This window comes from Uranotaenia lowii, chromosome 1 (assembly GCF_029784155.1).
Source record: "Uranotaenia lowii strain MFRU-FL chromosome 1, ASM2978415v1, whole genome shotgun sequence".
Classification (NCBI taxonomy): domain Eukaryota; kingdom Metazoa; phylum Arthropoda; class Insecta; order Diptera; family Culicidae; genus Uranotaenia; species Uranotaenia lowii.
In genome coordinates this window covers 123,825,194-123,969,372 of record NC_073691.1, presented here as the reverse complement: position 1 = coordinate 123,969,372, position 144,179 = coordinate 123,825,194, and the positions used below count along the sequence as shown (strand labels likewise).

The following is a 144,179-nucleotide window of genomic DNA, read 5'->3' as shown; positions in this document are numbered from 1 at the left end:
CAAATGGACGAGAATCGTTCTCGAGGTTGACGAGCAATGTTGCAATCTCGACATCCTTGTTAACGTCTTCTCTCACTTGCGAATAGCCTAGCTGCTGAAGAATTTCTTCGGAAGAACTTGCCTCTAGATGGTGAGGTCTAGCTGGCTTTTCTAAAAGACTGCCCGGCCTTACTGGGCAGTCTTTGCCACGTTTTTTGATTGGCAATATGGACATTCTTTTGCGAAGAATCCCGGGAATCCACACCGTGCACAGAAGCAATTCCTTTCCTTGTCACAGTCCGTGAACCCATGACCTTCTTCGTGACAGTTAAAGCAGACATCCCGCCGGGGCGGAATGTACGCGTTAACAATCCGTTGCAGGACATTGGTTCCGCTGGGACCAGGATTAGAAGTCCTCTGTGTAGGTGGGATTTCCGATTTCGCTTTCTGTCTGTCTTGGTAATCCATTTTTCTATCCCTGTTTTCAATATAAAGAGGCTTGTCGGAATTCTTCCGGAAAATCCGGATCCCTTCTGGCCTCGACGGTTGAGCTCTGTCCCGATTTTGCCCGGAGTTCTGCCATCTGGTTTCTCTAGGCCTAAGCGATTGATTTTGGCTAATCTCTTCGACCTGAGCTGGTCTACCTAGGAACCTACTATCTTTCCTCGAGTAGAGTTGCCAGTTTATAGAATCAAAACGCTTACCAAAATCCTTCATTTCAGGAATGGTGTTGACGTGTGCGGCTAACATGGCGATCCGGCAGTCCTCGCGGGTGTTTCGGAACAGCAGGTCGAATCGACGTTTTTCGTCCCATGGGATGGACAGACTGCGGAAGATTCTCACCATATCCAAGTAGTAATCCTGGAACTTTTCCCTGGCTCCCTGTCGACGGTTACAAGCCTGGCGTTCGTAGACGTAATCCATATCGACAGGTAAGAACTCGTTTTTTAATTCGGCGACTAACTCGCCCCAACTGTTGATCCTTCCGTAGCTGCTCACCTCCATGTACCAGGATCTGGCTTTATCGGTAAACAGGTGGTGGGCAAACTTCAGAAGCTCAACCTGCGAGAATCCTTCCGATCGGGCGTTGAATTCAACCTCCTTCACGAACTCGTTCAGTCTCCTCCCGTTGTCCATTCCGTCGTATTTGATGGACCATTTGTGAACCGGAAATCTCTTGTCCTGCGACCGATGAACGTTGAGCACCGGATCCTCCTTCCTATCCTGTTCTCTTGGTCTTGAACTCCCTATTGAGCTGTTTCGAGTCTTCAGCCACTCCAAGAAGTCCTTCGGTTGATCTCCTTCCGAGTTCTTCTTCCGGTTTTTTTCATCGTCCCTGAATGTGCTGTTCGAAACCTTGTTTTTAGATTTATTTTTGATTTTACCGTTTATTTTAGATTCCAAAGTTTGAACACGCTGCATCATTTGAGACATAACCGTCAGCATTTGCTTGCATTCGGCTGCCAGATTTAATTCGTCATCGGAATTGTCCGGACCCTCATCACCAGTCGCTTCGTCATCCCCATCATGCTCATTCTCAATCATATTTTCCGGAACTTCCGGTTCTTCCACGTTTGCGACTTCGTTCTGCGTTTCGCGATAACGATTTTGCGCGATCTGTTCCCGAGCTTGATTGATGCTACCATTAATATTAGCTAACTCTGCCTCCCGGACTTCTGGAAGGTGAGAGGTGAACGAAAAGAACACTCTGAGCAGTTTAAGACATTCGCCAGCAATCGAGGCTAGAGATTCCAAATCCTTTTCCGAAGTGGTGTGGTTTTTCAACCGCTCCATTCGAAAAAGGATATGAAGAATCCTAGTCTTGAAGCTCTGTTCAGGTGCTTTTTTCGCTCTCCTGCCCTCCAAAAAGCCGGAAATCGAATACAGCTTATCCTGGCATACCAACAATTCTTCTTCCACCGATTCACTCACAAATTCGTAAATAGCATTAATTTGATTTTTTTCTCTTTTTAGGTCAATACGCAATAAGCGCTCACACTGACTACGCGTCATGCTCGGGTCGAACGGGATTTTTCGGATGTTCAGCTCGTGTTCGAGTTCATCAATGGTTAAATGAGCTGGGTTTAGCGCATGGTACTGCGATAACAGGTGTGACATCTCCATAGTTATAGTATCACAGGTGAATAAATATTCAATACAAAATTATTAATTCTAAACTGATTGTAAAATTTAAATATCTAAGCTAAACAGTACAACAATTAGCTGAGACAAAACTTTAACAAATCGCAAACAAAACAGTACAATGAGAATCTAATTAAACGTTTGGGTAGTGGGTTACAAAACAAAGATAAATTAAAATTTCTAATTCGACAAATTAGTTTAAGAACAGTAAGCTAAAACAAAAACAGATTAAAACGACAATCAAAATCGAATAACACAAGTCCTCTAGAGATAAGATTAGGGGAATAAAATTAAACGGGATTGGGTTCTTGTTTGATTTCTCTTTTCCACCCCCCACCGAGAAAGAAAATTTTCCGGATTTCCGAGAAAATTTTATCTTCGACTTAAATTGTTTTTCAAAACGTTTTCAACTTGTTGGTTACTATTCGAAAATTCCTTTGGATGTCCAAGACCCCTCGAATCGGAAACAAATCGAATTCAAACTGGTTGTTTCCCACTAGGTGTAGTGTGTTGAGGCAAATTTCTAAGAGGTTCTGGGCGTTTTCCCAGAGACCCAAGCAGAAGTGGCTTCAGAGAAAAGTGTCTGCCGAGCGTATCCAAATCGCAAAAGCAAATTTTACGTTATGGGCGCCAAGTATAACAAATGGTCGGCTAGCGGGTTCAGCGATGCTGAGATTCCCCCCTCTATGCCTCAGGGTCGGCTTAAGCTACAGACGATTCGGCTAGCCAAGAAAACACTTCGATTCGTTTTGAAACCTCCCACGTTTATTTAAGTTGGTCTTGGGTCGTGTACACTGAGGACTGCGTCCCACCCCTTATAGCTACTTCCTACCTCGTAACTCGGAACCACTGGCTTACGCTGTTGTGAGGGCACCTTCTTCCTTGAACCGGACGCCTGGTCGTAGCCCCTCCGCGTTCACAACGTGGCTCGGCGATTGTGCAGGTACAGGAGCTGCACTACACTGCACTGGGTTGGCTGTCGGTCGGCGATTCCCCAATACAACGATAAAGCGGTTGTCGGTCGATGCTCCGGTCTACAGACTAGGCGGCAACTAAAGCTTCGACGATGATGTTCCCGACGCACGGTATGTTGACGGACCGATGCGTCGTTCTCTCGTTCGTAGCGGGCCCTTTTATACGAGTGGGGCCTGGGTCGTAGCGCCGGTGAGTGTGACTGCAGCGCACGGACCTGGGTTCGATTGTAATGGCGGAGTCTAGGCCAAGCCTCGAAGCGGGGAGCACACCTTCGATTCAAGGTAAAACCTCGGGGTCCTGGATATCCTGATAATCGGTGTATTCCGGAATTTTATTCTTCACTACTAGACACTGTTTTCGGCACGCTGTCTACGATGTGCTGTTCTGGTCGATGGTAGTGAAAATGGCCGATTTTCGGCAGGTCTTTGATCCCGTAGCCGCGTAGAAAGTTCTTAGACGTCACCGTTCTTTCGCCCCATTTCGATCCTCAATTCGCTTCGCCCTTTCGCCGCGTTACACTACCGCCATCTGGTAGTGAGGTTGCGAAGCATGACGTTGAGCTCTGCTGTCAGGTTGGTGCTTAGGGGTTTGGGGCGAACTTCGACGTAGGTCAGCTTCTTCACAAGCAAAGAATCTTCTTGGCACATTTAAAGTTTACGCGAACAAAAATTCCAACAAACACTGACATCACTAACCGAGCACTTGTTACAGAGGGGCTATAACCGCATAATCTCACTTTCTCCTGAAGTCTGGCATGGTAAGCTATAGCAGACTCTCCTGGTCCCTGCTTCATTGCGGCGAACGCTTCATGCTCCGCCGCAGTGTCCGTCATGGATTGGAGATAATTCCGGATGTTGTTCTTGAAGGTTGAATAGCAATCAGGTTCAGTTAGGCTCGGCTTCAGCTTTGCTGCTCTCACGATACCTTGTAGTTCTTGTCCCAAGCACAGAAAAAGCAATTTTTAACGTTGCACTGAGCTGCCGGCGTTTCCTAGGGAAGCAGCAATGTCAAAATTTTCAATAAACCGATTCCACTCTTCCCACATCTTATTAGCAGGAATGCCAGAGGGAAAAGGTTTAATGTGATCCCATTTGATGGCAGCCTGAGTACCTTCCGTGCGGTCATTTGCGTCATGTGAAGTACTCCAATTATCTTCAACAATAGGTCGGCTAACACTCGGTTTTTCATATTCACTCAGCTTTCGAGATAAGTCCTCTATGACTCGCCGCATACGGTCAAGCTCCTCAGCAATGTTTCGCGGTTGTTCTCCTGCTTCCTCCGGGAGCTCTCGGTTTTCCTGTGAGCAACTCACGTTACCAGTGCTACCCACTTCGATAGATTCGCACGAAGTCGTCGATGAAACCGAATCTTCCGATGTCAGAGAGTCTTCGCTTTCCTCCTGGTTGCTCTCATTACCACGTTCGCTTTCCTTGGTTTCATAACTCCGGTCATCTGGGAATGCGTCGTCTTTAAGAATGTCCGATTCCTGATGTTCACTATCTGAACAACTTGGGATTCGAACGTATCTTCCTTTTTCCTCCATTTTCAAAGATGGCGGTCTCTTCACCTGATATGCTTGTTTTCAAATGTTATCTGAAAAGATGAACAAAGCATTAACATGCTGGAAAAACTTACATATCCAGCACATTCGAAAAAAAATTCTATTTTTATCATAGTTCGATGAATTTAATTTTTTTTATTGCCATAGGTGAAAACAGTCCACCTTGTTCTAATCGTTTTCATTCCAGAAAACTATCGACCTCCTCGGTCTTTACATTAGTGTGAAAACAGTTCACCTAATTTGAGTCAAAATCCTTCTGGATATAAACATAACCTGATACTTTCACAGTAATCCAGGATTTACAAAAACCTCCGCGGTTTCAGTGAAAACGGTCCACTTCTTTTTTCTACTACTGGTCATTTCCAACCTCCGCGGTTAATCAACGAGTGAAAACGGTCCACCTCGTGTTTTCGGATTTTTTCTTTTCACTTGAACTAAACTCACACATTAATCACTTAATGTCAAAAACAATATTGTTTTTTCATCCCTGTTAAGGGATTCCCGTCAGCCATGTTTTTTTAAAAAGAACGCCGTCAAATTAGAAAAAAACCTCCTGGCAGGGGTCGCCAAAATGTGCGCACTAGACTCAACACGGGAATCACTCAGCACATCGGGAAAGCACGTCTTACCTTGAGGTCAGCCCGCGATCGAAAGAGGACGAATCATTGACAGCTGTATTCTCGCCAATGTCACGACGTGTTGCCAGTTTGCCAATTGATATATGACCTACTATCTAATTGAGCTACTTCTTGACGAGGGGTCTTTCTATATCTCACACAAGCTAGCCCACGAAACTTGTGTAAAAATTCCAACGCTCATTTTGAACCAATTTTCGTTTTTTGGCTGGGACACCAGATGTCTCCAAACACACCAAAGAGAGCTGTCAAAACAAAACTGAAAAAAAAAATAACAAAATTTAAGATAGTTTCAAAAAGGTCGTATGAGCTATTTGGCATGTTTCAAGAAAATCGCTGTTGGAGTTTCGTAACACATTCATCATGTTCCATAAAAAATGTTTCCATAAAATGTATCCGCTATTTTCTTCAAACTTGCATAAATTCAGAAATTTTGAACAATGGGATGCAAATGTGATACGTGAATGAAACCCGCTTTGAGATGCCTAGAATTAGTACTGCTGGGTGAAAATGATCGTCAAGATTGTCCTTATCTGACTGGACATAGCCGATGATTCCTCTGACTTCAAAAACCGGACAAGAAGTGCGATAGCTTGATCCAAAAGTTGTCAGCCATTTTCTGCCGCAGAAGTAAAAAATAAAAAAAATTAAATTTTTCCAAGTTCAAAGTAGCTTTAAGTGCATTTATCAAGCTTTGAGTTGAAGCCGTTCTTTTTACTGACATATTGGTCAATTTATTTATGAGCTCATATACGATTACGTCATGTCGAAAATTGAGCGCTTTAAAAGTTGATCTGTAACTTTTGAACGGCGCAACAGATGGCACTGTTTCCAGTCAGTTTTAACATATTTTTTCTGATGATAGCTTTTAAATTTTTACACACTTTTTTGATGATTTTTTGTTCGAGCTTGTACGTCTGTTCTCTGTGGTATTATCTACCAAGAATATTAGAAATCGTTATAACACAATGAAAATAAAATTAATGTCTTACCAGCGATTTTTTTATTACTGATGATCCTGGTATGAGATCGACCGATACCTCGTCGACTGGAGTTCCAGATGCCTCCAAGTCCAGTTCAATGTATTCCAAGGCACTTAAATTGTTCGAATAGTTGAATTTCTGGAAGAGATGTACTGTAAATGTGTAGGCTGAAAAATACAATTTGAAACCACTCACTGTTTGTTTTTGAATTGGAGAACCATCTGTTGCGAGGAAAGCTCCTGTACTCTCGGTATCCTCAAAATCTAGCTCATCCGATTTGTAGTCATTTTGCGAGAATGGTGTCAATTCCTAACGCAAACATGAATAAAACAAGAACGATAAATTTAGTAAATTAAAATGCGATTTGAAATTTCAATATAGGTTTCAGGTTAATATAAGAATAAAGTTGTAAAACTAAATTTCACATGATAAAAAAACGGGATCGGAAACCGATAAATGTTGTTAAATAGTAATAGTGATAATGTTAATTAATCCTGTGGATGTTAAAAATCAAACTTATCATTTACCTGGGAAATTCTCCATCGGTTCAGACCTTGGATGCATTTGACCCGATCTAAATCGTACGGTGAAGGTAACAAATCTTCCAATTTATGGCGCTCAATTTGCTTTAAACTTTGAATGTCGTATTTGCTATCTGTAGGGAAAAAATTAAGTGTAAAATTATCAAAAATATTTAACCTAATAATATGGATTACCCATAACAATGGTTATGCCCTCATCGGACATCCCAAAAGACCGGAGCAATCGATATAGATCTAAATCGAGATTTTGAATCTCGAGGATTTGCACTTTAGAATTCATGTTAAATGTGTTTTATCTGAAAAATAACAACAAAATACGTTACCCTCAGGCAAAAGAGCTCCCGATAGCAAAGTCATATTTACAACTCATTTTTCTTCAGATAAAGCTCGACATTCATTTAAACTTCACTCTCTCAACTCAGAAGACTTGGACAGTTACTTTAGACTTACCTTAAAACGCTTAAAACCAGACAATTTCACAAATTCACAAATTCACCATCTACATTACACGACCGAAAAAAATTAACGCGGCTTTTCACAAAATGGACGACAAGACAAATCGACTTCTTCCGTTTTTTTTTACAATATCTCTTCTACACCAATGTTGCCAACAATGCACTTTTTCATTTGAATTTGTTCTAAGCATTATTGAGTGAAAAATATTGTTAGTGTAATTTCAATAAAATCATTATTGGAAAATAATAAAATCAAATTATTAAAACGAATCGAAAATTTACTCTAGTGTAGTATTTTGTTTTGAAAAATCGAGTTGAGTTGAAAAAACTAAACCTAGAGGTTTATTTTAATTTGATTTTTTTATGAGAACTACTCAAAATTATGCGTAGATTTTATTAAAAAAAACAACAAAACGTTTTGTTGAAACCAACCCCCGGTCTTTTTCTGCGTGAACGATGACGGACAGTCATTTTTTTTCTTTTTCTCGGGATTTTCATCCCGAAGGATGATTCATCCCTCACGGACAGTCATTGAACAATTTTTCCGGTACAACTGTGATCGATGTTTACTCTTGGGCTCGAAAGTTATTACTTGGTGAAAAATTATCAGTTGCTTGAACAGGTTCTGGTCTGCTATAAGTTTGACCATTTGCATTATCAATATTACCCTCAATATCATTAAAATTCATCCAATCTTGAACACGCTATCTTGAACTACAACTACTTGATACATCGGAAGAACATTGTAGCTCCATCATCTTAATTTCACGTTCACGTTTCTTTTTTAAAAATTCAGCTTTTCTCTGTTCGGTACGTAATCCTTTTGTATTCGCAGGACTTCTAATAAGGTATTTCCCGACTTGTCAACCGAACAGCTGATTTCTCATGTTTACAATTTTCGGCACCTGGTGGTAGGGTAAAAATAACAACAACACTACGCATGTTCAATGGCGGGATAGTAACGAAACCAAATTGGCGGTGCAATAGTTATGCATAACCATGGTTTTGCAAAGTTCTTAACTTTTTAAACTACCTAAAATTAAATAATTGTAGACATGAAATACTTTGAAGGTAATATTGATGTTATGTAATGTTAATTTAAAAAAAAAAGTTCTTTCGAAGAAATGATTGAACAGTGCAAATCTCTCAAGTTCAAAATGGCGACCAGTAGGTGTTTACAAATATCAAAACAAAAACAAAAAGCTACCCTACCACCATCTGTCTCAGGAAATGCTCTATTGTTTTTTCCGCGTTAATACGGTTCTGCTCTATATCAGCCTGAAGGGCTTCCTCTTCAAGCTTATTAACCAATTCCAAAACACGAATCTGGCTATGCACAAAACTTGCCGAAGATCTATTGCTCCCCAAAGATCGTGGACTAAAACGTGATGAGCTACAATCATTATTTAAATTCATTTGTCGACGATGGTTATTCGTTTTGACAAATGACAAACTACTATGGGGCCGTTCAGATACCACGTGGACAACTTAGGGGGGGGGGGGAGGGGGGTATAGAAATATCCACGCTTGTCCACGGAGAGGGGGGTAGGGGTATGGGTGATGTCCACGTGGACATACATACATACGTTCAAGATATTTTCTAAAGGTGAATAAATATTAAGATGTTTCAATCAAAATCATTAAACTGCAAAACTTTTCAGTTTAAGTTTAAATAATTAGTAGCCACTTGAAAGCAAGTGATAAATATGATAATTTAGAAATTAAAATTTTTTAAATTATTTTATTTCAGGAAATGCTTATTGGTTTTTTTTTCAAAATCAGCCATTTCAATAACAAAAAAGCAAGTGGTTTTTTCTACCTGTCAAATTAGTTTTAAGCGGGCCATAGACTACACAAATTGGCCTGTACAAATTCGATGATTCCGCGTCGATTGTTTGATCTATGCTCGCCCACACACTATACAAACATATTTCACGCGAACACAAATGATTGCTGGCGAAAACAGCAACAGCAACAAAAAAAACCATCTCCACCCCGGCTGGGAGAATGTTTTGTATAAAATATTTCGATCCCGACCGATTTTACTCCAACCGTTTGGGCGGTCATTCAAGCAGTGCCATACACTATGCAAATCGTGCTCACAGCGACAAAATTTCATCGAATTTCATCGCATTTGTACAAATGTTGTGTAGTCTGTGGCCCGCTTTAAGCGGGCCATAGACTACACAAATTGGCCTGTACAAATTCGATGTTTCCACGACGATTGTTTGATCTATGCTCGCCCATACACTATACAAACATATTTCACGCGAACACAAATGATTGCTGGCGAAAACAGCAACAGCAACAAAAAAAACCATCTCCACCCCGGCTGGGAGAATGTTTTGTACAAAATATTTCGATCCCGACCGATTTTACTCCAACCGTTTGGGCGCTCATTCAAGCAGTGCCATACACTATGCAAATCGTGCTCACAGCGACAAAATTTCATCGAATTTCATCGCATTTGTACAAATGTTGTGTAGTCTATGGCCCGCTTTAGAAAAACAACATTTCAAATCTGTCCACGTGGACATCCGGGGAGGGGGGTAGGGGTTTGCCACGCTTGTCCACGGAGGGGGAGGAGGGGGTCAAAAATCTCATTTTTCTGTCCACGTGGTATCTGAACGGCCCCTATGAACGCCCAGAACATCTTGTCCGTCACTTGATGTAACAGAAAACGGATTATCGATTTGCAAATTCAGACCCGAAATACTAACTTTCTGTCCACCAACATCAATTTCCGTAATTTTTGCTTGTTGAATTTCTTGATTTCTCCCATCAAGAACATTGGACTGACTCCTCGTCTCCATCAGGTTTTTTTGAAACCGGTGTTCGTAACATAGTTTCCGTACTCACCAGTTGCGGGATGCTTATTTGACAATTACCAAATTTGCTTGGTAATTTATCGATATTATTCCTCTTTGATTTCCGACGAGAAGTTTCCATATAAACTGGCGTTTTGATTTCGAAGGACCAAATGTTTAATACGGTCGCTAGTGGCCGCCTGGGTTCTTTACCTGCCGGTGGGAAGAAAGACCAAATTTTTAATACGGTCGCTAGTGGCCGTCTGGGTTCTTTACCTGTCGGTGGGGAGAAGGACCAAATGTTTAATACGGTCGCTAGTGGCCGTCTGGGTTTTTTACCGGTGGGGGAGAACCTTTTCTTAATCTGCTTATTCGAACACGTGTTTTTTCTTCCGGTTTGCCTTAAACTGTTTTTTCTTTTCTCAGCCTGCTTCGATATTTATTAATTTTCAAATCAGCAACAGTTGCCACAGCAATCATGCATTGCTGGATAATAGAGGGTAACAGCTCCCTCTATCGTGTGTCCGTAACACTGATTTTTGACAAAACTATCTGGCACCCCTGCTACATACCCTAGTTGTTCAGTCCGACTAGTCGATTGAAGAAAAAGAGAGCGACGATGAATAATCGCGAGAGAACCGAACGGAATGAGCAACACGGCTGCTTTCGCTAGAAAGTTCTTGGAGGTTTCATCTGGCGCAAGCACGTGGTTGTGTGCTTCCCGCTAGCCTATTTAAGGGCGCTTTCTTCGATGCGCCTGAAGTCAGTTCGCATTTAACCATCTAACGAGAAATTGTGTTTTCTGTGCTCGCTCCGGCTTGTCCCAAATCCAGTCGTTGGAATTAATCGGCTCTTTTCAGAGCCACATTTGAAAGAGTACGATCTCGTAGGGACGCGAGGTCATCGAGAGGTCTTGACCGCCAGGCAGCATCGGAATGATCTGCCTCCACTGATGAGACAACCATGCGTGGTTGTCTCTTGAGGCCCAATTCCACGAGGGGAGCGGGCATGTTTCCCAATCAGTGGTAGTTCCCAAGCATCCGCATATACAGTCCACATGCAATACTAGTACTTCACTTTTTTTGGCGGAAGTTTTTCGGAAGTCGGAAGTCCGGACTTCCGAAGTAAAATTTAGTGCTGGCGCTATTATAATAGGAGTTAGCTGGGACTCAAACGCACAAAAGATAAAGTGTTTGCTTAACGGTTTAACCCTCATCCGTCCCTGAAATATCTACCCGTTACAGTCCCTGCAGTGACAATTTGACACTCCTCGCTTATAACCGCTATATCTCTTTTATTTCTTAAGCGATTTTTTTTCCAAAATTTATTGTTTTGGAAACTTTGTTACGTATTTCAAATATGGACACTTCAGGAGATCGAAGTAGTCAGCGACAGGGAAATGACGTTTTTTTTCAAGTTTCTAATTTTCTTCAGTTTATTTGAAAATAGTGAAAATTTGTAGAAATAAAGTGTTATTTATTGTGCGTTGATTGGCCTCAGTTTTTCGAAAGATGGTCAATTGGTTCCACATCTCAGAATGGCCCCCATGAACTTAGCTGGGTGTATCACAAATTGGTGAGCTCGTTCCATTGTTTTTGTATTAATTTGTTTATTTTTGTATTTATTTGTAAATCATAACATTATTTTTCATCAATCCTATTTGCCAAATAGGATTTCCCGTAAACTTAAAAAACCCTCCCTCTCCTGTCTGAAAACAGCATCCATTGTACACGGAGAAAAATATAAAGATTTATCAGTTATTTTACGCGTCTACATGAACATAAATATGGTTGTTTGGTTCTGACCCGAAAATCATTCAAGTTAACAATCAGATGATACTTTGCAACGAAAGGATAAATGGCTGATTTAGCGATCGCATCGATGCTAAGAATCCAACAGGAATTTTTATTCAATCATTCGTATGGCTGTTTCAACTGTAAATGCTGCTCCCCGTGAACGTGGGAAATCGTTGATTCAAAATATTAATAAAATTAATTGAAACAGATAAAATGCATTGTTTTTCTTTTTATATGTAGGGTCGTATCAAGATAGGTAGATCAATAGGTAAAACATTGCGCTTAACCTCAATCAACAGAACCGTGTAAATGCAGGGTCAAAAATAGTTATGAAATTTCGAACGATATGTATGGGATTTGAAACAAAATTACAATTTATGGATAATTGAGGGGTCTTATTGTTCTTATAATTAATCAGTCACATTCTTTGAAATAACTTGTGTATCAATTAGCAAAATTTATGCTCAAAAGCTTTCAGTATTCTGACTGTGAGCTAGTTTTTCTTTGGCGATTTAGCAGTGTTTCAGCAAAATATTCGATTTTCGGAAAGCATTTTTTCAAATGTAGTTGTAAAAATATGCTGAAAATATGACTAGTTACTACTTGTAATGAATGCTTCTTTATTTTAGATACTACAAAATTAAAAAAAAATCATTAATGAGGAATTTAGCAATAAGCAATTTTTTTAACTCAATAAAAAATCTACGTTAAAAATACGTTTTCCATACGATCAAGAGCCTTATGCATTGTAAATACTTTGGTGAACATTTTTTTTTTTGCAGAATTTTAAAATCAATAGTTTTCCTAAAAAACTAATATTTCAAAAAAAAATTCATACATTCCTGTGGAATTTCTATTACTATTTTTTGGTTGGCCTACTAATGCATATGCAAGCATCGGAGTAGCATACCTAAAGTAATCTAGCTATCCTGGGGTCGTATGAGTTCCCTGCACCTGAAAAGTTGTGGTGCCACGGTGTGCATTGTGGTACCACACTAATACTCAACATCAGCACTTAAAGCTTGAAACGAGTATTGAATCCAGATACTTGTTTTGGCATCTCGTATTGGGATTGATCATTAGTTGTACCTCGTGTATCAGCCAATGCAAGATGTGTGTATAGTCACCCTATGCTATGCTATGCTCTGCTATGCTATGCAAATATTCAGTTATAACACTTCAGTTTTACGTTTTTCAAAGTGTAAGAGAAATAATCCGAAATGTCCAAAAAAAATTCACTTTGTGTCCAAGAAAGCTAAAATTTGAAACAATACGGTGCATATAAGTATTTTTTTTTAATTGTTCAAAATTCAGTGCAAAATTGAATTTAAGTGCTAGAAAATCTGAGAAATCGTCAAAAATTCTTTGTTTCGTATTTTAACAATCTTAGAATGCAAAAATTATAAGTTTCCACTAGCTCAGGCGGCTACTCCCTCAGGGTCGGCTTCCACTAGCTGGCAGAGAAACAACAACAGGATGGACAAGGATAAGGGTACGGCAACTAAAGAATTTCCAATAATATGGGCTCTCGGAGAAACTAACAAAACCTGTTTTTTCATTTTATACGTTTATTGGAAAGACATCACAACATAAGGAATTAGGGAGTGCGTTGCGGCCGTTGACGTCCTGGTCCCGGAGCGGATTCCCATGGTTTCAGCTGAAGTAGTTTGAGGTTAGGTTGATTGAAGCCAGGTGGAGGGCTTGGGTTGTTGAGTTCGACTGGTAAGGATGGAGCTAGGGTGACCAGACACAGAATCACATCATGTTTGTACTATCGGACCACGGAGGAGCCTGCATCATGTCAATCGAACCGGAGCACCAGTCATTAGTATGACACTAAATCGTGTCCCTGGACTCTCCTGTCTCAGGGACGTCCCAGCCAGATGATCTCCGTGGTGCAAACACGACGTGAGACCGACCCTACAATCAAAGCTAACACACACAGATATTAATAAACTTTCACAATAATAAAGAGCCAATTGAAATGTATGTTTGTATGTATGTATGTATGAGAACCCACCAGTGGCTGATAGATCTTTCGACCCGTGTCGGTACGGGAAGTCTCGATCGCACATCCAAATATTGTTCATGCTTAACTCATGAACTCTAAATGCAGTGCTACCAAGCAGAGATGTTAAAATCGCGAGTCTACATACTCGCACTATGCCCTTCTTTGCAGAACGATTTTATTTCGTTAAACTCAAACTGCAATGATGCTATCTAAAGTTCAACTCGGAAAGCATCAGGAAGTAAGCTTCGTGTAAACTCGGCAGGAGTAAACAGTAATCCGGGGGGAAACATCAGCGGAGCAAACGAACAGTTCTGCGAATTAAAAAAAATCGTTTTCGTTCGGCAGCCGAACACATCAATCGGACAACGCATGGGGGCGTGGCTAAAAGTGATAGATACAAGGGAACGGGAAACGAGCGAGAGAAGGGTGCGAGGAATGTTAACTCGGTCCGTCGGGCAACGATCGCTCGTGTGCATTCGTGTACGGTAAGCTTCGTTCTGTTGTTTCGTTGGTGTGATTTTATTCCTGCGAGGCATGGAAAACATCAATGCAGAACTGTTTTCTTTGTTTTGTGTGCAATCACGTAATGATTGGAACGAAGATAAAATCAATCTGCACACAACAAGTTAAACTCGGAAAAATCAGCCGAATGATTCTTTCCGAAGCGAGTTTACACACCGCTGCTACCAAGGGGTCCGTTACCACTGGTTTGGGACAGGTTTGACTCATCTCACTCCCTTCCAACTGTTCGAAACAAATAAAGCATCATGGAAAGGTAACTGAACCCAGTGAACATTTTGGTCTGTATATTTCAGTTGTTTCTGAGATATACACACTTTTGTACAATCTGAAAAAGTTGTATAGAATATTCTATATGAGCCTGTACGTACCAAAGTGGAGGCAATATACGGACCAAATTTTGCTCACCTTGAAAATATAAAACTTTGTATTGCGTTTTCAACAATTTGATAGCAACTTTGCTTTGCATAAAATCTTAGGATTGTACAACTTACAACTTTCTATTGCCTGCCCTACAATTTGATTACAATTTAGTTTTGCAGTTGGCCTGAGGTTTGTACAACTTTCTTCGCCATTTAATACAATTTATTGTAACTGCATCCCAAAGCAATTATATTTTTCCTTTATTACAATTTTACTATGAATCGCCGTGAACATTAAAACAATAGAATTTAATGTTTACTGCGAAAAAAAATTGAACCATATACAACTTTATGTGTCTCTTTTTCCTCAGTCTCGAACTCACAACGTTCCTATCCCTGTCCTTCGATACTTCCTCGGCGCCATTTCATATTGATACAAACAAGCCAATTTGTTCATGTATTGTTGAGAGTTCCGTTTAAAAATCAGTTGATCGTATAAAGTACCACTGACTGCATCATTTCGGACTCCAAATCTATTTATAGATGCCGTTTTTTATATACAACTTTAACTTATCTCATAGACGATTCAATTACAAGCAATAATTGTATTCGGCGCTGAGCGATTTTAGCTAGCTATTTACTGTACTGTTAAACCATTCGACAATCTGCAGATTGTTTAAATTCCATTATACGATGTTCTTACAATTACTGTACGACCTTTCATGGAAATAATATGTCATCATAGATCGCAAGCATGAAAGATTGCTTAGTTGTACAGTGGAATATAATATTGAGCTTTACACAATTCTACTGCAATTCAAAACAACTTTAGTGATCTTTCTATACGATAAACAAAATATTTTCGTATTTAATGAACTATACAAACCATAAACGATAGAATATAACTTGGTTTAGCTACAACATGATGTTTATACAATTCCAATCTAAACTTGATGCTTATACAATCTACAATGAACATATCTGGAATCATTTATCACCGAACCGGATTTTTTTTAAAGCGAAGCCTGTGTTTTTGCAAACGCCGACTGTATGTGCCACTTTTTTCATTTTTAAATTTTTTTTTCTAAATTAAAACTGCCTTTATTTTTGCAACAAAATTCGTCCAGGATTTCCTATTTTTGCAATTGTTGGCATAAGATGATTACGATATTACTAAGCATAGGAATTGCATTATTAACAATTATTTACCAATTAAGTTTATCTCAATAAGCAACTTTGAATGACATGTATGAATAGATTGTTTAAATTGCATTATACGATTTTCTCACATTTACTGTACGACCTTTCATGGAAATAATATGTCATCTTAGATCGCAAGCATGAAAGATTGCTTAATTGTACAGTGGGATATAATATTGAGCTTTACACAATTCTACTGCGATTCAAAACAAGTTTATTGATATTTCTATACGATGAACAAAATGTTATCGTTTGTAATGAACTATACAAACCATAAACGATAAAATATGACTTGGTTTAGCTACAACATGATGTTTATACAATTCCAATCTAAACTGGATGCTTATACATGAACACTGCTGGATGCTACGATGAACACTGCTTTACGATTTCTGGTTATCTGGGAAGACCAGACCATTGATTCAAAATTTACCGAGATACTCCGGCTGGCTTTATTCCACAATCCATTGTATATCAGTCTTCCGATCGTTTGACGACCTGTCCAAGCCCCTCAATAATTCCCCTAAATAGAGTTAGGCTATTTTATTATATAATCAATCAATAAACACAACAATGTTTAATATTTTACCTTGTTACCACCTGCAATTCCAATTATTGTTACTTTCCAAAAATTCGAAAGGAAATCAAGAATCCCTGGATTAATACTTGTCGTCTATATTTAAAGTTATAACAAGTATGATTAACTGTATTCGAGTAACAACAAAAATCAAGCCTCATATACATTATCACAATACTTTCGGCTTTTAAAATCAAATTACTTAGTCAAAAAATGACGCATTCCACATAAAATTTTAAAAGTAGCAAACTAACATGATCGCAGCAAGCGACCAGACTGCAATACAATACAATACATACCATGGACAAGAAAAGGAAAACTTTCCAAAACCGGGGATTGCTAGCATTTTACTTTTGCATTCAATTTTGAATCTTTATCGATTCTTTCACACAAAATATGGAGTTTTTCATAAATATGCGCTTTACACAGATACATTTAAAACCGGAATTGCAAATGGTAAAAAAAATAGTGTAAGGAACGAGCTCACCAATTTGGAAGCAGAAAAATCCGCATCAGCTAGCGAACACTTCTATTAGATGGTACGGTTTGAATCCGGTCTCTTCCAGACACGTTCAAGTTAATAAAGTCTGGAACTCTAAATTTCGCTACAAGCATTCCACACACAAAAGCCACTATAATTTTCTTCCATCAGCCAGCGGAAAAGCCTTCTTTCTCTGCACACTAACTTTAATAGATTTTTTCCGCTTACGAACGTTATACAGTTGAAAATAAAAATCACTTCACTCGTTTTTATTTTAGCTAAAGATATCCAATATCCAAATTTCACTGTACAATCGTTTGAAAACATGAAATATTCTCAATAAAACCGACATTTTCAGTTTTTCCAAAATTCTAGAGCTCTGAAAATTTGCTGCCAGAAAAAAAACACGTCAAACCGATTCGACCGTAGCCTATTCATTCTCCTTGAAAGAGCCGTGGACTGTAATTTTGCTCGACTTTGGGGACCGTTCGAAAAGTCCGAAGACACAATTCACCGGATGTTATTTGGAGGGATTTTACTCAAATAATGAATCACTAAATTGTTCTCTATTTACATATATTTACACTATTTACACTAAACTTGTAACTTAACTCTTATCATAGGAAGGAAGGAAGGAATCTTAATGGAATCTTAAATAACTCAATATGGAAAGGAATCTTAAACTTCAACTTCTAGAATGGAGGAAAACGTGGCTCAACTTCAAATCGACGTCTTAACTTGTCGACGGATGGAATGGATCTGGCTGGATTGGTGAACACGCCGATTGCTTGAATGATTGATTCATTCATACGCACACAAACATCTGTGTGCGCAATGGAAATTTCCACTGCTCGCTGACTAAGGCTGATGTCATGCTGAAGCAACTAGCAACGCGACCTACAACGCAACGTTCACACGACTAACCAGCTCTCATTTGATCTCCATGGAAATCGCGCAGACCTGTCATACTGGTCGCTTTGTGTAGCGCGACCAATCTGATGCCAATGTGTTCAGTAGCGCGACTAGTAGGAAATCCAATAGGAACATTGTTTTTTCTCGATTTGAAGCAGTGATTCCGGGTTTTAAGCACAATAGTACCAAGATCTGTCCGAACTTGTGATAATAAACTAAAAACTATCTTAATCGGCGAGAAAATTTTCATGAATTCTTAGTTCCGGAGAAAAAACAAGGAATTTTGTCGGTTCAAATTTCGGCATTTTTGCAATCCGGGTCGTGATTTGATGAGTTTTTGATGGCTCCGGAAAGAAAGGAGACGATTCAAAGCATTATCAGATGTAGAGAAGTGATGATTTGAAGGGAATTTCAAAGTGACAGGTCGCGCCAGCATGACATACCAATGCAATGCAACGCAATCTTATTGGAACGTTGCGTTGCGTTGCGTTGCTAGTTGCTTCAGCATGACATCAGCCTAAGGCTGATGTCATGCTGAAGCAACTAGCAACGCGACCTACAACGCAACGTTCACACGACTAACCAGCTCTCATCTGATCTCCATGGAAATCGCGCAGACCTGTCATACTGGTCGCTTTGTGTAGCGCGACCAATCTGATGCCAATGTGTTTAGTAGCGCGACTAGTAGGAAATCCAATAGGAACATTGTTTTTTCTCGATTTGAAGCAGTGATTCCGGGTTTTAAGCACAATAGTACGAAGATCTGTCCGAACTTGTGATAATAAACTAAAAACTATCTTAATCGGCGAGAAAATTTTCATGAATTCTTAGTTCCGGCAAAAAAACAAGGAATTTTGTCGGTTCAAATTTCGGCATACTTGCAATCCGGGTCGTGATTTGATGAGTTTTTGATGGCTCCGGAAAGAAAGGAGACGATTCAAAGCATTATCAGATGTAGAGAAGTGATGATTTGTAGGGAATTTCAAAGTGACAGGTCGCGCCAGCATGACATACCAATGCAATGCAACGCAATCTTATTGGAACGTTGCGTTGCGTTGCGTTGCTAGTTGTTTCAGCATGACATCAGCCTGCTACTTTTGTGTGTTGTTTGTCCATTCAAGGACATGCATCCATATGTGTACATAAAAAACGCCGGTAAACGCCGGCCGGCGTACAACAACAATTGCCTGCTGTTGCTTTAGGCTGATGTCATGCTGAAGCAACTAGCAACGCGACCTACAACGCAACGTTCTCACGACTAACCAGCTCTCATTTGATCTCCATGGAAATCGCGCAGACCTGTCATACTGGTCGCTTTGTGTAGCGCGACCAATCTGATGCCAATGTGTTTAGTAGCGCGACTAGTAGGAAATCCAGCCTAAGGCTGATGTCATGCTGAAACAACTAGCAACGCAACGCAACGCAACGTTCCAATAAGATTGCGTTGCATTGCATTGGTATGTCATGCTGGCGCGACCTGTCACTTTGAAATTCCCTACAAATCATCACTTCTCTACATCTGATAATGCTTTGAATCGTCTCCTTTCTTTCCGGAGCCATCAAAAACTCATCAAATCACGACCCGGATTGCAAGAATGCCGAAATTTGAACCGACAAAATTCCTTGTTTTTTTTGCCGGAACTAAGAATTCATGAAAATTTTCTCGCCGATTAAGATATTTTTTAGTTTATTATCACAAGTTCGGACAGATCTTCGTACTATTGTGCTTAAAACCCGGAATCACTGCTTCAAATCGAGAAAAAACAATGTTCCTATTGGATTTCCTACTAGTCGCGCTACTAAACACATTGGCATCAGATTGGTCGCGCTACACAAAGCGACCAGTATGACAGGTCTGCGCGATTTCCATGGAGATCAAATGAGAGCTGGTTAGTCGTGTGAACGTTGCGTTGTAGGTCGCGTTGCTAGTTGCTTCAGCATGACATCAGCCTAAAGCAACAGCAGGCAATTGTTGTTGTCCGCCGGCCGGCGTTTACCGGCGTTTTTTATGTACACATATGGATGCATGTCCTTGAATGGACAAACAACACACAAAAGTAGCAGGCGGTGATCGGTGATGATTTTTTCGTTGGTGGTGCAATTGCAATGCAGAGATGCGTAAACTTGCCTCGGAAAGAATCATTCGGCTGATTACTTCCGAGTTTAACTTGCTATTTGCAGATTGATTTCATCTTCGTTCCAATCATCACATCAATGTGCACAAAACGAAGAAAACAGTTTTGCATTGATGTTTTCCATGTCTCGCAGGAATAAAATCACAACAACGAAACAACAGAACGAAGCTGACCGTCAGTGTTACCACATCAAAATCTGTACCGCTCATGAAAAAAATCTTTTTCATCTGTACCGAAAACTCAAAAATCTGTACCAAAATCTGTACCGAAATTCTGCATTTAATGTGTTGACATGTGAAGATTTTGTTTCCTTATTTTCAATCTTAAAAAAATAGATACTAAAATTGCACATAGTACAGTTTTTTAAGTTAAACCCTTTTTGTGAAACTCATTTAATCATTTTTATTCTCTCTCTTTTTAAAAAACTGACATTAAAAATATTTTTCATAACAAACACTTCCTAATGTTCATGATGTTCATACATAGTTTTATCAAACGATTTTCGAGCGTCATATTAAATACGACATTTTTCTATCCGCCGTTTAATCTTAAATAACTTTTCGTTCTAAGGATGGCGTCGAATGTGTCAACACTCAGACGATTATGTACTTTGGTTTTATTGGCATTTACTTGCGAGAAAATGCGCTCAACCACTGATGACGAGTGGGGGATTATAACCAGATATTTAATTATTTGTAGCAAATTTGGAAATCTAATTGTTCCATCGTGTACTTCCCAGTAAGGAACTCCTATCGTCAGAGTAATAAAGGCTAACTTTTGACTTATTTTCTATAAAGTTTTCAATAACCTCTATGAAAGCAAAATGTAGAAACTTTTTTCATTTTTTTAAAGTCAAAAATCTGTATCAATCTGTACCAAATTTTGAAAATCTGTCATCTGTACGTACAAATTCTGTACCAAAAATGAGCTCAAAAGTCTGTACCTGTCTAGATAAATCTGTACATGTGGCAACCATGCTGACCGTACACGAATGCACACGAGCGATCGTTGCCCGACGGACCGAGTTAACATTCCTCGCACCCTTCTCTCGCTCGTTTCCTTTCCCTTGTATCTATCACTTTTAGCCACGCCCCTATGCGTTGTCCGATTGATGTGTTCGGCTGCCGAACGAAAACGATTTTTTCAGAACTGTACGTTCGTTTCGCTGATGTTTCCCCCGATCATGGTTGCCACATGTACAGATTTATCTAGACAGGTACAGATTTTTGAACTTATTTTTGGTACAGAATCTGTACGTACAGATGACAGATTTTCAAAATTGGGTACAGATTTGTACAGATTTTTGACTTATAAAAATTGAAAATAGTTTCTACATTTTGCTTTCAATCAGTTTATTGAAAAGTTTAAAGAAAATAAGTCAAAAATTAGCCTTTATTATTCAGACGATAGGAGTACACGATGGAACAATTAGATTTCCAAATTTGCTACACATAATTTAATATCTGATTATAATCCCCCATTCGTCAGCAGTGGTTGAGCGCATTTTCTCGCAAGTTAATGCCAATAAAACCAAAGTTCGTAATCGTCTGAGTGTTGAGACATTGGATGCTATCCTAAGAACGAAAAGCCATTTAAGATAAAACGGCGGATCGAAAAATGTCGTATTAAATATGACGCTCACAAATCTTTTTAATAATATTTTGTATAATCATCATGAACATTAGAAATCGTTCGTTATGAAAAATATTTTTTAATGTCAGTTTTTTCAAGAGAGAAAATAAAAATGATTAAATGAGTTTCTCAAAAAGTGTTTAACTAAAAACCTGTACAATGTGCAATAAATTATCTATCTTTTTTAAAATTAAAAATAAGGAAACAAAATTTTCACATATCAACACATTGAAGGCAGAACTTTGTTTTCTTCGGTACAGATTTTTGATTTTTCGGTATAGATGAAAAAGATTTTTTTGATGAGCAGTACAGATTTCGATGTGGCAACGTTGCCCCCGATTGCTGTTTACTCCTGCCGAGTTTACCCGAAGCTTCTTTCCTGATGCTTTCCGAATTGAACTATCGATAGCATCATTGCAGTTTGATTTTAACGAAATAAAATCGTTCTGCAAAGAAGGGCAAAGTGCGAGTATGAAGACTCGCGATTTTAACATCTTGATGATAAGTTTTAATCGCCGATAAATTTATTAATTTAATCATGTTCATTGACACGTGCGGCGAGATGAAAATGCTAGGTAGAATTTCTGTAAAGGAATGAAGAATAGGCGGATAGGCAAGCATCAGATGAGCTTCGTAGGATAAAGTTTGGATAGGTGTTGAAACTGTAAGTCCCGATTGCGTATTCACAATACACAATCCAACTGGCCTGCTGTGTTTAGGAATGTGTTGATCAAAAGTCGATCACGCTTCCTATACAGCAGCGGTCGGGGAACCGGGGTAAATTACCCCAAATGGGGTAAAAGTGAAATTCTTGGGGGTAACAGTAAATAATTTGTGAGTAAAAGTGTATATTTTAATTTAGATATTTTATGAATTTTTGGGTTTATTTCGAAAGTAAAGAATTTAGCGACAGTTGTAGAAGTGGATATTTCCTCCTGAGGCATTCAAATAACACGCTTTGAGAGCTCGTTTACGGATACAATACATATACATACATACATTTGTCATTCAAACCACTCCCTTTCATATTTCTGAAAAACACAGAAATGATGTCAGAGCTTGGTTTAAAACTGCATTATTGGAGACAGAAAGTAGAACAGAACAAGAAAGCTTCTTTTTCAAGATTAGCTTTGCTTTTGGAAGATGATGAAAATATTACTAATTCAGACATCAATTGTAAGACATCTTGTCGAACTCAGAAAGCGGTTTTCTGATTATTTTCCAGATCTTGATAGGTACACGTACTGTCAGTTGGATTGCAGATCCTATTAATTGTGAAATTGCTGCGATACCAGAAGAACCTTCAGGTTTGGCAGAAGCAATTCTCGAACTTCAGTCTAATACGGAAGCACGCCTTCAATTTGAGACAAACCCAATCTGTCGTCTTTTTGCATGTCAAAAGCGGCAAAGGCTTTCAAAATTGCACATGAAGAGGCGGTTAAGAAATTACTGCCCTTTGAAACAACATATTTGTGCGAACAAGGCTTTCACACTCTAATTAACATTAAAACGAAGAACAGAAATCGATTAAACGCCGAAGACTGTATTCAAATCGCCCTTACATCAAAAAATCCCAATTTTGAAGCAATTATTTCGAACATGAAACAACATCATTTCTCCAAAACGTAGAAGATTGTTATATTTTTTTTCCTTTTTTTATAAAACTTTTTGTTTGTAAAACCATTATTTTTATTTTTATTACTACCTTCTATTATTAAAATGATATTTTTTTTATTATTTGTTACAGTATCCCAAATTTTTAACCCTCAATTGATTTTAATTGGTTATATGTCTTCTATTACTATTATCATCGTTATGTATTACAAGGTTTTTTATCAATCAACCTAATAAATGAGGTTTGAATTAATTTTTTTGTTATTGTTTTCTTTTCAAAATTATCATGGGGGTTATGGAGGGCATGATATGAAGATGATGAAAAAATTCGATTTCGTTTTTTTTGCTCTTCTTCCTGGGGTAATATTAACTTAAATAAAAATATTTCAGGGTAATGATTCAAAAAGTTCCCCGACCCCTGCTATACAGAGTAGTCTGTTGTACGGCAAAGGCGTACCACCACACTTTCATGCTTTCCAATAAAAAATGCCCTAGACTTACAGTTTCAACACCTATCCAAACTTTATCCTACGAAGCTCATCTGATGCTTGCCTATCCGCCTATTCTTCATTCCTTTACAGAAATTCTACCTAGCATTTTCATCTCGCCGCACGTGTCAATGAACATGATTAAATTAATGATTTTAACATCTCTGTTGCAATGTTGCCCATTCTTCGAGTTTGGCTCGAAAGTTACAAATCAAGTGATCAGTTTTGAAAAGGCGTAATCGTTTATTCATTAACAATTCAACTAATGCCGCCCTAAAATAGACGGGTTCAATTGCTAGATAAATCGAATAATGGTTAGTTTTGATTGGTCAACACTTTCTTTATTTTATAAGGATTTTTAATATTGGCTTTTTTCGGTGAGTGAAACAACGTTTTTTTTTTAATTTACGTAACATTTTGGAATACTTTTCTTCACCCATCATCAGATGTCCCCCAGATTAACCCGAAACGTTACGTAAGTGTAAAAATAAAGAAAGTTGTTTCACTCCCCGAGAAATGTCAATGAGTATAAACCGTTTAGAAAGTACCGGTGATAAATTTTTAATCATTCCTTTTTTTTTGCACTACTGATGCAGTCGAAATAACTAACAGTTTTACACGGAAAAATTGAGATACTCATTAAATGTATTGCTATTACACCTTCAAAATTACTAATTGACTGTTGTTCAAAATTTGTATACCCTTAATTCAGTTTTGGGTAATATTGGGTAGCCAATATACAGACGAAAACTAATACTCGGTTATTCAGCTCTGTATAAAAAGTTTGCTGTTGTTGGAAAGCTTTGGGCGGGGATGTCAAAGCAAACAAATTTTCCAAATTCGCTACCGGTTATCACAATGGTTTCAATTTTTCATCATTTTTGCGTTGAAATCATCATAAATATCTCACGAAAGGTATGTATTCTTATGATTCAACTTCATTGTTTGACCTTTACAATGATTTCAGGGATATTTTTCACACAGTTGCGGAAGAAGCCAACGGTCGTGTTTGAAACTGGCTGAAGTTTGGAAAATGGTTCATCGTTCTGATCTTTATTTAACGCTCCTTATGCTGTTCCGGAAAGTCGAAAGAATGCAACTGGAGGTACGAGATTTTCTAAAATGAATACGAGCCGCTTAACTAAAATTTTTATTTTCATTAAAGGATGAGCTTGATGCCTTCTCGCCCGGTTAAAATTATTTCCTCTGATCAAAACAGAGCCTATTTCTCTTCAAACCTTTTACCCGACGGGAGTGCTCTACGAAATACTGCAGTTGAAACGCCGCGGCCGTATTTTGTTCTTAAAGAATTGGTAAGTAGTATATTTTCTAAAGGAAAATGGTGGAAATTACGACGGCAAAGTACTCGACAGCAAAAGATTCTGAAGAAAAATCCCTTACGGGATTTCCCTGCGGGAAATTATCTCGAAGGATTATTCCTATTTGGTCGGAAATCTGAATTTTGGTTTTTCAGTTTAACCACTTCAACCTTAATATTTAACTGAGCTTTCAATTTCTGATCCCCGGTTAGAACAGTTCTGATTGATTCACCCTGATTTAGGTTTTGGGTTTACTGTTGTGACAATAATACATTTATTTTTAACTCCATTATATTATTTTTATTATAATTATTAAATCGACTTTAGTATTTCATGCTATGTATTATTTTCTCATTTCGAATTTAAATTTCTAACGTCATTCAATCATTCTTCCAGATATATTACACCCATGACTGGATCGCACAAAAGCAAATGCCGGACGATCGTGCCGGATGATGGAAAAGGTGGAACAAATCGACGACGATAACTCTACCAAGGAATCCCAACCGACGGTTAAACATAAGCGAGCCTTCAAGTATCACACGTTAGCTTGAAGGCACCGAAGCTATGGATCTGTTTTAATCGTTTAAATTATTGCCTTTGAGGATATAAATAAACATTTAATTCCTGAAAAAAAAGTTTTTTAATCGAAGAAATTCCTAACTTTACTTTTGCAGAGAAATTTCCAAAATGCATGGACATCCCCATGTCAAAATATACAGAATTGACTAACTGGCTGAAAGCTTTCGAATGAGTAAAAGCTTTTTGCTCACGCTCTGTGTAAAGCGCCCAAGCATAAAACTAAGTGGAGACACTTTTCTCGAATCTGTATGGATTTTTATACAGAACAGAGTAACTTTGTTTACCGTGTACAATAAATTTTTGCACTTCTTGAACGGTTATAATTAGGAACATTCTTGACGTTCAGTCTTTCCCATCAGAACTGATTCTAGATATCTAAAAGCAGGTTACTTTAACACGTTCGTCGCCAAGAGTGGGTGACGCAAAATACGTCTAAATTTGAAAAGTCAAAACACAAAATTGGAGATATATTTTTTATTCAAAATTATCTCGGATTGTAACCATATTCTTCTCCATTCTCTAGCCAAAATTTGGAGCCGAAACGATATTTCCTGTTGATGATATGGCCTTTCAAAGTTGGACATTTCTTGAGTGGGTGACGCTTGGCGACGAACGTGTTAAAGTATCACTTTTGCATTCCGTTGTCCAAAATTTAGCACTTCTAGCTTGAAGGGAATAGCGATTAACTTTTTAAAGATATTTTTCCATCATGCAACCGGACGAAAGTGTTACGAAACTTTAACAGCAATTTTCTTGAAACATGCAAAACAGTTCATACGACCTGTTCGAAACTGACCGAAATTTTGTTTTTTTTTTTCTCAGTTTGGTTTCGACCATGATGGCTCTAGATATGGTGATCTCATATGCCAAATCGCCATTCCGCCATATTGAAAAAAGTTTTGACAGCTGGCTGTAGTGTTTACGAAAAAAGGGGTCCAGGGATGCCAGGTGTTAGTGATAAAAAATCAGATGGCAAAAAAGTGTGTGTATGTGCAGAAGCCAATCGTAAACGAAAGATCAAAACATTTAAAACCGTACTGGGGTTTAGTTTATTTTATTATATTTAAATTGAGTTTTCGGAAAAAAGCAATGATATGAGTATATTCAATGAATGAATATGTATTCTAAACACTTTTTTTTAAAATAAAATTACAATTGTAATTGTATTAATACAGTTCGGTCTATCCGTATGTTCCGAAAAAGAAAAACTTTTCATTGACCGTTATGATAGAAAGGATCTTAAAGGGTGAAACAAACAACTAAAACCCTAAACCGGATGTTGCTTGCTCCTTATATATTCTTTTTAACCTTATCCAAAGAGCTATTTTGTTTCCCTTTAATCGAAAAGTGTTGGATGAAAATAAACGTAAATCGGTTCTGCTAAAGGAATGCTATAAATTCTGCTATTGATAATTTTCATGATTAAATGATAAACGATTTTATGATTCGAAATTTTATTTTCAAATAACTGTTGCATCATGTAAATACTGCTTAAGCCTTTTTTAATATTAACATATTCAGTTAATCTACCTTCACCACCACCCACGAGCGGCGCTGAGCTGGAGCTTTGCTGCACTTGAGGATGACTAGCAATTGGACAGCATCACCGGAAGAATCCGTCAGGGGCTCAATCCATTCCGGACAATCAACAGTCGGCAGTGGATCGAACTGATTCCCCAACCCACTCATCGGACTTATCGTCATGCTGCTCAGGCGCCTCAGCTCAGCTCATCGGTTCCTTCATTCAAAAGTGCCTGGCATCCCAGCCAGCCAGCAGCCAGCCGAACAGCCAGCTGTCAAATTTCGGCTCCTCCTCCGCATCCAACCCTCGTCTACTTTTTGCCAAAGTGAGACCACCATATCTAGAGCCATCATGGTTTCGACAGTTCTCTTTGGTGTGTTTAAAGACATCTGGTGGCCCAGCCAAAAAACAAAAATTGGTTCAATACGATAGTTGGAAATTTTACACAAGTTTCATGGGCTAGCTTGTACGTCTGTTCTCTGTGACTCAAGGTCAGATTAGGGAGTTTTTTTTCCTGGGATTTCAGGGTGCTTCCATAAAAAAGTAATGATGCGAAATTAAAGATTCAAGAATTCATTGAGGGTGTCCGAAGAAATTGTATTATTTGGATGCTCCCGAATAAAGTTACAAGCTGCCAAACTTCCAATAGTGTCATCACAAAGAATGTCATATTGACACTCAAACGCGGATTAGGGTCAAGAATGATAAATCACGCGGTTATTATATTTTATGCATTGGATGATGATTGTGAGTCTTTAATTTTTAATGGTTACAGTTTATTATTGTCAGAGAAATAACCGGATACCTGAAAACTAAATATTTTTATATTGTTTTCATTTTCGAGTGTAGGTTTAATGGCGAGGCGCTCGCCATGTGCTTATCTTGCTTGATAAGTTTGTCTAAGGATTCGCAAAGAGGCTCGCCATGTCATACACGCAGTAAACGGACAAAACGAAAAAAAAATGCTTGATCACTTTTTTGGCATACAAATGCTCCTCTCTCACTAAATCATATGCTCATTTCCATGTATGTAGCTCGGTTGCACTCAATAGAGTAAGTTAGCATCATCGTAAACCGTTTAACATTTGTGTGTAGGTACCTATGTAGAAGGACGTTCTCTTCCGTTTTCTTCCACTGCCAGTCGTTGCTCGCAAAACCATCCATGAGATGAGGTAATTTCGAAAGTAATTAGCTAGGATAAATCTTTCTATTTATGTCTCTATTTTTTCATTGTATTCTATACAATCATTTTTTTTTTAAAAGCATCAAACTATATTAGATAATGATACTTATAGATTGTTGTCATCAGCAGCTGTGTTTTATGATAGCGTAAAAATTGCATGTCATGATACTAGTATTGTTGCTATAATTTTCACATACCTATATCCACATATAATAAATTTTGAATGTTATCCTCTGTAAGGAAAACATGAGATCCGGCATGTGTCGGTTGAGTTTAATTGGGAGAAAATAAGCAAAAAAACTTATTGCTCATCGGATTGGAGGGCTGGGTTGACTGGCACATGGTTTGTGGAGTGACAGTGTAGCCTCCCGGTTAGTCGGTCGTTGCAAACCTCAAGACCAAACAGTTGCACGCTGTCACTAGGAACGAACGGTCACACGACGAACATCCCGTCCCGTGTGGAGTGAGTTAATAACGTCTTGCGAAGTGCGCGCGCGGTAAATTGTTCCTGTCTTGATCCTGGCCTTGAGTGATGTCACTGAGCAATTTTTGTTGGCGGCATTGAGAGTTTTCTCTTTCACCACAATAACCAAAAACGAAACTAATCAATCCAAGCAAAGTAGGCTGGAGCTAATAGTGATAAGAATTTAAATTTAAGGAAGAAAAAAATTCAGCCGCTTCCGGAAGAAGAAGTTTCTTAGAGCGTGTGAGAAATTGCGACGCGTAATGATGGGTCGCCTGCTGTGATTACGCGACGTGACATGGTCAGAAGAACCACACCATCGTGTCGTCGGTGTTGATAAAGTAGAGGTACATTGATGGTGGGCAAAGTGTAATCATATCATCGTGCCGCGTAATATATCTGATTACTTTAATTAAATTAGGAGTGAGGAAGAGTTGAGCTTGCCAGTTTATAGTTTTGCGGTCAGAGACGGATGAAATCACACCAATTTCCGAGATCACTGGTGGAAGGAGATGAATTTCTGACCTTGGGTAATAAGCGCGAAAGTGTGAGCTGGATTAAATTTGATCAATTGTGTTTCTGCTCGTGGAATTTGGCGTCTAAAAACGAATTGGATTTTGGTTCACGCCTTAGAATTTTAACATATAGGGAAAAACGTATAGTAGGACTATTAAAGTGGTAAGTAGTAAGCCAAAGATCAGTTTTACAAGTACATATATTGTTTGACATCAGGAAAATATCTGATTGAATTAACTATAATGCTCTGATCATTTAATACTTTTTTCGGAGATAGCTACATTCCTAGGGTTCGAGTGTTTCTGAGATATTTGGAGCATCTGCAGCGATATTGGCGTAAAAATTTTTTTTTTTTTTTTCGATGAGGTATAGTAGTTTTACCATCTTTATGGCATTCGCGACTTTATCAACGTTGCAGTTGGCGGATCGTTATTGAAAAACTCATCCGGCACAACTGTGTTCGATGTTTACTCTTGGGCTCGAACTCGCGGACATCGGCTCAGGAGACAACAGACTTGCCAACTGAGCTATATCACACGCCCAGGCGTAAATATTGATTTTAGGTATAATAGTATAAACACAATTTAAAATTTTAAAATCGGCTAAAACATGCACTACCCACCACCGCACAATGGTCCGAAAGGGCTGAAAGTGGAACTTTTTTCCAACCAACTCTGTTTTTCATCTCATCTCTTAAGTGTCTTCAGATCATTTGCTTTTTCAAACCTGCTTCATAGTTTGAAAGCATCAAAAATTAGTCAAAGGCCACTACAAAAAATGAAAATTCTTACTTTTTTATCTCAATAGATAGAGCTTTATTTTATGCTACAAAGTTGTAGAGTACGTGAAAATATGAAACTTTGTTGAACACATCTTGACTCTATTTCTTTTCAGAGCAGAGTTATAAAGGTTTTATTTTAAATGTTATTAAAAGTTAACTTATTAAACTGAATTCGATGAAGATTTACATGAACGAGATGTTCTAAAATTTGTTGAGGTATTCAAATCAAACGTTTTGCATAAGATTTCAACATCCTACGAGCAAACTTATTGCAACTTTAAGTTTTATTTTTTTCTCAACTTCACGAGCGATTATTGCGAAAACGTGCAAGTGGATTTTTAAAACTAATAAATCACGTTGAAGCTTGAACTAAGTGCAACAAATTGAATTTGAACACAACAAGCATTTATTTGATGTGTTTTGCTTGTTTCCATACAAAAATTATTTTCAACTGCCTCTGCCTTCGTTCAACATAGCATCTGCGTAGCATGGAAATCAATTTGCAAAAAAATTTTGAGTTTCACTGTTAAATTATCTTAAAATTCATTCTACGAATACTCTTTTTGACAGAATCATGATTTTAACTATTCTACCAGAATTTCATTAACTTAAAAGACAAAATGAATGCAATGAAAAATGACTAAAAAGGTCAATTGAAACAAAAAATGTTATTTTAAAACTTCAATTAGTTCAATCAAATTGCTTTGAATCAACGGAATGGAAAGAAAATGCGACATTTATAACCCAAAGTCAAAGAAAATTTTCCTTTGATTTATCGACATTTTTGTTTGATAAAAACTTGTTTTACTTTGTAAATTGATGTACACCTTCAACTCTTTCGTAGAAAGAACAAAAGGTTTTTAAAATACACACGTTTTCAACTGCGCGGGTACTACATGATCATAGCCTTACTAGGGTAACGGACTTATTTTGGACCAGAGGACCAATTTTAGACCACCTTGACTGGCTCTTTTATAAAACATATAATTATGAAATTTATTAGCAATTCTTGTTGAACCGCGGGCACTTAATGTAATGCATTATTTTTTTTTAATTATTAGTTGCTTTATTAGAGCTAGACAAGGTGGTCCAAAATAGGTCTACTGGTCCAAAATAAGTCCGTTACCCTAACTCGTGACCTCCTGATTATCACTGATTTCGACAACCCGGCCATCCTGACAACCACAACGTACTTGACGTGTCATTCTATTTAATTCTGAATAATAGAATATAAACATAAGCACTAACAAATCACTAAAATTTCTAAAAATAAATAAATCAACTCTAAGCCAGGGTTGTACGACACCTCGAAAAAAGAACCCAGTATACCTACATAACATCGCATGAGAAAAGATAACTCAAGTTAACAGCGTTACTGCGAATCGCAATTTCTACCAAATAGGTAAAAGATCGTAAAATAGTTACTTAAAGCACAGATGAACAGATGTACAAGCTAAGCCAAACGTGTGTTAAGTCCAAACGACCATTTTTGATCAATTTTATGCCTATTGGTAGAGCCACCAGATGTCTCCAAGGACATTGGAGAAAACTGTTAAAAAGAAAATTGAGTGTTTACAGAAACAAGTTCAAAAATCTAGTCAGTTTTAAACGGGGAAAATTTTTTTTTACTGAGATACTTGAAGAGTTTCGATAAAATTTTCAATGAAGTTTCGGAACATATTCATGATTTAGCAAATGATAATTTTCACTGAAACGTGGGACTGTTCGTCATTTATGTTTCTATTGGATTGGACATAGCTAGGTTAGTTTCTTCGAAATCCGATGACCGTTAAAAAGTGTAAAACCTTATTGAAGGCGTATGTACTTTCGGCTGACTCTGTACGGGAAAAAAAAATTAAGATGCAATTTTTCTCAGCTTAAAGCAATTTTTAAATGTTTTAAATGTTTTCATACGATTTTTCATTAAAAACAAAGTTTGTTGCAACTTACCTCTTTTTCTTAGTAGTGTGAAAATTGCATGTTTTTGTAAATTTAAAAATAACTGGTAAAACCAGTAATTTTTCTGACTGCGTCAATTTGATATTTGATATGGATAGATTCTGGAACGATACAACAAAATGAAATATATGGATACCCTCCTTCCCTCTACTCTCCTCCCTGCAAGCGGAAGAGTTTTTAACAATTTTAGACTATTTAGACTAGGGTTACCATATCCTTCAACGCCAAAAAGAGAACGTTGAAAAAATATTTTAAAATATTTGGGAAAACCGGGAGAAACCACGAAATTTAAATTCAAATAGTGACAATTAGTTGCTAGTTATGAGACTTACTAGGCAATTATGACTATTAAAAAAAATACTTTTAAAAATTGTAAGTTATCGTTTTTAGTTTTTGTTCATTTTCTTGCAAACTTTTAATGAAAAGTCAAATGGTCAAATGTTGCATTTCAAAAAGAGTGCAAATTTCTGTTGTGCTCTTCGCTAACTACTTGTGCGCTCATTGCATATTTAAAGGCGCTGATTGCCTGCACAGTTTATTTCGATGCTTGGGAGAAACTTTTTTTTCAAAGTTATTTTAAAATTTTCGAAGCTATTGTATTTTACTCATAAAAAGTACTGCTGATGAAATAGCAAAGTTGGTTATAACGAAAAATTAAAATTTTATTCGATTTGTGATGCTTTTCATTTTAATTCATCATTTGGAAAACGTAATAAAGTAGAGAAACCTGAAATAACGTGTTATGAATGCATAAAGTGTTGTATTTCTTTCGAACTTCATGTACATACAGAAAAACAAACTTAAAAACTGAAAAAAAGTTCGTTTTTCTGATAAAATTTCTTTCAACAAAAAAAAGTAAATTCCGCAAGATTTTACAAAAAGAAGAGTACGCTCATTTCTCGATCGAAAAAGAGTACATGTACTCTTAAAAGAGTACGTATGGTAACCCTAATTTAGACTCTTACCCAAATATCAGCCCATGCCGAATTTAATTCCATTTGTTGATTAATTTTCAAATTATGCCAACATAATTGCATTAGGTCCCCTCCCCTCCTATAAACTTATTGGAAGAAGAGTAGTGTCTTGAATTCTGATAGAACCATTTCTCGTGATCTAATCCTTTTCCACGTGGAGTTTGGAATGGAAGCCTCCCAGCTCCTTTCTAGTATTCCTAATTGAAAAATGGAGAGTTTTAAGATAATCATAAAAACATTTCTCTCCGGCTGGAATTTCATCTTTCAACCGTTCCTCATCGATTTCACATGCTAGTTGTGTTGTGTTTTTGAGTTATTGACAAAATAAGATCACGTTCATTTTCACTTGAACTGTAAACCGGGCTTAAGCGGGAGAATTAATTCACTAAGCAGAAGTAAGCGGATTAATAAACGAATGGCGGATATTCATAACACTACAAATGGATAATTTAGAAATGCCTTTTCATTTATGTAACTGAAATAACAAAAAAAAAATAAATAAAAAATTAAAAAATTAAAAAAAACTAACAAAAAACTTAATCGAGCCGTTTTTTTCATTAGTTTGTATTGCCTTGCAACATAAATCTTTTTCAAGCTAACCGAAATTCTTTTACAAACGTATCGAATGTCAAGAATGTTGAAGATGGGGCTTTAAACCATCTTCAACAAACAGCTGAATACAGTGTTTTGGTTTTTATCACTGTTCAATTTTTCAATACTTGCTAAATTCACGCTCGATGTCATCACGGTTATTGTTTCGATTTTATCACGTTGTTTTTGGAAAACATTCAGAAATCATTTGCCATTTTCACATTTTTATTTCAAGTTTCGCCAAATTCACGGTTTAACCATTATCACGGTGAATTAAGCGTGATAAAATCGAAAAACTACTGTAGCTGAAATATAAAGTTTATTGAAAGAATATCATTATTCAATGAGTAGTTTGAACAATATCAGAAAGTTGTTCCAATGCTAAAATGTTCACATATTTAATGTTGTGTCTGAAGCGCACTAGGCGCTTGATATATCAAGCGTATTCATATTTTCAAGCCATCATTTTCCACCAGGATCAAACCAAGGCGTCTGATGGTTTTCACATGCAGTTGGTCAACTCGAGTCGAAGGGAGAAACTGAGGTTGATTGCTTCACAACGCTATCAAACACTATCGACACTAATTTTTCTATCGTTATTTCCCCTCTTCTTAAAAGCTTGAAACCGGCAAGGTAATTTTGTAAGGACATCACATTAGGGGAGAAGCGGGCTAAATGCGCCTATCAAGCAGAGTACTGATTTAATCAAATATTACATTGAACATGTGTACAAAAACTATATACACATGAGCAGTAGACCGCTGCCAAAAATGACTGTTTGCTTCCATATGTTGTTTCGATGCCTTTTGGGTCACCAAGCATCAGTGTAAAATTTAAGATGATTTGGTTGATTCCTGAGTTAGCGCAACGCGTTTCAATTTTGTATGGAAATTTGTATGGAAGAAGAAATTTTTGTACATTTTTATTTATTGGTCACGGTCTACGATAACTCAATATCACACAGACTGATTTTCTCTTAATCTACGCTTAAAACTATCCTTACTTATATTAAAGTCGAAACATGAAAACACTTGGTTAAAAAGCTTACAAGAAATATAAAAGGGGTTAAAAAATTTATTTCGTCCGTAATTCATCATCCTTAATGGTTCGTAATTGCGCAAAGCGCGGGGAATCATGTAGAAAATTCAAATAAGCTTGAAATGAAGTAGGTCTTTCATTTTTGGTTTTGACTATTCTTAAGCTTCATTTTTTGTTAACATGACAAGCAGCTAAGAATTTAATGAAAAATGTTATAACCATTTCAAAATATAAAACCAGAATCCATTGAAAAGTATTTAAAAATGGCAGACTTTGCTTGCTAGAGCTGTTAATATTTGCATGAAATGTTGTTGCAAAGGTTATTACATCAATAAATTCTCTGGCAATGCAAATAAGTTTTTGAGATTTTTTATTTTCATCCTACGGCTACACAGCTTTCAAATAAGCTGGAAAAAACGCAAGAATTAAAAAAAAATTGATTTTTTTTTGTTTAACTTTGAACAACTTTTCAGGGGGAACAAGTTAAGTTTGTACTTTGTTCACATGAATTGAACTGCAATAGTTTTCATCCAAAGTTGAATTTTTTGGAACTTTCAGTACATCTCTGGCGATTTTCGAATCAAAAATTTTGTTTTCCCACACAAATTTCCGTACAAAATTAAAACTCGTTGCGCTAATTCAGGACTGAATGGATCGCTTCAAAAAAATGTATTGCTATTTCTGGCAGCAAAAACAACCAAAAAAAAATAAGGAAGGTGTAAAAATTTAAGAATTTGGAATTTCCATACAAAGCTTGCAGCGGTCTAATGAGAAGGCATCTGTTTTCTATACGTTGGAGTGTGTTTATGTCGAAATCTCCTTAAGTTTTCGATTAAACGATTTTATTATAACTGTTGTCTAAAATGCCGAACCTCAAACCGTGCGGGCTAAATGCGCCTATTTATGTTTTGGTCAAAATTTTTTCGTTTTTCTGACAATATTTTTGTATAATTTCATTGAAAATGCTAGAAACTGAAAACTTTTATACGAAAAAGCTGAAGTTTCATAAAAATCTATGTCTTTTATATTTTTATGGAATAAAACAAAAGTTAGAGTTGCCATATTATGGAGACAGTTCATCCATAAGAAAAACTCTATCAAATCTGCTTTAAGATATTCAATTCTCTCTAGAGCTTAGATTCGAGGTTTTAAAGTTAAAATTCATGTATTTATTCTATTTAATCTGTTATTTTAGGATAGAGGCATTTTACAAACATGATAGGGGTATACAAAAACACTCTCCCATTCCGCTTTCTAATGATTAAGAAACCTTCATAAAAGCTTAAATTTGTTTAAATTTTTGAGTTCATTTGAAAAAGAAACAAAAACCACCCAAGTTTTTGTTATGAGCTTCTTTACGAATAATTTTTAAAAGTCAAAATATTACATCGAAAAGTATCAAAACCTTGTACGAATTTTTAAATTTTTTTGAGTTGACAAATTCATAAATTTCTTGCTCTATGTTTAAAGCGTATATCACCCGGAAAATGCATTGATAAGATGTGTTGTCTTGTCAGCTATTTCGTCAAACGGCCGTAGGCACATTCAGGAACACTTTCCCCTACGATATACAACCCTATGCAATTGAGGTTAGTTTTTTTGCGCCGTTCCTTTCAGTCGACCGTTACTTCTTAAAAGTAGGGTTGATTCAACACTTCTGCCTGATACCTTTGACTTACCTGCATTCGATCATTGGCAAGAAAAAAAACAATATTTAAATTCAAATGCTCAAACAAGAAAGCGTATAGGCTTCTGTTTGTCTTTTCGTCTGAATGATGTAACATTTGTTCGTGAAGTACCTACGGGTTCTTCTCATTACCCATGATAGTGAGAGCAGCGAGGAGACTTTCAATTATAAATAGATCGTTAGATGAATCGGAAACCGTTTGTACGGCATTTATTTATTGCTTTTGTGGATGCTGATTTTAGAATTTCGACACGTTGTGAGTACGAATTAGAGATACTGCATATAGAAGTTTGGCGAAAAAAACATTTACTACTCTCTTTGAGTTGGTCGTTTAAGTAGCGAAAGAAGAATCTTTTTGTTTGATACCTTTCTTTGCAGGCTGCTCAAAACTTGAGGGTTTCTGTATAAAATGAGGTATTTTGAAAATAAAAGGTTGCAATTTAAATTAATGAATTAAAAAATCAACCAAATGACAATTGATGAATTGTTTTCTATACAGTAAATTTTTGACTCTATTTGCAGCCAAAAAATTGCTGGAAACCAGCAAACATTCTCCGTTTTGATGATTTTTTCAGAACTCGATTTTTATTGCTGAAATTTAGCATGAATCTGTCAAACTTAATGGATTGGTTTTTTTTTGCAAGTTATTTTTCGTTGCAAGTCAGAGAGACTGTTTGTATTTTCAACAATGCCGGCGTCGGTGTTGCAATGTAAAATTCTATTTGAAGAATTATTTAATAACTTTATCATTAACCTTCGTTTCCCTCCATATTATAGCGATGAAGCAATCACACCAAGGATGGAGGTTGATGTTCGAGAATTGGTGCACATCGGTCACTCCACTGCCGGATTTCTATCAATATAAAATTTCAATAAAGATTAGAACAATGAATGAAATATATCTTCATTAATCATAGCTTAAGAATAATAAGTGTTGAATATGAAAATTGAAATTGAAAATCAAATTAGAATCTTCAAATTTCCGGTTGTTTTTGAATAAAAATTGTTTTTTTTTCAAGATTGCTGATTTTGCAGCAATTGAGTTTGCTGATAGTTTTCAGCAATTTATATTGCTGGCAAACTAGCGGGACAAAAACCTGTCTGTGTATAACTATAATAATGAAGAGTTAGAATCATTCTGATTTTAATTTTTGATTCCAAATTCTTATTCTGAAAAGTGATTTTTAATTATCATTCTTAATTCTAAAATCTGATTGTTAGTTTTGATTCTGAATTATGATTTCATTTTTTTTAAATTTATAATTGCAATTCAAGATTAATCTTGTTAGCAATCGGCTTGTACTGGGATGTGCAAACAAAATCTTATAACAGCAACTAAGCTACTTAAGTCATATCCTAACCTAACGATGGTGTATGCTGACTCTTGCATAACGGTCCAGCTTGTGAATTCATCTGATGCAATTGTTGATTGTTACACGTAATCTATTAATAGTTGCAGCAGAAGCATCAAATAAAAATAAGCCGGAAGTAAGGTGAGGTAAAATGAGGGTTTGGCTATTTTAAGTTTAAAATCTGGTGGAAGCATGCTTGCTGTCAGTTTCAAACGCCGAAGTACAGCGTAAATTTTACCACATTGTACATTTATTTGATTGTCCCACTCTAGATTACTTTGAAAAACTGTACCAAAATTTGTTTTTCAACAAATGAAACATCATCCAATCCAAGGGTTATAGCGGGGAAGTCCGGAATAGCTCGATTACGAGAAATAATGAATTCCAATTCTGCATACTTATCCGAATATAGAAGAATAAATATGAAATAAATCTGATTCTGAATTCCCTTCTGAAACCTGATTCTGAGTTCTGATTCTGCATCTCATTTCGGATACCCAATTTAGATAACCAGATAGACTTTGCAAAAGAACAAATTCTTCTTCTTTTCCTTTTCCTTTCATTTTCCTTTTGTAAGCATCGAGACTTACACCTTTCATACTTCTTCAACAAAATATCTGATAATTTTAGCATTGCTTTGCAGATATTACTACGGCCGGGTCAGCAATGTGGTAAATAATACAAACATTACTGGAACAAGGGGAGGAATAAAGCTTAGAGATCCATGCCAAACGCTTTATGATGATTATTTTTGTCGTGATTCTTACGAATCTTAATTCAGAGAATCACTCAGACACGTCTGTCGCTTACAAGAAAAGGTCAATCAGTGACTTTGTTTTGCCTTGTGTTGCCAAAACAACAAACGTTGCTATAGATTCATTTCAGTGTCGCCGAATACACAAATAATTTTATTTTATTGCTATTAAATTTGATTTATTTTCTGCATATCCTTCATCTCATCTTTACATTCATACTCACATCTTTTCTCAATTGAAACTTACACTTACTTTTACTTTTTTTTTTACTAAAACAAGATTTTACTAACCAAATATATTCACATTCGTTCTTAGTTCCATTCTAAACAAAAGCAGTTGTTTATTTTTTCAAATTTAATTTCTTTTAATTTTACAATCCATTCTTAGCACAGGCTTTTCGAATTTATAAAATTTTATTTATTTTCTGCATATTCTTCATCTCATCTCTACATTCTTAACCTAGACTTTTCGAATCTATAAAATTTTATATATCATATCCTTCATCTCATCTCTTCATTCCTTCTCATCTTTATTCTTAATAGAAGCTTTTATTCACCGACTTTAATTTTTTCTAAAAAAATATTTTACAAATATCCTGCATCTCAATTCTACATTCCATTCTTAGCTAAAGCTTTCCCAATCTGTATTTTTCCAGTAGTTTACCAGAGCCGGGACAATCCAAAAACATTCTCAGCAACTTCCAAACCAAAATGTTAATTCTAAGCAAACAATCAGCGGCAGCAGCCTTCAAAATCTGCTCTTCCCAAGCCAATTCGGCCTTTTTCCATTAAAAGACCAAATCAAAACAAACAATCAGCAGCTGCAGCTTAAAAAATCTGCGCTTCCTTCTTCTTCTTCTTCTCCTATTCGCTGGTGCTATTTTTAGCACGACTGGGGACCGCCTTATCGACTAGCTCCTATAATGGTCCAGTTACAGAGACTATATAACCAACGTTTGTACTCCGTAGAGTTTACAATCTTTTGTACTCCGTAGAGATGGTTTACATTCTTTTATACTCAGTTGAGTTTGATGATAATATACAGTTTCAACACCTATCCAAACTTTATCCTACGAAGCTCATCTGATGCTTGCCTATCCGCCTATTCTTCATTCCTTTACAAAATTCTACCTAGCATTTTCATCTCGCCGCACGTGTCAATGAACATGAATAAAATGAATAAATTTATCGGCGATTAAAACTTATCATCAACCAATAATTTAACAAAAAGGGGGGTTAATAAAAAGGGGAATATACAAATTACGATTCATTCAGATAATTTTCGCAAAGTAGGGACGCCGAGTAGATAAAATGTGAAAAATCAACAAGTAGCAACTACTCTAAGCGAAACCCAAAAATTGCAATCATCGCTAGAATAGGGTGCGCATCTAAGAAAGCACATGTAAGTCGGTGTGGTGCTACGTTTTTGCCCGATTGCGTATTCACAATACACAATCCAACTGGCCTGCTGTGTTTAGGAATGTGTTGATCAAAAGTCGATCACGCTTCCTATACAGAGTAGTCTGTTGTACGGCAAAGGCGTACCACCACACTTTCATGCTTTCCAATAAAAAATGCCCTAGACTTACAGTTTCAACACCTATCCAAACTTTATCCTACGAAGCTCATCTGATGCTTGCCTATCCGCCTATTCTTCATTCCTTTACAAAATTCTACCTAGCATTTTCATCTCGCCGCACGTGTCAATGAACATGATTAAAATGAATCAGTTGAGTTTACAATTCTATTTTTGTTTCTTGGAGTATTACATTTTTCGTTGTGTGTGTGTTCATTTTAACGTCCGTGGACTTACAAAATTTCATTAACCTAGTTGGAGGCGGCGGACTGCGCTTCCTTAGCCAACACCGTCTTGTTCACCTGGGAGGCCAAATCAAAACAAACAATCAACAGCACCAGTCTTTAAAACCTGGGCTTCGTAAGCTTATTCCGTCTTTTTACGGTGGCTGAATCTTAAGCATTTTTTTTTTTCGTAGCAGAGCAGCATCAATCATCTGCGCTCCCTGTGCCAATCCGTCTTTCTACCGGAGGCCGAATAAGAAAGACATTTTTCGTAGCAGCAGCCTTGGCAATCTGCGCTCTCTGTTCTTATTCTACCAACTACGCCATTGTTGTGATTTTACGATTCTAACGAATCTTAATTTAATGATTTACTCAGACACGTCTGTCGCTCACAAGAATAGATCAATAACAGACATTGTTTTGTTTGTTTTGCCTAGTGTTGCCAAAATAGCAAACGTTGCCATATAAATTTATTTTATTTTATTGATCTTCAGTGATGCCGAATACAACTATTATTTTATTTTATTTTTATTAAATTTGTTATATTTTATACATATCCTTCATCTCATACAGTTGTTTTGAATTTGTTAATAAAATTTATGAAAATTGCAGTTCGTATAAAAGAAATCATAGTCACTTTAAATGAATTATGAAAGAATATAATTTTGTATAATAGACTGGATCTCACTAAATAAGTTATAAGCTTTCTCATCGATGGGAAACTGAACCTCGAAATACCTAAACTTGAGAACTTTCCCCACCAACCGATTGAAAAACCCTCCATGCAGGTTTGGCTATTGGTGGTTAGCCCAAAGATAATCTCTTGAAGAGAACTGCAATAAAATGGAAATCAAAATAATAAGTGATAAGTGTTAGTGAATCTCCTTTTTTGAATCAATTTTTTTCTTGATTTTTGTTGAGTAGTCTCTGGGTATTGACCAAATTTGCCCGGATATTGCCCTAGTTTTTGGTCGTCAATTTTGAAATCAAATGCCCGGATTTTGACGGGTTTTTTATATGAAATTGTACGAATTTGTCCTGCCCGGATACGTGCTCAAAAATTCTGGCAACCTTACTTAAAACGCATTCAATTTCAACCCAAGAAATTCAGTCCTAATTGAGTCTGGTGGCCCCATTTCATGCCCGAAAATCATTGGTTGGTGGGCCGGTAGCATGACAACAATAACTAACTACATTCTCCGGGGAACAAATACCCACACATTAATCGCCTCCATCAATTCCCATTACGGGTTTGGGTAAAAAACTGAAGCCTTTCAGGTTTAATTAGGGAGAGCATTGGATGGAAATTTGATTCTTTGGCATTGATGTGGTCCCTTTTTTCATCAACAGTTTTTGTTGTCTCGTAAGGCGCAGGTTGATAGGACGCTCTGATTGTTTCTTTATAATATCACAGATAACAGATAAACAAGCCAGCCCCCGAATGTTGTGTAAAAATTTCAACGACTATTTTGCATCAAGTTTTGTTTTTTGATTGGTCCACCAGATGTCATCAAAGACTGCAGTGAAAACTGTCAAAACAAAACTGTCTGTGATAATATTGCCAACTGTTTAAACAATTCTGTGGAAAAAAGCTCTATCACGCCCTATGTATTTTCTTCTTCAAGGTTTCCAAAAAAAAACAACGAGCAGCGAGTTCATACTTGATTTACTTAAACCAGGTGGAGATCAAATCTTGCTTCATCGAAAAAAAAATCATTTTGCGATTCACAAGCTTCTTCTAAAAGCAGTGTGCATGCAATGTTACACTCAGAGGGAATCTTATTATAAATTTCATAAGATACATCTTATGAACCACTTTTTTGCGTCCAAACTAATTTTTCATAAGAGTCTTATGAAATTCTTTCAATTTTCATACGATGTTCTTATGAAAAATAGAAGAAACGGCATTGTGAATAAATGATGAACACATTCATTCATAGCATCAGTTTTTTTCATCATCTAACAATACGAAGCAATAGCCAGTTCATAGTTATTATAGTTTTCCTTTAATGTTAAATGTTATTGTTATCTTCGGAATGGTAAGTTCTATTTGATGTTTTTGGTGTGAACGTTGAATATATTAGTAAACTAAAATACATTATTTGTTTACTTTTCAGCAAGCTGATCGGCAAAAACGAAAGGTCGAAGATTTAGATGCGGCAAAAAAAAAACTTTGATGGAGCCGTCTGTTGATGCGCTGCTGATGGTGACCATGAAGGATTTAATTTTAAACAAATTTGGCAAACAATAAAGTGAATGTTTTCAGCATGAAATATCGAGAATTTTTCTTATTAGAAAGTGATTTACTGTTTCCATAATAATCTCTTATGAAAAGCAACAACCTCTCATTGAAGTAGGCGTTCATCTTCAGAATTCATTCGCGTCATAAGACAATCTTATGAATTTCATTAATTTTTCTTATGGCGCCACTTCATAAGAGAATCTTATGGCATACATAATAGTATTTTTCTGAGTGTACAGATACGAGTATACTTACACATATCTTTAACGGGATAGCTTTAGAAGGTAATTATCATGTGTATAGCACCAAACCGAATAGCGACAGTTTTACTAGCGACACTTTTTACTAGCGAGATACCTGTCACTCGAAGGCTTGTTATTCTTTTTTTCAGTCTAGTAGGCGATTTTCATGTAGTGCATAAATTTTGTTTATGTTATTCAATGTTGATTTTCCTTAGGCCATCAATCGCATACTCCAAGTCTCCTTGGAAACTCACTATACGTCGTTATGATTTTCAACGTCGCGACGTATGCGCCGTGTCGCTAGTAAGCAAAGCTGCTATGATTATTAGCGCTCATATTTTGGTTTATATCTGCATGTATAATATTTGTGCAATTGTTTAGCATGCACATGCAAACGACTGTCCGTTACTGTTGTTCGCTTTGAAATTGAATAGAGATGAACGTGATGAAGAATGAATGTCACGGTCGTCGTCACAAGTGGACAGTTTTCACGACAACAATAATCATTTAATTAGCAAGATGGCAATCGTAAGCCGACCACTACTCATAATGCAAATCGAATTCATCATAATGATTGTAGACCAACTTAGAAAACCGAATAGTTTAGTCAAAATTCCATAAACAGTAGGGGAGAGTGGGGATACTTGATCCCCTTTTCTTATTTTTACCATATCTTTTTGGAAAAATTTAGCAACTCGCCGTCTTTGACATTTTCTGACAGCTTGTAACTTCAAGTTTCGATACTCAAAAAATTAAAACGATACTTAAACCCGTTGATGAACTAGAAGCATTTTCGTGGGAGTAAAAAAATTGCGATTTTTCTGAAGTTAGGGGAGACTTGATCCCTTTTTGAAGGAGACATGATCAATTATTCAGGAAGCCCTAATCCTTGTATAAAAATCAAACAAAACCCCAAGATAGAATGTTAATTGACTATTTTGGTCATGTTTGTTCTCATTTCACAATTTATAGCAGACATAAGAAGAAATTTCTATAACTTTGTCTCAACGCTAATAACATTGCATACTTAAAGGCGCTATTTTTTATAATTAAAAGAAAATTAATTGTTTTTGCTCTTTTCTTCAGACAATTGTTTGATAAATATTAGTTTTTGAATAAATATTAGTAATTTCGTAATCAGCAATCATAACGATCAATTCAGAAGAAGAATATACCGTTTGGAAGGGGGATCAATTGTACCCAACTCTAAGGGATCAATTGTACCCATAATCAACATTTTAGAAAACTTTTTCTGAAAAAAGTTGAGAGTTTTCCATTGCTTTGAAAATTTGGCATTATGAAGTTCATTTTACGCTCGAACGATTGATACATTGGAACAAATATTTTATTCATAATTTTCCCATGTAAGAAACATTTTAAAGTGATGAAAAAAGATCTTCAAGTTACATTTTGTGAAATTTTTCAAACAAAGTTCAATTACTCAAACAATTATTTTGTCAAAAAAATTTAAACTACAAGCATTGTTATTTTGTTCATTTTGGCACATTTTTCTAGAACATTTGATCTTTGTAAGACATTCCAGTTTCGAGATATAGCTAAGGAATCAAGTATCCCCAGGGATCAAGTATCCTCATTCTCCCCTATATACAGACACATCCACTGAGGAGGAGCGAATGCCAGAGCACCTAGCTAGAAAAGTATGGACAACTGGTAAATTTTTGATGATTATTTATTAACCCGAATCTGCTTTTGAGTGTCAATATGACAGTATTGGTAGTTTTGAGGCTAGTAACTTTATTCGGGTGCATCAAAACATAAAAAAAATCGGGGACCCTCAATGAATTGTTGAAATTTTTGATCTGCATCACTTTTTTTTATGGACGCACTCTGAAAGCCCGGGAAAAAAACTCCTTAATCAACCTCGAGTGTCTATTTGACACTCCTCGCTTAAAACCGCTATATCTCTCTTGTTTCTCAACCGTTTTTTGAAAAAGTTAGTTTTGGAAACCTCGTAATCAAACTCAAATATGTATTTCAGACATTATTCTCCTACAGTACTTTAGTTTTCCGTTATTCAAAGTCGTTCGATGTTCGATTGTGGATGCAATGAATGATATTTCTGAATTAAAGGATTACTTTCAGGAATAAAATCACATCTATCCTAGCTGAGATGAGAGATTTTTTATAATATATTTTTTTATTTACAATACTTTACCATCCTTACCATATTAAATTTTCAGTAATTTTGAAAGAAGCATTATATTTTGGAATAACAGCAACACCTGTATTGAGGAGACTCTATCCAATTTATGCTGGCACTTTTCATTAGAATGTTGAAATCTCCTAGCCTCGGTCAACGTGCGTAGACTACATGCTGGTTCTCTGAACCCAGATAAGCCAATTTTCGTATATCGCTTGTAACGATTTGAAAATAAATCCCAACAGGCGACATCACTGGAGTGCTTCTCTTCGACGCTGAAAACAAAAAAAAATCAAAACTCTTTCTTCCGATCTCACTTCCCATCCATCCGATACACGGGATATCGGCTAAAGAAATTTAATCCGATTAAAAGGCATAAATGACTTTCGATAATTTGTCACCAGCTGCTAGGGCATAAACGGTTGCATTTTTTAGCTTTCTTCACTGTTTCACCTACTGATTTTTGTTGTTTACGTTCGTCATTCCGGGAAGAGGCCACTAGCCTTTATGCCAGGAAGAAGGATTTCCGTGACACACAAACGCCAGATGCAGAGACTATGGAGGTATCGTTATTTTGCACCTTAATCCTTCATTTCATGATTTTTTATTTTTCCTCAAAAATCATCTTAAACGGTTGGAAATGATGAGAACATCAAGAAAAAAAATTAAAATAAAATATGATTTTTCACTTTTTTTTATACATTAATTGTCGCAAATTTGTTATTTTATGAAACGAAGGGTTAAGGAAGACGCTTATTTAATCATACAAAACACTTATAATAAGTAAATTGCATCACTGGATCGTGTTCAGGGTCAAAGGATTTCATTTCGTATCCGGATGGAAATTTTTAAACTTGATAGTTCCGTTGAAAAATGCATTTTCAAACGTGTGCCAAAAGCTGAAAATCAATCATTGTGTGGGGCAAGTTGAGAACCCTTTGAGGCAGTATAAGTACAAGCATCATTAATCGCGGCACGATGGGCGTTTTCTAGCAGTGAATTGAACTCGATGAAGTCAACTCAATTAAAGAGCTTGACCACTTACGCTTAGAATGGAAATTCAAAACCTTAATCTGTAGTTTTTCAAACAAAAACGATCACAACTCAATCAAAAGATAAATCATCCAGTATTTTACTCTATTCAGAGTCCGACTTCACTGGAAAATAGCGAAATGATCAATGATGTAAGTCATCTAAACAAAAGTACAAGTTTGACAGCATTAACTACATGTGATTTTAATTCTGCTCCAATTGCAATTACCGCTTGCAACACAAACAATCGACCGCAGATCAATAAATCGATAAACTAATGGATACTAATGGGTGGAACGAAAAGTGTATTCAATACGTCTTCACCCTCAATTTTGAGGGTGTCTTATGTAAACTGTACTAATGCATTCGATTTCTAACTCAATCAACATATACATAGGTACACTACACATGATACAGAACGTTTGGAGAACAATCTGTTTGAAAGAAGTGTCCTCCACGAGCAATATCCATGTCTCGTGCCCGTAGAGAACAACCGGTCTAATGAGCGTCATATACAGGTTACACTTAGTGCGAGGGCTAAGTCTTCTCGACCGCAGTTGCTTGTGGAGTCCATAGTAGGCACGACTTTCGCTGATAATTCGCCTCCGGATCCCACGGCTGGTGTCATTGTCTGCGGTCACCAGTGAGCCAAGATAGACAAAGTCTTAGACTATCTCCAGCTCCTAGCCGTCGTGACCTCGTTATTACTGGACAAGCGGGTTCGGTCGGTCTAGGATCCGCAGGCCAGCATGTACTTCGTCTTGGACGTATTAATCATTAACCCAATCCTTCCTGCTTCGCGTTTCAGTTTGCGGTAGATCTCCTCCACCGCCGCAGATCATCTGCCGACTATATCAATGTCATCGGCAAAGCAGATAAGTTGACTGGATCTGTTGAAAATCGTGCCCCGCATTTAGCCCACCGCTCGTCGAATAACACCTTCTAGCGCCACGTTGAACATCATGCAGGATTAAATATTGTTTTTGAAAAGAAAACCAACTGAAACAAATAAATCATATTAACCTTTCCGCTTCGTGCTTTCATGAGCTGACTCCGTCGACTTCTCACGTGATATATAACTATATAAATGCTTTTTCCTCTAAGTCAGACAAATATCTTGCTTGTTCATACGATATTCGAGTAGATAAGAGGAAAAGATACAAAATAGCTAAAATCATGTTAAAAAAAAACGAACATAAACACAATGAAACTTGATGTTTCCTCGAAGAGATTCCGTTTTCTTAACTCTAAGCGTACATCTTTCGAAAATATGATGGCTAGTATCTTACAAATAATGAAACCACCAACTGATAGAAAGTGTACCTATGCCGTCATCGGGACCAAGGTTGCCGAAATCACAGAAAAATTTGTAATTTCACAGAATTTTGAGCAAATTTTCATCACAGAATCTGTGTCACAGAACATAGAATTTTGAAAAATTCACAGATTTCACAGAATTTTCGAATTTTAAAAGGATTTCCAAAATTATAAGTTTTTTGGCCTATATAAAATTTAGGTTTTTTACGTTGAATTAAAAAAGTCAGATAACATTGGTCATTTTAATTGATTTTATCCAACATAAATGTAAAAAAACCCAATTTATCATGAATTTTCAATGAAATTAAAGGAAATAGCATCACAAAAAAAAATCACAGAATTTTTGGGTAAAATCACAGAAAATCAGATTTTTTTTTCTCAAAAACACAGAATTTTTTTCGGCAACCTTGACCGGGACTCGATCTCATGCCCGCTGGCTTAGGAGACTTTAATGCTATCCTCTACGCCACGAGCTGCAGCTTTGAAGCTTTTGAAGCTTACAAATTTAACAAATTTGGTTTGCTCATCATTCCCCTGTTAAAAATGCATTACATCAAAATATTTAGCTACGATTGAAATAAAAAAAATCGAAGGAAAAAATCTTTACGTAACGATGAAAATTCTTCTCCCCTTACCCTTTGTCACAATCCGTAACGCTCGAGCTTACTCCCATCCCCATTATGAGCGTTACGTAATAAAAGGATTCCCCCTTAGAGATTTTATGAATTGGCACAATAACCAGAAGTGGGCTCGGCTCCACAGAAGAAACAAAGGTGATGTTGATTTGTCAGTACAAAATATTTAATTTTCCCATACAAACCTAAATGTTCAAATACCGTAAACTGGGGGAACTTTGATCACTTTTTTCATTAATTTTTGAATATTTCGGAAGGGGTGGCTTTTTCGAAATACCTAAAAAAATTTAAAACACTTACTGAGGTGAGGAGTATAAAACGTGATCATTGATTGCTTTAAATTCAAACGACATTGGTGTTTGTTACAAAACCAGGTTTCGAATATCGGGGTAACTTTGATCACTATGGTTTTTACGTATCTCAACATCTTGAAATTTATTGTTTTGGTTCCATATAGCATAGAAGACACAAAACATCGATAACAGTAATTTTGGTTAAGTTTAAACTGATTTTTTGAAGTTTTTTTTAAACAAATATGTTTACCCAAAAGATGGACAATGTTGCTGCAAACATCTAGGGGTAAAAATTATAAACATTTCTAAATTTTTTTTGGCCTCAAAAACCAATGAAATTTTGCCTTCATGCAATTCCCTAGGTCCTCCCACTGTTTCCATGTAATTTTTTTTCTTCAATTTAAGCATTTGATAGGATTTAAGCCATTTTTACTGTATAGGCTTTTTCATGGAAAATCACCTTTTTTTTTAATATCCAAAAATTATCAAAAAATTACCATAAAAATAACATTAAACTAAGCCTAAACAAAGAAAAAGGTTGAACTTTCATATATATATATATATATATATATATATATATATATATATATATATATATATATATATATATATATATATATATATATATATATATATATATATATATTTTTTTTTTTTGTTTCGATTATAGTCGTTTTACCATCTTTATGGCATTCGCGACTTTATCAACGTTACAGTTGGCGGATCGTTATTGAAAAACTTATCCGGTACAACTGTGTTCGATGTTTGCTCTTGGGCTCGAACTCGTGGACATCGGCTCAGAAGACAACAGACTTGCCAACTAAGCTATATCACAAGCCCTTGAACTTTCATATAAAACAACCCATTTGCTCCTAATTGCTTTCATTTGATCAGGAGAGATGTTTGTATGTGAGCCTTCGAAAAACGAGATATTTTAAGATTTTAAAATTACATTTTAAGTAGTATCAAAAATTATCTAATAACAACCAAATTTAGCTTATTTGTAACTCAATTTATAGGCTTTCAAATGTAGTTAAAAGTTTTCAGATCTTTGAACTTTTAACTTAGTTAATGATGATTATCTGCAAAAATTTCATGTTGATCAAAGTTACCCCGGAGATCAAAGTTCCCCCAGTTTACGGTAACTCATGTAAATTTTTCTTAAAAATTCTGCAAAAAATCATGGATTAGTTTTGAACCGAAACAAAGCTTTTTAGATCCCAGGGTTTGAGAAATTCAAAAATGACCACAAATCGACTTATTCTATTGTCCCATCCCAACTCGGAGGACGGAAAACGATATTCCAAAAACTGCCCAGATTCACTCTATTGTATGGTCCTGGTTTTGCAAAGTAACCGTTAACAGCCCGATTATTGTTCTTTTATATACTATAATCTGTTCAATATATTAAAACCTTTGTGTTCGATTGTTGATGCAATGAATGATCTTTCTAAATTAAAGGATTTCTATCAGGAATAAAATCACACCTATCCAAGCTGAGATGAAAGATAGTTTTCGAAATCGAGTGCTTTTATCCTATTTAATTTCCAGTAATTTCGAAAGAAGCATTTTATTATGGAATAACAGCAACACCTGTATTGAGGAGAATCTATCGAATTTGTTATAGTGGCACTTTTAAAAAACTGTACAAATCTAAAGCCCTGAAATAAAAGTGCGGCAGACTGTCACCGCGGAGTTCCAATCGAACTGTCAAAAGTTATGTGAGCTTTACGCGATACGAGAAGGCAGAAAATGCGACCTTTTAACTACTGTAAAATGGTTATGCTCGATTGGAACAACTTTTGACAGTTCGATTGAAACTCCGCGGTGACAGTCTGCCGCACTTTTATTGTAGGGCTTTATTAAAATCTCCAAGCCAAGCCTAAGTCAATTTTTGAAAATAAATCTCAGCAGGCGACATCACTGGAGTGCTTCTCTTCGACGCTGAAAACAAACAAATCCAAACTCTTACTTCCGATCTCACTTTCCATCCATCCGATACCCAGGATATCGGCTAAAGAAATTTAATCCGATTAAAACGCATAAATGACTTTCGATAATTTGTCACCAGATGCTAGCGCATAAACGGTTGCATTTTTTTTAGCTTTTTTCACTGTTTCACCTACTGATATTTGTTGCTTCCGTTCGTCACTCCGGGAAGAGGCCACCTGCCTTTATGCGAGAAAGGAGGATTCCCGTGACACACAAACGCCAGATGCCGAGAGTATGAAGGTATTGTTATTTTGCACATACGGCATCGTACAGTTATTTTATTGTTTCGTAAAAAAACATTCATGGACTAGAAAATGGGTTGCTTGAATTGCCACCAAGGCATGGCCGATTGAAAAACTACCAAGCTAGAATCCCGTCACTGGGGTGATCGAATGGTATCTCCGCTTCCTTTTGCTGCAGGAAAGATCGTAGCTGAGTACGTGAGACCTTTCAATCCATCTTTGCTTTTAAGTCCCACCACACGTATGAGCCCAGATTAGGGTTATACCGCACCCTAAGATCGCGTTGCTTTGGAATTGTGGAGTCATGCAAGGCCCAAGACCATTAGCTTGTCAAGTTTTGTTGACTGTCTCGCTATCTCCGTTCGTCATCTTTCCATCTCGTCAACTTTAGCATGCCACGACTGTTCGTCGCGACACATTTCACTCACAAGCACAATTTCATTTTGAAGTTGTTGACACCTTGAAATGAACCTGGGACAGACTAAGATAGCGTGTTCTGCCGATTCTTCCGTATCTATGCATTCCGGGCAATAAGGCGAGCTGATAAGCTGAACCGATGAAGGTATAGCTTAAAGCACCCCATGACCGGAAAGGAATTGCGTCAGGTAGAAGTTGACCTCTCCATGCTTCTGATTTACCCAATCTGAAAGTCCAGATCCAGATGCCAACCCTTTCTGCGGACACCGTTGCACGGTCTTCTTCCTCCTCGATTGTTTCGCCGGGGATCATGTAAGCGTTGCTAGTCAGTCGAAGGAGGCCGATCTTGAGGTGATCTTGTTGTAGTTGTAAATAAAATAAATGTTGCAGTGTTGTTTGTGGGTTTGGTTTGTTTGTGAAGCAGTTCACCAAGCCACGCTAAACAGGCGAACGACCGGGCGAAAGATGGTCGTTCAACAACCCACCACCAGAGCGCAGTGCAGAGATGTGAGCCGTAGTCTTCAAACGAAAAGGCGAAGCGAGCGATAGGGCGAAGCGAAAATGAGCGTGGGACGGGGGCAATGAACGGCAATGGGGTCAAAGCTGGTCAAAAAGAAAGCGAGGTTTAACCAATTGCTTTCGCCCTCATTTCAAAGTTTCGACTGTTTTACATTCCACTAGATTTCACTGAACAATTCACTTTGTTTAAGAAATTCAATAAGTTTTTTCTCACTATCCTTGTTGTTTTCCAAAATTTTTTGTAATCCACCTTCTATTGAAAAATTTTGTCTTTGGATGGAGTATTTTCGGCAGTCTGTTAATAAATGTTTCACTGATATCACTACACCACAAGCACTACATGTTGGTTCTTCTTTCGCTTCAAGAATATGACCGTGAGTCATCCTCGTGTGCCCCGTTCTTAGTCTTGTGAGAATCCTTTGTTCCTTCCTGCTTTTGACGTCCGTCCATTTTCCTGTCGTAGATTTTATTTCTCGAAGTGCTGTTTCCTGTTCGTTTCGTCAGTTCTGTCCATGCGATCTCCACAGTGTTTGTCGAACCCACTTTTGCGCGTCCGCTTTGGGTGTTTTAATCTGGATCATTTCACCTTCTCTTCCAAGATTAGCAAGTTGGTCTGCTCTCTCGTTTCCAGCTATTCCAATATGGCTCGGTATCCAAACCAGTGTTACATGTTTTATATTTTTGTGATTCAGAATAGCGACCATTGACTCTGCTTTCAGTTCGCGAACAAACCAAACCGATCTCAAAAATATTCTGGAAGATCACCAATATTTTAAATGTAACTGTAGTGATTTGTTTCGTCAGTTATATAAAAACAATAATTATCATCAGCATTAAATTCCAAAAGGAAAGTCCAGTCGCAAGCCGAAATTGATTGGAACTCCAGGTAACCATACGCCATTTTGCCCCTTCCCAAAAATATCTCTCTTATATGATCCTGAATATTATCAGGACCCCGCTGTTTCGGATTGATTTTTAATCAAGCCCTGAGAGCGCCACAGCGCTCTACCACCTCAACCGTCTGCTGTCAGTGTTACTCAATTCCGTACCTGGTTCAGCACCCAAGGTGGGGCCAGGTAAGACGTCGCCACACGCTTCATTCATCGTCGAAGGACCTAGTGCGCCACCGATAACATCGACCGACCGCCGCCGGTGCTACTTACCCTCGTACCTGATTCAGCACCCAAGGTGGGGTCAGGTGCTCAGCATCCACGCCGTTTACTTGCTGCCAAAGGACTATCAGTGCCCGGTTCAGCACCCAAGGTGGGACCGGGTACAACAACACGACCAGCGAGAGCCAGCCAGCCCAAAGCTGACCTCATCGAACCCGAGCTCGACGTGAAGGGAGAAAACGGAAAACTTGCCAGTGGAAACAAGGTCAGATAACTAGTTTAAGAAAGTGGTGGGTGAACAAAAACTGCAGCAAATTAAACGGTACCTAAACTTGATCCGAGGAGTTTTTCTTAGCTCTCCCGAACTTCCCTGCAACTTAGTTATGTGTCAGCTTGCCGACCCTAGGGATTATTAGGGGATCATCGCAAATCTGCCGATTGGCTAACAGTCAGTCTTAGAATCATGAGCACGATATTGTCAGCAAATCTGACTATATGCATGCCTGCTGGTAGTTTCAGCGTTGGCATTCCCTGTTTCGGTTTCGAAAGTCAGCACTCGATTTTCGAAGAAGCTTCCTATTATCCTGCAGAGGGTATTCGAAACACGCATCCTGTGAAGCGCTATGGCAATAGCTTCCCAGCTAGCATTTTTTAAGGCATTCTTAACGTCGATCGTTCCAATGGCGCAGTAACGAACACCTGTCCGCTTCTTTTCATATGCGCGCTTCACGTGCTCTGTCACCATTCGGATGGCGTCCACCGTAGATCTCCCTTTCCGAATACCGAACTGTCTTTCCCACAGTCCACTTTTGTCTTCTTTGTAGATAATAAGTCTGTTGAATATTATCCTCTCCAGTAGCTTACCAAGGGTGGCCAGCAGACAAATGGGTCTGCGTCTGTGTGATGATGGATGCCCTGGGGGTTTCCTAGGTTTCGGATCGGATCGGTCACTGGATCGTGTTCAGGCGCTGAAGAAGTTCATTTCGTATCCGATTGGAAATTCTAAAAGTTGATAGTTACGTTGAAAAATGCATTTTTAAAACGTGTGCCAAGAGCTGAAAATCAATCATTGTGTGGAGCAAGTTGTGAACCATTTGGAGCAGTATAAGAACAAGCACCATTAATCGCGGCACGATGGGCATTTTCTGCCGTAGAATTGAACTAGATGAAGTCGCTCTAGTTCAGTTCCTGTACGAGGCGAGTTTTTTTTCATTATTTTCCATTATTTTGGTCGTCAACAATGATAGAAAAACGAGTAGCAGTGTTTTAAATTACGCTTAAAATGGAAATTTAAAATCTCAATCTGTAGTTTTTCAAACAAAAACGATCACAAATCAATTTAAATATCAATCATCCAGGATTTTACTTTATTCAGAAACCGACTTCACTGGAAAATAGCGGAATGATCAATGATGTAAGTCATCTAAACAAAAGTACCAAGCATGACAGCATTAACAACATGTGAATTTAATTCTGCTCCAATTGCATATAGGTACCGCTCGCAACACAAACAATCGACCGCAGATCAGTAAATCGGTAAAATAATGGATGGAACGGAAGGTGTATTCAATACGTCTCTTGGAATTATGAGGATGTCTAATGTAAACTGTACTAATGCATTTCATTTCATTCAATTGAGTACTGACTCAATTTATGTGCAATTTCGTGTACTCGACAGACGTGAATCAGCATATATGTACATCCATCACTTTAAGGTCATATTCACTACATGACACAGACCGTATGAAGAGTAATCTATTTGAAAGAAGTGCAGCCGATTGTTAATGAAACAATTCCAACAGCTTCAGTAAATCCAGAAGGACATCGAAGAAGAGGCAGACCCAGAAACTCGTGCCGGCGAAGCCTAGTCGTCGAAATACGAACTATCGACGAACTGTTACCACGGCCCTATGCACCGGAGGATCGGTGCGAGAACATTAAGAAAAGTAATAATCTTCACACAATTAATTCATTTTTAAAAGGTGTAGCAAAGCACACCGGGTCAGCTAGTGATCAAATAAAAAAACAGAACCTTTTCTGCTTTGAATCCATATGGATGATGTATTCTATCTTCTTTCTATTGATCTAAAGTCTTTCTTCTTTAAAATAGCTCTAGAGTTATTAAGAATTACTCTAAATATTCTACAAAACATTATTAGGAACAGAAACCAAGATCTACCCGCTGAACAAAAAAAATCATTTGGGTTCAACCCATATCCATACCGCTTGAGCAAGCAACTGTTCCGAGTTGCGTTGAATTGAGCCATTTAGTTCCACTCAAGATCATTTACCCTAGCGGTTTTCAATATTAAATGAGTGTGCTCATACTCTAATTCTTGGGATTGTCTAATTTTATCACAGACTCCATTTGAAATCTGCTTTGTACACGGTTATATACTTGTATGAATCATGCATGAATTTCAATTGAGGAAGATTGAAGCTTAACCCGACATGTCGGTGGCCACAACATTAATCGTTATACCATTCAACTGCTGCATATGTTCATAGCTGGCGACATTTTCGGGAACAAAAAGAGATCCCATTCATTCGGGCTGTTTAAAAATTCTTCTTTCGAGTCCATCGTACCTCGAGCCAGAATCAGAATGGAGAGAGTAAATGATTTCAAATGTGCCTGGGGGTTTCTAATAAATAGTATAGTGTCACTCTTTGTATTTGCTTGAATGTTCTTCGCTGCAACAGTGATTAAGTTTTTATAATGAAATGCAAGAAAGAACCCAGCCAAACGAAGGACATAGGGAAAGGAGACAATTTCAGTTTCCCTAACTTTTCGCCCAACATACCTCCATCGAAGGACGGAAGAAGCAAAGTGTCAACCACGACGCCACCGAAGAAAAGCATAAATAAAAACCATAAAGTGCGGCACTAGGAACAAGACCTGATGAAAGACTGCGACAATGGCAACGGCGATGATGATGACGATGATGGCATGCACATCCGGTCGTTTTCGATATGATGCATTACTTTCGATGCCCGGAAAAGTCTCCATACTGAAAGATTGTATTCAAAAATAAGTTTAAAATTCTGACCCATGCTGGTCGACAAATGCCTGAAATTCGTCGTGACGGTAGTGTGGCTGACCGTATGAACACGTGCCGTGAGACGGTTCTAGCTAAATAAAATTAATTATATTAACCATGATTTAATTGGGAATGGCTTCATCTGCTTCCGTAGATTGTTGATTGTCTCAATCACAAGGTCTTTGTATTGTACCGGAGCCCTGACATATAAATTATTATTAACGATGAATATTTGAGTCTTAAGATATAAGCTGATTTTTTTTTTTGTTTCGATTATAGTCGTTTTACCATATTTATGGCATTCGCGACTTTAAATATAAGCACGTTTATGCATGGTAATATTTTAAAAATGTCAAAATTTCTACCACTTTTTCCCAACACCAGTGAACTTGCTCTAAACGTTTTCAATATTTTTTGAAAGGGCATTGTGTGTATGGATAAAACCGACACTTGGTCATTCGACACGAGCGTGTACGCGGGCCAGTCAGTCGGTGAGCGAGTGTGAGCGAGAAAGCGAGCCAAGTGGGACGTTGCGTTGTTTCCCCGGCTGGGGCAGTCAGGTGGACCGACGGCATCGCTTCGGAGGACTTGGCCAGCCTGCACATTTGGCGACCGTGACAGGTGATTTCTCGTGAACTTAATTAAACGAGAAATTATCATAAAGTCGAATTAAGGAAAGTAAACAAAAGCGATCAACGATTCACGGTGAACAAATTTTCATCACAGTTGATTTAAAATCAGACACTTTCTGAATTGCCCATTGCAAAAGAACTGCTAAAAATGGGTAGTTCGAGTTAAAAAAGTAACACAGTCGAATGATTTTCGGAAGCTATTTCGTGCAAAGTGGATAAAAGAATACATAGTGCGTTATGTGATAGATAACTAGTGTTTTTGCAAATGAGCTAAAAGTTTTTATGAAAAAGTGCCGAAATAAGAATGAAAATGAAATAGTAAGCAAGTCGTAAGGACAGCATGGTTATGTTCACAATTTCAAGCGGGTTGAGAGGACAGCTTGAAATTGGAAGGCGAGTTGAGAGGACAGCCTGAACTTATTGATAAAAAAAACAAGCGAGTTGAGAGGACAGCTTGAAATTCATTTGAAAATAACACCAATAAGCGAGTTGAGAGGACAGCTTGGTGATCAAGCGGGTTGAGAGGACAGCTTGAAATAAATTTAAAAAAATTCACCAATAAGCGAGTTGAGAGGACAGCTTGGTGATCAAGCGGGTTGAGAGGACAGCTTGAAATAAATTTAAAAAAAATACACCAATAAGCGAGTTGAGAGGACAGCTTGGTGAACAAGCGGGTTGAGAAGGCAGCTTGAAATAAATTTAAAAATAACACCAGTAAGCGAGTTGAGAGGACAGCTTGGTGATCAAGCGGGTTCAGAGGACAGCTTGAAATTGAAAGGCGAGTTGAGAGGACAGCCTAAGCTTATATATTAAATAAAGATCAAACGTGTTGATAGAACAGCTTGAAATACATTTCAAAATAATAACACCAATAAGCAAGTTTACAGGATTGCCTAAATGTATTGATAAAATAAAGATCAAACGTGTTGAGAGGACAACTCGAAATACATTTAAAATAAAATAACACCAATAAGCGAGTTGAGAGGACAGCTTGGTGTTCAAGTGGGTTAAGAGGACAGCTTGAAATAAATGAAAATAAAACACCAATAAGAGAGTTGAAAGGACAGCTTGAAAAAAAACATCTTAGAACAATTTGTTAGGAAAATTTAAGGAAAATGCTCGTGAAATGAATTAAAAGGACATCTAGGAGAGGATGGAAACGCAAGGAAATTGAAGTAATTTTGAAACAAGGTAAAAAAAAACTATTGAAAAGAGTTGAGGAGACAGCGTGGAATTTCAACTAAAGTGAATTAATAGCACAGCTTGAAATCTTATAAGCGCATTGAAAAGGCCTGAACGTGTTGATATAATAGCTTGAGATAAGAAAAAAATATGAAGCGTGTCGAGAGAACAGTTTGAACAGATTGTTCAAATTTCATATGAATTCGGATAACAACTTTAAATCTTAAAACGTATCGTAAGGGTAGTTTCGGAATCTACACAAAGCAGATTGAAAAGTAAGCTTTAGATAGGAATGAACAAAAATGGAAGTCGAGGAACAGCTTACACAAATTATTTAGAATTATCAAGTTTGTTGGGAACACAACTGAACGGCACAGATGATACGAATTCCAAGCGAGTCCAAGAAGACAACTTTAAACTGGTGTTGAGAGATCAGCTTTGGTATTTCATAGATATTATAGCCAAGCGAGGTGAAGAGACAGCTTGGGATGAATGTGAATAATAATGCAAGTCGAGATAACTATTTGGATACAATGTTTTGAATTCCAGTTGAATTGGAAGGACAACTTGAAAATTTAAAAAAGAAAAAGAGAGGATTGCAGGAGCAGTGTGACGAATTTAAGTCATGCGAATTGTTAAAATAGCTTGGAAGCCTGATAGAACAACTTGAAATTGAAAAACAAGTAAATAATGTTATTTAAGATGATCAATATTGTATTGAGTCTTGAGAGCGAGTCAATAAAGGTAAGTTATTGTTGATGCAAAGAAAGTGAGAATTCGGAACGAAAAATAAATTATAAATTTCATAAAATGGTTAAATCTCAAATAACACAAGCAAAATTTGCCAAAATATCAAGATATTCGTTAATAATTTTTCCCCTCTCGGAGTTTAAAAAAAAAAAGGATTTCCCAATTCATATCATTGTAATACAGAGTGTAAATGTGTAATCATAACATTTTATCATAGTTTTATAGATTACGTCAACCAAGTTTTGAGTTCATTAAACGTCAACAAAAACAATAAAAAATGTAAACAGTCGTTGGGAGACAAGGCTTAAGACCATTGTGGCCCAATTAGCCTATAAAGTGTAAATTTTCTAAATTTTTTCTAGCTGATCTTTCTTGTGCTTGAAGGTACTTTATGGTCCTATTGTTGTATATCGAACAACTTTTTTTTTGTAATAATTCTTTTACATTTTGATAGGACAGGAGGGGGATGTGTGTATGGATAAAACCGACACTTGGTCATTCGACACGAGCGTGTACGCGGGCCAGTCAGTCGGTGAGCGAGTGTGAGCGAGAAAGCGAGCCAAGTGGGACGTTGCGTTGTTTCCCCGGCTGGGGCAGTCAGGTGGACCGACGGCATCGCTTCGGAGGACTTGGCCAGCCTGCACATTTGGCGACCGTGACAGGTGATTTCTCGTGAACTTAATTAAACGAGAAATTATCATAAAGTCGAATTAAGGAAAGTAAACAAAAGCGATCAACGATTCACGGTGAACAAATTTTCATCACAGTTGATTTAAAATCAGACACTTTCTGAATTGCCCATTGCAAAAGAACTGCTAAAAATGGGTAGTTCGAGTTAAAAAAGTAACACAGTCGAATGATTTTCGGAAGCTATTTCGTGCAAAGTGGATAAAAGAATACATAGTGCGTTATGTGATAGATAACTAGTGTTTTTGCAAATGAGCTAAAAGTTTTTATGAAAAAGTGCCGAAATAAGAATGAAAATGAAATAGTAAGCAAGTCGTAAGGACAGCATGGTTATGTTCACAATTTCAAGCGGGTTGAGAGGACAGCTTGAAATTGGAAGGCGAGTTGAGAGGACAGCCTGAACTTATTGATAAAAAAAACAAGCGAGTTGAGAGGACAGCTTGAAATTCATTTGAAAATAACACCAATAAGCGAGTTGAGAGGACAGCTTGGTGATCAAGCGGGTTGAGAGGACAGCTTGAAATAAATTTAAAAAAATTCACCAATAAGCGAGTTGAGAGGACAGCTTGGTGATCAAGCGGGTTGAGAGGACAGCTTGAAATAAATTTAAAAAAAATACACCAATAAGCGAGTTGAGAGGACAGCTTGGTGAACAAGCGGGTTGAGAAGGCAGCTTGAAATAAATTTAAAAATAACACCAGTAAGCGAGTTGAGAGGACAGCTTGGTGATCAAGCGGGTTCAGAGGACAGCTTGAAATTGAAAGGCGAGTTGAGAGGACAGCCTAAGCTTATATATTAAATAAAGATCAAACGTGTTGATAGAACAGCTTGAAATACATTTCAAAATAATAACACCAATAAGCAAGTTTACAGGATTGCCTAAATGTATTGATAAAATAAAGATCAAACGTGTTGAGAGGACAACTCGAAATACATTTAAAATAAAATAACACCAATAAGCGAGTTGAGAGGACAGCTTGGTGTTCAAGTGGGTTAAGAGGACAGCTTGAAATAAATGAAAATAAAACACCAATAAGAGAGTTGAAAGGACAGCTTGAAAAAAAAACATCTTAGAACAATTTGTTAGGAAAATTTAAGGAAAATGCTCGTGAAATGAATTAAAAGGACATCTAGGAGAGGATGGAAACGCAAGGAAATTGAAGTAATTTTGAAACAAGGTAAAAAAAAACTATTGAAAAGAGTTGAGGAGACAGCGTGGAATTTCAACTAAAGTGAATTAATAGCACAGCTTGAAATCTTATAAGCGCATTGAAAAGGCCTGAACGTGTTGATATAATAGCTTGAGATAAGAAAAAAATATGAAGCGTGTCGAGAGAACAGTTTGAACAGATTGTTCAAATTTCATATGAATTCGGATAACAACTTTAAATCTTAAAACGTATCGTAAGGGTAGTTTCGGAATCTACACAAAGCAGATTGAAAAGTAAGCTTTAGATAGGAATGAACAAAAATGGAAGTCGAGGAACAGCTTACACAAATTATTTAGAATTATCAAGTTTGTTGGGAACACAACTGAACGGCACAGATGATACGAATTCCAAGCGAGTCCAAGAAGACAACTTTAAACTGGTGTTGAGAGATCAGCTTTGGTATTTCATAGATATTATAGCCAAGCGAGGTGAAGAGACAGCTTGGGATGAATGTGAATAATAATGCAAGTCGAGATAACTATTTGGATACAATGTTTTGAATTCCAGTTGAATTGGAAGGACAACTTGAAAATTTAAAAAAGAAAAAGAGAGGATTGCAGGAGCAGTGTGACGAATTTAAGTCATGCGAATTGTTAAAATAGCTTGGAAGCCTGATAGAACAACTTGAAATTGAAAAACAAGTAAATAATGTTATTTAAGATGATCAATATTGTATTGAGTCTTGAGAGCGAGTCAATAAAGGTAAGTTATTGTTGATGCAAAGAAAGTGAGAATTCGGAACGAAAAATAAATTATAAATTTCATAAAATGGTTAAATCTCAAATAACACAAGCAAAATTTGCCAAAATATCAAGATATTCGTTAATAATTTTTCCCCTCTCGGAGTTTAAAAAAAAAAAGGATTTCCCAATTCATATCATTGTAATACAGAGTGTAAATGTGTAATCATAACATTTTATCATAGTTTTATAGATTACGTCAACCAAGTTTTGAGTTCATTAAACGTCAACAAAAACAATAAAAAATGTAAACAGTCGTTGGGAGACAAGGCTTAAGACCATTGTGGCCCAATTAGCCTATAAAGTGTAAATTTTCTAAATTTTTTCTTGCTGATCTTTCTTGTGCTTGAAGGTACTTTATGGTCCTATTGTTGTATATCGAACAACTTTTTTTTTGTAATAATTCTTTTACATTTTGATAGGACAGGAGGGGGATGTGTGTATGGATAAAACCGACACTTGGTCATTCGACACGAGCGTGTACGCGGGCCAGTCAGTCGGTGAGCGAGTGTGAGCGAGAAAGCGAGCCAAGTGGGACGTTGCGTTGTTTCCCCGGCTGGGGCAGTCAGGTGGACCGACGGCATCGCTTCGGAGGACTTGGCCAGCCTGCACAGGCATAATCACACATGATGCGTTTTGTAAACATTTGGATTGATTATCATATGGCACCCCTGGGGAAGGATATCGAAACAAAGCAACGCTGATGTGCGTAATGCACATTAAATAGACTGGTTCAGCTCATCTATTCGAATTTTTATCGAGCGTTAAAAGTTTTCGCAAAAAAAAGGTTTTAAACGGAAATTTCCGTTTTGTTAGTCTTAAATTAAGTTGTTGTACTAAGTTGAAAAGAAAATCAGCCCAATGTAAATTTTTATGTTAGAATATTTGGGATATTTGATACAGCAATTCAACCAAGATTTGATTTTCCCGACTTTTTATTAAGAACTAGCTGACCCGGTGTGCGTTGCAACACCTTCTAAAAATAAATGAAATCTGAAGAAACTATTTAAATGTTGTTTATCATAAAAGATGGTGGGAAAAAGTGGTAGAAATTTTGTCACTTTTTGCACATTTCGAAAATTTTGCCATGCAAAAACATTTTCAAGATCTGTGGCCTTCAAGTTTTTCTACAACAAGTGTTGTATTTTCGCATGCTGTGATGCAAAAATAGCAATATTTGTGTCACATACGGCTGAAATAGAAACAGTGGTGTAAAAAATAGAACGCTCAAAGATCTTGAAAACATTTTTGCATGGTCAAATTTTCAAAATGTCAAAATTTCTACCACTTTTTCCCAACACCAGTGAACTTGCTCTAAACGTTTTCAATATCTATGGGCGTTGTATTTTTTTTACAGCACTGTTTCTATTTCAGTCGTGTGTGATAAAAATATTGCTATTTATTCTTGCATCACAGCATGCGAAAATAGAATACGGGATGTAACAAAAATGGAAGGCCGAAGATCTTGAAAATGTTTTTGCATGGTAAAGTTTTCAAAATATGCTAAAAGTGTCAAAATTTCTACCACTTTTTCCCAACACGAGTGAACTTGCTCTTAGCAAACATCAACATTTTGAATTGTACTATAAATTATCCTCCATAATGAAACTGAAGAGTTAGAGATTTGGGAAAGGGCAAAATCACACATCACACACTTTTTATTAAGAACTAGCTGACCCGGTGTGCGTTGCAACACCTTCCAAAAATAAATGAAATTTGATGAAACTATTTAAATGTTGTTTATCATAAAAGCTCGGTTTATGCCAAAAAGCTTGTTTTCCCCATTTCCCCTTCCCATCCGCAAATGCTGGAAGGAGGTAAGGATCCCATTTTTTCGTATTCAAAAACTCTCATATTAAACTGGCTATATTGTTATTTTGTTAAGTTTTGAGCAATACATCAACATTTATATGTAATCCCCTCCTCCCCTCTCCACACTGCAAGACAGAAGGGTCTGTAAAATTCCATAGAAACATATCTTGTAAACATACTAACATACCCCTCCCTGATTACTCTTGCACCAAGAAAATTGTATTGGACCCCCTCCACATTTCCTATGTACTCACTGGAAAAAAAGATGTTACAAATAATCATGGAACCATTTCTTGTACCCTAATGATTTCCCATGTCATGTTTGGTTCCATTTGTTTAATAAGTTCTTGGTTTATGCAAAACAATTTGATGTGAGATGTGAGATCCCCTCTTCCCTAACTTTATCCTCAATTGAATTAGAAAGGAGTCTCGAATAAGCATATAATCATTCATCGTATCCAAATGCTCTCCTATGTCAAATTTGTTTCCATTTGCTCGATTGATTCTCGAGTTATGCGAAAAATTGTAACGGAGCCCCTTTCTCTCCTTCCTTTCATCCACTGGAAGGAGGCAGAAGTACCAAATATTCATAGAAACATTTCTCGTAACTACTCAAATAACCTACCAAGAGAAATTCGTTTCCATTTGCTGGATAAGTTCTCGAATGATGTAAAAAATGGCGTGAGAGCACCCTCGCACCTTAAAATTTCCCCACAGTGAGAAGAGGGGGTTATTTTTTTTTTTTGTAACTTCTTTATTTGAAACGGCTCGTACCTTTAGGTTTTAAGGAGCCAAACTCCTTTTTCTGTTTTTTTACAATGGATTGCTTAACTTATCACTTTTTCATAGAAAAAAGAAAGATAGAAAGGGAAACATGAAAATAAAGAGAATCATGTCGGAGGTCAATAGTTTTAAGGAAAAGGTATATTTCGAACATGTAGTCCAAGTCCATCACGGCCAATACATCCCTCACTGGAACGTTGGGTGGCTTTCCTCGGGCCCTAAGGGAGTCAATAAAATTCGTTCTGGCGACAAGATGGTCCTCACACGACCAAACAATATGCTCTATGTCATGGTAACCTTTGCCACAGCCACATAGATTGCTGCCAGCAAGATTAATACGATAGAGTACCGCGTCTAAGGAATAATGATTGGACATGAGACGAGAAAATATACGAATAAAATCTCGACTCAGGTCCAATCTATTAAACCAGGGTTTAAGGCTTACCCTTGGGATAATCGAGTGCAGCCACCGACCCAACTCATCCTCGTCCCATTTGCGCTGCCAGTTGGCAAGAGAGTTTCTCCGAACCAGGAAGTAAAACTCGTCGAAGACAATTTCACGCTGATACGTGTCGCCTTCCGTAGCACCGACCTTTGCCAGAGAGTCAGCCTTCTCATTGCCCATAATCGAACAATGTGAAGGGACCCAAACAAAGGTGATGGAAAAGCAACTTCTTGATAAAGCACTCAAAAGAACTCGTATTTTCTCAAGGAAGTACGGTGAGTGCTTTCCCGGTCTTAATGAACGGATTGCTTCAATAGAGCTGAGACTATCCGTTACAATATAATAGTGTTCAACTGATCTTGAGGCGATGCTGTCCAAAGCCCAATGAATAGCTGCTAACTCTGCAATATATACAGAACACGGTGACTGAAGATTGTAAGAGGCGTTTGAGATTTCGTTGAACACTCCAAATCCCGTTGATTCATCTATGAGTGACCCATCGGTAAAGTACAATTTATCAGCATGGACGTGCCTATATTTAGCATAAAAAATTCTCGGAATTAAAAGTGGGCGATGCGTTTCCAAAATTCCACGAATTTCCTGCTGCATAGACAAGTCAAACTGGACAGAAGAATTTCCGTAATCTGGGTTGCAAACACGAGATGGATAGTACGAGGAAGGATTTACCTCCATGGATATAAATACATGATATATAGACATAAATTTTGTTTGAACATTTTGTTCAAGTAACCTTTCGAAATTTACAATCACCAATGGGTTCATGACCTCACACCTAACGAGGAACCGAAGTGATAGTAGATTGAATCGATCTTTCAAAGGGAGTATTCCTGCCAAAACTTCAAGACTCATGGTATGCGTTGAGGGCATACATCCCAAAGCGATACGCAAGCAACGATATTGTATTCGCTCGAGTTTGATGAGGTGAGTTTTGACAGCTGACTGGAAACAGAAGCTACCATATTCCATCACTGAAAGAATAGTTGTTCGGTACAGTTTTATAAGATCTTCTGGATGGGCTCCCCACCAAGTACCAGTGATTGATCGGAGAAAATTTATTCTTTGTTGGCATTTTCCTTTCAGATACTCAATATGGGCCCTCCAGGTACACTTGGAATCAAACCAAACCCCAAGATACTTGAAACACCTCGATTGAGTGATCGTTCTGCCTAGGAGTTGAAGTTTAGGTTGAGCAGGTCTACGTTTCTCAGAGAAAACAACCATCTCCGTTTTCTGTGGAGAAAACTCAATCCCAAGCCCCAAAGCCCAGGAAGACAATCTGTCTAAAGTATCTTGTAATGGTCTGTGCAGATGAGGCTCAGTAGATCCTGTGACAGACACCACGCCGTCATCTGCAAGTTGTCTTAGAGTGTAGCCTTCAGAGAGACAACTGTCGATGTCACTCACGTAAAAGTTGTACAAAAGTGGACTCAAACATGAACCCTGAGGGAGGCCCATGTGAGAGGTTCTCCTAACTGCAATATCTCCATGAGCAAAGTTCAAATGTTTCTCACAAAGCAAGCTGTATAAGATGTTGTTCAATAGTGGAGGTAGACCCCGGGAGTGCAACTTGTCTGACAACACCTCTATTGAAACTGCATCAAAAGCTCCCTTTATGTCTAGAAACACTGAAGCCATTTGCTCACGTTTTGCGTACGCCATTTGTATCTCTGAAGACAGCAAAGCAAGACAATCGTTTGTCCCTTTTCCCCTTCGAAACCCAAATTGAGTATCTGAAAGGAGGCCATTTGCTTCTACCCATTTATCCAAACGAAACAAAATCATTTTCTCCATCAATTTGCGTATACAAGACAACATCGCTATTGGACGATACGAATTGGGGTCAGACGCTGGTTTTCCGGGCTTTTGGATAGCAATGACTCTCACTTGTCTCCACTCTTGGGGAACAATGTTGTGTTCCAATAATTGATTGAATAAATTTAATAAGCGAAATTTTGCGGCATCGGGAAGATTTTTCAACAAGTCAAATTTGATTTTATCAATTCCCGGAGCTGAATTGTTGCAAGAGAGGAGGGCAAGAGAGAATTCTACCATAGAAAATTTGGAATCAAGATCGCATCTATTAGATGGCACTTCACGAATAATTTTTTGCGCCGGTGTGGAATCTGGACAAATTTTTCTTGCAAACTTGAAGATCCATCCATGTGAATGTTCTTCACTTTCATTAGTTGATGATCGATTGCGCATAGTTCTTGCCACCTTCCATAAGGTACTTAGGGAAGTTTCGCGTGACAAACCTCCCACAAAATTTCGCCAATACGCCTTCTTCTTCACCTTGATCAATTTTTTAAATTGATTTTCGAGGGAAACATAAGCATTAAAACTGTCGATGGAGCCGTCTTTGCGGAAGGATTTGAACGCGTTCGATTTATTCATATAAAGCTCAAAGCACTGGTTGTCCCACCATGGATTGGGAGGCCTTCGGCGAACAGATGAACTTGGTATGGGCTTCGTTTGAGAGCGAACAGCACAATCGTAAATCGCACCTGCAAGAAAGTTATATTCCTCCAAGGGAGGTAGAAAGTCGACAGAATCCATGGCTGTTATTATCGCTTCCGAATATTTTTTCCAATCGATGTGTCTCGTAAGATCGTATGTCAAATTTACTGGATTTGAAGTGTTGACCCCATTGGTGATTGTAATTTCGATAGGCAAATGATCACTACCATTGGGATCCAATATTATCTTCCATTGGCAATCCAATGATAGTGAATTTGAGCAGAGCGAGAGATCAATAGCACTTTGTCTTGCCGGAGGTTTAGGGACCCTTGTTTTTTCACCCGTGTTTAAAATTGTTAGATTAAAACTGTCACAAATGTCATAGATAAAAGTAGAACGACTGTCGTCAACTTGTTCTCCCCAGACAGTTCCATGCGAATTGAAATCCCCCAGGATCAACCTTGGTTCAGGCAAAACTGAACAAAGGTTCTCTAGGTGACTTCGATCCACTGCAACCCTCTGAGGCCAGTACAAACTGACAACACATAAGTCCTTACCTCTTATAGTTGTATGACAAGCAACAGCCTCAATCCCTCCTGACAAAGGAAGGGGGATACTATAAAAGGAGTGGTGTTTATTGATCCCCAAAAGCACCCCTCCATAAGAATCGTCCCGATCCAAACGGATAATATTGAAGTCGTGGAATGAGATGTTAGATTGTGAAGAGAGCCAAGTTTCGGACAACGCAAAAATATCACAACCAGATTTATGAAGCAAATAATTGAGAGAATCCATTTTAGGCAAAAGACTACGACAATTCCACTGTAAAACAGTGATATCTCTGGCTTCTGTTGAATTAGCCATCGAGAGAGATAAACACTGAAAGGAGGGGCCAAGTTTGCAGCAATTGCTGAAAAAGTGTCTTTACAATAGGCAGCATTGAGGTAACAATGCTTCTTACGGACTCAGAAACATCAAAACACGAAAATATTCCGTTCAAAATATCAGACAACTTAAAGAGTCCCGATTGAATAGTTGGTGTTGATGAAACTATCTTGGATGTTGAGGCTTTCGATGATCCTGCGATTGTTGGGTCATTTGGAGGTGAAATTGTTGCACGAAATCCCGGAGGAACTTGTGTTTCTTTTTCTATTACAGTCGATCTGTTTATAAAGTTGAATGGAGATATAACCGGAGAGCCTTTTCTCTTTATCTTTGAGGAGGATGCTTTAGCACGCTTTCTGGAGTTCTCAATCATGACAAATGGTCGCCCTTCATCAGCTGAGTCGGTATCACCTACATCAATTGGCAGCGCAGCAAACACGTTGTTGGATTGGGCCGGTGGGGAGGCGCTCTTAAGAATTGCAGCGTAAGAACGTTTTGAACGTTCTTGTAGAGAACGCCTTTGTTTCTCCCAGCGATTGTTGAAAGCTTGACAAGTAGATATTTCATGAGGGGGGCCTCCACAATAAATGCATTTTTCTTCAGTAGCTTGACAAGCTCCCTCCTCATGAGTTTGTCTGCAACCAGAGCAGCGTGATTTATTGCCACAATGTGATGCTGTATGTCCTAGCGTCTTACAATTGGTACAATTCATCGGACGTGGTACAAAAAGTCGAACCGGTAACCTCAACATTCCGTCAATCAAGACGTAGTGAGGGAGGGCGGTACCTTCAAAGGTAACACAGAATGAAGCTGACGGAGAATACTTTTTAATACCATTAACAGAGCTGGAAGTTCTGAGTTGGCGGCAATCCAGGATTTTGACCGAAGTCGTATCGAGGCTCTTGAACTTTCCAACCCCATTGGTCTTAATGTATTCTTCCGACAGACTCATGTCCGTGATCACGCCCTCAATCTCTACGTTTTGAGACGGAATGTAGACCCGGTACTCTAAAATAAAATGTTTGCTGGCAGCAATCTCGTTAGCAGCCTGCAAACTAGTTACCATAACCCGCAATTTGTTCGGCGTAATCTTTGTGATATTGGTCACAGAGGGCCATCTCACCAGATCCTTTGTAATCTGCACAACATTCAAAACTTTTCCATTCGGCTTGGGCCGAAAGAAAATCACCCACGGACCAGAGAAAGATGGATTTTCCGGATAAACCCGAACCCGGGGGGCCACACGAGTTTTTGTGGATGACTGCGGTGAATCATCCACTGGAATATCATTAGCGCCGGAATGACCCGGTTCCTCTTCTGAAACCATTTTCTCCGGAACAATCAGATCATTCAGGCGCCCAACATTTCCGTGGATGACTCGCCCATCATCACCAAAGACCGGTGGGACTAATCCCCCGGCTTCGTTCATATTCAATTACGGGGACAGCAATGTCTTCCGTATTTAAATATGAACGAAGTACAATTATCTTAGTTAAGAAATAAAAGTGAAAAAATATTCAAATAGAAACGAGATCAGAAAGGAAAAAAAGGGAAAAAAGAAAAACAAACTTTTTTTTATTCTGCTGATTTTGATCTTCCAGTTGTGATAAATCCAGCGGCTTCGTTTTGTGGCCGTCCCTCACAAGTTTTTGCATCGGCACAACGATCCAGCCGATATGCGGTGATGACCTTCAAAGTCACCACGTGGTACGTAGATAGTATATAAACCTCCTTTGTTCTCCGCAACAGCACTTGCCAAAAAAAAAACCACCGAGATGGAAAAAAGTGTTCACTATTTCACAGCACAAAATAAAACCCCACTATTGTTGGATGGGGAAAAAATGTCTGCACTGGATTAGCATTCTAGCTAACCGGTCCCGGTAAACACAAACCGAACTTATCCGGTAATCGGCACTACGGTGTACTATTGTTTCGCGAACTAGCAAAGATTTAAAAGCACGACCGCACTTGCCAAGAGCTTCGACTCGAATGAAGAGGGGGTTATGAAAATGTCTGAAAACTTATCTCGTATTCAAATACCTTCCATGCCAAATTTAGACCCATATGATTTATAAGTTTTCTACTAAGGCTGGAAAACTTAAAGCCCCTCCCCCCTTTCAATCTCTCCATAAAAAGGAGAGAAGGTTATCAACCTTTCTCGTACTCAAATACTCCTTTAAGCCAAATTTGGTTCTGTTTGCTCGAATAGTTCTCAAGTTATACAATAAAAATTTATATTAGCCCCCCCCCCTCTTCCTGTTTATATCCCCACTGAAAAAGGGAGAGGTCCAAAATGACCATTGAAACATTTCTTGTGTTCCAATACCGAATAACCGAATACCGAATTTGGTTCCAATATCTTGATCAGATCTCGAGTTATGTGGAGAATTGTAAGGTATCCCTCCTTCCTTTCTCCCCACCTAATATTGAAACATTCCTCGTACCCAAATACCATCCCATGCCAAATTTGATAACATTTGCTTGATTAGTTCTCGAGTTATGCATACAGTTGTCTTTTGTTTGGGGGGCCTCTCCCCCCTCCCCCCTCCCCCTCCAAGAGAAAGGGAAGGGTCTCAAACCATAATAGGAACCTTCCCCTGCCTCCAATACCTGCCAAGTTTCACGCAAATCGGTTCTGTAGTTTCCGAGTCTATAGGGAACAGATAGACAGACAGAAATCCATTTTTATATATATAGAAGATAGATTTATTAAGAATTTAGGAAAAAAAGGAAGCAAACATCCATTATCCCAATTTTTTCGTGTTTACCTTTAACGGAAATGTATTAGATTGTTTTCTCATCCATAGCAAACATTCTATAGAACTCGAAGTTTCTGTCCAGAATTTGGAATTTCCCCATCCAGAGAATCCTGAGAAGTATTTGTTTTAGTTTTCAAGAAACTCTCAGATACCTTTCGGTAAAATTAAGTGTTTGGTCGTATGTGAGATTTTGCAATTTGAATGAATGAAGTTCAAAAAGTCAAATTTTTTATTCATTAATTGAATTTCTGTATCTCTCTCAAGACTAGATTATTTGAGGATCGTTTAATGTTCTCAGATAATAAATCCAGTAATAACCAAATCTAAAATTAAAAGATACAATTGGAATGAAACATGTGTTAATTTGTAGGTCTGAAACATGAAAATACCTCATTTCCAAATTATCTTAATTTTTCTTCCCCATGTGTTTCAAAGGATCTTTACAAATCAAATACCTACAATGTTTAATCTTTGAATGCAATCGCTGAGCACATTTTTCCAAATCCTACTTATCTCAGGACAAAAGCTAACATGTTTGCCCAAACAATGCGAATCGATCGCGTTCTAATTCATTTCAAGGGACCTAAATCCGTGACCGGTCAGTCAGATTTGCCTGCACCCTCCTACGCGTTAAATCAATTCAAACTGCTGCGGTTCTCATAAATCTCCCCATGCACCATCATCTTCCATTTAACTTCGAGGTTCCGATGGCCGATGACCGATTGGCAAAACGAAAGCCAACAACCAGCAGAAAAATGCCACATAATTGGAGCTAAAGTGAATTGAGTGTAACAAATTGAACCAACGAAAGAACAGTTGGATGAATTAAATCTTTATCTCTCCTGGGGGAATAAACTTTATACGATAGTTTTGGTGCTAGTGGATGAGCTCTTTGCAGATGCTGGATGTATTTCAATGACTGTGATGGAGAATCAAATGCGGAATGGTGGAATTCGTTATAGACGTTATGGTTCGCTCTGTGGGGTTTTATCTTGGTTGAAATAATTCAATCAAAAGATTTAGATCAACGTTCGAGTTTGATATTGCTAGTTTATTTTTCCTCTAGTTCTAGTGTAACATTCGGTTCGCAACTTTCCAATGAGGAAAGGAGTGAGCTCGATTTGAGTTCGTTCATTAAAATACAGCTGCGTGATGACGTTTACGCATGTTCGAAATTGTTCGGATGACCTAATTTACTTTAAAAAAAACTGGCCAATGAAATCTGTCCACCTTAAATGAATGAAATTATCCTGTGTAAGTATCCTAACGGATACATACATCTGTTCTAATAAGAATTTATCAATACATGCTTGAGAAAAAATACTTCAAGCGTATTTTAAGCCATCCAATTAGACTTTACGTGAAATTCACGAGCCAGTAACGTCCACGTAGTTAGTATGTAAAGAAGTTACTACCCGGGCGTTCTAGAAGACACGAGTAGAATCGATATGATGCAAAATCTTAGTTGATGTGAAAAATCCAGTAGAGATATTTTCTAAACAATTTAATGTGTTTGTCACTGACACTTTCATCCCTGAGTATGAATCAGATAATCTCGAACTTCCGTCTTTGTAGCTTTTATGATAAAAAAACTGCTTACAGAGATAGGTGCTAGCAAACATTGCAAGAATTCTGATTGAAAATTTACGCAATACGACCAATACACGCAAAATAATGTGTACGTAATGGCTACGTGAAAAACTACATAATTTTTATCGATTTTATGATTTTCACGTAGATGCTATGGAATAAATATGGAAACGCGCTCCTGTAAGAATCGGTGCATAATGAACAAAAAATAAAATATACGTGATTCTTTAAGTTTAACATGATGTGATAACGAAAAATTCGTTAATTTCGTGACTTTCGTGACCCTGTAGAAATAAAAAAAAAGTTGAATAAATAAAAATGAGTTTTCTTAATAGTCAATAAGTCTCCTTTCACGGATCCGTCGAGAATTTGTTTTCTTGTAATCTCTGGCAGGCACTTGGATTTACGTGATCCGTCAATATGCCCAAGATCATAACACCAACCAACCGCAAATGGATGTCCCGTGGCCTGGAGGAATATAAAATTCCGTTAGAACTTTCAATTTCTTTGTCCAAATCAACGGTTAATCTATTCGGCCACGAGTCTCGAATATTGTGACAGGTATCAGGTATCAGAAAAGGGGTAGGCTTAATAGTGGCACGTTAACAAAACCATCGGAAAAATTGTGCCTAGCTTTTTTCACAGATTTCATCATATACATGAGAAACCTGAAAACCATAAAAAGGATTAGAAAATAAATTTAATACATATATAGGGTATAAAGCCGATCAACGTTGAGATTTTGAAGCATTGAAGCTTGTAACCACATTGGGTGAAGAATGACAGAACGTAGTTCTTGATTGAATTCTTAGAATTAGATACACTTATTACAAGATAAGCGAGAGTACTTAAAAGGTTTCAAGCAAGCGAAAAACAGGTATATACAAGCTGAATAAATCATACATAATTGATTTACAACCACGAAATTCAGGAGATTTGAGTTCACAATGATCAGAAAATGTTCTAACCAGGATGCTACAATGAGGGCAAATAAACGATTTTATAATGGCAAAGTTGGTATTTAGCCTATCCACATAGGGATTTTGAAATTGGTACCAGAAGTACATTTGCTTTTCATTTCAAACATTTGTAGACTAACGTTGATAAAAATGTAATTAACACATCTCAATCAGCGGCGTCGCTCCATTCCGATGTGTTCAGTTGAAGTGAAACTTTCTTCAACATGTAAACAGTAGCCAGCGTCTCGTCTTTAAGAACTTTCAATTGATTGGCGTAACTCTTAATTAAACTTAATTACAGAGAGACTTGATAATTGTTTGCTATCATTTATATCTTCTATTCTCGTCCATCCTCAGATCGTTCCAATGAATTAATCCAGCCGGCAACGATTTCCAGCGTGTGGCACTTTTTATTACGACCAGGGCACGGCTCACAAGATGAACAACGCGAGCGGCAAGATGCAAATACGGGAGAGCTTCGCGATGGCGCCGGATGGTGGACCAGTGGTTGGTGCCTACAGCGAAAGCCGAGGGTTTTTCATAACCCGTATGGCACTGCTGACAACGGTGGCAATTTTCAGTTGTTTACTGGTGGGCACAGGACTTCTCATATATCAGTTCGCCAGTTGCCAGCAGGATGCACCGGTTCATGCCAGCATTTGTGATCATCCCTCCTTCCATCATTATCCGTCATCAAGTTCCAATAATGTGTCGTGGAAACATCATCTTCCTGACACAACAACGGATTCATCAACATCAACGACCACCTCCTCGACAGCAGCATCCTTGAGCACAACAGCCAGTAATAGTGGCGCTGTACCACAGGATGTTCCGGATTCCTCTGAGTCACCGCCTTCCGACCAAGGCAATGTTCGGTTACCGAGGTCGATCGAACCTGTGGCATACAATATCAAACTGATTCCATTCATTTTCGAGAACAATTTCACCTTCGACGGAAGTGTCGACATTAAAGTGCGGGTAGTGGAAGATTGTGACAACATAACGCTACATGCGGTGGCTTTAAAAATTCACGATGCTCAGGTCTGGCGGCAGCAGAGCAAAGATAGTGAAAATGATCTGGCAGCCCCCACGGAACAGCTTGGAATCGAGAAACAGTTTATCGTGGAAAGTCAGCAATTTTTCGTTTTGAAACTGAAACGGAAGTTACATGCCGGAGATGAACTATCGATTGTGATAAAATATACTGGGTTTTTGAACGAATATCTTCAAGGGTTTTATCGGAGCTCCTACAACGTCAGAAATGAAACGATGTGAGTTTTCTATTTTAGTTATCTTATGTTTATGAGGCTTTTAGCAAAAATGATTGAATGAAATCAAAGTTAAATGAATTTTGATTATCAAGTTACCTACAAACTAATTTGACGCATCCTTCTATAGTATACTTTTAATCAGTGTTCGGCATCTCTAACTGAAAAATTAGCGACCCTTATTGAACCGCTAATTCAGGTTAAATTAGTGATCGCTAATTAAAACTGAAAAATTAGCTCAAAAACTTATCGTTTAAAATTTAAAGCGCTTATCGCTAACCGCTAACTGTTGACCAACAAAATATTGAACCGAAAAATTATGATTTTTTTTTATTTCATGTAAATTGGACACATGTTTATTTTATGTGTATGTTTACTCATAATTCACCAAAAAATGCCAACACAGTTGTTTTAAACTTCTTAGAACAACCCAAAAATATCAATTGGTTTAAGCATTGATTTTGGTTGTATCTCGATGCCTTTTTTAAAACACTAATTCCAGATCCAAACTGTAACCTCCTACTCGGTTACAACCTGTATTTTATGCCTTTCGGTGTCAGTTTTGTCTCGAATAAAATAAAATGTAGGTAAATGTACGTATTCACGCATTAAAGTTTTGAATTATATAAATTTAAATGAATTAATTTTGGACATTTTGATAAAAGATAGGAGATTAGCAGATTTTTTTCCGTGTAGCAGTTCAGGATGACTCAACTGCTAGAATATCAAACTTCCTGACACATGTCACAAAAAAAGAGCGAGATGGCTACATCGCCTCAGATGCAGTGGCCCAATCAGATGCAACGGCTTTGCCGATCTTCAATTCAGGCGGAGTTTATATAAGGCCTCTAAGGCTCCACCCATTGGCCGGCCTCTTTGATACCTTGGAGTTCGCGTCCGAAGTGTCGTCCAATCGTTGTGCCCGCCAACATCCGTTTCCGTCAACCAAGCGTCGTTTCCGTTTTTTGACCTTGGTTTAAGTGCTCAGTTTGTTCAGTGAAAGGCACTGTGCAAACAGATTTAAGTGCCCGCGACTCCAAGAAGATTGGACAGCCGTCCGTAACCATACGGCTCAGTACACGCCGTCCGTCAACATACGGCTGGGCATTCCCGGCCGTACGACAACCTACGGATCGGGAAAATATCGAGAACTGCGGTTCTTGGTTAGCTACAACAGTTACCGGATAACAAGACGAGGTCAAGGCAACTTCCGCCATAACGCCGGAGGCAGGCAGAGGGCAAAACGACATCACCGATCGTTGGTGAACTGGGCCAAGTTTTCTTGCTTTTTGCTCAATAAAAGTAATTTTAATTGCCCCTTAAAGATTTTTGGTTCTTTATTGCGTGCACCGAAAAGCGTTAAATACGGGTTATAACGGGGTGCGAGGAAGCGGATATCGAACAGGTTGGTAAGTGTTTCCTAGCTACGACGAGCTGAGTCTAATTTTTTTTTGTGTTCAGTCTGATGCAAAATCTTAAACCATCTTTTACTTTTCTTCAAAATTTTTGTATTTGTGTATTGTATTTTTCTAAATGCAATGCATATAGGGTAGACAAACTTTTAGAATTCACTTTGTCTGATACTTACAAACTGTAAAATGAGAACTTGTAAGGCAAAAGATATTCAACGGACCTTTTATCTTCGGATTTTTGGACTTTTGGAGCATATGAACTAGAAATTATACGCTGTCAGAAAATGCAAAAGAAGTCGATTTTCAAAAATAAATCCAAATTTAGTTCGTTTTTCATGAATATGAATTTCGTACTGATGCACATGAATAATGATATGACGCTTGGCGGACGTTTGAAAAAATAAAAGGGATTTAGAAGCTATACATACCATTTTCCAATCCAATACGTCTAAAAGGTTAGTTGATCCAGAGAAAAAGATTTAACCATCATCCGCATTAGGGTGTCATTTTGACACCATTGCATGTTTGAAGGCTTGTAACTTTTTTCAGAAGCTTCAAAATACAAAAATTTCTTCTGGAACCCTAAATGAATTCAAAAGTTCTTCAATATTGCATCTTTACTTTTTTATGGACGAACCCTGGAAGCCTGGACAAAAAAACTCCCTTTTCCGACTTTGGGTGTCATTTTGACACCACAAAAGTAAAATCTATTTAAGTCGTTTGAATTATTATGAACTTTATATAAAACTAATATACAGCTAAATACTAAATACAGCTAAAGTTTCAAGTTTTCTCGTTATTCAGCATAAAAGAAAAAAAATCCGAAAAAACATGCCTCACGAAAACTGCTGTAGTTCATATGTTACACGTCCAAACAAATATTTGTCTTATGCATATGAAAGCTGAAGTTAATGCCTACATCATGAAGACAAGAAATATTTTTTAAGTTTTTTTTTAATGAAATGGTCACAAAAAGTTCGAAAAAGTGGTCTAAAAAACCTACTTTTCATTCGATTGCTAGTAAATACTGTTTGAGCGATGGTAGAGTTTTAGATAAAATATGACTACAAACTTTATTGAAATTCTAACATTTTGCTGTCTTTAGATTTTCGATGCAACAAAAATTGAATTTACTGGAATTTTTCAAAGTTGGCTACTTTGCGCGATTTTTTCACTAATTGAAAATTCATCTGTTCTTGTGGTCCTCCGTCAGGTTGTACCTGGATTTTCAGTGCTTTCTCGACGTTTGAAGCAATCAAAACTATATCCATTGAAAAGGGAATTTAGTCTACATTCTAGTGAGGTGAAACAATTTACGCTGTGAGATTTCATAAAAATATGAAAATTATAAACGTAAAATCATTCCTGAATTTCTAGAACCACAAGCAGCCCGTTCAGTAAAACGTGTTTGTTTGCTCTCCGAGTAGTTACGATGGGTGGTGATTTGGTCAGAGAACGAAGCCGACAGACGAAATAATGATTTTCATATTTTTGTGAAATCTCACAGCGTGATTTGTTGCACCTCACTAGAATTTCATCAGTGCTAGAATGTAGATTAAAATTGCTTTCCAATGAATATACTTTTGATTGGTCCAAACAAAGTGAAAGCACTGAAAATCCGGGTACAACCACAGAAAGAGATGAAATTTCAATTTGTAAAAAAATTGCGCAAAGTAGTGAACTTTGAAAAATTCCATTAATTTCAATTTTTGTTGCATCAAAAATCTAAAGACAGCAAAATGTTAGAATTTTAATAAAGTTTGTTGTCTTTTTTTTTTTTTTTTTAGAAATAGACCAAGAAAAATGATTATGATCACATGGGAGAACTATTCCCTTCATTCCGATAGACATCGACACTCAACCAGTATAATATTCATACGCCAGGTTGGTCTCCTGTAGTAGAATGTTAATACATGGGCCCCGGAGAGGCGCAAGATGTGGGTTCAAGTCTCACCGGGAGACAAGGCGAATTTTTTTTCGCATGTTTTTCAACATCGATTTTCGCATGTTTTTCGACATCGATTTTCTCTTATCTAGTCCCTGAAATTTCATCTAAGTTGGATTCATTTCTCTACAAAAAAGTTTCGCTGACTGAATGTTTGAGTCAAGACCCATCTCTGGGTCGCAATTTAAAAATAGAAATAAGGCGGTGCCAAACACCGAAATTGGCTGGATATCCAAATACGGCAAACGCATTATTTCTCATCATAACTGACAACCCGTGCAGGATACGAGAAGGCAATGCAAATCTTGCCGTGCTTAAAAATGTCCAAACTTGATTCCAACTACCGTAAGATGAAATGATGGGAATAGAAATAGACCAAGAAAAATGATTATGATCACATGGGAGAACTATTCCCTTCATTCCGATAGACATCGACACTCAACCAGTATAATATTCATACGCCAGGTTGGTCTCCTGCAGTAGAATGTTAATACATGGGCCCCGGAGAGGCGCAAGATGTGGGTTCAAGTCTCACCGGGAGACAAGGCGAATTTTTTTCGCATGTTTTTCAACATCGATTTTCTCTTATCTAGTCCCTGAAATTTCATCTAAGTTGGATTCATTTCTCTACAAAAAAGTTTGTTGTCATATTTTATCTAAAACTCTACCATCGCTCAAACAGTATTTACTACACCCATAGAAGAGGTTGCAAAAATCCAATGCCTATTTAGCACATCTCTGTGCCGATAATGCGCTGAAATGTGCACTGTGCCGAAGATGATATGTTTGAAAAACCGTAACTGGCATAAGGACTCGGCTCCCAACTAAAATGATGCATGACCACTACATTCAAGCAAAACAAGAAAAACATTTTATGGGATTTCGTTCCTATTGGATAATTCATCCCAGAAACAAGAAAATAAAAATATAAACCACAGCGCCCGTAGGGAGAATCGAACTCAAATTACCAACCATATGGTCTTGCCAGACCGACATATTAACCAGTGTACTATTTGAGCTTCATGCAGGAAGAGGGATATTTGTCATAGGCATTCTGCCACCGATCAATCACAAAAGAAACGCACGAAAGTGGCTTCCCGGCGTTTGGCCTCTTTTCAAGGTATTCATTTGTCTTACGATGGAAACGGGAAAGGGAACGGGAGTGGAGGAAACGGGAAACCCATTGAGTGAGAACTGTGCTTTGCTTACTGCCTGCTATTACATACACACGCTACATATACACAGCTGCTAAAGCCGGGCAGCTTTGCCGGTAAATTGAAGGAATGTTTTTGTTGTTGCTTTTGCTACATACAAACGCACAGCTTAGCCGTGGTTGTTTGCCGGTTGATTGAATTGAAGGAATGTTTTTTTTGTTGTTGCTTTTACTGCATACACACGCACAGCTCGGCCGTGGTTGTTTGCCAGTGGATTGAAGGGATTGAATTAGAAGGATGTTTTTGTTGTTGCTTTTGCTACATTCACACGCACAGCGCTCGGTTCGCTGGCTGCCTGGTGTTGGCCGGTATTTATTTCCATCCTTCTTCGTCTTGTGATGCGATAGGGAGGGACGTGAAAGCGTTTTTATTTTGTTTCTTTCAGACATACGCAATTCGGTTAACTTGGGAGATTAATGCCGGTGGGAGCAAATCGAATCAGCACCAATCGCGTTATCTTCTTGTACCAATGATGCTATGTAATTGACTACACGCCATTGGCACAGAGGCTGAATTTTGGGTGTAGCAATCGAATGAAAAGTAGGTTTTTTAGACCACTTTTTCGAACTTTTTGTGACCATTTCATTAAAAAAAAATTTAAAAAAATATTTCTTGTCTTCATGATGTAGGCATTAACTTCAGCTTTCATATGCATAAAGCAAATATTTGTTTGGACGTGTTATATATGAACTACAGCAGTTTTCGTGAGGCATGTTTTTTCGGATTTTATTTTTTTCATGCTGAATAACGAGAAAACTTGTAACTTTAGCTGTATACTATGTTTTAAACATATTTTACTGACATTACAAGGTTTCTTTTGATGTAAGTTTTGTATCGGTTTATTACGCCAAAAGTTATAACGATTTAAGCTTGTGGTGTCAAATTGACACTCTTAGTGCTGATTAGGGTAATGAAATCTAATGCGGATGAGGGTTAAATGTTTTTGACAGATATTGATCGAAAACATTTAGTCGAACATGTACAAATGTACTTAACTGAAGATGTATCCAGCGCCTTTAATTTTTAAACAACAACAAAAATCCGATGAAAATGAACAGGCACAGGAAGAATGTGACTAGTTAAACGGATTTTTTTTCAAAAATCCGTCGAAAAACACTATAGGGCAGATTGGGGATATTTGATCCCCTTTTCTAATTTTCATTATACCGTTTTGGGAAAATTTAGCAACTCGCCGTCTTTTGCATTTTCTGACAGTGTGTAATTTCAGTTAATATGCTCCAAAACATAAAAAGATACATGAACCCGTATATGAACTAGAAGCATTTTCGTAAGACGAAAAAAATTGTGATATTTTTAAAATTTAAGGATACTTGATCCTTCACTAATGCAGCCTTAGGTGTTTTACTGAAACCATCAGTTTGTAATGATTGTATAGCTTATACACTCAACTATTCGGTGAGCCGAATATTCGGCTTAACGGTTTTTCGGCGACCGAATATTCGGTACATATCTAGTTTTCAGGTTTCTCAAAAATATGATGAAATCTGTGGAAAAAGGCTTGGAACAATTGTCAAACCAGTTCTAAATTTTTCAAACCCTTTTTAGGTGGCTCGCAACTACCCAATTTCAACCAACAGACGCTCGACGAGCTTTCCCTTGCTTCGATGAACCAGCGCTAAAAGCGAAATTCTCTCTTAGTTTAGCGAGACCTCAAAACATGATGACTTTGTCGAACATGCCAAAGCAGAGAAGCTACAGTGCCGCGTGAGTATTACTGTCTGGTAATTACACAATAATTTTAATCCTTTAAAATTTACCCTACAATTGACAGACAAGATGGTCTGCAGGACTACGTGTGGGACGTATTTCAAGAATCGGTACCCATGTCCACGTACCTGGTGGCGTTTGTGGTCTGTGACTTTGTAAATCTGTCTGCTGGGAATTTTGCCGTTTGGGCCAAATCGGATGTTATAAACTCTGCCCGCTATGCGCTGGACGTGGGCCCCAAACTGCTAAAGTATCTGGAAAAGTTTTTCGATATTTCCTATCCCTTACCAAAGATGGACATGATTGCTCTGCCAGATTTCAGTGCCGGAGCGATGGAAAACTGGGGCTTGATAACCTATCGAGAAACGGCGATGCTTTATGAGGAAAATGTTTCCGCCAATAATAACAAACAACGAGTGGTCACAGTCGTTGCTCATGAGTTGGGTGAGTATGTTGTTGAATTGGAAAATTGTATTTCAATGATCTTGAGGATAGAAAATTATTCGTTTTGCAGCTCATCAATGGTTTGGGAATCTCGTGACCCCAACCTGGTGGACAGATCTTTGGCTGAACGAAGGTTTTGCCAGCTACATGGAGTATCTGGCAGTGGATGCCGTTGAACCGGCCTGGAAGTCGATGGAACAGTTTGTAGTCAATGAACTTCACGCGGTGTTCTCGTTGGATGCTCTATCTTCATCTCACCAGATATCGGTGGAGGTGCACAACCCGGAAGAAATAAACGAAATATTCGATAAAATTTCGTATGGTAAAGGTGCCGCCATCATTCGAATGATGGATCATTTCTTGACATCCGAGGTATTCCGGAAGGGTCTAACGAATTATTTGAATGAAAAGTATGGTTTTAAATTGTTTTTTTTGATTTTTATTTTAGTAAACATATTTCTTTATTATAGAAAATATCAGAGTGCTGACCAAGATGATTTATGGACATTCCTCACAGCTGAAGCCCGAAAAAGAAATGTGTTCGACGATCGTACCACTGTCAAGCAAATTATGGACACCTGGACGTTGCAGACCGGTTTTCCCATAGTCACTGTCACTAGGGATTACGAAACTAAAAATATTGAATTCCACCAGCAGAGATTTATTTTCATTGAACCATCAAATGGAACTTTGAAAAATGGGATAGAAGAAAAACCTCTTTGGTGGATTCCCATCACTTTCACTACTCTCGGAGATACCGAGTTCAACAATACAAAGCCGGAAATATGGATGAAAGGGGAAGAAACGCTCATCCTGCAAAGCATGGATATTCCAAACCACGACTGGATGATAGTGAATATTCAACAAACTGGTAGGTTTGTATGTAATAATTTTATATAAAGTATCTATTATCATACATTTCAACAAATATAGGCTACTACAGAGTGAATTACGATCAACGAAATTGGCAGATCATTTCTGAACATTTGATGGATCCGCGAAAATTTGCCGAAATAGCACCTTCAAATAGGGCACAGCTGATCGACGACGCTCTAAATCTGGCCCGCGGAGGGTACCTCAACTATAGCACAGCGCTCAGCGTGACCCGCTATTTGGTGCATGAAACGGACTACGTGCCATGGAAGGCGGCCATTGGATCGCTGAATTTCATCGATTCGATGCTCATCAAAACGAGTAGCTATGATAAATTTAAAGTGAGTAAAAACTTTCATTATTTTGAAAGTTTTAAAACAACGAGAAATTATAATGGACATGAGGGTGGTCCAAACATAGAATTATGTTCCGGAACCAAAACCTTGGGGGCTAAAATTGTTCCTTGGCCTGCAAGAGGCTAAAATGCAAAATTTAAGATCATTTGGTAAACTCTTAGGGGTCGCTCAACGATGCTGAAGTTTGTTAAAATCCTACATTTCGATTCTAACATTTTTGCACATGCAAACATTGCTCTTTAAATCTGTTTTTCTCATTGTAGGCGTAATTTTATACATTTATCTTGAAAACCGTCAGATGAGACGAGTTGCGATTGCAAAGTGGTTAAGTGTAAAAGATTTAGAAGAAAAAAATCATAAAAAAATCTAATCACAGTTTCGACAAAAAACGTTGATGAAAAACATGTCACATGGTATACTATGAATTACGTTTCATGCAAATTTTCCAATCAGTACCGGTGTCAGAATTGGGAGACTATTTTCACATGTTTCACTAACTGTACGTACGTACTGTGATGTACTAGATATGTTTCTATGATTGTTGCAACCCTTTCTGCATTACAATGTGAAGAAAGGAGGGACAAAGCGAGTTCCATATAAATTGCGTTGTTTAGCTTGCAAACTTATTAACCAATCAGGGCTTCAAAACAAGTTTGTTGGTATAAATCGAGAACTTATCAAGCGTTATTTGCGTGCGAATTATTTGAGACTTTCTTATTTCTGGGTAGAGTCGGAAAAAAGGAGGCAACTCTATATTCATATTATAATTGGCATAATTTGAAAACTTATCAGAAAAATAAAGCGAAAGGTTACGCCATTCAGAAATGAAAATGATTTAACAGTAATTCGTGATCACTTCTGGCATTGGAAAAGAGTAAGGGCTGGAAGTCCGTATCATTGAAACATATATTTTGTCATCATTATAAACTCTATGAAATTTATAAAAACAGAGTTAAAGTTTCAGATCTTGAAAAATAAATCTAAAGATCAATTTTACGAAAACATTTTTAAATCATCTTTGTACGAAAATTCGAAACTCCAGTTAAAGCTCTCTTTTTAAAGCGTTTGCTTCTTAATTATATTGAAATTTGGTTTGAAATGCTGCCTAGGAAATAAAACTAAATTTCAATTATTTTAACAAATTTTATTCATTTTTGGAAGGTGTAGCAAAGCACACCGGGTCAGCTAGTCCATCTTTAAAATTTCATAATCTTATGATGTCCCTACTTAAAAGGACATCACTTTTCACCGATAAGGCCGATAAATTAAAGTAACAAACATAAATTACGGTGATTAATCTCTTCATAATATAAGAAAATTATAATAAAAATTCGCCTGAGTGTAGCTACATTATCCGTTCTCCCAGGTGAAACCTTTCTAAGACAATTCTTTGCCTCTTTCGGGGATGTTTCACGAAAAAAAAATGGTTGTGTTAAAAACTGAGAAGATGTGAATTAGTTTATTCGGTATAGTAATCTTGTAAAGCTTAACAGTTATTGATATGTATTTTTATATCTTTTCTACAGAAATATTCAACCCATCTGCTGAAACCCATTTTCGCTAAAGTGGGATTCGAGGATCCCAAAAATAGCCCTCTGTTGACCGTTTATAAACGGGTCGATGTACTTACTGCAGCTTGTCATCTAGGGTACAAAGAATGCGTCAGCAGGTGTGTTCAAAAATTCTATGAATGGATGCATGAACCGAACCCCGACATCAATAATCCGTAAGTACTCTATGTTTTACTTTTTTTCGTTTCAAACGTAGATGTTTATATTTAAAAAAAATCATGCAGGATCTCACCGAATCTGAAAAATATCGTGTACTGCACGGCAATCAAGTACGGCGACCAGGCTGAGTGGGAGTTCGCCTGGGATCGATTCCACCGGACGACCATCCCGAGCGAGAAGGAAATTCTTCTCTCGGCTTTGGGCTGCTCGCGAGAAATGTGGATCCTGACGCGGTTCCTCGAATACTCGATGACCGACAAGTACGGTATACGCAAGCAGGACGTGTTCAGGGTGTTCCTGTCGGTATCGAACAACGTGATCGGTCAACCGCTGGCATTCAACTACATCCGTAACAATTGGCAAAAAATGAAAGATTAGTAAGTATTAGGGTGACAGCGAAAACGGTCGTGTCGAATTTTAAAAACTGACCATGTACCTACATTTTGTTGATTGGTTTCGTGTGGCTTTTAACTGCTGCGTACGCTTCGTATTTGGTTTGGATATATACGCACATGTTAGTCACCTGCAGGAAAACTTGATGGGTTCGTCATTGGAAAATCTGCATGCACCTGCGCACAGGATAACCGTCAAAGTTTTTTTTTTTAGCAAGTTACTGTCATCACGAGGGCAGTTGCAGAACCTGACTATCCCAACAAATTACACGTTAACCTATTCAATATCATTTTTAGTGCGAGGTATGGTTCACTGGAATTCTACCTTTGACATTAAAACGAACGATATAGCAAGCAATTTTTAAAAGGCAATGCATACAGTTTTGGAATTCTAATTACACATTTTAATTTATATTCGGATTAAATAAGTGTAGTTTGAAAGTTAAAGTTTTAGAATGTTAGAATGAAAAAATGTAAAAATAAAGCAGACGTACTAGATAACCCTGAAAGTGGCAATTTTAACAAGGTTAACCTTAACGCCACGATACAAATAAACAACAAACAAAAACAACAACAAAACAGACCTTTTCAAAATTTCAGCTCAATCGAACGTGAAAGTTCCGAATTTTCACCCTCGAAAATTATAAAAATACAAAAAAAAAACACAAAAATTTTCAGAAATATATGGTCGGTTTTTAAATTAGATGATGAAAATTTTCCCATACATCCGTTATATTTCATATGTAAAATAAAAAAAATGGTTGGAGGTTATAAGAAATATAATAATTTTCAATTTACTATTAATTTCAGCCTGGGAACCTCGATGTCGAACTTGAACATGATTCTGAAATTTTCAACCAAACGTTTCAACACTCGATATGAGCTCGATGAGGTGAGTTTGCTCGAAGTTTCCCTCAATGCAGTGTCTAAATGCATTCACTTTTTTCTTTCAACAGCTCAAAGAATTTGCACAAAAACATTTGAAAGACACGGGCCGAACAATCCAACAGGCTATCGAGAGGGCAGAAGCCAATATCCTCTGGATGGAGTCCAATGCCAAGACTATTATCGAATGGCTGGAACAGCTAGAGTACGATCCGGATGAATTGTAAACATTTGTTATAATAGTTGATAGGTACGCCTACACAAAAAAACGATTTATAATTTCGGTTAATTAGAATCACCAATGTCAACTATTTGGAAAAAAAAGAGATTATGGCACAAAACATCACGTTTATTTGCATAAAAGTTGTTAAAGATATAAAACTGTCATATGTTTTGCAGTTTGGTCGCCCAGAATGCTCCAGTCACACGAAATATTCAACGTGATTTTCTTTTCGGATGAACGTCGAACATACCACTATTGTCGATGGGTTAGAATTAGTAAAAAGAAACTGTGAAGACTGTACATTGAATGTCACAAGATAGATCTAACAAAAATCAGCGTCTCAAGCCATTGTTAAACTTCCTACTCATTCAATGAATCGCCCCATTGATCCTCTCTGCAGCCAGCCTTCTGATTCAGAAGTGCTATTAACTATACCGTCACTTTGAGTGAATCGATCTTCTTTAGAAACAGTTCACGTACCAATGAATAAGCATAAGAAATAGATGTTTAGTTTAGTTTTTTTGTAGTAACATAGCTCTGTACTTAACAGACTCATAATTTTGGAAAATATATCGAATACTTCTAACTTTGTTGTGTTAATTTTTTTCTAGTTTTTACTCATTCAACTTCAAATTGGATTTTATATTCAAACATTTTTGCTAAATAAAACAATTGCATCTTATACTGCTTGGCATTAGATTAAACAGAAAAGATTTTGGTTTTTTCAAGCTAACAATATGTAGATAGGTACCTAAATTTTTTCTGCTTATGGGCCGTTTAGATATCACTTGAACATAAAATTGCAATTTTTGACAGTTTTGATAACGTAGGAAAGCAATTTCAGTTTACTAGAAATAAAATTTTGAGGGCTCAAGCGGGTACATTTTTGTGTAATTGAAAAAAATTTAATCCCCAAGATTAAATTTGTAATCTCGACCTCAAATTTAAAGTAACACCGGGGTAAGTGGGAACGGTTTTTCGTATAGCTAAACTTAAAAAAATCAGCAGTGATTCAATTTTGAAAAAAAATACGTTCAATGTGATGCGGAACATGTTGTTTACAAATACTGAAGAGATGAGCTTAATAGATGGAAAGCAAAAAAAGGTGTGACGTTTAATATTCTGGACTGCTAGTGTCCTCAATTCAATTACCCCGCTTTATAGAGCAAGCAGGGGCTGAGATATCCCTTCGAATTCTCAGCATTTTTTTCTTTGAGTAGGGAAAAGCCCGCGGGAGTGCTCCTCTTCCTGAGGCACTTCTCCGGGTTAGTATCCAGCTTGCTGCCGTCAGAGTACAGCGTCGATTTTCTCCTGGATCCTATTCAGGATCACTTTGCAGAATTGTACAGATTGTGAGGATTGTACAGATCAACTTTATGTCACGCCAGTTACCACACTCTGTTAAGACGTTCGTCCACATGGGATCCATATTCGGGTGACGGGTGTATTTCCTGGGAGGCCCCGTCACATAAAAAACACGACTTTCTCTTATTCAATTTAGCCGCTCAGTTTAGCTACACGTTGCAAATCTTGAAGTTCTCCCTATTTGTTTTCTCGCTCCGAGAATTTCTTTGGGAAAGGCAAGTAAAACGGGTAAAACAACCAAAATGCGAGCGTAGCGACGGACGTGTTAAGTCTCCTTTCTTGGGAACAAAAAGCACGGTAGTTGAGCGAATTGACAGCCACTTTCAACACACGCGCTCCCTCGAATGATTATTTTTCTCAACTGCCAGCCGGTTGAGTGGTGCAGTTTCTGTTTAGCAAAGCATAGCATAGCATTGGGTGACTACTAGACTGCCCCAAATGACCCGACTTTTGAAAAAGTTATACGCTGCAGGCTAAAATTGGTCCTGGGCCTAGTACAAGATCTCATGCCAAATTTGGGCTAGATCGGACCACCGGAAAGGGTCGCTCAACGAGCCTGAAGTTTGTATGGGATTTTGAGACATTTTGTTCGAGAGGAACATGAAAAACCAGTTTTTCGTCAATAACTTTTGTCTCCCTCGGCCGATTTCTTTCAAAAACGAGTTTTCTTAAAGTCTAAATTATGACAAATATTTCATCTGAAGGTTGCATTTCAATGAAAGTTAAGATAAAAAAGTTATTAAGCTTCAAAAATTTGTTAACTTTTTTAAGGGTGATATTCATCACTTTTTCAATGAGGCGAATAAAGTCCGACCAGAACACTCAATGTGAAATGCATGCCGTTTCGTCAAATAATGACCGTTTTTAATTCTTGTTGTTGCGCTCGATTGCACTTTTTAATGTTTTTCTGATATTTGAATTTGGATGATATTCACTTGATAGTTCGGAAAGAAGTAAGGGCGGAAAAATGCTTGACAATTGCATAACCACAGGGGCTTAGGAACATGACTGGACGATTTGTGATGCCAATTAAAAGATAAATTTAAATTAAAAGATGTTTAGAGTGTTTTTATTACAAAAAATAATGAGATTGACCCGTGAAGTTATTCAAAATCTTTTTTTTATTCATAGAGTAATTAACAAAGTTTAAATTATACACAACATCGTAGCAATTGCTTCTTTTCGAAGCATGCACGGTAACAGAGTTTCAAATAAATTTCTTTGAAACGTAATGCGTACATTAAAAAAAAGAAATTATAAACTTAAACACAATTCACTCTAAACTGAATAAAATACTTTGTTAAAATCAATTAACAATATTAACCTTCATTCTGTATCAAAAGAAAGCTACAGCTAATATAATAAGAACGTGAGAAAAATATAAAAGGACATTTTTTCGAAAAATTATCATTTCATTGGTATCATAAAGCGTTGGTCCATGTGTTTTTCGATCTAAAGAAAAATGTTGGCGGTTGGTTCTGAGAATAACAACAATTCTGAATAGATATTTTTGAGAAAAAAAAGATTCTGAGTTAGGTAGAAAAGATGAAACATAAACCCCGCCCAAAGGCGGATATATGTACAATAGACTGCCCCAAATTGGTGTGGGAAATTTAAAACCTGTGCAATATTATACGCTTTAGGTTAAAATTGATTCTAGTCCTAGTACAAGATCTCATGCCATATTTGGGACAGATCGAATTACGGCAAAGGGTCGCTCAACGAGATTGAAGTTTGTATGGCATTTTGAGACATTTTGCTCGGAAGAAACATGAAAAACCTGTTTTTCATCAATAACTTTGGTTTCCATTGGCCGATTTCTTTCAAAAACTGTTTTTCTTAAAGGATGGTATTTATCACTGTTGATGAGTTGGGCCGGTCGAACATATTGACGCCTCATTAACAATAATGAATACCACCGTAGAAAGTTAGCCTATTTTTGAAGCCTCATAACTTTTTTTTCTAAACTCTTATCGAAATGCAGTCTTCGGATGAAATATTTTTCATAATTTAGGATTTTAGAAACATTGTTTTTGGAAGAAATCGACCGACGGGAACCAAAGTTATTGATGAAAAACTGTTTTTTTTATTGACATCACAAATCGTCCAGTCATGTTCCTAAGCCCCTGTGGTTATGCAATATTTTTTTTAAATTGTCAAGCATTTTTACGCCCTTACTTCTTTCCGAACTATCAAGTGAATATCATCCAAACTCAAATATCAGAAAAACATTAAAAAGTGCAACCGAGCGCAACAACAATGGTTAAAATCGGTCATTATTTGACGAAACGGCATGCATTTCACATTGAGTGTCTTGGCGGACTTTATTCGCCTCATTGAAAAAGTGGTGAATATCACCCTTAAAAAAGTTAACAAATTTTTGAAGCTTAATAACTTTTTTATCTTAACTTTCATTGAAATGCAACCTTCAGATGAAATATTTGTCATAATTTAGGCTTTAAGAAAACCCGTTTTTGAAAGAAATCGACCGAAGGAGACAAAACTTATTGACGAAAAACTGGTTTTTCATGTTCCTCTCGAACAAAATGTCTCAAAATCCCATACAAACTTCAGGCTCGTTGAGCGACCCCTTCCGGTGGTCCGATCTGGCCCAAATTTGGCATGAGATCTTGTACTAGGCCCAGGACCAATTTTAGCCTGCAGCGTATAACATTTTACAGGTTTTAAATTTCCGATACAAATTTGGGGCAGTCTAGTGACTACACACATCTTGCATTGGCTGATACACAAAGTACAACTTAATAATCAAAACAAACAAAACGATTCAATATTCGTTTCAAGTGTTGGTTTAAAAAATAAGTGTAGTACAATAATACACACTGCGACAAGTCAAAGTAATCATAATGGGGATGATCTGATACAGCAAATAAAACTTTTCAGGAGCAGAGAACTCATACGACCCAGGGCGCTGTACTCAGATAGAAAGGGGAAGGGATATTTATATGGGAAATCCTACTCGGCAAATAGAACTGCAAAAAAAGAGTGAAAGCATTAAATTTTCAAAAAGAAACGATCTCACCAAATCCATTAAATGCTATAGAGGGTTTAGGCCGGAGCTGTCTCCCAATTCTTCCTGATTGGAGTCAACTTTTTTTTTATTTTTCAAAATTTCTGTCGCCTACAAGGAACGCGAATCGCAGAAATCTTAAAAAGAACTGCATTTTTCGCCCATTGCAGAATATTCCCTTTTTCTCTTGCTGTGGCCCAATAATTGGGCTGCGCCACTGCATTGCTGCTTTTCCAAATTCCTCAGATGTCTTTAAAAAAAATTCCTGACTGCACCAGCAGTCGACCACTGAGCACATTTTTATATCGGAAAGTACGCTTGAAAATCAATCCATAAATTTAGTACTACGTAAGCGCAAATCAGAACACAAGAATAGCCATTTTTCTTTTCTTTTAAGCACTATTTTTTGCATCGCAATTAATAAATCCCGGAAAGCTGCTTTCCAAACTTCACCCATCATTACACTTTACATCAACGTTATCCTTTCTAATCTTTATGCACAATTTAACGAATTTTTGGCTATTTACAGTATTATTTTGATAAATTTTCGAGTGGTGCAGTTTCTGTTTACTCGTATTAAGATTTTGTTATGTTATTCAAAATAAAAATTTAATTTAAAAATACAGCAAAGTACATACCATTAGATTAATAGGAATCCGAAAATAACAAAAGTTATATTATTGTATGTCAATAAATAAAAGTGATTGTAAATTGCATGGTAAATTTTGATGTACACGGACGAGTGACGGGATCACCCTCTAGAAAACATGCAAATTTTGATCGGCCATATCTTAGTTATCTTATGACATATTGCATTTCTTTTGATCTCATTCGAAAGATGATGAGCAAAACCTTTCTCGTATATATTGTGCTAAATGTTTATGTTAAGTTAATAGGACTTATAATTAACATAAAATTGGAACATTTCCAAAAATTCGTATATCAAATCTAAATCTGATCAGCCCCTTGTGGGGAAGACCAAATTTCAAAATTCGAGTGGAATTCGAATCCTTTTTTTTTCATATTTATCAAAATACAATTGTGAAATTTAATAAAAAAAAATGCATAGTATTAAAAATAGACAAAATAACTACTTGAGTTATCGATCAAAAGTTTGGGATCAACCCTCAGTATGGTGTGTTAACGAAAAGTTTGGAATCAATCTTCCAAAACATGCATTTTTTTTTGTTCGTATCTCTGTTATCAAACAACGTATCGCTTATCTGAAAAAATATATTTAAAGCTCATGAGTTTTACATGCTTTTTGAATATTTAAGGAAAATATTTTTTTTAAATAACTTTGTTAAAACTTTAGCTAAAGTTTGATCATTTGCTGATAAATTGTGCAATTCATCATTTTTCAAATGAACCAAACCGATCAGCAATAACTTGTAAGATAACAAAGTTATAGTCGAAACAAGTTTGCGAGTATTTATTGAACGGACGGACTATTTGGTGTACATTATCGGAAAATAATAAAATCTTAGCTAATGTTTTAACGAAGTTAGTCTGCAATAATATTTTCACTTAATAGGTACTCAAAAAGAAAGTACAACAACTGCCGCCGACCGTGGCCTAGAGAATAGCGTTAAAGTCTTCTATGCCAGAAGTCATGATATCGAGTCTTGGTCACGGCATACAAAGTACTCTTTCTGTGGACTGGTGGTGTTAGCATTAGTTAGATACTAGCCATTACGTCCTTGAAAGATGTACGATTTAGTCCTAAGTAGAATTCAGATCTCTTCAAAGAAACATGAAGTTTCACTGAGATCCTATACCTCTATGTGTGTGTTCGTTTTATAACTCATCAGCTTTGAATATAGGGCCCTATTGCCCAGTAAGCGCGTCCTCTCAAAAATCGACAGAGCATGCAAAAAATTGAGAGTTGAGTCACCGAACTTAGAATAAAACGGTTAATTTCGGCGACACTCCAAGAACGCAAATATTATCATTCGGTTTGTCCTGCCGAGATACCCAGATGCAACGGATACGAATGCGTACATGCGAAATTTGAATCGTACACTTGTACGATGCAGTCGTAGCAGTCGACTTCTCAGGCAGGTAAACATGCGTCTCAAAGGGAAACACACAAACACGATTCGGATTGTTTTCGTGTGTTGCGCTGGAGGGCGTGTCTTAGATTATTTCGTGTCACTCACCCAAGGCACGCGTATGGTGTGTTCCTCTCTGCCGATTAGATGATGCAAAATCGCAAGAGAGATCGATGCGATCTCTCTGTCGATTTGAGTTACCTCTCTGCCGATTCATGTTTACTGGGTGGGCTTGGGCCTGCTAAAAAGAATAAAGCTTGCTCTTTACTCTTACACAGATTTCCATAAGAATGACAGCTAATCGGAGTGAAATTGGAGTGAAGGCTATTGCTTTCTTTGTTTAACATACGAGAAATCGTATATCGGGATTGTGAGCGCGCCCATCGCCAATTACATAAGACGAGTCGCGAGTCATTTTACTTAAGAATATTACAGTAGTCGAGTCGAGTCGAACTTCAGTCGAGTAGCTCGACTGAGTCGACTGCGAAAATTTTTAACATGATAGTCGCCATTCGAGCCCAAATTAATTCGACAAGTTGCACTCGACTACCGTAATGCGACATTTCGCTTGACTCGACAGTGACTGGAGTCGAGTGGAGTTACTCGACTCGTTTCATGGAATAGGGTAAGGTAGCCAGAATTTTTTCAGCACGTATCCGGGCCGGACAAACCGAGCAATTTTTATACAAAAACCCAGCAAAATCCGGGGATTCGATTTCAAATTGACGACCATAAATCCGGGCAATATCGGGGCAAATTTTCTCAAAACTAAGAAATTTGTCAACAAAAATCAAGAAAAAAATTAAAAAAACATTTTTTTTTCATCAAAACTCAATGATAGATTTTGAACCGTATTTGAGGCTTCCAAAAAAACCTTTCATGATTATTTTTATAAAACTTGATAGAAAAATTTCGTTTTGGAGGTGTTGTTTTTTTTGTTTAGTTTGCCAAATAAAGTGAACAAATCCGGGCAAAATCCGGACATTTTTCAATGAAATTCGGGCAGCCGGGCCGGGCCGGACTGTTCTCAAATTTAGTATTAAACATCCGGGCAAACCCGGATAAAGCCGGGCAATCTGGCAACCTTATAATAGGGCCCATAATTTTTCAGATTAGCGATATGTTGTTTGACAACAGAGATTCGAGCGAAAAAAATTGCATGATTGCATGAGAAGACTGATCCCAATTTTTTGACCGATAAATCATATTGATCAGTGATCCCAAACTTTTGATCGAAAGCAAAGTTTAAGAGATCAAAGGAAATGCAATACAGTAAGGTTTTTTTTTACACTGATATACGTACCGCGTAAAAAAAAACCGTGTAAAAAAAAACCGTGTTAATTCCCGAAAACCGTGTAAAAAAAAACCGTGCTAATTCCCGAAAACCGTGTAAAAAAAAACCGTGTTAATTCCCGAAAACCGTGTAAAAAAAGACCATTCGAATTCTGCAGCTTTGAAGTTCTGACACTTAAGACCTGAGACCTGAGACCTGAGACTTGAGACACAAGACCTGGACTTGAAAATGTAGACTAGAGACATGAGACCTGAGACTTTAGACATGACACCTGATACCTAAGTCCAGGGACCTGAGACCTGAGACATGAAACCTGAGACTTGAAGAATGAGACCAAAGACATGGGACATTAGACCTAAGACCTGAGACTAGAAACCTAAGACATAAAACACGAGACCTAAGACATGAGACATGGGACATGAGACCTGAGACATGAGACTTGAGACTTAAGACATGACACCTGAGACCAGAGACCTGAGACATGAGACATGAGACAAGAGGCATGAGACATGAGATATGAGACCTGAGACCTGAGACATGAGACATGAGACATAAGACATGAGACCTGAGGTATGAGACAAGAGCCATGAAAGATTAGACCTGAGACATGAGACTTTAGACCTGAGACAAGCTACTAGTGTTATTACCGCGAAAAATTATATAAGCTTCGATTACAACTTGCGACCCCTCTAGTGAAAGGGTTTGACTTGTAGGTGACGAAAAACAGTGTCGCGAAATCGCTAGTCCAAGCTACTAGTGTTAGAACCGCGAGAAATTAGTTAAGCTCCGATTTAGACTTGCGACCCATCTAGTGAAAGGGTTTGACTTGTTGGTGACGAAAAACAGTGTCGCGAAATCGCTAGTCCAAGCTACTAGTGTTAGTACCGCGAAAAATTAGTTAAGCTCCGATTTAGACTTGCGACCCCTCTAGTGAAAGGGTTTGACTTGTAGGTGACGAAAAACAGTGTCGCGAAATCGCTAGTCCAAGCTACTAGTGTTAGTACCGCGAGAAATTAGTTAAGCTCCGATTTAGACTTGCGACCCATCTAGTGAAAGGGTTTGACTTGTTGGTGACGAAAAACAGTGTCGCGAAATCGCTAGTCCAAGCTACTAGTGTTAGTACCGCGAGAAATTAGTTAAGCTCCGATTTCAACTTTCGACCAGTCAAGTGAAAGGGTTTGACTTGTAGTTGACGAAAAATAGTGTCGCGACTTCGCTAGTACAAGCTACTAGTTTTAGTACCGCGAGAAATTAGTTAAGCTCCGATTTAGACTTGCGACCCCTCTAGTAAAAGGGTTTGACTTGTAGGTGGCGAAAAACAATGTCGCGAAATCGCTAGTCCAAACTACTAGTGTTAGTACCGCGAGAAATTAGTTTAGCTCCGATTTCAACTTTCGACCGGTCAAGTGAAAGGGTTTGACTTGTAGTTGACGAAAAATAGTGTCGCGACTTCGCTAGTACAAGCTACTAGTGTAAGTACCGCGAGAAACTAGTTAAGCTCCGATTTCAACTTGCTACCCCTCTAATGAAAGGGTTTGACTTGTAGGTGGCGAAAAACAATGTCGCGAAATCGCTAGTCCAAACTACTAGTGTTAGTACCGCGAAAAATTAGTTTAGCTCCGATTTCAACTTTCGACCGGTCAAGTGAAAGGGTTTGACTTGTAGGTAACGAAAAATAGTATCGCGAGTTCGCTAGTACAAGCTACTAGGATTAGTACCGCGCAAAATTAGTTAAACTCCGATTTAGACTTGCGACCCCTCTAGTGAAAGGGTTTGACTTGTAGATGATGAAAAATAGAGTTGCGACTAGAAGGGTCGCAGGTTGAAATCGGAGCTTAACTAATTTCTCGCGGTACTAATCCTAGTAGCTTGTACTAGCGAAGTCGCGACACTATTTTTCGTCATCTACAAAGCAAACCCTTTTACTAGAGGGGTCGCAAGTCTTAATCGGAGCTTAACTAATTTCTCGCGGTACTAATCCTAGTAGCTTGTACTAGCGAAGTCACGACACTAGTTTTCGTCACCTACAAGTCAAACCCTTTCATTTGACCGGTCGAAAGTTGAAATCGGAGCTAAACTTATTTCTCGTGGTACTAACACTAGTAGCTTGTACTAGCGAAGTCGCGACACTATTTTTCGTCATCTACAAGTCAAACCCTTTTACTAGAGCGGTCGCAAGTTGAAATCGGAGCTTAACTAGTTTCTCGCGGTACTAATCCTAGTAGCTTGTACTAGCGAAATCGCGACATTGTTTTTCGTCACCAACAAGTCAAACCCTTTCATTAGAGAGGTCGCAAGTTTAAATCGGAGCTTAACTAGTTTCTCGCGGTACTAAAACTAGTAGCTTGTACTAGCGAAGTCGCGACAATGTTTTTCGTCATCTACAAGTCAAACCCTTTTACTAGAGGGGTCGAAAGTTGAAATCGGAGCTTAACTAATTTTTCGCGGTACTTACACTAGTAGCTTGTACTAGCGAAGTCGCGACACTATTTTCCATCACCTACAAGTCAAACCCTTCTACTAGAGGGGTCGCAAGTCTTAATCGGAGCTAAACTAATTTCTCGCGGTACTAATCCTAGTAGCTTGTACTAGCGAAGTCACGACAATGTTTTTCGTCATCTACAAGTCAAACCCTTTCATTAGAGGGGTCGCAAGTATAAATCGGAGCTTAACTAGTTTCTCGCGGTACTAACACTAGTAGCTTGTACTAGCGAAGTCGCGACAATGTTTTTCGTCATCTACAAGTCAAACCCTTTTACTAGAGGGGTCGAAAGTTGAAATCGGAGCTAAACTAATTTCTCGCGGTACTAACACTAGTAGCTTGTACTAGCGAAGTCGCGACAATGTTTTTCGTCATCTACAAGTCAAACCCTTTCATTAGAGGGGTCGCAAGTATAAATCGGAGTTTTACTAGTTTCTCGCGGTACTAACACTAGTAGCTTGTACTAGCGAAGTCGCGACACTATTTTTCGTCATCTACAAGTCAAAACCTTTCATTAGAGGGGTCGCATGTAGAAATCGAGGCTAAATTTGTTTCTCGCGGTACTAATTCTAGTAGCTTGTCTCCGGTCGCAGGTCCAAAGTCTCATGTCTCAGGTCTCAGGCCTCATGTTTCATGGCTCTTGTCTCTTGCCTCAGGTCTCATGTCTTATGTCTCATGCTGAGGTCTCAAGTCTAATATCCCTTGTCTCAGCTTCCAGGTCTCAGGTCTCATGTCTTATTTCTAATGTTTCATGTCTCAGGTCTCATGTCTCAGGTCTCAGGTCTCAGGTCTCAGGTCTCAGGTCTCAGGTCTCAGGTCTCAGGTCTCAAGTCCCAGGTCTCAGGTCTCAGGTCCCAGGTCTTAGGTCTCGAGTATCATGTTCTTAGTCTAAGAGATAAGATTTTTCCAACTTCAAAAAGATTCTAAGTGTTTTCCTTTGAAAAGGACTTAGAATATTTTCTCTCAAAAACCGTGTTAATTCGCGAAAACCGTGTAAAAAAAAAACCGTGTTAATTCCCGAAAACCGTGTAAAAAAAGCCGTGTAAAAAAAACCGCGTAAAAAAAAACCGTGTAAAAAAAAAAACCTAGGTGTATGTCATAAGATGACTGAGATATGACCGAATACAATTTGCATGTTTTCTAGGGAGGACTTATCGCCGGCAGTGTACATTAGGCGGATGGCGAAACAGATTGATAAGAAATTTTGGCTTTAAAACAACTTCGTTTGCACGATTTCGTTGAATTTAAGTACTATTAAAAATTCAAAAATAATGAAGCGATCGAAAAGTTGAAAACTCAAGGCATATCCAGCAAGACCAGTTTTGTGAAATTCGGATCAGTGGGATTTTAAGACAATTGGACAATGGGATTTAAATTGTTAAAGGAAACGCACTATTATTGCCGTTACCAGAACAGATAAGCTAAGCGTGGAAATTGTTGCGGTTGCTCCAACCTTCTCTTCAAGAAATGCTTTGATAGCGGGTCGGTGTTTAGCTGTGAAATTTCTGTTAGCAATAAACTCTTCCACACCACGCATAATTGATCCATAGGCATCAGGACCAAAAATTCGCTCGTTTCGTTCGGCGAACGATTTAATTGACCACATCTGATCGTCAGTTTTGGCTCGGGTTAAAATTTCGTTGAAAGCGCTGGCCACCGACAGGTAAGAACCGAAACTGGAAATTCATTCTACAAACGGTTATTTAGGGTGGATCAAAATTTCTCGCTTCGAATACTCACGCCTTCCGCCATCGTTCATAATTCTCTCGCAGATATTCGGACAAGAAATCCAGAGTGTTTTGATTATTGCACAGATTTATGAAAGCTCCATTTTTATCGTGCGATCTTACGCTTTCCGAAGAAATCGCATCCATCATTTTCTGGTTAAAAAAATGAAAGTAAAAAAATGAAACTCAATATTAACACATAATACTCACATAAACCAGTTCTCTTTCGCTGGCGCATGCCAGTCCTTGCAGCACGAGAAGTTGTTCCGTAGCCACGTTGGTGGTCAAATAGTGCTGCCATAGGAAGTCGAACTGCTCTTCCATACCCTGTCGTATTCCCTCGCAGTATACGACTTGTCGAAGGTCTGGGTGCACCCTTTGAGTTGAAACATTTTGAATTTGAAATGTTATCTTGATATTGAAATTGACTGGTCATACTTCACCAAAGGATTATCGAAGAACCTAGCGAATTCATCGGTGGCTGTCTTTCTGCATGCTTCGTGACCGAAGTTGCAAGCCCACTGGAGGAAATTGATGCGCAAATATGACAATGTGCGTTTCTCATTTACTGCTGGAGCTTCGAACTTGAGCGTGTTGTAGGCTTTATTCAGCAGTTGAACCATGTATCTCTATTAATGTTATTCAAAATTTATAAATGAAACATAAAAGTGAGCACAAACGTCGATTGAGCACATGAATTCCTCCGAAGTTTTCCGTATGGAGTGCTGCACTGATTTTAGCCCAGTTATCATTGTCGTAGTTGACACGATAGTATCCAACCTGCTGATTATTGAGAATGAAGTATGGGAGCTGTTCTGGGTTCGAAACCGAAATTTTGTAGTTTTCACTAAACATGATGGCTGGCAAAGTGTGTGCGAAGTCCGCAGGTTTCGTGGAGTAAGTGATTGGAATTGGCCATAAGGTTTTGTCGTCATGGTCCTCACTACTCATTAAAAATCTTTTCTGGACAAGTGAATAACCGTCAGAACTCGCACTAACTGTTACCAGAGGATAGCCAGTTTGTATAGTCCAAGGTTCAAAGAACGCTCGAATAGACTGTCCTCCAAAATCAACCAACGAATCAAACAGGTCCTCTGGTCTGCTACTTTTGAAGGCATGTTTCTTAAGGTAAGCCCGTATCGCATTTCTCAAAGTATTGGCAGAAAGTATGTGTTCAATCATTCGCACCGTTACAGCTCCCTTATTGTAAGAGATGTTATCAAAAATACCTAATATCTGTGATGGTGTGTAGACGTAGTGAGTCATCGGATGAGAGGATTCCAAGCTATCCATCTGCATCACTACTTGCAATTGTTCAACTACGAATTGCTCTTCAAGACCCCAGTCTTTCTCGACCATAGCTGTTCCGAAGTATTGAAGGTACCTCGTAATTGATTCATTCAACCATGCCACATCCCACCAAGCACAGGTTACTAAATTTCCAAACCACTGATGAACGATCTCGTGAGTGATCACGGTAGCAATGCGTTGCTGTTGAAGGCTTGACGTATCATCGCGGCTATACAAAAGATTTACGTCGCGGTAAGTCACCAGGCCCCAGTTTTCCATACCAGCTGGCAGCAAATCCGGAACTACTGCCATGTACATTCTGGTCATTTCGAGTACAGCGTTGTATGGATAATCGAAATATTCATCTAGCGTTTTAAGAATATAAATTCCAAAATTTAAACTGTAGTCAGTTTGGTTCATTGCTTCCGGTCTCGCCAAAATTCCCATTCCGTCTCTCTCATTCACATGGTAGTCGGCTACGAGGAAAGCCAGCAGATACGTTGACATTGGTGGAGTTCTATTAAAAACATCCTGAACGCGGTCGCTGCAAATCGTTAAAAACAGCAATTACCAGAAGGTAGTAACTATGTACATATGTAGGTCTGCAGATGAACAAGTCTAAGCCGGTCGAAGAACAAACCCGTAAAGGCCGTTCAAAAATCAGAAAAAATGATCTTCTGTGTGTAGCTCACACAATCGGTGCGTTCTGTAATCAGAACCCGGCAAGTTATTCAAACCGTGTGGAGCACATCTCTCAAATTTCCCCTTTTTTGACAGATTTAAGCGTTTTTCCTCAGATTTAAGTTTTTATCTCCCATGCTCTCAAGACAAAAAAAAACTTAAATCTGAGGAAAAAAGCTTAAAAACGAGATTCACGAGCACATATTTAAAAGATGTTCGTCACAGGATACATAGACAAATTGTGTAACGTTGCCGGGTTCTGCCTGTGATACATTGAGCGAAACAAGAACAGTAAACCACTACCACTATGTGTTTTGCTTCTTAAAATATGGATGATTGACAATCGACAATTTCCGTCTACAATTTGTTTTAAATTGTTCAACGGATTTTGAAAAAAACTTGAACTTGAAAAAAGAGTGCAAAATATGAATAGTACCACTTATGTATTTCGACAAAATCAAGATTATTTCTTAAAATTTTCTATGTACACGTAAATGAAATCAGTTCTATGAACTATTTGAGTAGATCACTGCAATTTTTGGCCATTTCCAGTATTCCAAAAGGTTTCAAAGGGTTTTTGCTATATTTTTCTGAGGCACTCAGGAATTTGACATATGAGCACAGAGAACAGACGAACAAGCTATCCCACGAAACTTGTGTAAAATTTCCAACGAACATTTTGAATATTTTTTTGTTTTTTTTGGCCAAACACACCAAAAAGAACTGTCAAACCCAAATTGAAAAAAAAAAATAAAAATTTAGGTCAGTTTTGAACAGGTTGTATGAACTGTCTGGCATGTTTCAAGAAAATCGCTGTTGATGTTTCGTAACACTTTCATCACGTTCCATAACGGAAAAACATCTCAAAAGTTAACCGCTATTTCCTTCAAGCTCAAAGTACTAAATTTTGAACAATGGAATGCAAAAGTGATACTCGAAAGTAACCCGCTTTGAAATGGCTAGGTTCAGCTCTGAAGGGTAAGGTAGATCGCCGAAAATGTTCCTAATTGAGTGGATATAGCCGATTCTTCCTCTGGCGATAACCGCAAAAGTGCAAAATCTTATTTTAAAACTGTTAGTCATTTAGACGGCCTCAGTAGTTCAAAAATATAGAAAATGGAATTTTTTCCAACCAAAGTTAGCTCTTATTGCATTTATCTAGCAATAAATTGAACCTGTCTATTTTTGAGCGGCATTAGTTTAGTTATTAATCAGTTCATATACAATTACGTCTTTCGAAAACTGGGCACTTGAAAATTTGATTTGTAACTTTCGAACGGCACAATGGATGGCACGGTTTCAAGTCAATGGTCAACGTACTGTTTGGATGTCAGCATTTGAAATTTTACAAACTTTTTTGAAGAATTTTTGGTCGAGCTTTAACGTCTGTTCTCTGTGATATGAGCTATAATTCTTTTGTTTATCATGCTGCTCAATTTCTTCATAAAATTACGTAAAATAATAAAACATATATTATTCACAAATCACTAATCACTAATCGTACTTCCACAGCCAGAACTTATGTCCGATCCCGGAGAATAATAAAATATTATTATTATTCTTTTTGTCTTGCTCATGTTTTCTATTATGTTAACATAAAAACATTAAAATAATAGAAAACATGAAATGGCCGGGCCCACTGTGGAGCAGAGAACGCAGAGACATCTGGAACACAGGAACAGAAGAAACGTGGACCACCAGTACCATACGTTTCAAATGGGCAGTAGGGGGAGTGGGGATACTTGATCCCTTTTTCTTATTTTCAACATAGGGGAGAGTGGGGATACTTGATCCCCTTTTCTTATTTTCATCATATCTTTTTGGAAAAATTTAGCAACTTGCTGTATTTGACATTTTCTGACAGCTTGTAACTTCAAGTTTATATGTTCCAAAAATTAGAACGATACTTGAACCCGTTGATGAACTAGAAGCATTTTCGTGGGAGTAAAAAAATTGCGATTTTTGTGAAGTTAGGGGAGATTTGATCCCCTATTGAAGGAGACTTGATCTTTTATTCAGGAAGCCTTAATCCTTGTATAAAAATCAAACAAAACCCCAAGATAGAATGTTAATTGACTATTTTGGTCATGTTTGTTCTCATTTCACAATTTATTGCAGACATAAGAAGAAATTCTACAACTTTATCTCAACGCTAATAACATTGCATACTTAAAGGCGCTGTTTTTCTTAAATTAAGAGAAAATTAATTATTTTTGCTCTTTTCTTCAGACAATTGTTTGATAAATATTAGTTTTTGGATAAATATTAGTAATTTCGTAATCAGCAATCATAACGATCAATTCAGAAGAAGAATATGCCGTTTGGAAGGGGGATCAATTGTACCCAACTCTAGGGGATCAATTGTACCCATAATCAACATTTTAGAAAACTTTTTCTGAAAAAAGTTGAGAGTTTTCCATTGCTTTGAAAATATGGCATTATTAAGTTCATTTTACGCTCGAACGATTGATACATTGGAGCAAATATTTTTTTCTTTAGCTGCGATGCCATCCTTCCCAGCCGACTTGTTTCTATTCAGCTGGCGAATGGCTTCCTTAACTTCACTCATCGTTGGGAGTGGCTCCTCTTCGTCGTTGGCTACGCCGGCGATGTACCTTCCCCCACCGTCTTGATCTCTTGCATGTGCGCCGTTCAGGTGTTCATCGAAGTGCTGCTTCCACCTTTTGATCACCTCACGATTGTCCGTCAGGATACCCCCGTCCTTATCCCGGCACATTTCGGCTTGCGGCACGAAGCCTTTGCGGGATGCGTTGAGATTCTGATAGAACTTTCGTGTTTCTTGGGAACGTTGCAGCTGCTCCAGCTCCTCGAGCTCCTCCTCCTCCAGGCGGCGCTTTTTCTCCTGGAAAAGTCGGACTCGCTGCCTCTTCCGCTGTCGGTGATTTTCCACATTTCGACGGGTGCCTCTCTGCACTACTGCCGCCCGCGCGGCATTCTCTTCGTCCATCACCCTTCTACACTCCTCGTCGAACCAGTCGTTCCGTCGAGATCGCTCCACATAACCGATGACGTTCTCCGCAGCACTGTTGATGGCTGTTTTGATGGTTTCCCAACAGTCCTCGAGAGGCGCTTCGTCAAGCTCGCCCTCTGCCGGCAGCGCTGCTTCGACCGATTGCGCGTAGTCTGCCGCGACCTCAGGTTGCTTCAGTCGCGCGATATTTAACCGAGGCGGGCGCCGGTTTCGCATGTTGTTCACTACGGAAAGTTTTGGGCGCATCTTCACCATCACCAGATAATGGTCCGACTCGATGTTGGTGCCCCGTCAGGATCTGACGTCGATGATGTCCGAGAAGTGCCGGCTGTCAATCAAAACTTGGTCGATCTGTGATTGCGTTTGGTACGGTGATCTCCAGGTGTACTTGTGTGGGAGGCGGTGCTGAAAAAAGGTACTACGTACGGCCATTCGTTTGGAGGCGGCGAAATCTATCAGTCTGAGACCGTTTTCGTTGGTCAGCTGGTGCGCACTGAACATTCCAATTGTCGGTTTGAATTCCTCCTCCTGGCCGACCTGAGCATTGAAATCCCCGATGACGATCTTGATATCATGTTTTGGGCAACGGTCGTATTCACGCTCAAGCTGCGCGTAGAATTCGTCTTTGTCGTCACCGGTACTTCCGAGGTGAGGGCTGTGCACGTTGATGATGCTGATGTTGAAGAACCGGCCCTTGATTCTCAACCGGCAGATTCGAGAGTTGATCGGCCACCACCCGATCACGCGCTTTAGCATCTTTCCCATCACTATAAAAGCTGTTCCAAGCTCGTGTGTGTTGCCGCAGCTCTGGTAGATGGCACGACCATCTGGATACGTTCGTACCGTGGAGCCCTTCCAGCATACCTCCTGAAGCGCTACGATGTCGAATTTGCGGCTCTTCAATTCGTTGGAGAGCACGTGGGTACTGCCCACAAAATTTAGAGATCGGCAGTTCCATGTTCCAAGTTTCCAATCGCTAGTCCCTTTTCGTCGCGTGGGTCTTTGCCGATTTCCATCCGAAATTTGTTGTTCGTTGTTCGTTGCTTATGTTTTTTGTAGTCACAGGCTCGCAAGGCCCGCAGCTAACCTCACTATCTCGCAGGAGGACCGTCGTGATGTTGCTGTTTTGGGTACCGAACACCACCAGGACGCTGTTGCACTCCGCACGCCGCCCCTGACACGGAGAACAGACGCGTACGAAGCCCCCTGACTCAGTCTGCATGCGACCAAAAAATCCACCGGGGTTGGGTACCCGATCTCCGCTAAGGTTGCTCGCTCCCCAGCTAGCACCACGGGGAGGTAGAGAATCGGAGTTGCAGACAAGAGGTGATATGACCACTACCCGAAGGTTGGGTGTATGGGGTCTCGAGTTGCACATTGTCTACCGTTCACTAGCCAGTTTGGAGATATAGCTAAGGAATCAAGTATCCCCAAGGATCAAGTATCCTCATTCTCCCCTATCGTTGGAAGCATGCTAATAAAAATGCTCCTTGAAGAAAAAGCCATGCGTTATGTAAAGAAGCTTCATCAATTATTGGGACCATTCCTCAACGGCTGGAAATGATTTATTTTGTACACAGAAATCACAAAACCTTATACTAGAATCAAAGCATTGAAGAATATAATGTTTGATAAAGGGGTTGTAACTCTAAGCTTTAATTTCTCTACGATGAACTTGTTGGTACCAATGAAAAATCTAAACGAAAAGATCTTCGAAATGAAAACTTAAAATTCTAAACCGTTTATTTTGTAGTCACCTTAATAGAGCCTACTCACAAATTGTTTAAAATAAGCTCTGAGTAAAGCTCTCAAATTGTGTACCTTTGTTCAAGGTACAACAGAAATGTACAAAGTTCAATAAACCAGTATAGTTAGAACCTTATTCTGCTCGGTTGTGCGTTTATCCGTCTGCCAAGGAAAAATCCTAAAATTCCCCAATAGAAGATCAAACCTATTAAGTTTCTTCTAAAAACTGTTAAGTTTATCCCAGCAAGGTGTGCTACTTGTTCTTCGGTGTTAAAGTGGCATTATAATCTGTGCAATTGTGATGCTGTTGTGAAGTAATAACATCTTCACCCAAGCGGTTGCGAGTGACGATATTCAACTGCTATTTATCTGGGCCGTTTGATATTCGCAGGAGAAAAACGGTAGCAAACCCTTCGGAACATCTGGTAAGCCCGATCTAAGCCCCAACAGAACTGTTTTGGATTTTTATGCACAATCATTTCTGGCCATCGACCAAGGATAAAGCGCCTTGTGTCTATTTTTTTTTTTTTTCATTAGGATCAATATGTGATCTGTTGATGTACAACAAATAACTTATCGATTCCAGAATAAAATTATTTTCCTAACAGTTTTACATTTTTTTTTATTTTGTAGCGGCCCACCGCACTCCCCCACACCAAAAGGCTTATTTGAGCCCCCTGGTAATGGACGCTACTGTTCTCAGCACGTCTGGCAGCAATTTAAAAATAAAAATTAATACGCGAGCAAATTCTACTCATTTTTTTCCTGTTGGGGAGAGAGTCCACTGCGACCATTAAGTTGATCTATTGTCGTATTACCCCGCGTTATTATTATGTCTGTTCAATGAAGTCTAGTCGGGTCGAAACAAGTAGAAATGGATTGACAGTTCATCGCGTGTCTCTTTCCAATTGACTTCGACCGATTTCTACCAGGTCGAAACGAATCCTGCTGCCGAGCTGGATTGGTTTCGACTAGTTTAAACTTGCTCCGTTGAACAACGACCCGATTTGTTTCGACCAAAAAATTGGCTCGTTGAACATCTACACTGTAAATTTTTGCCTCGATTTCCAGCAAAAAAATTTGCTGGAAACGTTCAGCACTCCTAATTTTTGCTGGAAACCAGCAATCGGTTTTCAAATTGCTGGACTTTCCAGCAATTGATTTAGTTTGCTGGAAAATCAGCAATCGAGTTGTCAAATTCGAGTCTGTTTGTTTTCGTACGCTGAAGCAAGGTGAGACTCTATTTTATGAAATTTGGTTAGATTAATATATAATTATTTTATTTTCCTCTATATTCTAGCAACAAGATATCAAGTCAAGGGTGAGTTTTTATAGGACAGGTAGATATTCTATAAAAGATTCTAATCAAAATCATTCTTACAGGTGGCGGATGATCAACACTTTGGCACAAAGCTGCCTGTTTCTGGAAATAAATGTATCCCTTTATTAAAAATTTATTGCTCATTTTATGTACAGCCAGTAATCAAAATTTAAATTTGAATTGAAATATAAATTTGATACTAAATACAGCCGGTTGTGTTGAAAGAAATAGCTGGTTTCCAGCAATCTGGATTGCTGATTTTCCAGAAATTTGAATTGCTGGAAACCAGCATTAACGTTTGCTGCTTTTTTCCAGCAATTTAAGTTGCTGGAAATTTTGCTGGAAAGTCAGCGGGACAAAAACCAGCAAAAATTTGCTGGTTTCCAGCAAAAAAAAATTTGCTGTGTACAAGTTGACAGAAATCAGTTGAAATCGATTTTTACCAACCTTTGAACGAAGCTATTTTTACTTTGCTATGCTACCTGACACCCCTGCACTATTGGTTGAAGTTGCAGTTGTTTACCGGTAGCACTACGAGCACACACATAACTAGGTAGGATCTCCAAGTGCAATCTAATTTCCCTTGAGAAGATCCATCCACATGCATTTGCTGCATCATTGAAGCGTAAAATTCTAAGGTATGCCCGGCTAGCATTTCACTAATGCTAAAACCGCCAACCTTCATCATACTATGTGTGCCAGGTTATGTCACGACCAGGATTCGATCTCATGAACGTTGGCTTGGAAGACAAGTATGCTATCCTCTAGGCCACGATCTGCTGGCCATTCTACTCAAGCTGAGAACACAAAAATTATAATTATTTGCGGTGGAAATGTGACGAATATTATTTACACTAATTTACACTATGAATCCCAATGGAAAAAGTTTCCTTTGAAGAGAAACATGTTTTTAAAAATTGAGATCACCTAACGTCCTTACCTTGATAAGTTGATGCTTCCCAAAATTGGAGTATTAGAAAAAGCCTTATATTCGGATGGCCGATTTACTTTCACCTGAAAGGTCGCTTTAAAGCTTGGCTCATCAAAACAGGGAAAAGCTTTCCTTGCGTCCGTCATTTGAAATTGAGTTGACGCCATCCAGACCTTTGCACCGTTTTCCCAGTAAAAACTCCGATAGAACCCAGACATATCGTCTTTTAAATAGCCGACATAGTTAAATGTTAGCTTGTAGTCGATTTCTAGTGTCAACGCCGAATTGATGGGAATTGTAAGTATTTCTGTTACTCCATCGAAGCTTCCCTCTCCAGCTGAAATCGGAAAGCCGTCACTGGCTCTGATCAATGTCCAGCTGTTGATGTCGATGTCTCGTTTGTGAAGTTTTATTTTGTTCACTCCAGCTTTCGTTGGCCTGATGGTAATTACTACTGTTCCATCGAATGTGAAAGCTTTTTTGTCTCCTTCATCTTGGAAATATGGCGTTACCTCAAGATCATAGTGAGATGGCAGCACATCGTCATTCAACCTAAAGTCTTCCGGTGCAGCTGTTACACCACTTTCTAGTGCGTGTGGTGCATGGCCGGGAATCACCGGATTTGTTTTGGCCGTAGCCAAAACCATCAATAAAATCAGATAATCAGTTATATGGAGCATTCTGTAACGAAAAACAATACAATGAGCAATCAATATTGGCTAGATAACAACATGGCCCAACCAAAATTCTCCTCATTAATCTTCAGACACCTGACAATATCTGTACTAAAGAGAACCCTAAAGAGATAACCAAACCTTGCATGCTCATCGTCGTTAATTTTGTGGTAGAATTGATGACAACGCAGTCGTTATGTTAGTGGCTGCTATTAAATGTTTATTTATCACAAAACAAGATTTCATGTTTGATTAGCATGGTTTTAAAGTATTCCAACATCTTCAAAATAATTATGGGCGATGGAATCGAAAAGTTATTCTTTCTCTTCTTAAGAAAAACCAGTATGATCTGTCAAAAGTTGGGAGGAATTTTAGCTGCATCCCTTGCACTAGTGGAAAACCATCACCAAAATTCGGCAGCGCATCCTTCGTCTATTCTAGTGCCATTCTGCTATTTAGCGAAGCAGGCATTAAAAACCAATTAAATATGTAAAGTAATTTTTTGTTAACACCAAATTTCTTTTTTACGTTTTCTTTCTAAAAGATTTAAAATCAAAAGATGGACAATGATACATTGAGGGGTACATTGCTAAAAAAAATTAAATTTTATTGTGCCTATTGCTAAATACAACATTTTTATGGCCGAATTGCATAATAAATAATTTTTCATAAAACATCCCGTTTGATTCTAAATACTTTGATTTCATCTGCAAAGGTGTTTGATTGAAAGCTTTAGAAAAAAAAATTGGGCTTTCTATTTGTACGAACAATAAAACTTTCCAAAAGCAAACTAAATTTTGCCTATTTGATACTCATTTATAGGCTATCAAACTTGGAGCAAGTTCACTGATGTTGGGAGAAAGTGGTAGAAATTTTGATACATTTAGCACAATTTGAAAATTTACCCTGCGAAAACATTTCAAGATCTGTAGCCTTCAAGAGGTTTTACAACACGTTTTGTGATGCTGGGATGCAAAAATAGTAATATTTCTATCACATACGGTTGGAATAGAAACAGTGCTGTAAAAAAATACTACGCCTAAAAATCTTGAACACATTTTTGCATGGTATAATATTCAAAATTTGCTACAAGTGTCAAAACCACTTTCTCCCAACACGAGTGAACTTGCTCTTAGGAAACAGTTTTCAGATATTTAATCTTTAGACTTAGTTAATGATAATTATGTGGAAAAGTTCCATGTTGATCAAAGTTAAACCGGAAATCCAAATAACCCAAGTTTACGGCAAATGTGTATTGATCTATATACTTCGTAATTTTAGAAAGTTGAATTTTTAGGAACCAGATTTCAGCATTGCTTGATACGTCATTTGGACTCTAAAGTGCAGCATGCAAAGTCTAGAAAATTAAGATTTAAAAAAATCAAAATTAAAAAAAAAAAAACATTTACAAAAAAAATAGAAAATTTACAGCTTTTCAAACCCTGGAATAGTCAATTTTACCTGAATACTTTTCAACAAAAATAAGAAAAAATTTAAACAGTTGGAGCTATCCGATCCAGGTAAACAACAATTTGCCCAGAGCGTTAACTATCTACTAATAATTCCATGCCATCAACCGAAAGTATTTATTGCATGATAAACAGCTAATGCCAGAGATAGTCCCGATGAATCGTTATTTGACGAATGAACACGTGATGCCTACAGAAGGAGTATGAACCAGTGTCAATCAACTGTCTATCTCCAATTCCTAACAGATAATTTGGGATGCGTATTTCTCAAACGGTATCCCACCACAAGGTGGATCAGCCTGAAGGAGTCTAACTCTAACACTAACTGGAATAGACCTACTCCTTAGAACATGCGTTATAAGTAGAATTTTAATAACATTGCAAACTTGTTGAAATACTTATTAAATTCTTATTATAAAGGACTGTACTCGAAAAAAAAATCGATCCTACATTTTCAGTAAAACTAGTTTATAATGTTATATTCACATGTGCAAAATTTTGTGAAGAAGCTAAATGTTGCGCACAAGGATAATTTTTTTTGAATTTTTAAGAACATAACCAGAGAAACGATCCGTCATCTTCATGAGGCGTGAAGGTGCGACTGTGACGGCTTTTGATCCTCATATTTTTGTAAATTATTGCAGCGCTAATGTTATTACATCACTAAGATCGGAATGAAGTTGCTATTCTGATGAATATTTATGATTTGCGTTTATATACTCAAAATCCAAAATAAAGTTGAATTTAGATGTTAAAAATCTAAGATATTGCAAAATCATAAAAATATCGAAAAACAGCTACCGCAGAAAATTCACCAAAAATTCTGATAATCTAAAGATGTGAAAATGTATCAAATTACGTAAACTTTCTTATTCACTTGAAAAAAAAAGTCTACTGTGACTGACATAACTTTCATTGATTGAAACATTGGGTTAAACATATTTTTTTTACATTTTGATGGTCAAAATCTTGAACAAATTAAAAAATATATATACTTGTGCGCAACATATAGCTTCTAACTTCAGCTTTCGTAGTCATTAAGTGTCAATTTTTCTGAGCAACGTTAACATTAATTTTGTACAAATCTGTTGATATTTCTATAAGAGAGATATAGCTATTTTAAGCGAGAATGTCAAATTGATACTCAAGATCTGATAAGGGAGTTTTTTTTGTCTGGGTTTACAGGCAGCTTCCATTAAAAAGCCGCCAAAAATCTAAAAGTATCACATTGACCCTCAAAAGTGGATTATGGTTAAAGTACGTTTCGCCGTCTATTATGGAGCACTTTGATACTCTCTTGATACACTCCAAACACTAAATATGTACAGCTTTCCATTGCGAGATTTGGCCACCGTATTCTATTTATTGATTCGGTAAACTGCTTTTTGATTTGCAAACATTAAGTCCACGCTTTTTCACATCTAGCTCTTTCCTTTAATTCAAAGTTCAGTAATCCACTTGATTATGCGGACCATATCGCAATAGTGATTTGTAGGAACGACATCGCTCAGAAGGGACCACACTTTTCGTTATTCATGGGCAAAATAAGCTTGCGTGCCAAATAACCGTTGTGTACGATTTTTCCGTAAGATTCGATTTATAAAATCAACAATACACCAAAACATTGAACAGTTTATATGGACGACCCTTCTTGTTTCCTGCAACCTACATTTCAAAATCATGAATCTATTGATCGTGTCATGAACACCCCATAAAAATTTTCGTCTCGATCGTTTGCTTAGTCATTATGTTATAAAAATTGAACAACGTCCATTAACGTCCCCTTTTCCAGGCTTCTGATATTTAAAAAAAAATTGTAGTCAAGAACCGATCCACTATAGTCTCTAAAAACCTTTTCTGAGTGTTTCTGTCTTAACCAGATGAACAATCATGACAGTATTGTTAAAACATTTATCAGTTCATGTGGAGGATCATTTTCCTGGCTTCTGGCACGAAACTCCAGATTCTGGAATGTTCATTAAAACCTGCGTTTGCTAATGCTCATTTCGAGATAATGGCCCTTATTCTGCGCCTCGAGTGACGTGACGATAGTCGAGTCACCCAAGTCACTCTATTCTAGCAGTCGGTTTAGGTGAGAAACGTCACTTCGGATGAACTTTGTGAGTTCTTACCCTATTCTCGTAGTCCCCTGGGTGAGAATCGTCGCATTTGCGTGACCATTTTAGGTGACAATTGTCGGTACCTTTTCAGGTGGTGACGAGATAGAAATTTAAAAGAAATTTTATTGAAAACGGAGAAGTTAGGCTGTAAATACCGAATTTCACTACAGTATGATGGTTTAAGAATGAATTAAGAAAAATTCACTTTCATATTTGTATTTTTTTAATTTATTCTAACTTTATTTCACTATTAATATTCAACATGATAAAAAAACACACTTATATAAGCACTTCACTCCATTTTATTCGATTCCCGTCGCTGGGGGAAAATTTCACTTGCACCGAGTAGTGGTTATTTCGGACAAATTTAAGGTTCGGCTTCGAAGTCCTGCCCTAAACCATTCTTCCTCACTCGCAGTATCCCACGTCTTTCGCCATGTCCCGCGATCAAATCCGCCTTTTGTGACCCGGCTGGTTGAAGCAGCAGCCATCAATTGTTGTGCTTTTTTTGTTCTTTTCGATGCGAATTCCGGATTCATCGTTTTCACTTAGGGCGCACAATAATGCCCGTTTTTTTTTTCTTTTGTTGCTTGCTGTCACCTTACGACCCGTTGATGGCCAGTTACGAACCGAAATTATCACAAAAAAACTTGGAAAATCAGCTCGGAAAATTCGAATTGCGAGCCAAAAAAAAATACAATACAGAACAAATTCTACCATTTTGACAGATGCGTTCATTCGGCCACTCACCCAGAATGAACCTCTGTCACTTTACCCACGTCGACTCCGGGAATAAGGTGACAAATCTCACGGTGACTCCGAGGTGAGGTGACAATCATCACGTCACGCGCGGCGCAGAATAAGGGCCAATGTATAATCACGACAACTTGGCAAGAATAATGAACATGAACTGAAGCTCATATGAATAATTTTTTCGTGACCTTCATACTAATAAACCGACATAAAGTTCAACAGCTATCAGCTGTACAGTGAGAAATTTTACACAGTTGACAGCTACCCACAAAGTTCTTCATTTTTCTTGAAAATACGGACCAATTTTAACAATTCATAATTTATTTATTCTTATAATAGTCTAACTACTATACGCTCTATCGAAAGAACGCCAGCACAACTGTCACAAATACGGATAAACTTAAAGTGGTCATTGCTGCCCCAGAGCCTACTTTTTCATCCAGGAATCCCTTGATAGCAGCTCGATGTTTTTCGGTGAAATTTCTATTGGCCATGTAGTCCTCCACTCCTCGGTTGACAGAATTGAAGGCGTCAGCACCAAATACTTCCTCGTTGCGTGCGACGAACGATCTAATTCGCCACATCTGTTCGTCAGTCTTGGCCCGAGCCAAGATACTATTGAAAGCGCTGGCCACAGATAGGTACGAACCATGGCTAGAAATTGAGAATAAAAAAGCTTGAGCCATTGTGCCCAGTGGAATCAACCGGGAAAACTTACGCCAATCGCCATCTTTCATAATAACTTCGCAGATATTCCGAAAGATAATTCAGAGTGTATGGGTTGTTAAGAAGATAAGTGAAGCCAGCACTTTTATCCTGCGGCCTGATACTGTCCGAAGAAATGGCATCCATCATTTTCTGAGAAAATATAAATTAAACAAATTAAGAAAAACCTTCTCATAGAGAAAATTGGACTTCTTACAAAGATAAGCTCTCTATCACTGGCGCATCCCAATCCCTGAAGGACCAGAATCTGTTCGGTGGCCATGTTAGTTGTTAGATATTGGTTCCAAAGGAAATCGAAGTGCTCCTCTGTACCCTGACGGATTCCCTCACAGTATACGACCTGTCGGAGATCTGGATGAACTCTGTAAATAGACACGCGTTAAACAACCCCGATTGAGCGAGAAAATTTTCAAACATACTTCACAGAAGGGTTAGCGAAGAACCGAGTGAACTCTTCGACGGCAGCCTTTTTACAAGCTTCATGTCCATAATTGCAAGCCCACTGGAGGACATTGATGCGCATGTAAGTTAGAACGCGCTTCTCATTTTCAGCTGGTGCTTGGAACTTGACGGTATCGTATGCTTTACTGAACAGTTGAACAATATATTTCTGTGAAGATGAAATTATATTTTGAGGAAAAAGCCAAAGATATAACTTCGTAGCTTACCGCAAAGATTTCGTCGTCGTCGGAATGAATTCTTCGTGAAAGAGTAGTAAGGCCATTGATTGCAGCCAACCAAGGTGCGTATTCGGTTTCATCGCGCAAATAATCGAGTATATTGAGTGCTGTTTTGTACTCTACTTCTCCAGCTCTAGCCAAATTGAAAAGATCATCGACAATTTGAGCTCGGTTCAGTACATGAATTCCACCGAAATTTTCTGAACGAAGCGCTTTACTGATTTTGTCCCAATTGGCACTGTCGTAGTTTACACGATAGTATCCAACCTGTTGGTTGTTCAAAATGAAATAAGGTAACTGTTCTGGGTTTTGTACGGTAATCTTGTGGGTTGCGGCAGAAATAATTTCAGGTTTGGTGTTGGCAAAGTCTGCAGGTTTCGTGGAATAGGTGATTGGAAGAGGCCACCAGGTTTTATCATCGTGATCCATGTTATTCAACAAAAACCTTCTTTGGACAAGAGAGTATCCATCAGCACTTCCGATTACTGTTACCAGTGGGTATCCTGCTTGGACAGTCCAAGGTTCCATGAATGTTCGGATTGATTGACCTCCGAATTCAACCAAGGAGTCAAACAAGTCCTCTGGTCTGCTACTCTTGTAAGCTTGTTTCTTGATGTATGCTCGAAGTGCATTTTTAAAGGTATTTGAAGATAGAATGTGTTCTACCATTCGCAATGTGACGGCTCCCTTATTATAAGAGATGCTGTCAAAAATGTTGCTGATCTGTGATCGTGTGTAGACGTAGTGAGTCATCGGATGAGTGGATTCCAAGCTATCCATCTGCATCACACCTTGTAATTGTTCTACCACGAATTGCTCCTCAAGATTCCATTCTTTTTCTACCATAGCTGTTCCAAAGTATTGGAAGTATCTGGCAAAACCTTCGTTCAACCATGTCACATCCCACCAAGCGCAGGTTACCAAATCTCCAAACCATTGATGGGCTATTTCGTGAGCAATAACAGCAGCAATACGTTGCTGCTGAAGACTAGTCGAGTCGTCACTCCGATACAGAATGTTGGTTTCACGATAGGTCAATAGACCCCAATTCTCCATTGCACCGGCTGAAAAGTCCGGAACAGCTGCCATATACATTCTTGTCATTTCAGGGACGGAAGTAAACGGGTAATCAACAAAATCATCCAGCTCTTTCAGAATGTCGATTCCGACGTTCAAACTGTAGTCCGTTTGGTTGATTGCTTCAGGTCTTGCGAGGATCCCCATGCCGTCTTTCTCATTTACTCGATAGTCGGCAACAATGAAGGCGATGAGATAGGTTGACATAAGGGGAGTTTTAAGGAACTCATCCTGCTGACGACCACTGTAACGGAACGATTTTTGGTAAATTATTTGAGAGGATAGTTTGGATATTGCTATTGGTCGACGACGAAGATGGTGGAATTCATTCAACTGATTTCGAAATCAATTTCTATGTGAGTTATGTTTTATTAATTTTAGTATGTAGAATTTGCAAAGGAATGAAGAACATTCGGATAGGCAAGCATCAAATGAGATTCGTAGGATAAAGTTTTGAATAGGTGTTGAAACTGTAAGTCTAGGGTATATTTTAGCAACAACGTATCAATGCAAAGTTAAGTACCACTGCGCAAAACACAATATCTAAAAAGTGTATCAGATTATCAAAAGTAATCTTGATAAATATCCACATCTTCTATCGTTACATAATAGTGAGACTCTCCGGAAACAAACCTAACCTGGAACATTAATTACCTTAGTAAATTTGTGGTTTGGCTGATGGCAGTGTTGGAGAAAGCTACGTAATTGGCAGGTCGGTTGATTTTCACCTGGAAAGTCGCTTTATAACTTGGTTCATCGAAACAAGGAAAGGCCCGACGAGCACTTGTGGTCTGGAACTGTGTCGAAGCCATCCAAACTTTCTGGCCCTTTTCCCAGTAGTAGCTTCTGTAGAAGCCAGCCATGTCATCGTCCAAAATTCCGACATAATTAAAAATAAGCTGGTAGTCTGTCCCCAGTGAAAGAGCCGTATTGACAGGAATAGTTAACATATCCGTTTCTTCATCGAAGCTTTCTCTTCCGATTGATATCGGTAAGCTGTCGCTGGCTCTGATCAATGTCCAGCTGTTGATGTCGATGTATCTTTTCTGCAGTTTAATACTGTTAACTCCTGCTTTCGTTGGCCTGATAGTAATCACAACCGTTCCGTCGAATGTGAAAGCTTTATGATCTCCTTCATCTTGAAAATACGGCGTCAGCTCGATGTCATAGTGAGATGGAAGCACATCATCATTCAGCCTATAGTCTTCCGGTGCTGCTGTCGCAACGATTTCTAACGACCTTGGTCCAAACAGATCAATCGGAGGGTCATGTGAAGGAATTACTGGATTCCCAATAGTCGTAGCTATCGTGATCAGTACAATGAGATAAGAAATGACTGCTCGCATTCTGTAAGAAAAAAAATGGAAATACAATAGCCACCAATAATGTCTTTCAAGAGAGGCAATACATCCATTAGCATCGAGACAAACCCCGAAAAATGAGGGTAGATTATGCATTATCTTTACTGGTTGATAAGGGTACTGAAAACGATCTGAAATATCACGTAGAAACTATCGAATAAAACGCTGAAATTGATTTTTTTTTTTTGGAAATTCAATTCCTGTTAGATTATGCTTTACGGGTAAAATGATTATAGTCGTAGAATGCAAGAGAGAGAGAGAGAGTTTTGATTTCGTGCCTCAAAAAAATACCGAAGTAATTAAGTAAAAATATTCATTAATTTTTCTGCTACACCTGCCTCATCATACCGTGCATATAAATATATCTCCGCGCTGGTGTCTCATTTTGGCAGAAAAAAAAACATTTAAGATGATCGTTTTAGGTTGTCAGTTATCAAGCAATGGTTCGGTACTCGGAACAATTTTTATCAATGAAAGTGGCCATAAACAAGAAAGATTGACGTTTACATCAACCGGGCCATTTGATTGCGTTCCCGTTCACGTAAGCATGATAAAGGTAACATAAAAAAGGGTAGGTACATCCCCCCCGTTTTGCCAAAATGTATGATTCATTGCACAGTAGAGTGCACCAAATGACCCGACATTTGAAAAAGTTCTACGCTGCAGGTTAAAATTGATCCTAAGCCTAGTACAAGGTCTTATGCCAAATTTTGGCCAGATCGGATCACGGGAAAGGGTCGCCCAACGAGCCTGAAGTTTGTATAGGATTTTGGGATCTTTTCGTGTTCGGGAGGAACACGAAAATCCAGGTTTTCATGAATAACTTTGGTCCCCTTCGGCCGATTTCTTTTGAAAACGATTTTTCTTAAAGCCAAAACTATGACAAATACTTCATCCGAAGACTGCATTTCGATTCGAGTTAAGATCAAAAAGTTATTAAGCTTCAAAAAATAGTTATCTTTCTCAAGGGTGATATTCATCACTATCATGACGGTCGATAACCCACTGAAGATGCTAACAAGTAGCTAGTGAAATACTAGTATTTGGGTATTTAAAAAAATGAGGCTGAATTCAAAGGAATCATCGGCTACTTTGAAATCACAGGTTATCGCATTCATTGGAGGCGACTAGATATGCTTTAAAAATTAGTGATTAAAAAATACACATGAATTCAAATTCAGTACAAAAGGTAACTGGTAGGTCACAAATGTTTAGTTTTTTGTATTAATACATTATTTCTGAATGTTTTTTGAATAAACATATCTGTTTCTTATGCCGTCTCATAACAAGATAGCACCATAGAAAGCTACTTGTAAGTTATATAAGTATAGTAGTTGGGGTTATCCAAGGAATTCCTTCAAATACTTCGGTTTGGCTGCATCACGGATCGGACCACACATTCTTTGTGGTCTTCGCGCATAGCAGTGAAAGTTAAGTGTAAACATCCTCAGATTGTGCGGAATCCTAATTCTGCGTTGGTGCCAGACATCTTGTAGGGGACATTTAGGATCTACATTTAAATTTGTTGTAAATCCTGCGTTAAACAACCTTTTTTTAATTTATTTACATAGTTTTCTGCCTCACGACATAACTTGATGTACATAATTCCTAAAACTCACTTGGTCCATGGCAACCGTTCTCCAATTTCTCTGACAGCGACGAACTTACATTACGATTTAAACAGGAGCATAATAATTCGTAAAATTTCAAATTTGTCGATTAAAATGCGGTTCTAATGCGAATTTGTAATAATAATTACGATTAGAAACTTCACTTTGAGCTCACTTAAACAATATCAAACCACTTTACTGTCAATCGAAATTTTCGAATTTTAACATTACATTTCTGCATTTGAACGGAGCACTCGAGTTTGTTTTACACTTTGAAATCACAAAGTCTTAAATTTTTTCTAGATTTCTTAAATTTAGTGATAATTTTTTTATACGTATCACTATCTCAAAATCAATTCTAGTTACCTGATTTTTTTTTTCTGTCAAATCCACGATAGTGACGTTATAAGACTTTAGAATTAAAATAACTTAAAGCACTGGGCAGGGGCATACCTAGTGCCCACCCCGAAAGACAATTCGATACTGATCGAATCACTCTCCCGAGCAGAAAGTATTTATGGCGAGATAATTAGCTGTTTTCCAAAAAACCATTATCAGAGTATAACTTGAACATGATGCTTTGACGCATCAATCGCAAGTGCCAATCGCAAGCCATCTAGCTTATATCAGTCGATTGTGATTCTACCCGTGTATAGGGGTGTATAGAAGACTGAGTCGATTTGAGGTCTTTTTTGAATTTCTTAAACCCCGGGGTCTAAAATGCTTCGTTTTGGTTCAAAACTCATCCATAATATTTTGCAGAATTTTTAAGTAACGTTTACATGAGTAAATTTGAACTTTAAGATTTGTATGGGAAAATTGAATATCTTGTACTTAAAAATTAACATCAATTTTGTTTCTTCTGTGGAACCGCGCCTGCTATTAGTTTTTGTGCCAATTTATAAATTCTTTAAGGGAAATTTTTACTGAACAACTTTGTCGAAGACCGTAACTTCGTATCTTATAAGAAAAAAAAAGTTATTACCTGTTCAACCGTCCAATGTCTTTTGGCATTGATAAACAAAAAATTTTATCGACATCACTGCTGGGTACCTAGCGAGGTATTGCATGACTACTTTTTATGCAATACTTCGCGGGTCACAAGCAGTGGAGTTCATTGAATTTATTTTTTATCAATGCCATAAGACATACCCCTGTTAAACAGCTGATAACTTTTTTGTCTAATAAAATACAAAGTTACGGTCTTCGACAAAGTTGTTCAATAAAAATTTCCCTTGAAGAATTTATACATTGACTCAAAAACTAATAGCAGGCGTGGTTCCATTGAAAAAACAAAAATGATGTTGATTTTTCAGTACAAAATATTCAATTTTCCTATACATATCTTAAAATTCAAATTTACTCATGTAAACGTTACTTAAAAATTCTGCAAAAAATCATGGATGAGTTTTGAACCAAAACGAAGCATTTTCGACCTCAGGGTTTGAAAAATGACCCCAAATCGACTCAGTCTAGTGTATAGTCCTTAACACTGTTAGTCTACACCTTCGAGGTAATAGTCAGTGCATACAGGACAACTCAAAGTTCAACCCTTCAGTGATGTTTTACGTGTGTATGTAGAGGAGTGGAAATGCAGAAATATGTGACTTTTAAGCGTGCTCGCTTGACAAATACCTAATAATCGAAAATTTTATGGCAGATAAACATTCCGTGAGTATTTCAAGAAGTTGGAGCTACACAGGGGAGAAGCGGGCTATATGCGCCTTAGACTACCCCACATTTGTATGGGAAATTTAAAACCTGTAAAATGTTATGCGCTGCAGGCTAAAATTAATCCTAGGTCTAGTGCAAGATCTCATGCCAACCAGTTTTTCATCAATAACTTTGGTTTCCTTCGGCCGATTTCTTTTGCAAACGGAATTTCTTGAAGCCTAAATTATGATAAATATTTCCTTCGAAGACTGCAATTTGATTTGAATTAAGATAAAAAATTTATCAGGCTTCGAAAAACGGCTAACTTTTTTAAGGTTGGTATTCATCGTGGGTAAAACCAGGCAAAATCAGGCTAATTTTCAAAAAATCAGGGAAATTCAATGGCTTATCGGGTTGTCAGGCTCACCCTCGAAAAATCAGGCACATCCTGAAAAATCAGGAATATTGACATCTCTGCTCCGCGCCCTGAACTCCATGCAAAATAGTGTGAAATTTTCTCTCGTCCGGGAACGAGAACTTATCCTTAACGTTACAAGAGACGATGCATTTGAATCGGAATGCACAACGTATCGAGGGCAAAATTGAGGTTGATAAGCGCTAGTAAGATGTTCTTGGTGATGAGAATTAGTCTCACGGGTGTTTTGATCGTTGAAGTTCTATCAGGCTTTCTAAAACAATAAATTTTGTAAAAATCAGTTAAAAATCACGAAAGTTTTTGCGGAAAAGGTGTTAGGGCTTATTTTACCCCGCCCCCCCCCCCCCCTTCGTGGTTTAAATAGGAATGTTTAGTGTAAAGAGTGCGTACTTTATTTTGTCTTTGACTACATTTACGCTTAAATGCGAAGAATGTTTTAAATTTTTTGATAATTTTTTTTTTCACCATCCGTTATTGTTTTAACACAATGTGGACCAAATACGAAATATTTCGTTTTTTCTACGCTCGCCGTGGATGTGGATGGATACACTTACAAGCATGATTCAAATGTTTTAATTTTAATTATAAAACTATAGGGGAGAGTGGAGATACTTGATCCCCTTTTCTTGTTTTCAACATATCTTTTTGGAAAAATTTAGCAACTCGCCGTCTTTGACATTTTCTGACAGCTTGTAACTTCAAGTTTCTATGCTCCAAAAATTAGAACGATAATTGAACCCGTTGATGAACTAGAAGCATTTTCGTGGGAGTAAAAAAATTGCGATTTTTCTGAAGTTATGGGAGACTTGATCCCCTATTAGGATATATTGACAGTTCTACACGAACACCACCTAAGCAGGAGGCCTCAGCCCTAACCTCAAACCATGGGAGAACAGAATCTATTTTTGAGAAGGGCGCACCATAAACGCGGTTTTCTGGTACTAATATCGAAAAATTTGCCCTGCACGCTCATTTTCATTTAACCATTTTCGAATGAAAAATAACCATTTTTTAGTTTTTTCTGCAGAACTTCCAATATGGTTATTTTTCATAAATAATTCATGTTACAAATTTAACCATTTTCCAACTTTTGGATTATTAACCAAAAATAGAATGAAAATTTAACCTCAATCGAAAAAGACATTGCATAATGGCAAAGTTGTACGCGTTCAGAAGTTTTTTATTCGATATCGGATGGATTTCTGGAAGTGTTAAAAGTATTTCAATTGTAGGATCAAAAAACATAGCACACCCGCTGCTGGAAGGTAATTCATTGCTAATATTATCGTCGAATTCGACAGGTAACAAAATTTATTTGTAGGAAACTTATGGCCAATCTTTAATACCATTCTTCCTCTCATAGTCAGCTAACAGGTGCTATGGTCATCCTGTGTAGGATCACAAAAATGCCCCCAGGTACATCCTACAGCGGGCTACCGCTGGCAGGCGATATGTGAATCGTCAGCAGTTACGCTTGTAACGGAAGTAAACTCCGCGGTCAGTCGGAAAGAAAAACTGGCATTGCTTATGCCATTTCAGGATGGCAAATCAGGATAACTTCCGGACGGAGATCTATTGCGACTATCATGTTTATCAAAAATCTCTAAAAATTTGGCCTCAGGAACAGTAAATGTACCTTATGACAAGATAAACATGTTTTGGTACCCCGTACGCTACTTCCAGGAGCCGAATCATCAACTACAAGCTACTTCCTCTTGCGTCACGTTCACCGATAATGGCTTCACCTCTTGTACCAGCTACTGGTGCCAACAATCATCCGGCCCAAATAAATTTGAAAGCACCTAAAAAGAACGTCCCCCAGTCAGCCAATCCGTTTGAAGGCTTCCATTTGTCTAGGCCCAACAGCAACCTTCAGGTAACAGTTTGTACTGAGCCTATTCTACAACCGATGGCACAAAATCAATGTACCGTCCCAGAAGGACTTTGATTCCTGTCGTCAAAAAGCTATTTAGAATAAAAATATGCTAAATACTATCACTAATCTTTTCTTTGATTTTGCTATTGAACGAAAAATGACGATTTTTATCGAAAATTGTGTAACAAATCCTCATGAATCTAAATAAGCAGCTCATTTGAATTTCGGTTGAAAAATAACCATTTTTCAACTTCTTCTCCAGAATCACATTCGGTTGAAAAATAACCATATTCGAACTTCTCCCCTAGAAGTCATTTTATGACTTCTCATGGAGAACTCATAAAATGACATTTCCCGGGAAAAGGTCAAAAATGGTTATTTTTGAAACATAAATGGTTTAATAATTTCTAGCGTGTGTGGAAAAGCGATACACAGATGTTCGTGTTTTGATTTTTTGGGTGTTCAGGGGTGCCAAGTGCATTGAAATTTGGAAAATGATTATATTTTTTAATTGCATTGTTATTGAAAAACCTTTTAATGAGTACTGAGAATTTGCAACTTCCCAGTAGATTTCTATTCGAATGTGAAATTAAACGCATCATTTATCAGCACGACAAAACAACTTACTGTATCGCACAATTCTAGAGTTTGTTTTGATTAGGTCGTATGAACCAATATAAACAAAACTGAGTTATTTGCTGCAAACGATTGATAAGCATGTATTTTATCATTGGTAAAAAATTGGTTTCATTTTATCATTAAATAACTTTTGTACAATGATTTGAATTTAGGACGTATGATGACTTTCTCATTTTTCAGTGCAATTTGGTTTTTGCGTCATTTTGCATTGCAGTGTACTTGCCGGGATGCAAAAGGTCGCTAAAAACAATTTGTCAGGTTGGTTTTTACGACGTTATGCTTCGTCGCGTAAAGTTTTTTGTCAACTAATGAAAATTCGTGTAAATTTATACGAAAACTGTGTCCAGAAGTGATCCTAGCTGTCCTAATAAAATAAATGGCTCTAAATTTGTGTTGGGTGAGTACCATCAGCTTCTTTTTCCACTGTGTGAATAGTTAGTATTATTTTTTCATTACAGAGGCAAACGAAATAATCAAAACAGATGTGCGATGCTTTTTCACACTCCTTTAATGGCCAGTAGCGCCAATGGTAGTGGTCGAAAATGTCCGGGCGAACTCCCAACGGCAAGTCCTACGATGCAATAATTACAAAGGCAATCGCTCAATCATTTCCGCGTACTAATTGGGTAGGATTGTCAATTAAAACCTTTCATCAAACAACTCCGAATGGATAACTGAGAATTTGGGCCTATCAGATCAGTTTTGGTTACCAGAATTATCAATTGATCAAAAGGACGTTTGAGCCAGAAGAGAAATGCAATATGTCGTAAGTACCACTTCATTCATAAGGACTGAATTAATGCAAGTTTCAAGTACATCATCATGTTCTGCGTTCAGTTTTAGATTAAATTTCGAATTTGCAGACGAATTTGACCAGCAACAACAAAGTAAGAATTAAAAAGGTGTTTCGGGACTTTAACATCGATTTTCTCAAAACATGCCAAGTGGTTCTTAAGACCTAATCAAAACAAACTCTAGAATTAAACGATGTAGTGAATTATGTGGATTTGTTTTAAATAATCAGAGCATGTTGGCGATTATTTTCAAAGTCAACATAGACGGGGCTCCATTGATTTACTTGCTTGAACAGTGAATGATTTTGCATTCGTTTAGAAGTTAGACACTGCTCTTTTTTAATCTATCAAGCAGTACATGAAAATATATATATAAGATGTTTCGAATTCACCTTGAAAATTCATTAGCAAAAGATGGCTTATCTTCATACATTATTTAGGGACGCCCCGTAATGAATTCAAACGTTTAGCTGTTGATGTTTAAAAAATTTAATCAATTCAAAAATATTTTGAGTTTAAAACAAGCAATAACTGATTTAGTAACGCACCTAGCATCACTGGTGAGGCCGCCAGCAAATCAAAATTTGAGGTTATGGCTGAGGCCAATTTTTCGCCAATACTATCGTCCGTATATACCCTTATTGAAGGAGACTTGATCTTTTATTCAGGAAGCCCTAATCCTTGTATGAAAATCAAACTAAACCCCAAGATAGAATGTTAATGGACTATTTTGGTCATGTTTGTTCATATTTCACAATTTATAGCAGACATAAAAAGAAAATTCTATAACTTTGTCTCAACGCTAATAACATTGCATACTTAAAGGCGCTATTTTTTTTATAATTAAGAGAAAATTAATTATTTTTGCTCTTTACTTCAGACAATTGTTTGATAAATATTAGTTTTTGGATAAATATTAGTAACTTCGTAATCAGCAATCATAACGATCAATTCAGAAAAAGAATATGCCGTTTGGAAGGGGGATCAATTGTACCCAACTCTAGGGGATCAATTGTACCCATAATCAACATTTTAGAAAACGTTTTCTGAAAAAAAAGTTGAAAGTTTTCCATTCCTTGAAAGTATGGCATTATGAAGTTCATTTTACGCTCGAACGATTGATACATTGGAATAAATATTTTTTTCATAATTTGACCATGTAAGGAACATTTATTTTAAAGTGATGAAAAAAGATCTTTGTTCGCGTGGCTCACCGTGTATGGCTACCGTAAACGATGTGTCAGATTTAGGTGGAATTTACGACGATTTGGAAACCTACTCTAAGCAAAAGAAAGAGCTGTCCTAGGGAATAGCAAAGGAAAACGTGAGTCGAAAAGTGGCTGAAATTAATTATTAATAAAAAACCTAGTATTTAAAGCGCGTAGGAGGAATTCAGTTGGCTAGTTCGTAGGAATCGCAACAGTCAGTTGCCCAGAGATTGGTCAGTATAAAATATATAATGTAATGTAAGATGATTAACAATTGATTGAAACCTAGGTAAAACGACAGATACGAACGAACATTTGTAGCCAACTTTATTACCGGAATCGACTTCTAGGTAGTTAAACCGTGCGTAGAATAGCAAAGGTTGCCATAAATTGTAGTGGTACAAATATCACAACGATATTTAAAACATCTCGTATATTGGACCATCGTAAGTTACTAATTGAAGTACCTATTGTATTATAACCTCAAACGATATCCTCTATAGCTCGCGAGTTAAACTCAGCAAGTCAAAGTCAGTGCATACTACCGGCCGACATATAGGAGACACTAAATTGTAGGTTGAATTTGTAATCAAACTTGTACTGAAATTTAATGGAATTTATTACATTTTAGCTTTAAAGCTTAGTGCTATTAAACCTTAGTGGTTTCCTTCACATCAACCGAATATTTCTTTAAAGAATTTACGGATTCAGCATAACCGGTAGGCATAATAATCCCACGGCTTTGGAGATGGATGGACAATCAAAGTCAGTCGAAAACAATTGCATTATGTGCAGCAAGCCTGATTCATTGGATAATCTGGTAGGATGCGATAATTGTTCGGCTTGGGCTCACTACGACTGTGCTGGAGTTTCCAGTTCTATCGAGGCCACCGATCGATCATGGAAATGTAGTAAATGCCAACCTCAAAACCCCGATAAAACCAAGGGCACATTGTCTCACGAGAAAGCGTCATCCAAAGTCGGATCGCGCAGTAGCCAACGATCGATCCGTGTTAATACAGAATTGTTAAGGCTAGAAGAAGAAAAGGCAATGGCACTGAAAGCGTTAGAAGAAGAAGAGCAATTCCAACAGGACCGGCGGAAAAAATACCTGAAGAAGAAAAAGGAAATAGCAACAGCGTATCTCGATCGGAAATATGATGTTTTATTGAGAGAGTCGGAAGGAAGTAGCAAAGGCGGATCGATCAGTGGTCATAGTCGGGAAAAGGTAGAGAGCTGGTTGGGAATAAACACAGCAGGACGGCGAACAGACCGGATACCAGAATGGGAATTCCCTCCGATAGTAGAAGCTTCAAAACCCCCCATGCACGATGATCAAAACGTTTCGTCACAAAATACGTACACAGCTATATGTAATGACACACCTCGGGATGCTCAACTACCAGCATCATCGACCTCTACGCCCCAAAGCAATCAGCCTTTCAGCAAACAAACTGGTGTTTTATCCCCCGGCATTCTTGGTGGATTGGCGACCCTGCAAATCTCGCCCACAGAAGCCCAAATTTATTTAGCATCCCGTTTGGTTCCGAGAGTGAGCGTACCGAACTCTTTCGCTTCTAAATCTTCTGAAGTAACTACGGCTGAGTTTACAAGAATAGGACCAACAGCCGTTCAATATTCCGGTCCATCGTCAACCGTTACTACAGAAGCTTCTAAAGTAGGTCCACCATCGAAGAGGATTATGGATGATAGGGCAATTCTCTCGACAATAATAGAGGAGAGAAGCGGATTGCAGAGTAACAACACTTCGAGTTTACTAAATATCTCGGCTCTGAATGCTATGCCGCAGGTTTCAGTACCTTCCGAAATTATAACACACATTGGGAGTTCAGTACTAAATAATAATCGGACGCCATCGAAGTCGATTCCTCAAGCTTGTATACATGTGCCAACGCCATTAACTACGATGACGACCGACTATGTTACAGGCAACAAAGTTCCAGGATTTATGCCCATGGGCCCACGACCATTGGCTACCAAGGAGGTAGAATATCCGAGACTCGAGGTTCGTCAAGCGAATGAAAATACCTTAGGCTACCCCTACGTCACCTGTATCCCCGTCAACCGCTCGTCACATGCCAGCAGTCAAGTGTATTCTTCCTTATATAAATCATCATGTCCAAATCCTAATGAGGTGACCTGGATGGTAGATCCAAGAAACGCAGCTCCTATTCCAAGTAGTTTTATTAATCCAGCTGGTCCTAATATTCCCTTTGACCTCAACTGCCAGGTCGATGAGGTTGGCACGAATACACAACAATTGCACGAATCTTTCGAATGCCCTGTCCCAGTAGAAGTAGAAAAAAGGAACAATCAATCAAAAGGCTTTACTCCAAACCTTGCACAGAAAGAAGGAATCTTCGAACCATCTAAAGGACAGCTGGCGGCTCGACAGGTTATGGCCAAGGACTTGCCGAATTTCTCGGGCAACCCCCAGGAGTGGCCATTGTTTTTTGTCACATTTCGAAACACTACAGTATCTTGTGGGTTTAATGACGCCGAAAATCTAGCCAGACTCCAGCGATGTTTAACGGGAGAGGCTCGTGAAGCCGTCAGCAGCAGTTTACTAAGTCCGGATTTGGTCCCAGAAATTATTGAAACCTTACACATGCTGTATGGTAAGCCAGAAATTCTTTTACACTCAATAATTCAAAAACTTCGTGCCACCCCACCTCCAAAAGAAGATAACCTCCGGTCCATAATTAACTTTGGATTGGCAGTAAAAAACACAGTAAATCATATGTCTGCAGCTTCGTTAGATGACTATTTATCAGACCCAATGCTGCTTCAGGAGATGGTCCAAAAACTACCGACACAAATGATGATTGAATGGTCGCGGTTTAAAAGAAAAGTACCAGGCGCTAACCTCCGTACATTCAGCACTTATATGTCAGATTTAGTATCGGTTTCTGCAGATGTTGTTATTCCAGAAGTAGGAAAACCTAACAAAAGTAATCGACAGAAGCTCTACTATCACCATGAACAAGAGATGGAAGGGGAAAAGCAAAATAAGCCACAGGATTATATTAAAAGGACATGTGGCTATTGCTCCGACACCGGACATAGAATATATCAATGCGAACAATTCAAAGCGTTAGACATAGATGGACGATGGAAGGCGATAAAAGAAAGACAACTTTGTCGCATCTGTCTTGCGTTTCATAAAAGATGGCCTTGTCGTTCGAATAAGGATTGCGGTACCGACGGTTGTAGATCCCGACATCATCATCTATTACATGACCCAGCAAAAATGTCAAATCGGAATACTGAATCACAGGAACAAGTTGAACATCACAACCATCACTATACCACTTCTTCCTCCTTGTTTCGGTACCTTCCTGTAGTGTTGGAAGGGAATGATAAACGGGTTGAAATATTCGCTTTCTTAGACGATGGTTCCACCGCAACGTTTTTGGAGACTTCAGTAGCTAAAGAACTCGGAATTCGCGGTCCAGAAGATTCTTTATCCATAAGCTGGACCGGAAACATTTCACGAGAGGAAAAGGGATCTCAACGCATATCGTTATCCATAGGAGGAACGCAACTAAAATCACGATTCATATTGAATAATGTCAGAACCGTACAGCAACTCAAACTACCACGGCAGTCCTTCCAATATGAAGAAATGAAAAGAACATACCCACATTTGAGAGGATTACCGATACAAAGTTACGTAGACGCTGTACCCAAGATGATAGTCGGTTTAGAACACGTCAAAATTCTAGCACCGTTAAAAATCCGCGAAGGTCGTGGCAGTGATCCTGTAGCCTCTAAAACACGTTTGGGATGGTGTGTGTATGGGAAACAGGCAGCCGAATTCAGCACAGTAGAACGGCTAAACGTGCATAAGATAAATGATATTAGTAATGAGGAATTACACCGTCAAATAGGACAATTTTTTGAGAGCGAAGCTGTGAACACATCCCGTACCCTGGAATCCGAATCCGACAAACGCGCAATGCAAATATTGAAAAAATCAACCAAGAGGATAGGTGACCGGTTTGAAACGAGTTTGCTATGGAGATATGATTTTCCTTGTTTTCCCGAAAGCCATTACATGGCAAAGAAGAGATTGTTGGGTCTAGAAAGACGCCTATCTAAAGATCCACAGTTGAAACAAATCGTTCAAGATCAAGTAAATGATTATGTCCAGAAAGGATACGCCCACATTGCAACTGACGATGAGTTAAAGTATACAGATCCTGAAAAAGTCTGGTACCTACCTCTTGGAGTTGTCAGAAACCCGAAAAAGCCTGAAAAGGTCCGTTTGATCTGGGATGCTTCAGCAAAGGTTAATGGGGTCTGCTTCAATGACATGCTACTCAAAGGACCGGCTATGTTGACATCTTTACACACCATCTTGTTACGTTTTAGACAGCGGAATATTGGAGTCTCGGGAGACATCAAAGAGATGTTTCACCAAGTGAGGATCAGAGCGGCTGATAAACAATCTCAAAGATTCCTGTTTCGTCACGACACAAACGATAGTCCACAAGTTTACGTCATGGACGTCGCAACCTTCGGGGCAACGTGCTCACCGTGCATGGCGCAGTATGTCAAAAATCATAACGCAGAAGAGCATGCCTCACGGTACCCCGACGCCGTAAAAGCCATCATCGACTTACACTACGTCGACGACTACCTTGAATCATTAGACACACCAGAGGAAGCAGTTAGACGAGTGAATGAGATAAGGTACATACATCGCAAAGGCGGATTCGAGATCAGAAACTTTCTGTCCAACTCTTCCGACGTTCTTCGACAACTGGGTGTACAACAACATTCATCCGACAAATCTCTGAACCTTGAACCTGGGGTGGATAACACTGAAAAAACTGAGCGTGTGTTGGGGATGCTTTGGAAGCCGACAGAAGACGTTTTTTCCTTCAACACGATGGTTTACGACGAAATTCAGAATGATGACTATCAGCGTTCACCGACAAAACGTCAGGTTCTGAGAACCATCATGCGCCTCTTCGACCCGTTAGGTTTGGTAGCACATTACATAGTGCATGGAAAAATTCTCATGCAAGAAATATGGAAATTTGGATCAAGTTGGGATGAAGAAATTCCAGTCGAACTGTTGGATAAATGGAACAGATGGAGTCGATTGCTAAAAAACCTGAACACAGTGCAAGTTCCCCGATGCTTTTTCAGTGGTATCAATTCCGATAGCCTTGAAGACCTACAACTACACGTATTTGTAGACGCAAGTGAAGCAGCGTATGCAGCCGTAGCATACCTCCGAGCTATAATTGATGGCGAATATTTCGTCTCGTTTGTAACAGCAAAAACTAAAGTAGCTCCATTAAAACCTTTATCCATCCCTCGATTAGAGCTCCAAGCCGGCGTTCTGGGAAGTCGAATCGCTCAATACATCTGTTCTTCATTGAATTTAGCAATAAAAAAACGAGTACTGTGGTCGGATTCAATGACGGTACTGGCATGGCTTAGATCGGATAGCAGACGTTTTCACCAATATGTAGCAGTTCGAGTAGGCGAAATCCTGACATGTACAACCGTGGACGAATGGCGCTATGTACCATCGAAACACAACGTAGCGGATGAGGCAACAAAATGGGGAATAGGTCCTAGTTTCTCCTATCAGAACCGGTGGTTCACTGGTCCAGAGTTCCTAAAACAACACGAATCTGCTTGGCCAGCATCCTCTAATCCAACCAATAATACCGAAGAAGAACTTCGGGCGATATTTCTATACCACGGCGTAGTACCGCAGTCTCTATTCGATCTTATGGCGTTTTCGCAGTGGAGACCGTTACTTCGACGAGCAGCTTATTTTATGCGAGTAGTAAATAGATTCCACAAAAAGCATCAATCAGGACCTTTGACATCGGAGGAATTCAAAGCAGCAGAAAATCTTCTTTGGCGCCAGGCGCAAATTGATGCGTATCCAAACGAATATTCGGCCCTCGAGGAGAGTCGAGAAACCAACAGCCCAATTGAAATTGCAAAAACAAGCCCGCTTTACAAGCTCTCACCGTACCTGGACGAATATGGGGTAATAAGGATGAACAGCAGAATTGGGGCGGCTCCCATTACCCAATTTGAAGCTAAGTATCCAATCATTCTGCCACAACAACACCGTATCACTAAACTTATTATCGACAGCTACCACCGACGTTACTTGCATGGGAATCATGAGACGATAGTCAACGAGATGCGTCAAAAGTTTTACATTAGTGGACTTCGAGCCCAGGTCAGAAAAGTAAGCGCTGAGTGTCAAACTTGCATTATTGAAAAAGCTAAACCCCGCCCTCCGATGATGGCTCCACTTCCACCGGCTCGCCTTACTCCATTTGTCAAACCTTTCACCTTTGTTGGCGTGGATTATTTCGGGCCGATTCTCGTGAAACAAGGTCGCAGCCTGGTGAAACGTTGGGTGGCACTGTTCACATGTCTCACGGTCCGAGCAGTGCACCTCGAAATAGCACACAGCTTGACGACGAGTTCATGCATCATGGCCTTTCGTCGTTTTATCGCGCGCAGAGGATCGCCTGCAGAAATTTTTTCTGACAATGGCACTAATTTCCAGGGAGCAAAAAATATTCTTATGGACCAGTTACAACAAATCCATCAAGTCTGCGCAGTAACGTTTACAAACTCCAACACGCGATGGAATTTCAATCCACCGGCCGCTCCTCACATGGGTGGTTCGTGGGAACGCCTGGTCCGTTCAATCAAACTGGCTATGGAGGGAATTTCGAAGCATCCACGAAATCCATGTGACGAGGTATTAGAAACAGTAGCGTTGGAAGCGGAGGCAATAGTCAATTCCAGGCCTCTCACGTATATACCTCTTGAGACAGAAAACTCTGAAGCGCTCACTCCCAACCATTTTTTGTTGTATGGCGAACGTGGCATTACCCAACCGATACGTTTAGTGGAACCAGAAGGAACAGTCCTCAGGGATAGTTGGAAGCTGGCTCGCAATTTGGTCGATATGTTCTGGAATCGATGGATTCGGGAATATTTACCTACAATTACCCGAAGGACAAAATGGTTTACGCCGGTGAGACCTTTAAAGTCGGGAGACCTTGTACTTGTGGTAGATGAGAACAAACGAAATGGATGGATTCGAGGTCGTATTTTGAGCGTCGTCAAAGCCGGTGATGGACAGGTGCGGAAGGCGTATGTGAAAACAATTAACGGTGAAAGTCTTAAACCAGTGGTGAAGTTGGCGTTACTTGATGTTAAGACTACAGAAGGCATTTCATCCGTCGGAAATCCACGGGAGGGGGAATGTTCGCGTGGCTCACCGTGTATGGCTACCGTAAACGATGTGTCAGATTTAGGTGGAATTTACGACGATTTGGAAACCTACTCTAAGCAAAAGAAAGAGCTGTCCTAGGGAATAGCAAAGGAAAACGTGAGTCGAAAAGTGGCTGAAATTAATTATTAATAAAAAACCTAGTATTTAAAGCGCGTAGGAGGAATTCAGTTGGCTAGTTCGTAGGAATCGCAACAGTCAGTTGCCCAGAGATTGGTCAGTATAAAATATATAATGTAATGTAAGATGATTAACAATTGATTGAAACCTAGGTAAAACGACAGATACGAACGAACATTTGTAGCCAACTTTATTACCGGAATCGACTTCTAGGTAGTTAAACCGTGCGTAGAATAGCAAAGGTTGCCATAAATTGTAGTGGTACAAATATCACAACGATATTTAAAACATCTCGTATATTGGACCATCGTAAGTTACTAATTGAAGTACCTATTGTATTATAACCTCAAACGATATCCTCTATAGCTCGCGAGTTAAACTCAGCAAGTCAAAGTCAGTGCATACTACCGGCCGACATATAGGAGACACTAAATTGTAGGTTGAATTTGTAATCAAACTTGTACTGAAATTTAATGGAATTTATTACATTTTAGCTTTAAAGCTTAGTGCTATTAAACCTTAGTGGTTTCCTTCACATCAACCGAATAATCTTCAAGTAACATTTTGTGAAATTTTTCAAACAAAGTTCAATTACTCAAACAATTATTTTGTTAAAATTTTTTAAACTACAAGCATTGTTAATTTGCTCATTTTGGTACATTTTTCTAGAACATTTGATCTTTGTAAGACATTCCAGTTTCGAGATATAGCTAAGGAATCAAGTATCCCCAGGGATCAAGTATCCTCATTCTCCCCTATAACTAAAAAATTGAGCACAACAGTACAAATAACTTAAGAAAACTTAATACGTATAGTAAGGTTGCCAGAATTTTTGCAACACGTATCTGGCCCGGACAAATCCGAGCAGTTTTTTATAAAAACCTGGCAAAATCCGGGCATTGATTTCAAAATTGACTACCAAAAATCCGGGAAATATCCGGAAATTTTTTTTTTTCAAAACACAGAAATCACTCAACAGAAATCAAGAAAAAAAATGTTTTCATTACAATCATCGATAGATTGTAAATCGTATTTGAGGCTTCCAAAAAACCTTTCATGATATTTTTTATAAAAAAAATGTCGTTTTGGAGGCATAAATAAAAAAAAATTACAACACTATTTTTTTTATTTGCCAAATTAAGTGTATAAATCAGGGCATTTTTTAAATGACATCCGGGTAACCGGGCCGGGCCAGACTGTTCCAAAATTTTGTATTAAATATCCGAGCGAACCCGGATAAATCCGAGCAATCTGGCAACATTAACGTATAGTTTTGTCCAACGGTCTATGAGGTATTAAATGCCGAATTTGCGTGTTTCTGTTAAAAATACTACAATTCATTAGAATAGTTTTAATTGATATTCCTTATGTAAAAAAAATTCAGTGTTTTAATAGCAAGTGCGAACCTGATGGGATTCCAGCTATTATCTATTGTCGCTGCATCGAAGCTGGCTAGGATCTACAACAGATCATTCCAGCAACGAACATTTCCAGACAAATGGGAAAATTCGTTTACGTTTCCGGTGTTCAAAAATGGCGACCATCGAGACGTTTAGCAATATCGTGGTATTACCAGTTTGTCTGCAGGGTCTAAGCTCTTTGAAATAATTGTTGGCCAAGCCCTTTACGCGCTTCATTGCAGTACATCGCCCCTGAACAGCATGGGTTCATGCCTGGTAGATCGGTGAGTACTAACCTCATAGAATACACGTCGTTTTGCCTCAATCAGTTAGAAAATAAAAAAACAAGTCGATGCGGTGTATACAGATATCAGAGCCGCTTTTGACGCGATTGAACATAAGATTTTGCTCGCTAAGCTTGCCAAGCTTGGCATTCATGACAACATGATTGCTTGGCTGAAATCCTTTCTCATCGAGCGCGCATAATGATCAAGTACGGCACTAGCATTTCAAATCCTTTTACCAATCGATCTGGCGTCCCCTAAGGGAGTAATTTGGGGCCATTATTATTTGCGCTATTTTTTAACGATCTGATTACAAGCCTAGAAGACGGAACGGAAATTGGTTACGCTGATGACCTTAAAATATTTCTGCCAGTGGAATGTACTGCTGGTTGCATCCGCCTCCAATCTCTGCTGAATCACTTTGTTGAATGGTGTAGACAGAACAAACTTACAGTCATTGTATCAAAATGCTCTGTGATAACTTTTCATCGGAATAAAACTCCGATCCCTTATGACTATAGTATCGGCAGCCAGTTTTTGAAAAGGGTCTTTGAAGTGGATGATCTTGGCGTGATCCTCGATGCTCACTTTTAACAGTCCACCCTCTTCAGTTATCAACAAAGCGAATCTTCAGCTCGCCTTCATCACCAAAGTGTCACGTGAATTCAAAGATCCTTTGTGCTTGAAATCACTGTACTGCGTGTTTTAACGGGGACTGGAAGGGAGCAAGGTTCATTGCGCCCTCGTCAGATCTATAACTGAGCATGCTGCTGTAGTCTGGGCTCCGTATCAATTAAGTTGGATTTTGAGGATTGAACGTGTACAGAAGCGGTTTGCCAGATTCGCCTTGCGACACCTGCCTTGGCGTCATCCCGAAGATCTTCCAGCATATTTGGATCGGTGTCAGCTTTTAGGCCTCGAAACCCTCGAATGTCGCCGAAAGACTCAACAGGCTTCTTTCGTTGTTAAGATTATGAATGGAGAAGTTCAATCGCCAAATCTTCTAAGGATGATAAACCTCAGTGCCCCGTCGAGAACTCTGCGATCTAATTCGTTGCTGTATAGCGTATAGCTACTCAGAGTAATGATGCTTATGTTTCAGGATGCTGAGCACCTACATCAATTCGAAGAATCATCCAGCCGATTTATTCGTTGAATTCGTCAGTCCAAATTGTTTCACTAATTTGATTGTAACTAAACCTATTACTTTAAACATTTATGTTCAATGAATTCAATTATGCTAAATAAATAAATAAATGTGCTTTTTTTGTCGCGCACTGTAGATGTGGTCGTATCCAGTAGAGGGTTATCTCGCGTGAGCTTTAGTTACGTCGTATGAAAAAAAATGTAAACAAACAGTTTTATTACGAAAACATACTAAAACTGACATGAACTAGTCGCAACTTGTTTCCATTTAGAATATTTGTAGCCTGGACAAAATATTCTATATGTGAAATACAAATTTTCAAGTTGTTTTGATAACTTTTGCAGCAGTTTCCTGTGAATTCTTGAGATGTTTCATACGACGTAATGACGCAAGAAATAATAATGAAGAACCTTACTGTATGACCCATAACAAAATTGAAAATCTGTCATCAAGGTTCGAAAACATTTTTTCTTGATGTTAGCAAAATTTAAAAAACCTTCTATTCGTTCAGGCATGTAGATAAACATATAATGAAACAATCACTCGATGTTCCACTTTCGTTCTCAACAACTCTCTCCAGGCGAGATCTGAATCCAGTGCATACCATGAGCCTCTGAACTCTGACATTGAAGCCTCTGAACTCATACCTCAAAGCGACTCAAAAGCTCGTGGCGGCGAAACCTAGCCTCAGAAATTAGAAGCTGCTCATGAGAACCTTGACTGGCAGCGAGTGACAATGCGGGTTCTGAAATGTCAACGGTTCTGAAACGCTTACTCAGTCCTGAACAGGCCTATTAAGCTTTCAAGAAGTGCTGTATGGAACTTCCAGATTTGAAATCTCTCAATAATCTCAAAAAAATGACATAATGTCTTCATTTGTTTTTTCATAAATTTGAAATTAATAATCTTTTAGCTCTTATATTCGCATATAATTATATGTCAATTTCTTCTCGGAAGGAATTCATAATATTAAGGGGGGGGGGGGGGGGGGGTAGGGTCTAACGGGTATAAAAAAAACACCATTTTCACGATTTTTTTCTAGAGCTATCGTTCAAACAAATGTATTCAAATTTTTTGCATTATACAAAGCATTATTAAAAGAACATTTAGTATTTTTTTCGTAGAAAAATATTGAAAAATGAGCCGGTGACGGAGCACTTTCGAGGATGCCGTTTAGAAAACGGGATTTGCGGTGGACACTGTATCTCAGCACAGAATCATCTGAAGTCAAAAAATCAGAGCAAAATATTTTTAATAGATGTTTTTCTGGACCCCAACGTTTTTATTTAACTTAAAAATATTTTTATGAAATTTTTGTGGCTGTTTGAAGTAAAAACTACGATTTTTCACTTAAAAATCCGCCATTTTTCACCTGTAAAATCTCCCCAAAGTAAAAAAAAAATCAAAAAAGAAAAACGTTGGGGTCTGGTATTTTATATGTAGAAAATATATTCCAAATTTGAAAAGAATCGGATAAGTAGTTTCGAGTATTTCGATCGATTTTTTGAAAGTGTTAGACCCTACCCCCCCCCCCCCCCACCCCCTTAATAACAGCATTCAAAAGTTTAACCAAACATTTCGATCCAGCTGAAGTTAGTACTCATTAACTTTCGAAGGTATTCTGCATTCATCGACCTTTTTTGAATACCTACCTATATTGCTTCAATGTTAAAAAAAGTCAGTACTACATCTGTTCAAGCTATATTTTTTTATTATTTGAAGTGCATTTTTCTTCCAACATGTCGAGTGGGTTTTAATACTTGAAGGATTTGTGTCAGTTGTTACTTGTTACTAGACGTTTCCAGATTACCGGAATATGTAGGGTGGGAGGATACCTAATAGCCAAGAAACCCCGTAGGGGAGATAAGGGCATAATGGGCACCTTAAGGAAAACGCTTATTTAACCATCAGAAAAAGGGTAGGCTTAATAGCGGCACGCGTGTTTAAAAATTGATAAAAGTGAAAAATCAAAAATTTTTCTGATGGTAAAAATTGAGAAACAATGTGTACATCATGTTGCAGTGCGTACATTATAGATCAAGGTGATTTTAAAATCATAAGAGCTTATTTCGTGATGCTCAAAAATTATAATATTATCGTTACTAGAGAACATAGCCGTTTTCTTTTTAATATCTCTGTAAAGATGATAAAGATATTCCTGTTTTTGTGAAAAATTAATGCTATAGGAAGTACGAAACAAATCCTCATGAAAATTTATTTAAGAAAATACGTACTTTCGTAGAAAAGAGTAGTGCTTATTAAGCCAAGGGTGCTCGTTATGCCCTCATCTCCCCTACATAATAGTTCGTGTTCAGACACTAAAATAGTCTATTTCCTAATTGGCTGAAACTTGAAAAAGTAGATAAAAACGTTACAAAATGCATTTTAAAATTTTTTGCCTAAAGCTGAAAACCAGTCACTGTAGGGGCATAATGAGAATCTCCCCCTGGGGCAGTATAAGCACCATTATTTTGGCCCGACGAGCGTTTTTCGCCAGAGAATCTAGCAGCGGATTCAACTCGATGGAGTCAACTGAATGATAGAGACAACTTGACTTGTTTCATCTGACGATTTGGCCTTAGAGGCGATGGGCGCGCGCGCTCGCTATCCCTGTATACGATTTTTCATGCGTTAAACAGAGAAAGCAATGGCTTTGACTCCAATTTCACTCCGATTAGCTGTCATTCTTATGGAAATCTGTGCAAGAGTGAAGAGCAAGCTTTATTCTTTTTAGCAGGCGCAAGGCCAATTGGAAGGTGTCGGAGAGATAATCAGAGGCCCAATTGTCAGATGTAAACTAGTCAAGCTGTAGCTCTATGACTACATCGAGTTAAATTCGCTGCTAGATTATACGGCAGAAACCGCTCATCGTTCCCCGATTGATAGTGCTCTGTTCACTCCGAGTCAACAAATTTAGGTAAAAACGCATTCTAAAATTATTTAAAGTGAAAAATCAAAAATATAATGATGGTGAAAATTGAGAAACAATGTGTACATAATGTTGCAGTGCCGATATTATAGATCAAGATAATTTTAATATCATAAAAGCTTATTTCATGGTGCTCAAAAATTATAATATTAAATATTAATAGTAATAGTATTAAAATAATACTAAATATAGGAAGAACGAAACAAATCCTCATGAAAATTTAGTTAAGAAAATACGTACTTTTGTAGAAAAAATGTGTGCTTATTAGATATGCCCCGGGTGCTCGACATGCCCTTATCTCCCCTAAACGTCATTTTCGATTGTCTCCCCTTATCGAAGCGCCGTTCTCGTTGTCGGCCAGTGGAAAAAGATAGTCGGATGCTTGGCAAAACCAAACCAAACAAACAAGCCAAACTACATATAAAGCACATGTTCACAAAGAAATATGTATGAATTTGTGTTTATTTTGCTTTTATAAACTCTTTTGAGTAAATGTTTTACATTGATACTTTTGCATTACACGAAAATATCTTTTTATTTTTCAAGAAAAAGATGATTATTAAAAATCACAAATTTTGCATTTCAAAACATTTTGATAACTTCATATTAAGTTATGAAGATTTCATAAACGCATTGAGTAAGAAAAAAAATCTTTAAATAGATAAGAAAATCTGTACTATGTTGTAGTAAGAAGCAGCGTTACGATACTGCTTTTAAAAAGGCTTTTTAATTGCCTGTCATTATTATACATCACTCGATAATCACGTGAGCTTGCACGGAAAATAATAAAAAGGTAAAATTTTCCGAGATAAACAAGTGAATGCTTGTGAAATTCAAAAAAAATAACTTTTACCTCACCAAGGTGAAACTCACCTCCCAACGAGGTAAAGTTTACCTGATTTGAGCAGATATAAAAGGTAGAATTCACCTAGCAAAAAGGAAAATTTTACCTTTTTTTAATTCACCTACAAAAAGTTAATTTTACCTTTTCCACATTCACCTAGCAAAATAATAAATCCCATTCGTTATCCTATTCTCTGATTTAAAAGGTAAATGCTAGCTGGTTCGGTTGGTTTCTTCAATAAAAATGAAACAAAAACAAATTTTCCGAGATAGCTGGGTATAGAAAAATTACCTCGCTTCTCGGTAAATTTTACCTTTTTTATTTTCATGTAAGATAAGAATATTTATTCCATAAGTAGGTATTTGCATCACAAAATAATATGAATCTTTAAAAACGTTATGTTATGTCATATGTTTTCTTTGTTTATCCCTTGAAAAATGCTACGAAACCCTATATCTCTAAGGTGACAAACAAATTACTAATCAATCATCAGGTACATATATACTCATTTAATCTTGATATGAATCGTAGTTGATTTTAGTCTTGGCTTTGCCGTTGCGTTGCTCAGACCGCGTTCACGATGTGGGATATTTTCCTAGCATTTGTCGCAAGTTTGGCTTGCCTTGTAGCAGCTTCGGCTTCCAGACCAGGAAATGTACCCAACCTGTTAGCAGGGGCGGTCCTAGAGTTGGCTCTTGGGGGGGGTGATTTTCCAATTTCAAAAAATCAGTCAATATAAAGGAACGTTAATATCTGGTGAAAAAACGATCATTTGAGTGATCGACATAAGGGGGAGGGGTTGTGAGGGAGGGGGGGGGGATGGTCAGTTTTAAATGAGTCTACTACATAAGCTGCACACTGCCCCTCCTTCCTCCATGAATTTCACTGAAGAACATGTATTTAAAAAAGAATGAAACAAGAGATGAATAGTGAAAACTTTATCAAAGTTTCTCTTTATATCTACTCATTTCAATATCCTTCTATACAACTTACACATCCTTTTGAAACACCCAGTGAATCTATAATATCTTCTGCGAAAAAATTTTGATATTTTTTTTTATAATACGCACGTTGCTGAGAGATGAAAATTCAAGCTATCTTAATTTTTTCCTGAGCTTCTAAATATTTTATAATTTTTCGGAAGTATTTTACTTTTCACCGATAAGCCGATAAACTAATTGACAAACATAACTAACGAGCATTGAATTCTTCATTGAGGTATTTTACTGAATCGTGATTTGGAAATTCAGTATTATTATTTTCAAATTTGGAAACACAATATATAAAATCAACACTTTAAATAAAAATTATGTAGAATATCCGATTATCGAAATCAGTTTCTGAATATGAAGCTTCTAGAACCTAATTTGATTTCATTTGCTCTTGAATTCAAATTTATCATTTCATTAAATTTTCAATTTTAATCGTACTACAACAAATAAATTATAAAAAAAATAATAAGTCTTTTTTGTTCATGTACATAGGTACCTACACATAATTATTAATTTTTTAAATAATTTTTTATTATAATAAAAAAAAGATGAAGGGGTTATTCTGAAAGTTAATACTTTTCTTTAGTGAGAAGAGTCTCAATCATTTACAATTTTTTTTTTTTTTTTTTTTTTTTTTTTTTTTGTTTCGATTATAGTCGTTTTACCATCTTTATGGCATTCGCGACTTTATCAACGTTACAGTTGGCGGATCGTTATTGAAAAACTATCCGGTACAACTGTGTTCGATGTTTACTCTTGGGCTCGAACTCGCGGACATCGGCTCAGGAGACAACAGACTTGCCAACTGAGCTATATCACAAGCCCCATTTACAATTGAAATAGCCAAGCTTTCAGATTCAGAATATCAAACCTTAAGCTAAATTTTAACTGAACACTTCAATATTATTGTGTAGATGAGCTGAAAGCAGTATCGGTGAAATAATTGCTGTAGATCTTTGAATCTAGGAGTGTTGGTTAAAAATCACTAAAAGATCTTCTGACTGTTTAGTATGATAGATTGCCTTGTTGCCGAAAAAATAGTGAAATGATAAGGGGATAATTTTAATTCACAAGGGAAAAGTTAAAACCGAGGCAAACTGATTTTGGAAGATTTTTGCGTCCCAAACTCGATTTTTTTATCAGATTTTTTCTCTCCCTTCTTATTTTCTGGCATTTAGTAATTTTAAAACTAAGCAGTGAAATCGATCAATGATAATAATTGATGAAGTAACTAACCTACATGAACAAAAAAAAAGTAAAATCTTTTCGTTATCCTTTATTCATTCAACGATACAGATAAGAAGGAAGAATGCCAAAAAGTTACAAATTCTTGCAAAAAAAACAATACAAGTTTCGTATAGATAATCTTCGTATTTTACAAAATGAGGAAACATACTTAATTCTATAATTTTTTCTCATGGTAAATTACTCGCAGTCTTCATGAAAATTGATCATCAAGCCAATACCTTTTTTTTTATCTTTTTGATATTTTACACTTTCGCTAAAAAGTGCACAAATTGTTTCAATAAACCATGTATTTTCAAATTGTATACCGGAAACAAGAACTGATAAAAAAAATAGAAATTTGCATTTAGTGCTATTAAATAAGTCAAAATTAGTTTCCAAATTCTTTGCACCTCGGAAAATGTAATTTTTTTTTCCTTGTGTTATAGTTTTGAATGCAGATTTTAGGTACTGGAGATTAATTTGAATCTCTATCGCCAACACCAATTCCTTCATATTAAAACAGCTATTATAAATACTTTTTGTTCCTTTTTGGCTTTAAAAACTCATAGGAAACGCCAAACTCATAACGAGTAATCTATTTTTTCGATTTATTGTGCTGAAATCTCTTGAGAAGACATTTTTAAATTTAAACTCTTACTATGAATATTTCTTATTCGATTTCTGTTTGGCTGTACTTGTATTTTTTCATGGTCATCCATAATATGAATGTTTGATGTGATGCATTTCGAACAGAATTAAATAAAATCAGATCTGATCTGAAAGTTAATTTTTTTTTAATTTCATTATATATGTTTAATGTTTTTTTTTTTACTGTTTCCTTCTTAATTTGAGCAAATAATAAAGAAACTGCATATTGAAGGCAATAAATGTATGACGACAGCAGAACAAATATTTCAAGTATTTCAGTGTTATACCATATTCACCCTCCTATGTGACTTTTTCCATTTTGTCATTTCATTAAAATTCAAAACAAAATCAAGAATTTTGAAGTTATGAATTTGCTTCAAAGCAAATATAAAATTTATTACGATTTTCTCGTATTAATTTAGCCATGTCAGGGAGATTAGTGACAGTTTTAAAAAAAATTGTTTATTTATTTATTTGGAGTCTTTGACTACTGTCATACAGACTTAATATTAAAACTAACTTATGAATAAGATTACAAAACTATTAAAAATTAGTTAAAAACTAGTTTACATCACGGATTGCACTTTTAAACGTAGATTTAGATATATGAAAGTCAAATAAGTGCGAGACAACATTAAAAGCTTGACAACATCGGTATAAGGGGTGATTTTGTCCAAATACTGTTCTGCTTCTTGGCAACCAAAAAATCAACTGACTGCGTAGTTGTCGAGCTGGGGCGTAGAGGTTTAAACTCTGGAGCAGTTGAGGACAGTCAACAGCGTTGGTCAAAATATCGTAGATGAACATTCGTTGAAGATAGTTTCTTCTTTGACTCAAAGGCGTCATTGATAGTAGGCCACACCTCTCAGAGTAAGGAGGTAGCCGTACGGGATCTTGCCAGGGCAGACGGCGTAATGCGTACCGCAGAAATTTTTTCTGGATTCTTTCAATCCTGTCGCTGTGAACGGAGTGGTAGGGTGCCCAAACAGGAACAGCATATTCTAAGACGCTGCGTACTAACGAGCAGAATAAAGTTTTCAATGCATACGGGTCTTCAAAACTTGACGTATTCCGACGAAGAAAACCGAGCAAAGCGAAACCTTTGGCTGTAGTCGTCGCGACATGCTGGGCAAAAGTGAGCTTTTGATCAAAAGTAACCCCAAGATCTTTTATGGAGGTTACCCTTTCGAGTGAGCTTCCGCTCAAAGTGTAGTCGTAAACGATTGAGGCTCTACTCCTGAAGAAGCTTATGCACTTACACTTACCGCCATTAACTTCCATTCCATGTATATTGCACCACGCCAGTAATCTGTCGATGTCATCTTGAAGCGCAGCGCAATCCACTATTGAATCTATGATTCGATAGATTTTCAAATCATCAGCAAACAGTAGTTTCGGTGATTGAAGGCATGTTGCTAAATCGTTTATAAACAGCACGAAGATAAGCGGTCCTAAGTGGCTGCCCTGCGGTACACCTGATGGCATGTTGAACACAATAGAGTGAGTACCACGAATGTTGATAAAACCTCGACGATTATGCAGGTACGACGACAACCATTTGGTAACCCATACAGGAAAGCCGTAGCGAGTAAGTTTTTCTATGACGATTCTGTGTGGAACTTTATCGAAGGCCTTCGCGAAGTCAATGTATATAGAGTCCACTTGCAGTTTCTTATATGTGGCTGTATGCAATTCGCTGGCATAGCACATTAAATTTGTCAACGTTGACCTTTTCTTGACAAAGCCGTGCTGGACCTCCGTGAGTAACGGGACAGCTGCAGTATACAATCTTTCGTACATCAGGACTTCAAATACTTTGGAGAAACAGCAAAGAATGGATATTGGTCGATAATTTTCCACACGATGAGCGTTTCCAGACTTATGAATTGGAGCAATAGCGGACATTTTCCAAAGAGCAGGAAAGACACCTTCCGATATCGATAGATTGAAAATCATGCTAAGTGGCGTGGCAAGTGATACAGCAATTCTCGAGACCAACGACGTTGGGATCCCATCAGGCCCCGAACCTTTCGAAGAATCCATGGATACCAATACTTTTAGAACCTCCTGGTCTGAAAATACGGGCTGCGGGAGACTAATGTCACGATTTTGCAGTGTTCCAAAGTAATCATTAGTGCAGTCCGGAGAGAGTGAGCTGTACACGCTACTGAAAAATTCGGCAAACAAACCAGCAGAATCCTTAATGCTTTCCGATGTCCGTTCTTGAAACGTTACAGATGAAGGAATAGAATTTCCAAGTCGACGACTATTGATATATTTCCAGAAATAAGAAGGATCTTGTTTAACGTTACGTTCGATGTTCAAAATATACTGATCAAATGCTGCGTTACGAATTGCCGAATATTCAGTCTCTAGTCTAGAGAGGGATAATTTGTTCTCATCAGTCTTGTCTCGAAAGTATCGTTTGCGGGCTTTACGAACAACGTTACGTTTTCTCCGAAGTTCGGAGTTCCACCAAGGTTGATTATAGGTCTTTTGTCGGCGCAATCGTCTAGGAGGTGTGTACGCTCGTAAAATCTCCCACATATGATAGTAGAAGGTGGATACCGCGTCATCTACACTCAGATCTCCAAGCTCTGCTTGCCAGTTTATGTTCATCAACAGTTCAATAACATGATCTGTATTGCAATGCGTAAAATCCAAATTTTGCTGGTGGGAACATGCGGTGTCCATAAACTCATCAGATAAATAATGCACTATCATTACACACGGATGGTGATGTCGGTCAGTGCTCAAAATTGCACATGGTGGGTGTACAACTTCGGCAAGATCAGGTCTGTTAATAAACATAAGGTCGAGAATTCTTCCATTTGCGTTGACGAGCGAGCACATCTGAGACAACCCAGAAGCTATTGTTGATTCTATAACAGCTAGCTCCTGCTCAGTGGAGGCGTTCACCGGCAAGAATCCATTCGAATCTTCATCAAAGCTCCAATTTAGATTGGGTAGAGTTACTTATCAACAAAAGTTATTTGGTATAATTTAGTCCAGTGAATCGCAAGTTACAGCTGCTTGAGTTTGGTGGACCGACTTTTTTTTCAATATTGAGCCTATTGTGATAATTTAACTTTTTTGTAGAATAATCACCCCCACGGAGTGGAAAATTTCGAAAATTTAAAAGCACATCTACTAAGAAAAGTTCCAACTTTTAATAGAAATTCGAGTTTTTGTGGGTTTTTTCTAACGGTTTTTTGCCGCTTGGGGGGGGTGATCACCCCGATCACCCCCCCCCCATAGGACCGCGCCTGCCTGTTAGAGGCCCTCTAATTCTCCACCGATGAGGGCTACCAATTGCAGCGTGTCTCTGAACCGTTACGATCTGTTTTGGACAAAACCGATAACAATTTCTACTCTTACAGAGGTTCTGTGGACATTGACATCCGCTTTCTGGAGGAAACGAGCCCGTTCCATCTGAACAGTGATTTAGTCGGGATTAGTTGACCAAACCAGATGGAGGCATAATACGGTAGACTGAGTCAATTTGTGGTCATTTTTGGATTTCTCAAACCCTGAAATCTTGAAAGCTTTGTTCTAGTTCAAAACACATCCATGATTTGTAACACTTTCACAGGAAATTAACCGCTGAACATCTTTGTCGGAGACTGTAACTTATTAGGCAAAAAAGTTATTAGGGGTTAACAGGGGTATTAACAATAAATTCAATTGACTTCACTGCTTGTGCCTCGTGAATTATTGTAAGAAAAGTAGTAGTTAAACCGCATTTTTTTTTCATTTACCTAATATTTCGTTTGAACTAAGGGTTTGCTATCTTATATCTACTGTAGTCGTAAAAACCAACCAACGATGTCTTTTATGTGCAATTCACATTTTACAAGCCGAGGAACTAACCACAATACAAATGCAAAGTTCTCCGTTTTACTAGGCAAAAGCTTCCGACGCCTATCATTAGTTTACCTCGACTCATGGGGTAACCATATTTCAAACACCATATCAAACTGCTATGTACTTTATTTCCACAGTGTTAAAACATTGTAAGTATAGTGAGTATTCGAAAAATCAATGTTGTCCGGCCAGAAGTAGAAAAGTTTCCCCTATAACTCACTTCAAACCACATTATTTGTGAAAAACTTAAACTAGTAGAACAAAAATGACAGAAATAACAAAAACGAAAGAAATTACAAGACAAAAATCAAATATAAGAAAAATATCATAAACTATCAAAATGGCTGACATAAAAAAAATCATAACAAAATTTAAAAAATATAGGGTTAGTTGCCCTACTTTGGAGTACTTTGGACCCATGAAGCGGTGGTTTTTAAATAATCAAGGTTTCTCACGAATGGACGGGAAATTTATATCCT

At 37.9% G+C, this 144,179-nt stretch overlaps 3 protein-coding genes and 1 long non-coding RNA gene across 5 annotated transcripts; 3 read left to right on the top strand and 1 right to left on the bottom strand.

The window, feature by feature from the left end:
* Positions 1-24,144: 24,144 nt before the first annotated feature.
* LOC129739025 (uncharacterized) lies at positions 24,145-25,721 on the top strand. The gene is made up of 3 exons (XR_008735723.1): positions 24,145-24,911; positions 24,972-25,119; positions 25,522-25,721. It is a non-coding gene; the product is annotated as an uncharacterized LOC129739025 (long non-coding RNA).
* A 3,089-nt stretch (positions 25,722-28,810) lies between these two features.
* LOC129739725 (aminopeptidase N) lies at positions 28,811-85,538 on the top strand. Of its 2 annotated transcripts, XM_055731233.1 has the most exons (12): positions 28,811-29,553; positions 72,840-73,753; positions 79,888-80,046; positions 80,114-80,493; positions 80,564-80,903; positions 80,964-81,364; positions 81,427-81,707; positions 83,249-83,448; positions 83,518-83,829; positions 84,655-84,736; positions 84,801-84,979; positions 85,129-85,538. In XM_055731233.1, exons 2-11 carry the CDS (start codon positions 72,921-72,923, stop codon positions 84,954-84,956), a joined length of 3,144 nt encoding a protein of 1,047 aa, XP_055587208.1. In that variant the 5' UTR covers positions 28,811-29,553; positions 72,840-72,920; the 3' UTR covers positions 84,957-84,979; positions 85,129-85,538. The 2 variants fall into 2 exon arrangements, with proteins under 2 accessions (XP_055587208.1, XP_055587207.1); XM_055731232.1 differs by having other exon boundaries at positions 28,812-29,553; positions 84,801-85,538.
* An 11,012-nt stretch (positions 85,539-96,550) lies between these two features.
* LOC129737893 (uncharacterized) lies at positions 96,551-116,828 on the bottom strand. Its single transcript, XM_055729059.1, is given in 13 exon segments — positions 96,551-96,848; positions 96,913-97,052; positions 97,110-97,275; positions 97,338-97,529; positions 97,531-98,733; positions 105,870-106,541; positions 111,237-111,530; positions 111,595-111,734; positions 111,799-111,964; positions 112,022-112,212; positions 112,271-113,603; positions 114,014-114,706; positions 116,697-116,828. Coding segments are annotated over 12 exon segments (5,487 nt in total). The 5' UTR covers position 114,706; positions 116,697-116,828.
* Positions 116,829-123,723: 6,895 nt separating this feature from the next.
* On the top strand, positions 123,724-130,326 carry LOC129737892 (uncharacterized). The gene has a single exon (XM_055729058.1). It carries the CDS (start codon positions 123,724-123,726, stop codon positions 130,324-130,326), a length of 6,603 nt encoding a protein of 2,200 aa, XP_055585033.1.
* The last annotated feature ends 13,853 nt before the right edge of the window (positions 130,327-144,179 follow it).

Excerpts from the sequence above, each read along its gene's own strand:
- LOC129737892 (XM_055729058.1), top strand. The coding sequence starts at position 123,724 with ATGTGCAGCAAGCCTGATTCATTGGATAATCTGGTAGGATGCGATAAT.
- LOC129739725 (XM_055731233.1), top strand. The coding sequence starts at position 72,921 with ATGAACAACGCGAGCGGCAAGATGCAAATACGGGAGAGCTTCGCGATG. Across the intron at positions 73,754-79,887 it reads AACGTCAGAAATGAAACGAT|GTGGCTCGCAACTACCCAAT; the intron begins GTGAGTTTTCTA and ends AACCCTTTTTAG. Across the intron at positions 80,047-80,113 it reads CAGAGAAGCTACAGTGCCGC|ACAAGATGGTCTGCAGGACT; the intron begins GTGAGTATTACT and ends TACAATTGACAG.